At 41.9% G+C, this 121,896-nt stretch overlaps 1 protein-coding gene across 1 annotated transcript; it reads right to left on the bottom strand.

Annotated features, from left to right (window-relative positions):
* Positions 1 to 2,086: 2,086 nt before the first annotated feature.
* Positions 2,087 to 77,284, bottom strand: OSBPL11 (oxysterol binding protein like 11). Its single transcript, XM_033210948.1, has 13 exons — positions 76,365 to 77,284; positions 60,348 to 60,416; positions 57,368 to 57,543; positions 56,463 to 56,542; positions 53,784 to 53,960; positions 42,625 to 42,826; positions 38,752 to 38,897; positions 35,006 to 35,146; positions 26,457 to 26,955; positions 21,044 to 21,230; positions 11,730 to 11,912; positions 4,773 to 4,926; positions 2,087 to 3,799 (listed from the first exon to the last, which is right to left on the bottom strand). The coding sequence occupies exons 1-13, from the start codon at positions 76,541 to 76,543 to the stop codon at positions 3,734 to 3,736; spliced, it is 2,259 nt and encodes a 752-aa protein (XP_033066839.1). The 5' UTR covers positions 76,544 to 77,284; the 3' UTR covers positions 2,087 to 3,733.
* Positions 77,285 to 121,896: the final 44,612 nt, after the last annotated feature.

The following is a 121,896-nucleotide window of genomic DNA, read 5'->3' as shown; positions in this document are numbered from 1 at the left end:
AGATGGAGTCTTACTCTGTTGCCCAGGCTGGAGAGCAGTAGCAGATTTTGGCTCACTGTAACCTCTGCCTCCTGGGTTCAAATGATTCTCCTGCCTCAGCCTCTCGAGTAGCTGGGACTAACAGGTGTACATCACCATGCCCGGCTAATTTTTGTATTTTTAGTAGCGATGGGGTTTTGCCATGTTGCTCAGGCTGGTCTCGAACTCCTGACCTCAGGTGATCCACCCGCCTTGGCCTCCCAAAGTTTTGGGATTACAGGCATGAGCCACTGTGCCCGGCCATCTTGGACTACTTTTCTTTTTTTTGAGATGGAGTCTCGCCCTGTTGCCCAGGCTGTAGTGCAATGGTGTAATCTCAGCTCACTGCAACCTTCACCTCCTGGGTTCAAGTGATTCTCCTGCCGCAGCCTCTCAAGTAGGTGGGATTACAGGCATGAGCCACCAGGCCCAGCTAATTTTTTGTATCTTTAGTAGAGACGGGGTTTCACCATGTTGGCCAGGCTGGTCTCAAACTCCTGACCTCCTGATACGCACGCCTCAGCCTCCCAAAGTGCTGGGATTACAGGTGTCAGCCACCATGCCCGGCAGTCTTGGACTTCTTAACACACAATTTCTAACCACCAGCAGGAAGTGTACATTTAAAATTCTGGCCCAAATGAAAGAGATACAAATATGGCACAACTGCCACAAAGACTTGTTTCCCTAGCCAAATAGTACCAAGGCGTTGATAAAAAAAATCAAAATAGAAAAAGCCTCTAGCTCTCATGAGGTGGGTAAGCTGCAGCTTCTGGAAGCAGATGTTGCTCCTTCCTCACTCTCTGGGCCCTGTTTCTAGGTGAGCAGTGGGAAGGCAAGAAGATAGGGAGAAGGTCAAGTCAGCCCGAAGCATAACAATTCATTCTTGTCAAAGAGTTCAACCTAATAATGTGGGGGAGATTTCATTACTCATAAATGTATTATTTTCCATAAGAACTTTAAAACTACTATTTCAGTAATTCTTAAAATGGCTTAACAATCCAAAGAAATAAATGGGCACTTGACATGGTTTGGCTCTATATCCTCACCCAAATATCATCTTGAATTGTACTTCCACTCCACAATTCCCACGTGTTGTGGGAGGGACCCAGTGGGGGATAATTTGAATCACGGGGCCGGTTTTCCCCATACTGTTCTCGTGGTAGTGAGTAAGTCTCATGAGATCTCATGGTTTTATCAGTGGTTTCCACTTTTGCATCTTCATTTTCTCTTGCTGCCACCATGTAAGAAGTGCCTTTCGCCTCCCACCATGATTCTGAGGCCTCCCCAGCCGTGTGGAACTCTTAAGTCCAATTAAACCTATTTTTCTTCCCAGTTTTGGGCATGTCTTTATCAACAGTGTGAAAGCGGATAAATACAGCACTCAAACAGTTCAAATGAAACAAAAATCTCTGGTTTCATTTTATTTTTTTAAATTTTTATTTATTTCTTTTTAAAAGGCTAATCAAGTTAAGCAGTGGAAGCAGAGAAGGAACAAAGAAATCTGTAACTGCGGCTGGGCGCAGTACCTCACGCCTGTAATCCCAGTACTTTGGGAGGCTGAGGTGGGCGGATTGCTTGAGTTCAGGAATTCAAGACCAGTCTGGGCAACATAGCGAGATCCAGTCTACACAAACAGTACAAAAATCAGCTGGGTACGTTGGTGTGTGCGTGTAGTCTCAGATACTTGGGAGGGTGAAGTGGGATGACTGGTTTAGTCTGGGAGGTCAAGACTGCAGTGAGCAATGCACTGTACTCCATCCTGGGCGACAGAGTCAGACTCTGCCTCACAAACAAAATAAGAAATCTGTAATTGGTGTGATCAATTAGTTGTAAATGCCACTGCAAGCAGATCAGCCTAGTTTCGTTTTCTGTTCTTCTTCTATCTCCAGAATATTTAAAAGTTAAAACACTTCGATTTTTAGAAACTCTCATTAAATTTACCACCTAGCTGAAGATTCCTGAAGGACTTAAACAGAAAATCAATGTCCCTCTCAAATGAATAGGGCAATAACTCTACTGAATATAAACTTTCTATTTCTCTCCATTCATAAAAGAGACAGAAGCATCATTGTTCTCTAGTTTTATTATTTGTCAATTTTCCCAGCACAGGAACTATAACTCATTTTGAGATTTTTTCAGTGCATTTCACAGCAAAAATGAACAAGGGAATCATTAAAATTGTTGTACACAAACCAACTTTTTCTTATAATTTACAATTTGTTGAAAAAATTAGTTTTGTTGTTTTCATCCTACTAACCTCTTTAACAGAACACAGTTTATCAGAGCACAAAGCTTAAACTTCTTATGATGATGCAACAGACACAGCCTCCTACAATGGCTGATAAACAACAGGTATGTTACACACACTGATTGGAAGACCATATCAGAAAAAAACAGAGTAAGGCACCACTCTTGGGAAATTAAGGTAGCTTGCAGTAACAAGTGTTGAGCACCGTAATAAGGAGGTGCTCAATAAATACATGAATGAATGATGAAAGCCATAATTAGCTCTATTCTTTTAACTGCCAGCAATTCTTCAACCTCCACAAAATACTTATTTAAAAACAGATTTGTACCTGAATACAACTTCCTGATCTTTTTTTCCTGATACCTTTTAATTTCATACTGTTTCTTTAGCATTTAAGTTTCCTCAAAAAATAAAAAACGAAACCATACCTTACATGTGCATTCAGTTACACATATAAGTTCTGAATTACTGACAAGTATGAATAGAATCATTTATTTTAATTTTTAACAGAGGTAAAATAAAGCATACTTATCCAAAGGGATAACACATAATACTGGATATTAACCTAGAGGTGAAAAAAAAAAAGGAAAAAAGTAACAGTTTTATTTTTTAATATTTGCTATTTTCTTTAATGCCTTAGTTCTGGAGAAAGGCTAAAATCTCATCATATTGACATGAACACATTTTTAAAAATTGTCTCTCAACTGTAATATTTAATAAAACTAGGTACTGAAAAATGTTCTGAAATTTTTCAAGTCAATGTTGTTTTCAAGTATATTAAAATGCTCAGAAGAAAAAATTCTCCATGGTTATAATTCTGATCAATCTATAAATGTACTTTTTAAAAGAGAGTTCCAACAGAGGTGGATAATGGATAAGTTCCTCAGACACAGGCATACAGTCTTTTTGAAGAAATAGAATGCCTTGTTACCACAACCTGGTTGATTTTTTTTTTTTAAACACTGATTTCAGGCACAATGGCTGAATCCACTTCTGGGTCATCTTTCTTCTCCTCTTGGTTGGTTTACAAGAGTAGTGAATACTTCAGTTATGGACAGAAAGAAAGACACAAACTCTGAAACAGAGACTTCACTTTTCACTACAAAGAAATCAAAGTCACTGAGTTCTCATTGTTGTGTGTATCTGCTGCCCCTATGCAAAAATAGGGGATTCAAACTTAATTGTAGGAGCAAGAACTGGATAAAAGATTCATCTACTGATTCAGGTAGCAAGTTTTAAGATGGTATTGCTCACATCACATGAACAGGTTGGTAAGAGGTCCACTGCGTTTCTTTACCACTTTGGTCTTGCTTTTGGTATTTCGGTGCCCTAGTAGGTACATTCAGGTTTAGCTAGTTTCAGTCTGCCCACACAGGAAGCAGGTCACTCAGTGCAATGACTCCATTCTGGGAGGATTTAGGGTAAACAGAGAAGAACCTCATTTGGTTGAGTTTTAGACAGTACGTGTCACTCTGCTGGTTGTGTTGTTGGAATTATTTTCCAAAGTGGTTTATGATAAACCCAGCCATCTCCCTGAAAGAAATAAAACGATAAAGAATCATCTCTCTAATATTATCAAAATCAGTAACCAAAACTAGAAGCAACACCTTTACTGAAATGGAATTCTATTTTCACATTCAAAAAAAAGTTTTTGTGAAAGAACAAAGTCTTTGTGCTTAAGACATCAAACAATGCCTGTGGTTTAGCTAGGATTCAGGTGAGAAGGTATGGTATCGGAGGGTCTAGTTTGTGACCCATGAACATTTAATTTTGCAAGAACCATTTGTAGCAATTTTGCCAATTTCGCCAAGATGCTACAGATTGAGCCTCACTCACAGAGTTATGGGCAGCAGGCGGAGCACAGAGAAATGATCAGGAAGGTACTGTTCTCCCTATCTCCACTGGCACCCCAGAACTCATTTTTTTTTCTTTTTTTTTTTTTTTTTTTCCCCGAGATAGAGTCTTGCTCTGTCAAGCAGTCTGGAGTGTAGTGGCGTAATCTTGCTGCAATCTCCGCCTCCCTGGTTCAAATAATTCTCCTGCCTCAGCCTCCCGAGTAGCCGGGATTACAGGTGCCCGCCACCATACCGGGCTAATTTTTATATTTTTAGTAGAAATGGGGTTTCACCATGTTGGCCAGGCTGGTCTCGAACTCCTGACCTCATGATCTGCCCGCCTCGGCCTCCCAGAGTGCTGGGATTACAGGCGTGAGCCACAGCGCCCCGCCCCCAGAGCTCATTTTTAATGATATATAGACGTTCTCACTTAGAAACTCTTCTTTCTTAGAATCTGTTTCTGGTATATCTGCTTTTTTTTTTTTTTTTTTTTTTTGAGACAGTCTTGCTACAGGTCACCCAGGCTGGTCTCAAAAACAGGTGGTATTTATATACAGCCATCCTACTTTTAAAAATAAAGATGTCTAAGTGATAGCAATTCAACAAAGCCTAGTAAGCTAATGTTCCCACCAAGTAGATACGTTTTTATCTTGAGCACATGTATAACATACCTCTTTAATAAAATATTTTGTTTTCCAAGGTGTGCCTGTTTCAGTACGATGCCTTTCTTCAGTCCTCTGACGTTCTTCCAGGGTATGCTTATGCTCTGTGGCCTTATCAATTTCAGATTCTCTCAGAGAATCTGTCACATTTTTCCACAATCGCCTGAAATCCAAAACCCACACATTTTACAAGCATTCTTTAAAAGAGATAATTAAATAGAATCAATACCCTCAAAATTACAATAATTTTATAAAATAACATTTCCTAAATCACATCTACAATGTCATGCTTATGAATTCGAAGAATAATGATACTATGCTGCTGATGGTTATGTCCGGGATGCTGCTCCTTCTGCTTCTTTTTAAATTAAAAATAAATTTTATTTTTCCAGGTTATAAAAGGAGGATTTTTGTTTTTAGAAAACTTAGAAATTAACAAGTAAAAAGAGAAGTAAATTTTCAAAGTTGAAATGTAAGCAAGACCAACTGTGCTTCTGGACATGATGAAATAATGGGGAACACATTTATTTTCCTGCCCTTCATCAACCAGGAAACAGGCAACATATAGTAAAATAGTGGTTTTCAGATACTGAGCAAAAGGCTGTGCAGGGCAGTGATCCTTGAGAAAGGAAACAAATGAGGGGAGTCCTATGAGTCCTCTAACTTGCTGTCCAGAGTGTTTCTCGGCCACGCACAGGGAGAGGGAAGCTTAACAAATCTCAAGCAAAAAAAAAAAAAAAAACTGCCACAATTCTTTAGGGAAAGAACTGTTTGTTGAACAAATGGTGCTGGGACAACTAGATATATATGTGAAAAAAGATATAAAAAGTTAAACATAAAACTACCATACAACCCAGCAATTCCACTCTTGGGTATCTACTCAAGAAAAATGAAAATAAATATCCACACGAAGATTTGTAGGAGAATTTCCACAGCAGTATTATTCATCATTGCCCCCAACTGGAAATGCCCATCAACTGGTAAATGGATAGGCAAAATGTGATATATCCATACCCTGAAATACTATTCAGCAATAAAAAGCAATGAACCACTGATACATGTAATTAATACTTCATGGATGAACCTCAAGAACGTTATACTAAGGAAATAAGCCAGGCATAAGAGATCACGCATTGTATGATTTATATGAAATATCCAGAAAAGGCAAATTTATAGAGACAGAAAGTTAGTGGTTCTCTGGGCTGGGGGTAATGGGGATTAACTGTAAATGAACATGAGGGATCTTACGGTAGGATGAAAATACTCTAAAACTGATTTATGGTAATAACTGTACTACTCAAGAAAGTTACTAAACATCTTTGTTTTTTCTTTCTTCCTTTCTTTCTTCCTCCCTTCCTGCCCTTCCTCCCCACCTCCCTCTTTCTCTTCTGTTCTCTTTTCTTTTTTCTTTTTTTGAGACAGGGTCTCATCATCACCCAGGCTGGAGTGTGCAGTGGCACCATCTCAGCTCACTGCAACCACTGCCTCCTGGACTCAAGCAATTCTCCTGCCTCACTTTCTTGAGTATCTGGGACTATAGGCATGCACCACCATGCCTGGATAACTTTTGTATTTTGAGTACAGACACGGTTTCACTATGTTGGCCAGGCTGTTCTGGAACGCCTGACCTCAAATGACTTGCCCACCTCAGCCTCCCAAAGTGCTGGATAGTATGCCACAGGTCTTATAGTTCAAAGCCTTAAGCCTACATATGTATCTTAATGGCTCTAAAAGGTTTCCTAACACATTTCTGATACACATATCAGATGGCTCAAACACAAAAATGAATTTATAAGGAATTCTCCACAAATAATAAAGACGTTAAAACAAAAAAAACGGCCGGGCGCGGTGGCTCAAGCCTGTAATCCCAGCACTTTGGGAGGCCGAGACGGGCGGATCACGAGGTCAGGAGATCGAGACCATCCTGACTAACACGGTGAAACCCCGTCTCTACTAAAAAAATACAAAAAACTAGCCGGGCAAGGTGGTGGGCGCCTGTAGTCCCAGCTACTCGGGAGGCTGAGGCAGGAGAATGGCGTAAACCCGGGAGGCGGAGCTTGCAGTGAGCTGAGATCCGGCCACTGCACTCCAGCCTGGGCGACAGAGCGAGACTCCGTCTCAAAAAAAAAAAAAACAAACAAACAAAAAACAAAAAAAAACCACATAACAATCCTAAAGATAAATGCCTGCTCTAATAACAAAACTTCTAATAAAATGAAGTAACAACTTGCAGAACTACAAAGTGAAATATTCAATTGTAATTGGTAATTTTAATAACCAATTTCAATAACTCAACTCAACTGATAGAATAAATGCACAGAAAACCTGTAAGACTACAGAAGACTAGAAAAATACTGTCAACTCATTTGACCTGACATTTACAGAACACACTCACCTCAGCCTCCTGAGTAGCTGGGATTACAGGCACATGCCACCACATCCAGCTAATTTTTATATTTTTTGTGGAGAGACAGAGTTTTGCCATGTTACCCAGGGTAGCCTCAAACTCTTGGGCTCAAGAATATACATTCGTGTCAAGTTGCACATGAAACATTTACCAAGGCCAGGAGCGGTGGCTCATGAATAATTCTAGCACTTTGGGAGGCCGACGTGAGTGGATTACTTGACAAGGTCGAGTTCAAGACCAGCTTGGCCAACATGGTGAAACCCCATCCCTACTAAAAATATAAAAAAATTAGCTGCGTGTGGTGGTGCATGCTTATAGTCCCAGCTACTCGGGAGGCTGAGGCATGAGAATTACTTGAACCAGGGAAATGGAGGTTGCAGTGAGCCGAGACTGCACCACCGCACTCCAGCCTGGGCAACAGAGTGAGACACTACTTTGTCTCCAAAAAAAAAAAAAAGAAAAAATGAAAAAAAGAAACATTTACCAAGACAGAACATATTCAGAGTCATTAAATCTAAATAAATTTAAATAATTAAAATCATACAAAGTGTATGTTTTGACCAAAATGAAACTAAGTTAGAAATAAATAATGGAAAGATGGCTGGAAAATCTCTAAACATTTAGAAATTATCAACACATTTGTAAATAAGTTCATGAGTTAAAAAATAAAACCCACAAAAGAAATCAGAAAATATTTTGAAATGAAAACACATAAAAAGTCATTGGATAGAAATAAAGTAGTCCTCAGAGGAAAATCTATAGCATTAAACATTTAGGAAAAAAAGAAACTGATGAGCTAAACCAGGGATCAAACTAGGGCCCACAGCCCATTTTTGTAAATAAATTTTTATTGCAACATAACAGTGTCTCACCATTGACTTATTGTCTATGGATGTTTCATGCTACAAGGGCAGAGTTGAGTAGCTGTGGCAGAGGCTATTTGATCCACTAAGGCTAAAATATTAATTGGCCTTTGACAAAAAAGTTTGCTGACCCCTGACCTAAGCTTCCATTGTAAGAAATTGGGAAAAAAAAGCAAATGATTTACAATGTAAGGAGAAAAAACGAAATTTTATAAAAGAGCAACATTCAGTGAGAAAGAAAACACAGACTAAATCAGTGAAGCCAATATCTAGTTCTTTGCATAAAATTAATAAACTTAGTCACACTGATGAGAAAAAAGGTATTACAAATATAAGGAATAAGTATGGGGACATCACTACAGATCCTACACAGATAAAAAAATCAGGTAATATTAGGAACTACATGACAATAAATTTGACACATTAGCTGAAATGAACCAACTCCTTCAAAAACTACCAAAGCTCACTGAAGAAACAGAAAACCTTAACAGTGCTATATGTTAAACATATGTAATTTATAATTCAAAACCTTCCCCTAAAGAAAAGAACAGAGCAATATCCCTCATGTATATAGAAATCATAAAATTCATTACAAAATTTTAGCAAATAATATTCAGAAGCATCTTTTTTTTTTTTTTTTTTTTTTTTTGAGACAGAGTCTGGCTCTGTCACCCAGGCTGGAGTGCAGTGGCGCAATCTTGGTTCACTGCAACCTCCACTTCCTGGGTTCAAGCAAGTCTCATGCCTCAGCCTCCCAAGTAGCCGGGACTACAGGTATACGCCATCACACCCGGGTGAATTTTGTATTTTTAGTAGAGACACCCAGCTGATTTTTGTGTTTTAAGTAGAGATGCCTGGCTGATTTTTGTATTTTTAGTAGAGACGCCAGGCTGATTTTTGTATTTTTAATAGAGACGGGTTTCACCATGCTGGCCAGGTTGGTCTTGAACTCTTGACCTCAAGTGACACACCCGCCTTGGTCTCCCAACATGCTGGATTTATAGGTGTGAGTCACCACACTGGCCCAGAAGCATCTCTTTACCTGCCCATACATTCAGTCTGTGGTGATATAATGCTTTAAAGTATATATAGGAAAAATCTGGGCCAGGCATGGTGGCTCACACATGTAATTCCAGCACTTTGGGAGGCTGAGGTGGGCAGATCACCTGAGGTCAGGAGTTCAAGACCAGTCTGACCAATATGGGGAAACCCCATCTCCACAAAAAGTACAAAAAAATCAGCTGGGCGTGGTGGTGCGTACCTGTAATCCCAGCTACTTGGGAGGCTGAGGCACGAGAATAGATTGAGCCCAAGAGGCAGAGGTTGCAGTGAGGCGAGATCATGCCATTGCACTCCAACTTGGGTGACAGAATGAGATTCCATCTTAAAAAAAAAAAAAAAAAATCTGGCCTCACACAGATACAGTTTGAAAAGAGACGAATATTTTAACAGATTTTTCAAATAATTCGATTCTTTCATATGTTTCAAAACTCAACAAGTGGTAATTTTAAAAAGGCTAGTTGCAATGTGGAAAATTAAAGAATGTTAATTGTTTTTTCAAATAATTTATGTGGAAATCCACTGGTCTAATGTGCATCCTGAATGGATAATTTATCCATGCATGATTCTGTAATATGCATTAGTTATCTGAAAACTACTGGTTCATTGAGTTATGCAGATCTTCCAGATGCTGACATATTATACAATATTTTAAAAAATCATGTTCAATAATATCAGCGCCAAGTTCACCAGAAAACGAATTGGGAAGTTTTTAAGTTCATGAAAGAGAAATTTTCTAAAATTCTAATTTTGCCTTGAAGCTCAAATTTTATTATTAGTAACATACTGTCAAATTGTTTTTCTTGAAGTGTCACATTCACGTCTTTCATTTACAAGAAAAATGTCTACCTAACATTGAAATTAGAATAACCATAGTTTGACTGTCTATCATTCTTTTAAGTAAACATCGTATTTCATGAACAAAGTGATTAGTTCTGCTTGTGACTCAAATAATTATACAAGTGCTCTTCCTTCAGATAACAACTATATTTCTTCAGTAGCCAGCAGAAATGCTTATTCATATTCCTGATTTGTCATACAGAATACTAATAAGACATGTACTCGGCCAGGCATGGTGGCTCACGCCTGTAATCCCAGCACTTTGGGAGGCTGAGATGGGAGGATCACTTGAGGTCGGATGTTCACGACCAGCCTGGCCAACACGGTGAAACCCTGTCTCTACTAAAAATACAAAAAATTAGCCAGAAGTGGTGGTTGATGCCTGCAGTCCCAGCCACTCAGGAGGCTGAGGCAGGAGGAGTGCTTGAACCCAGGAGGTGGAGGCTGCAGTGAGCCGAGATCGCCCGACCACACTCCAGCCTGGGTGACAGAGTGAGACCCTGTCTCAAAAAAAGAAAAAAAAAAAAAAAAGACATGTACTCTGTAGTCCCAATTTTAAAAAACTAACAATTTGTATTGGTTTTTCAAGGACATCTTAAGAGAAGGTAGCATGCAAGTACATGGCAGTGAAGAATATGATGACTGCTTGTGACATTTGGTGACACTGCCTAAATTAGTCCTAAGGCCCACCAGTGCTACCCACAGCATTCCTTTTGCACCATCATAAGAACCTACAGAGTGAAAAATGATAAATAACATCTTAGTACTATTATAAAAAAATTGTGAACTTGCAGATACCCTGAGAAGGTCTCAAGGACCCAACAGGGGTCTGCAAAGCAAACTTTGAGACCCTCTCCTTAGGATAAATCTCTGTAAGAATTCTTTAAAAAATCATTATTGCTGTATTTTTTGACCCACTCTGAATGTTTGATTGTAGACATTTAATCCCTTTCACACCTAGTTAGAAATTGTTTGGTTCCATTTATGTGATCTTAATGTAAGATGTTTAGTGGTTCTCTGTATATATATTTTTTCTATTTTTAATTGATAGAGTAGTAATCCCTCATGACATAAAATTTAAACAGTAGAAATAGGAATCTTATAAAAATTAAGTCTCTTTCCTATTCCAGATCCCAGTACTCTTTTCCAGAAGCAACCACTGTCAACACATTTTGGAAGCTATACCTTATTAACACATATAGATCCACTTTATTTTTCAAGGTCTATGACACATACTGCCAAAATACCCTCTATGAAGATTATACTGGTTTAACGTCTAATCAACAGCATGAAAATGCCCATTTGCTCACACCTTTTCCCTAAAGAGTTATTATTGTAAAAACTAATTTGTCTTATTGTTTAATTTGTACCTCTGAATTCTAACTACCCTAAACAATTTTTCATTTCCTTGGTTGACCATTTAAGACGTTCCTATATTTATGCACCACCTCTTTACATCCTTTGCCCAGTTTTTGTATTGGGGTACCTTTTTGTTAATAATGTAACAAAAATTTTTATGATAAAGTTTTTATGATACACACAGTAATTCTTTGACAGTAAATGTTTTTAATATTTTTGCTCCATTTACAATGTTTGGTTTTTACTAAAATGTGACTATATATCAAAGAATCTCACAGCTGGCAAAGGGTTTAACATCAGATCAGACTAATGCTTTCAATTTACAAAGCTGATGCAAAGTGGTGAAGTGACTTGGCCAAGGTCACGCGTTAGTGAAAAGGCTTAGATTAAGATTCAGAGCATCTGACTCTTTCCTGGATAGATGCAAGGATGACATACCTGGATTCAAACGGATCCTGCTTCTCCAGAGGTCTCACTCTTTTCTTCGTCACTGCCAATTTAGTCAAGTCCACATACTTTGTTTCTCCATTGCTATATGTGAACTCAAGAACACTATTCCATTCCCCTTGCACTCTACATACCACAGTGTTGGTGATGTTGTGCTTTACTTCAGCTGTAACCCTAGAAGCAGATAGAAAAGAAAGATACACCCTAATAAGTGATATCATGTTTGTTTCTTAGATCTGAAACCCAAGAACACAGCCTGTGAATCCTGTTGAAATTAGTTATATATCTCACTTCAATATGTCAGAGCCAAAGTTAGATTCTTTGTAATGTCCTATGACAGCTTCCTTCATAATTTGTTCAATATCAATTTTAGTCTTTAGAAAAAATGCCAGGAGTCAAATCAGAGACTTCATTATCATTAATGTCAGAATGTTATCTTTAAAATGCTTGCTACAAACAAAACTATAATACTAAAACTAAATAGAGGCCGGGCGCGGTGGCTCAAGCCTGTAATCCCAGCACTTTGGGAGGCCGAGACGGGCGGATCACGAGGTCAGGAGTTCGAGATCATCCTGGCTAACGCGGTGAAACCCCGTCTCTACTAAAAAAATACAAAAAGCTAGCCGGGTGAGGTGGCGGGCGCCTGTAGTCCCAGCTACTCGGGAGGCTGAGGCAGGAGAATGGCGTAAACCCGGGAGGCGGAGCTTGCAGTGAGCTGAGATCCGGCCACAGCACTCCAGCCTGGGTGACAGAGTGAGACTCTGCCTCAAAAAAAAACAAAAAAAAACAAAAAAAAAAAAAACAAAATAAAACTAAATAGAAATATGAAAAATATCAATATTTTATTTATTACAGTCTAAAAATGTTACAACATTACAATCTATTTAACTTTTTTTTACTAGTTAATTCTACTTATTGAAATATTTGGCATCCCTACATTTGAAGTTCTGGATACATCAATCCTATATTAAACTACATAAGCCTAATTTTAAATTTAGAAACCACACAAACCAATAAGAGGTAGAAAAATATAAAATAATACATTAAAATGTTTAAAATGCTCTTGCCAAAAGAGAAAAATTAAAAGAGCACTGGTCTACAAAAACTATCATTATCACCACAGAACTCAGAGAGACCTTAAACATTACTGCTATTGAAGTTTAATGAAGAGTCACCACAGCCATATATATATAATAGCTATATATATGGCTGTTTATCAACAGATAGCTGTATTGATGCAGCACAAATACATCAATAGGAACAGGCTAGGAATAGGAACAGGTGTAATTATTATTATTATTATTTTTGAGACAGAGTCTCGCTCTGTTGCCTAGGCTGGAGTGCAGTGGTGTGATCTTGGCTCACTGCAACCTCTGCCTCCTGGGTTAAAGTGATTCTCCTGCTTCAGCCTCCCACCTAGCTGGAGTAGCTGGGATTACAGGTATGCGTCACCATGCCCGGCAAATTTTTGTTTTTTTTTTTGTTTTTTTTTGTTTTTTTGAGACAGAGTCTTGCTCTATTGCCCAGGCTGGAGTGCAGTGGCTCGATCTTGGCTCACTGCAAGCTCTGCCTTCCAGGTTCACGCCATTCTCCTGCCTCAGCCTCCTGAGTAGCTGGGACTACAGGTGCCCGCCACCACCCCTGGCCATTTTTTGTATTATTTAGTAGAGACGGGGTTTCACCGTGTTAGCCAGGATGGTCTTGATCTCCTGACCTCGTGATCCGCCCGCCTCGGCCTCCCAAAGTGCTGGGATTACAGGCGCGAGCCACCGCGCCCAGCCAAATTTTTGTATTTTTAGTAGAGACGGGGTTTCGCCATGTTGGCCAGGCTGGTCTTGAACTCTGACCTCAGGTGATCCGTGTGCCTCGGCCTCCCAAAGTGCTGGGATTACAGGTGTGAGCCACTGTGCCTGGACTGTAGCTATTTTTAGTGAAGTATTTTATGTTCACTCTAGGACACAGATAACAACAGGGTCAGATCAGATAGAAGTTCAGAACTTAGGGAATGATAGGCAAAAGTTAGGGTCTAATCAGTGTACCAGAGAATGTGGCTTATCTAGATTCAAAAGGAAATCCAAAGACCAAAAGTCTAGAGGTTCAAGTGACAGTTCAGGAATCCCAAGTAGCATTCATCCAGCCTAAGCTAAGGGAACAAGAAGGACAAAGTGGAATTCAGGGAGTCCAGTTTCAGTTTTAAGCAAGCGGTCTGTGAACTCAGCTCAAGGCAGAGGTGTAAGGAGCCCAATAAGCGAATTATTTATAAGCCAGATCTCTGGAATCTAAGAGCAAATCAAACATTCACAATCAAGAGTTAAGAGTAATTTTATCTACTAAAAATACAAAAAAAATAGCTGCGCATAGTGGCACAGGCCTGTAATCTCAGCTACTCAGGAGGCTGAGGCATGAGAATTGCTTGAACCCGGGAGGCAGAGGTTGCAATGAGCCAAGATTACACCACTGCACTCCAGCCTGGGTGACAGAGGATGGCTCTGTCTCAAAAAAAAAAAAAAAAAAAAAAGAGTAGTTGTATGGTTGTAGCTCACTGGACACAAAGGACACCAAGACTATCAGTCAACTTGATTACAGCAGGAATGGAACCCTGGGTTATGCCTCAAAGCATACACACCTAAATAACTGCCCCGGTTTCTTGCCAGTGTGAATGTTTTTTGTGATGTCATTGCATGCTTCCTCTCTGATCCCACTTGCCAACATCCTTTCCTTCCTTGAAAATTTATCTCTATCAAACAGGATATGAGGAAGTAACACTGAACATTTATCTAGTCTGTTTCCCATCCACATACACCATTCTAAGATAATCAGCTCCTCACTTGATCTTTCTTTTACTCCCATAGCACATCTCTCAAGTTACTGTTATCTCCCATAAGGCTTTCCAATGGACAATCTTAGGGACCTGTTCATGACTGCCGGCTACTACAGGGTCCGTATTGTTTAGAGCAGCTACACAGCAAAAGCAGCGCGAAGAAAAGTGGGGCAGGGGACACGAATCACATATACTACAGGCAGGCCATGAGGAACTTGCAGAGGAGCACAAGGAGGAAGAAGGCCTCATCACTTTGCTTATAACAATTTTTCACAACAGTCTAGGGCAACCAGCACACTTCTTCCGTAAAGGACCAGAAAGTAACTGTCTCAGGATTCTCAGGCCAGACCGTCTCTATTGAAACTACTTAACTTCGTCACTGTAGCATGAAAGCAGACAGAAACAAGTACATGAATGTGCATGACTGTGTTCCAATAAAATTTAATTTACAAAAACAGGTGTCACTAAAGGCTTGAGCTCTTTACTTCCATTGCATACAGTCCTTAGGGAACTGATCACACAGTAATATTATTATTGGTTTGCCATCCTTGCCCCTTGCCAAGACTGTAATCTCTTTAACAGGCATGGAATGGGTCTCATCTCTATAGCCCCATTTAGCACTTAGCAGAGTGCCTGATAAACAGTGAGTTTATTGCCTGAATTAATGAATGAGAAAACAAAACCTCAATTATATTATCACTACATAGAAAAAGAGTGAGCAAAAGCATACATACACAAGAGGATGCCAATGTGTGCATGGAGGGGGAGTTAACATTTTTTGAACATTTAAAATATGCTGGGCATTTTACATAAATTATTTGCCAAGCCTTGTGACTATCCCATTTCTGTAGATGAAGAAACTAAGGCTCAAAAATTTAGGTAAGGTGCCCCAAATCTCTCTCTCTCTCTCTCTTATTATTTGTTTTGGACAGTACTGCTCTGTCACCCAGGCTGGACTTCAGTGGTGAAATCATGGCTTACTGCAGCCTTGACCACTTAGGATCAAGCCATCCAACCTTCTCAACTTCCTGAGCAGCTGGAACTACAGGCATGTGCCATCATGCTCAGCTAACTTTTTAATTTTTATTCTTGTAGAAAGTGGGTCTCACTACGTTGCCCAGGCTGGTATTAAACTCCTGGGTTCAAGCGATCCTCCCACCTCAGCTTCCCAAAGTGCTGGGATTAGAAGCATGAGCCACTGTACCCGGCCCCCAAATCTTGTAGTTAGTAAAATAATAGAGTCAGGATTTGAATACATGTCTAAAGGACTCCAAAGTCCAGTTCTTCCCAATACTTCTAGGTACAAATTTCCTTAAAACAACTTGACCTGAGGTCTGACATTACCATTATTTTATAGCTATGATATACAAATAAAAAATTAGGTACTTCAGAGAAACATTTTATAGGACAAAGGGAAATTGAGAAAATAACCCAAAGAAATAAAATTCTGCTCCAATTCAAATTTGTCATTCTGCTTACATGCAGCAGCATGAAGAAACAGACTTCCCGCATAAACAGAAGATACAAAGGCGGAGCTTAGGAATTTAGGAAGTAAAAGCTTGTACCAAACTACCATAAGAAAGGTATATTTAAAAAGTTATGCCAGGCCGGGCGCGGTGGCTCAAGCCTGTAATCCCAGCACTTTGGGAGGCCGAGACGGGCGGATCACGAGGTCAGGAGATCGAGACCATCCTGGCTAACATGGTGAAACCCCGTCTCTACTAAAAAATACAAAAAAATTAGCCGGGCGAGGTGGCGGGCGCCTGTAGTCCCAGCTACTCGGGAGGCTGAGGCAGGAGAATGGCGTGAACCCGGGAGGCGGAGCTTGCAGTGAGCTGAGATCCGGCCACTGCACTCCAGCCTGGGCGGCAGAGCCAGACTCCGTCTCAAAAAAAAAAAAAAAAAAAAAAAAAAAAAAAAGTTATGCCAATGATTAACACAAGGCAAAATAAGTTAGGTTATGGAAAGTGATTCTTTTTTTTTTTTTTTTTTGAGACGCAGTTCCCTTCTTGTGGAGTGCAATGGTGTGATCTTGGCTTGGCACAATGTCAGCTCACAGTAACCTCCACTATTCCAGCTATTCTTCTGCCCCAGCCTCCCAAGTAGCTGGGATTATAGGCCTGTGCCACCACGCTCCACTAATGTTGTATTTTTAGTAGAGACGGGGTTTCTCCATGTTGGTCAGGCTGGTCTTGAACTCGCAACCTCAGGTGATCCACCCATCTCGGCCTCTCAAAGTGCTGCGATTACAAGCATAAGCCACCATGCCTAGCCAAAAGTGATTCTTAATCTTAAGGAAATTCTGAAATACTTGATAATTCTGGCCGGGCGCGGTGGCTTAAGCCTGTAATCCCAGCACTTTGGGAGGCCGAGACGGGCGGATCACGAGGTCAGGAGATCGAGACCATCCTGGCTAACCCGGTGAAACCCCGTCTCTACTAAAAAATACAAAAAAACTAGCCGGGCGAAGTGGCGGGCGCCTGTAGTCCCAGCTACTGGGGAGGCTGAAGCAGGAGAATGGTGTGAACCCGGGAGGCGGAGCTTGCAGTGAGCCAAGATCCGGCCACTGCACTCCAGCCTGGGCGACAGAGCGAGACTCTGTCTCAAAAAAAAAAAAAAAAAAAAAAAGGAATACTTGATAATTCTTTAAAAGCTGTCTGGTGGCCGGGCGCGGTGGCTCAAGCCTGTAATCCCAGCACTTTGGGAGGCCAAGACGGGCGGATCACGCAATCAGAAGATCAAGACCATCCTGGCTAACATGGTGAAACCCCGTCTCTACTAAAAAAAATACAAAAAAACTAGCGGGTGAGGTGGCGGGCACCTGTAGTCCCAGCTACTCGGGAGGCTGAGGCAGGAGAATGGCGGAAACCCGGGAGGTGGAGCTTGCAGTGAGCTGAGATCCAGCCACTGCACTCCAGCCTGGGCCACAGAGCGAGACTCCGTCTCAAAAAAAAAAAAAAAAAAAAGCTGTCTGATAAGAGTAGAAAGGAAATGGTTATTGAATCAGATAGATCAGTTCTGTTGAAGGTCTTAAACAGTCTCAATTTTCTCATCTATAAAACTAATACCTTTCCCTCATGGGGCTAGTAAGATTTTTTTTTTTTTTGAGACAGTCTTGCTCTGTTGCCCAGGCTGGAGTGCAGTGGCGTAATCTCAACTCACTGCAACCTCCACCTCCCGGGTTCAAGCGATTCTCATGTCTTGGCCTCCTAAGTAGCTGGGATTACAGGTGCATGCCACCACGCTCAGCTAATGTTTGTATTTTTAGTAGAGACGCAGTTTCACCATGTTGCCCAGGCTGGTCTTGAACTCCTGACCTCAGGTGATCCACTCGACTTGGCCTCCCAAAGTACTAGGATTACAGGCATGAGCCATGGCATCCCAAAGTGTTGGGATTACAGGCGTGAGCTACCGGCCTGGTCAAGAATGGTTTTTAGAAGCAATTTTACCAAATGGTTAATTATATCCTATAAAAAAGTTATATAAATGTTGCCAAAAACCAAACTTAAATATTCAAAAATAAGATATTAAATAATTCCCTTTAACAGGTTAAGGTACTGGCTTCTTGTGGTTACTATCTAGGTGCTAATATCTTAACCATCAGGCAAGTTCTCCAAATCCAAGTCAAATTCTGGATCCTTTATGACTGAGGCAATTGAAAGGCTGTCTTAAAGAGAAAAAATATTTCTAACACAGAAATCTAAGATTTCAACAACAAAGCACTTGCCTAGGATTTGAGCAGATCAGAATTTTCTCCTTGACAAAAACTTTGCCTCTCTCCACAACTCAGGCTTATGGAGATGAGATGGCCCTACATGCGGGTGAGAATGCAATTAAAATTTTACTTTCAAAAAAAAAAAAAAGTTTCTTGACCAAATCTACAATATCTCAAGTATATACATCTTGTATCAATAAATGACATAGAATACAGAATATGCTGCCCTTAAGATAGTTAGCAAAGAGCTAAATCTTACATTGTTGTCCCATTCATCTCTAAGGTGAGAATTGATACATAGTAAAACATATACTTTCTCGCTTTTTAAAAACTTGACAAGTCAGCCTTTTAGATTTTCTAGATCCTGTCTCTAAGAGCTCCCTGAGATACCAGAAAACCACTGGTTATGTTAACTTAGCTTCAAATAGAAAATATTTTATTGACCGAAAGTTAGCTTTGGGTTTCACTGATGGTATATATACAAAATTCACATGAAGCGTAATTACATTTTATGGAGAGCTACTGAAGAAGATACTGTCTATTATGTTACTTGATGTCACTATGTAAGGACACATGCAACAAATCCCTTTAGAATTTAGTGCCAGGAAAATAGTTTATCTATCTTGAAAAAGTGATATGCTTCCTTTATCAGACATTGGGAAGTATGTTGAGCATCATGTTTCTTTATTTGCTTTAACAGACGAATCAAAACTAAAAATTGATTTTTTAGCTATAGTAATCATCTAATCCTAGCTTCACAGTACCATTGTCCTTACCCATCTTTATGGTATTATGACAGACTTTATTTTTAAGTATTATATATGAGTTTTTCCTAAAAGCCTTACAAATGCTTTCCAAGAATAGTATCCTGGATTATAATCTCAGACTGAAAGCTTCTTGCAGGCAAAGTTAGTTTTTATTTCTCTGTATCTCTAGTATGCAGAAAAGTTATAATATGTGTATGTGTGTGTGTGTATATATACACACACACACACACACACACACACATCTACATATCCTAAAATCTTTATGATATTACACCACGCACTATATATATAGGCATCCTAAAGTGAGTGTGGAAAATGGGAACAGAAGGTGGACATGAGAATGGGGAATAGTTAAGTAGGCTCACTTGGCTGCATCAGAGATAGATGTGGAAAATGAGGGAGTAAGGGAAGACAGGGAGAATATAATATATTTATACCAAATGCAGACAAGAGATAATGTGTCTGTCCCAACTGCAGACAGCAGTTAAAAAAAACTAGGCTATGTCTGAGGAAGGAGGCATGAGCATTAAAGAAAGACATGGAGAAGAGCTTAGTTATAATAATCTGTAAGCACAAAGAAGAAAAGGTGTCAAGAATAAGAAATTTGGCTGAGCATGGTGGCTCACGCCTGTAATCTTGACTCTTTGGGAAGCCAAGGATTGCTTAAGCCCAGAAGTTCAAATCAAAACCAGCCTGAGCAACATAGGGAGATCCTGTCTCTTAAAAAGGGAGATCCTGTCTCTTAAAAAAAAAAAAAAAAAAAGAATTCCTTTTTTTTTTTTTTTTAAGACAGAGTCCTGTTCTGTCACCCACGCTGGAGCAGAGTGGCACGATCACGGCTCATTGCAACCTCTGCCTCCCAGGTTCAAGCAATTCTCCTGCCTCAGCCTTCTGTGGCATTACAGGCACCTTCCACCACACCCGGTCAATTTATTTATTTATTTTTTTTGAGATGGAGTTTCACTCTTGTCACCCCGGCTGGAGTACAGTGGCACAACCTCAGCTCACTGCAACCTCTGCCTACTGGATTCAAGCAATCCTCCAGCCTAGCCGCCAGAATAGCTGGGATTATAGGCATGCGCCACCATACCCAGCTAATTTTGTATTTTTAGTAGAGACCGGGTCTCGCCATTTTGGCTAGGCTGGTCTCGAACTCCTGACCTCAGGTGATCCACCCATGACTAAAAAATCACATGTGACTAAGAAATACAAATATTAGCCGGGTGTGGTGGCTCCCAGCACTTTGGAAGGTTGAGGCAGGCAGATCACTGGAGGCCAGGAGTTCGAGACCAGCCTGGCCAACATGGTGAAAGCCCATCTCAACTAAAAATACAAAAAGTAGCCAGGCATGGTGGCACATGCCTATAATCACAGCTACTTGGGAGGCTGAGGCACAAAAATTGCTTGAACCCAGGAGGCAGCTGCAAGGAGCCAAGATCGTGCCACTGCACTCCAACCTAGGCGACAGAGTGAGACTCTGTCTCAGAAAAACAAATGACAAAAAAAGAAATACATCAATATCATTGAAAATAAGAAGTGCTGGATCTGGAAATTTATCACTGCAAGTTGCTTCCACCTAAGCATCTACTGAAACACATACACTGGCTTTAATCATTGTGCTTCCTGAACCATTCTTCATGATTAGATATATTTCCACCCTAACTTCTAGCTATAGCTGCCTTCACTGAGGTCCAGATCCAAACCTGTATCCCTTAAAGGCAGAATTGGGCCAGAGACTACAAGTTCATTTGTTAGAAATTCTATTGTAAAGCTCACTAGTTACTTCATCTGGAAAATTTTTAAGAGTAGATATCTTAATGTTGCTACTTTTAAAAATAGAGCATGATATTCAGAATGCCTTAAAAGATGAAATATTTTAAACAAGAAATAAACATGAATACAAATCCAACTTCACATAAAACAGAGCAGAAAAAGAATAAGGAGTTGTAATACAAAATCAAAGTGGAAGAATAAGAACGAGATATCGATAAAATGTGCTTACCGATGCAGTTTGCCACCATAAAATGGCTTGGTATGAAAAGTGATGCTGGCTGAATATCCAGTTTTTGCACAGTTGACACTGACTTTGCCACCCAGTTCTACCCAAGGAACAGTCAAAATTGACCGAGCATATGCACAAGGTAGAGAAAATGTATACTCTTCTCCATGCTCCAACAGACTAAGGATACCTGAATGTGAAAACATGAGGGTGGTTAACATCTTTTTAAAGAAACAACTATCGAAAAAATCCATATTAATTTTTTTCCTGTCTAGTAAATAAGCATCATTATTTTTCCTAATCTTCATTTAACTTTCACGGAACTGACTTCATTTATAACTATACCTGACAATAGTACCAGGCAATAGTGAATCAGGTTTACTTTCACTATGACCTTTCTGTCAATTTGAGGTTCATGGGTCCAGTAAATGTTACAGTGGAAACATTTCAACGGTTTCCTCCAATGCTCCTAAAAATAATTTTTTTTTTTTTTTGAAGACAGAGTTTTGTGATTGTTGCCCAAGCTGGAGTGCAGTGGCGTGATCTTGGCTCACTGCAACTTCTGACTCCCAAGTCAAACGATTCTCCTGCCTCAGCCTCCCGAGTAGCTGGTATTACAGGTGCCCGCCACCACGCCCAGCTAATTTTTTTTGCATTTTTAGTGGAGATGGGGTTTCACCATGTTGGCCAGGCTGGTCTCAACTCCTGACCTGAGGCGATCCACCTGCTTTGGCCTCTCAAAATGCTGGGATTACAGGCGTGAGCCACTGTGCTTGGCCCTTAAAAATAATTTTTTAAAAAAGGCCTTCAGTCAGAGTTTAAGACAATGGTATGCTAAAATTTTATCATTAGTATGAATAACTTTTTAGCAGTTTGGGAATAACCAGATGTTCGATGTTATTAAGTCACAGACATTGATCTAAGACAGTATAATGGGAAAAAATTGTTCTTCTATGTATATTAAGAAAGAAAAAATGTTGTTTGATTATAAAAACTATGGTCATAGTCATTTTGTTTGCCAAATTATAAAATATTTATGGTGAAGTTAGAAGAGATAACAGTGGTGGTTTTCAAACAAATGTTATTCTAATGGAGAAAGGAGCTTGTTCCATATTAAGTGACGCTAATTACAGATGGTTTAAAAGGTTTTATAAAAAGGGGACTACATTAATGAATAATCACTCTATACTAGATAATCAAGGGATACTAAGGATACTCAAGCTACATTACTAACCTTCTAAACTCATTACCTGTGTCATCAAATCAACAGACCACATATTGAAGTGGATATGTACTACTAGTCCAAACGTTTATGGCATCTCCCTTTTAATAAATGCTCGTTAGGCACTCACTTCTTAATGTTCACAAATAAGGGGAAGTATTTAAATATTTTAATATAGTCAATTTTTAGGATATGCAAATAAACAAAATGAGATTGTAAAGTAGCCTACATAAAGCAACATCAACTATTTTTTTTTTTTGTATTGCTCTTAAAAGTCTTCAGAAAGGGCAACAATAAATTAAGGTTTATTGAGCCATTTCATAAAAAACATGGTTCTGGCTATAATATATCTATACATAATGAGAGCTGTCAGATGACAGACAACATACTTGTATATATTTTAAGTCTTTTTTTTTTTTTGAGATGGAGTTTCACTCTTGATGCCCAGGCTGGAGTGCAATGGCACAACCTCGGCTCACTGTAACGTCTGCCTTCCGGGTTCAAGCGATTATCCTGCCTCAGCCTCCCAAGTAGCTGGGATTACAGGTACCCGCCACCACACCTGACTACTTTTTTTGTATTTTTAGTAGAGACAGAGTTTCACCATGTTGGCCAGGCTGGTCTCGAATTCCTGAACTCATGTGATCCACCCACCTCGGCCTCCCGAAGTGCTGGGATTACAGGCATGAGTCACCACACCCAGCACCATTCCTGATTTTTACTTACTTTCTGTTGCGGGTATCAATAACCACTTAATTTCCAATATATTCCACTAATATATAGCAGCACGATAAAAAATTATTTACATACCTCCTTTATAATTAAAGCATGGTTAAGATATGAATGCTTTTCTCCATTTCTTTTTTTAAAAATTTAACATTTGAGACAAGGTCCTTCTCTGTCACGCAGCTGGTGTGCAGTGGCACGATCATGGCTCACTGCTGCCTCAATTTCCTGAGCTCAAGTGATCCTGCCACCTCAGTCTCCCAAGTACCTGGGATTATAGAAGCAAGCCACCATGCCCAGTTAATTTTTTTAAATTTATTTTTGCAGAGATAGGCTCTCATTATGTTGCCCAGTCTGGTCTCCAACTCCTGGGCTCAAGCTATCCTTCCACTTCAGCCCAGCAAAGTATTGAGATTACAGGTGTGAGCCACTGTGCTCGGCTTTTCTTCACTTCTTGAAGCATTTCCTTTCTTGTAGTGTGAGAGGCTACCATTCCCAGATTCTTACTGTTACATGAACTGGTAAGAGTAACTGTCCTTCGGAAGAGTGTCAAAGAATATGGTTCTAAATGTGTCTATTTCTTAACCTTTATGACCTTAGACATGTCTCATCACCTCTAGACTTTTTTTTTTTCACTTATAAAATAAGCAAATTGATCTATGAAGTGCTTAAGGCTAATGTTATGGAGTTTATAACGAAGGGTAGCAAACTGTTTTTTTTAAACTAATAAAATATGAATGATTTCAGCTGGGTGTAGTGGCTCACTTGAGCTCACAAGTTTAAGACCAGCCTGGGCAACACGGCGAAATCTTGCTCTACAAAAAAATACAAAAATTAGTTGGGCATGGTGGTGCATGCCTGTAATCCCAGCTACTGTGGAAGCTGGGGTGGGAGGATGGCCTGAGCCTGGGAGGCAGAGATTGCAGTGAGCCGAGATGGCCCCACTGCACTTCTACCTGGGCGATACAGCTAGACCACGACACACACACACACACACACACACACACACACACACACACACATACACGAGAGAGTACTTTCTAATGTTATAAAAGTTGTAATTAACTTGAAATATTATTTGGGAATTGGTAAGACATACTACAACAGAACTTAAAAATGGGGAAGGCCGGGCGCGGTGGCTCAAGCCTGTAATCCCAGCACTTTGGGAGGCCGAGACGGGTGGATCACGAGGTCAGGAGGTCAAGACCATCCTGGCTAACACGGTGAAACCCCGTCTCTACTAAAAAATACAAAAATCTAGCCGGGCGAGGTGGCGGGCGCTTGTAGTCCCAGCTACTCGGGAGGCTGAGGCAGGAGAATGGCGTGAACCCGGGAGGCGGAGCTTGCAGTGAGCTGAGATCGCGCCACTGCACTCCAGCCTGGGCGACAGAGCGAGACTCCGTCTCAAAAAAAAAAAAAAGAAAAGGGGAAAACTGAAAAAGAGGATATTTTCTTCATAATGACTAAAATACAATCTCAAAATATTAGAGTGACAGGCTTAAATGATGCCATGCTTACATTGTAAAATGACATTCAGAGCAAAGTGTTCTTTGCATAAGCGTTTTCCTTTAACATAAAAGTGGTAGTTTTTTTCCTATCATTATATTTTCATTAACTCTTCAATAATTTCTGTGGAGATTTTTGTTTTTGTTTCATATTCTTGGTCAAAAAACACTGTATTTCCAAAAATAATTTTTCACAATCTTCTGATGAAGTAGAATTAAATTTTATCAGTATGTGTTTTTAAATATTCTGTGAATAGCACCTAAATAGTCTATGAATAGCACCTCTGGCCCCCATCTCCTAAAGTGCTGAGATTATAAGCTAATGCCTAGAGGTAGAGGCCAAAAGATCACTTGAGCCCAGGAGGAGTTCATGACCAGCCTGGGCAACATATTGAGACCCTGTCTCTAAAAATAAAAATAAAAAAAATTAGCCTAGCATGGTGGTGCGTGCCTGTAGTCCTAGCTACTTGAGAGGCTGAGGCAGGAGGATGGCTTGAGCCAAGTAGGTCAAGGCTGCAGTTAGTTATGACCATGCTACTGCACTTCAGCCTGGGCAACAGAGCAAGACCCTGTTTCTAAAAAAAAAAAAAAAAAAAAATCAAATTAAAAAAAAAGATTTACCTATGTTTTTTGTGATTTTTATAATAATAAAAATTTGGGACCAACCTCAATGTCCAAATAAAGGGAAATGTTTAAATAAAAGATGGAAAATATACTTCATAGAATATTATGCAGTCATTAAAATGTTTTATTAATGACATGAGAAAGCGAATATATTTAATTAAAAAGGAGGACACAAAACTATATATATTATTAATTCTAATTTTATAAGGCTAAAAGTCCTGAATATACACACACAGAAAAAGTATAAAATATTAAATTTTTAAATATATATATATATGGATGCAGGCATTACAGAAGCTTTTGTTTTCTGCTTTGTACTTTTCTAGTTTTCCAAATATTTGATAAGAAATATTTAAAAATGCCAGGCACGGTGGCTCATGCCTGTAATCCCATCACTTTGGGAGGCCAAGGCGGGTGGATCATCAGAGGTCAGGAGTTTGAGATCAGCCTAACCAACATGGTGAAACCCCGTCTCTACTAACAATACGAAAATTAGCTGGTTGTGGTGGCATGGTGGCAGGCGCCTGTAATCTCAGCTACTCGTGAATCTGAGGCAGAAGAATTGCTTGAACCTGGGAGGCAGAGGTTGCAGTGAGCTGAGATCACGCCACTGCACTCTAGCCTGGGTGACAGAGCGAGACTCCATCTCAAAAAAAAGAAAAGAAAAGAAATATTTAAAATCAGAAAAAAATAATTTAAAAAGAGAATTTACATTAGTTCATAGATATACTCCTCCCATCCCCCCCAAGAAGCATTCTGGAACACTCTAGGAATTGGAGCTAAAAATTAACTTAACATTTTATTTTATTTTATTTTATTTTTTTTTTGAGACGGAGTCTCGCTCTGTCGCCCAGGCTGGAGTGCAGTGGCCGGATCTCAGCTCACTGCAAGCTCCGCCTCCCGGGTTTACGCCATTCTCTCGCCTCAGCCTCCCGAGTAGCTGGGACTACGGGCGCCCGCCATCTCGCCCGGCTAATTTTTTGTATATTTTAGTAGAGACGGGGTTTCACCGTGTTAGCCAGGATGGTCTCGATCTCCTGACCTCGTGATCCGCCCGTCTCGGCCTCCCAAAGTGCTGGGATTACAGGCTTGAGCCACCGCGCCCGGCACAACATTTTAAACTTATAGTTAATATTTATCTAGGGTTCCTAAATTTAAGATTGTAGTTTGATATTAAAAATTGTAAAACAGGCACTTGACCTTCACGTGTCTGCTTGGGTTTCTTCAAATGAACTATCCTTTCTTTCCTGTTCTAAAGCCTTTTTAAATAAACTTTCATTCCTGCTTGAAAAAAAAAAAAAAAATATATATATATATGTAAAACAATTTTTCTACTTACCTTCTCCAACCATTGTCACGCCTATTGACATGCCTAAGAACTTGCTCTTAGTCCAGACATGCGCGTTTACACACATCTTCCTCTCTGTACATTCTGCATAAAATCCTGAGACTGGAGGATGATGAGAAACCTGCTCAGCAACAAATCTGACTGTATAACAATCTGCTCCCACCTGGTTCAAAGACTCCTCCGATAAAGGAGCATGATTTGTGACTCCCTGGGTGGAAGAACTGCTAAAAACACTGGATGCTACTTCGCTTTTTGGCATCCTCCAGGAACAGTGAAATGTTTCTCCAATGATAGGATTGTATGGTTTTTTAGCAATGGCTCCCTTACGGCCTTCATGAAATGAGGTAAGGTAGTACTCAACAAAGCGAATCATTCTGTCCTCAGCTGTGGCTCCATCAGTGATGGCTATAAATAGGTCTGGATGAGACATAAAGTCTGCATACATTTCCAGCAAGGAACGCTTCTCTAGGATAAATGTAGGAAGCACCACCTAAAACAACAACAACAATCAATGAAAGAGGGGAAATTTAATCCATGTGTAGCATATCTGTAGACAACTATTCTCTCTCTGAAAACATTTCATTCTAGATGGGTATTAAAAACAAAGTCATAAAGAAAAAGTATTTAGTCACATTAAAAAATAAGCATTCTTGGCCAGGCACAGGGTCTCATGCCTATAATCACAGCACTTTGGGAGGCCAAGTTGGGAGGATTGTTTCAGCACAGTAGTTCGAGACCAGCCGAGGCAACCCAGTGGAACCCTGTCTCTATAAAAGATACGAAAATTAGCTGGGCATGGTGCCTTGTGCCTGTAGTCCCAGCTGCTCAGGAGGCTGAGGTGGGAGGATCACTTGAGCCTGGGAGGTCGAGGCTACGATCAGCCATGACTGTGCCACTGCACTGGTACCTGAGCAACAGAGTGAGACCCTATCTTAGAAGAAAAAAAAAAAAGCATTCCTACAAGGAAATGCAAACCTGCTCAAGATTAAATAAATTCAAGAGAGTAGAAGAAACTTCAAAAAAATCCTCAAACTTCTAGACTGAATAAAAGTATCACCAGGGAAATGGCGTTAAAACTCAAAGTAAATGTTAGCCTGCCTTTGCTCCTTTCCTATGTTAAAACTAAACTGTAGATGAATGACCAAGACATGAGAAGAGTCAATAAATGTCATTCCCTGAGAACAGACTAAAGAGATCACAGACTGAAGCAAAAACTGCAACATATATTTAATCTTAAGTACAAGAGAACTATTTCCAATAAGAGAACTTTTTATAATTAAAACCAGGTAAGTGTAAGAAAGATTAAATATTTTACTTAAAGCAGAGTTGGGAGAGGCACTGCAAAAGGGCTCAAAACTCTGAGAAAGCAAAATCTGGCAATATTTTTCAAGAGCCCTAAGATGCTCTTAACCATTTAGCCTAGTACTTATTATTCTAAGAATCTAGCCTTAGGAAATAAATAACTGAGGCCGGGCGCGGTGGCTCAAGCCTGTAATCCCAGCACTTTGGGAGGCCGAGACGGGCGGATCACAAGGTCAGGAGATCGAGACCATCCTGGCTAACACGGTGAAACCCCGTCTCTACTAAAAATACAAAAAAAACTAGCCGGGCGAGGTGGCGGGCGCCTGTAGTCCCAGCTGCTCGGGAGGCTGAGGCAGGAGAATGGCATAAACCCGGGAGGCGGAGCTTGCAGTGAGCTGAGATCCGGCCACGGCACTCCAGCCCGGGCGACAGAGCGAGACTCCGCCTCAAAAAAAAAAAAAAAAGGAAATAAATAATTGAATGAAGGAAAAGCAATGTGAAAAAATAATTAGAACAACCTCCATTTTAAACTATGGTTCTAGTTAACTGAAGTAGGGAACTTTCATTTAATTGACTATTATAGTCATTTAAAAAGATGGTTTTGAAGATGATATAAATAATACAAAAGACAGTGGATGTTGCAGATTCAGTTGCTGAATTGAACACATGCATCTTAATTTCATTTTCTACCAAAATTCCATAGAAATTAAATAAACTTCATATAAAGACAAACCCAGAGATACCAGGAAAGTAGACAAAACACAACAAAATTTTGAGAGTTCCTAACTAGAAAGCTGAAACTCAGGTAGTAGATTACAATATGCACAGATTCCTGAAAAGGCTCAGGAGCTGACAGCACTAGGTGCCTCTGCATCTGGGGGTTCACAGAAATGCTAAAATAAAAATAACTGAGTAAAATCTGTATGGAAAGCAATTAGATGCCTAACTCACACCCCCAACTCCACACTGTTAGTAACTACCCTCTTAGACCGCAAAGTCTAGTGGTTTAGCCTCCGGATAAACAAGGTGGTCTACTCTCTAGACTGGAGAATAGCAAGGAATTCTAAGAGAGTGGATACCAAGTGATACATAACAAGGGCATTTAATAACTTCATGTAAACTAAATGTTAGCTATTAACACCCTCTCTCATGCAGCCGCCTTCTCCTTTTTAACTACTTTTGGACTCACCAAGTACGAGATGAAAAAAATTTTCTTCTGGGAAATTTGGCTAAACCTAGAGGAAAAACCTAATGATACTGACACCAAGTTTCCCAACAAATGGCCCACCCAGATTATGGGACAATGAAAAACATAGGCGCCACCTATGTGTTAAAGCTTAAAGTCAGGTTTTAGTTTCCTTAAACTTAATTGTGAGCAGAAAAGAAATACTGATTTCCGAGAAAACCTCTAACTAGGAATATAAAGAACAAAATAAAGAAACGGATTTGGAGAAACAGAAACCTCAAAGGAGGGGGAAAAAAAATATCTTCAGAGAATTAAGAAGATACTATATACATACAAGAATGCTTTTTTAAAAAATCAGCACATTTAAAAACATAACAATAATTAAAAGTCAAAAGAAGGGTTAAAGGATAAAAGGTGAGGAAATCTCCCAAAACACCAAAGCCAGACAAAGAGAGAAAAGGAAAAGTAGCAGAGAAAAATAAAAGACCAGACCAGGAAGTCCAATGGCCATATAATAAGGATTTCAGAGAAAACAAACAAACAAACAAAAAACATTGGAAGAAAGAAAAATCATTGTGATGGTTAATACTGAGTGTCAACTTGATTGGATTGAAGGATGCAAAGTAATGTTCCTGGGTGTGCCTGTGAGGGTGTTGCCAAAGGGGATTAACATTTGAGTCAGTGGACTGGGAGAGGCAGACCCATCCTCAATCTGCATAGGCACCATCTAATCAGCTGCTAGAATAAAAGCTGGCAAGGGAACATGGAAGGACTAGACTTGCTGAGTCTTCTGGCCCACATCTTTCTCCTGTGCTGGATGCATCCTGCCCTCAAACACTGGACTCCAAATTCTTCGCTTTTGGACTCTTGGACCTTCAACCACAGACTGAAAGCTGCACTGCTGGCTTCCCTACTTTTGAAGTTTGGGAACTCGGACTGGATTCCTTGCTCCTCAGCTTGCAGATGGCCTATTATGGGACTTTATTTTGTGATTATGTGAGTCAATACTCCTTAATACACTCCCCTTTATGTATCTATCTATCCTATTATTTCTGTCCTTCGAGAGAACCCTAATACAATCATCAAAGAAATAATTCAAGAAAATTTCAGAGAACTCAAAACCATGAGTTGTCACACTGAAAAGGCCCACTGAGTACCCAGATACAATGGATACAAGAAACCTACATCAATGTCATAATACCAAGACATGACAAAGAGAAGATTCTAAACAATTTTGGAGAGAAAAACTACAAAACGAGTCACAAACAAAAGATCAGGAATCAGAATGACTTCACTCTTTTCATTAGAACCCTGTAGCAAGGAGACATTATAAAAGAAAATTATTTAAAAATAACAAATTCTTTTTTTTTTTTTTTTTTTTCCTGAGATGGAGTCTCGCTCTGTCACCCAGGCTGGAGTGCAGTGGCGTGATCTCGGCTCACTGCAACCTCCACCTCCCAGGTTCAAGTGATTTCTGTGCCTCAGCCTCCTGAGTGGCTGGGATTACAGGCATGTGCCACCATGCCTGGCTAATTTTTGTACTTTTAGTAGAGACGGGATTTCGTCATGTTGGCCAGGCTGGTCTCGAACTCCCGGCCTCAAGTGATCTGCCTGCTTCGGCCTCCCAAAGTGCTGAGATTACAGGCGTGAGCCACTGCACCTGGCTACAAGCAACAAATTCTATCTAAACCAGCAAAGAAACATGAGGGCAACACAGACATTTCAGACACACATTTTCACATTTGCTTCTTACAAATCTTCCTGAGAAATTAATGGAGGATGTATTCCAACAAAATGAGAGGCAACCAAGAAAAAAGAAATGGATACAGTAAACAGATTTAGCCAAAGAGAAAGCTAAAGGAAATCCCGGTCCAGATTAGAGTGATGTGACTCAAGAGACAGAGATACTGAAGACTGTTATCCACACGCTTCATACTGCCATTGTATCATCTTTTCAAACCTGAGGATAAAATAGCCTAGTGAAACTGATTCCAAGTGTATTGTATTTGGCTTGTGTTGACTATCTGCTGGTGAAATTCTTACTCTCCTCTCCATGTTCTGCTGTCTGGATTGGCTGAAGATGCTCATTTCCCCAACAGATGCCTTCTAACTTCAATCTATTCCTGAGAGTTGGAGGTAGGTCACAGTTTGCTTTGAAACTGAAAATACTGAGCAGTTCACTCCCCCAGCCCACATTCCTCCTGCAGCTGGCTCACACCAAATGCTCTGGGATGTATATTTTACAGGACTCACAACTTTGCCTTCTAATTTCACCAGAAAGGGCTCTTCTAAACTTTCTCAATAACATAAAAAGCTAAAGCCAGAAACTCAAATGTTTAACTTGTCTTTTTCTGGGAGCTGTTTTCTACAAATGGCAACACAGTCCTTTCCTTATGCTAAGCTTATGTTAGCTATTTTTTTCTAAACATCATTATGGAGTACAAAAAAGCAGTAAAACCATAGCAAAAAGTAGAGGGATAATTAACACAAAAGTAAAGTAAATTGTTATATGGAGGAAAAAGTAGAGGACTATAAATGAGAGGGGAACTCAGAGATTCCAAGTTCAGGCAATGTTCTATAGCTTAATATCAGAGGTAGATACATGGGTATTCATTTTATCTTTTTTCTTTGAATGTTTATATGTATTCTATTCAGTCTTCTGTGTGTTTAACACATTTCACACACACAAAAGTTAACTAAAAAAGGAAGTAAAACAAAATTGCATATAAACTATGACAAAGTGAAGAAAGATTGGACAGGAATACCAAAAGTGAGAGCTGTGTTATGTTAGGGTAGTGAAATGATAGATTTTCTTTGGTTTGCTAAAATTTTCTGTGTTTACACTAATTTCATAATATTATGTAAAAAGGAACAAAATGAACAGTAGGGAAAGTGCATATTACTTATTCACAATATGAAGGTTAGGACCATGGTTATCTTCTTTGTTGCTGTCCCAAGAGCTAGCACAGTGTCTGGAATATAACAACGGCCCAGTAAATATCTGTTAAGTGTTATTATTAGATAAGAGATAACTGTGACAGAAGTTTAGTCACCAGACTATTTTTATTTATTTATTTTTTGAGACGGAATCTAGCTCTGTTACACAGGCTAGAGTGCAGTGGTGCAACCTCAGCTTACTGTAACCTCTGACTCCTGGGTTCAAGCGATTCTCCTGCCTCAACCCCCTCAAACAGCTGAGATTACAGGCGTGTGTCACCACGCTCGGCTAATTTCTTTGTTTTTAGTAGAGACAGGGTTTCACCATGTTGGCCAGGCTGGTCTCCAACTCCTGACTTCAAGTGATCCACCCGCCTCAGCTTCCCAAAGTGCTGGAATTACAAGCGTGAGCCACGGCGCCCAGGCACCAGGCTCTTTAATATTGCCTGAAAAGTATCATTCCATTAAATGTTGTATAGATGTTCTTAATTTGTGATTGGTTAATATTAATGTAATATATGTGTAACACATACAACTTTCTTTCTTTTTTTTTGCGACAGGGTCTCGCTCTGTTGCCCAGGCTGGAGTGCAGTGGCACAGTCTCGGTTCACTGCAACCTCCACCTCCCAGGTTCAAGCAATTCTTGTATCTCAGCCACCTAGTAGCTGGGATCGCAGTCGTGCACCATCGTGCCCAGCTAATTTTTTTATTTTTTAGTACAGACAGGGTTTTGCCATGTTGCCTAGGCTGGTCTTGAACTCTTGGGCTCATGTGATCTACCTGGCCTCCTAAAGTGCTGAGATTATAGGCATGAGCCACCACACCCAGCCACATACAACTTTTTAATCAACAAGATACAAATGTGGAGAAAGTATAGTATATGCAGTTATTCATGCCATGAGAGAACTTCTACCATGTGGATTACTATTACAGCACACTTTTTTCAAATGCTCTTATGCCTTATAAACCTCAATGCTGTTCTTGCGCCTTATAAATGCAAATCTCAGGGACTGCAAACACCATGCTAATACCAAACAACCCCATTCAGAAGACTATTCATTTTTAACCAGTTTCACAACTATGAGGTCTTTTCTGAACCACTAATATGAAAATATTTCTAGAACAGAAATGATTCCCAGCTGAAATACTGAAGCTATATAAATAATGAAAGCTTTATGGGTTTCTTTATTAATTCCTAAAATGTCTGCTTCTTATGCTTTCTATTTAAGTTATATTTTCAGATGAACAATTCGTTGGAAACAATGTTTTAAATCTACCTTCAATGGCATCAAAAAAATCTCCAATTGATATCTATCTCCTAAAGTCAATTTTGAAATTCCATACTAATACAAAATTGTTTCATCAGTAATTCAAAGTAAATAATCCTCAAGTAATATATATTTGACATATATAGGTTTTGAACTTGATTGGCTTTTTAAATTAATGTCATGGATTAATTGTTAAATTAAGACACACTAGTTAAATAAACTAGGAACAGAGAAAACCTGCCTAAAATTAAAAACTATAGATTACTGCTTCTCAAACTTTAATGTATATATGAATCATAAAGGATCTTATTAAAATGCAGATTCCGGTCCACCACGTCTGCGACTGGGGCCTGAGATTCTGCATTCCTAACAAGTTTCCAGGTGATGGCGATGCTACTGGTCTTCAGATCACACTTAAAGTAGCAAAGCTTTTGGCCAGGAATCTGCAAACTGTAGTCTTTGGGTTAAATCTGGCCTCCTGTTTTAGTAAATGAAGTTTTGTTGGAATACAGCCATGCCCAATGCAGTATATTGTCTATGGCTCCTTTTATACTACAAAGGCAGAGTTGAACAGCTACAGGAGAGACCTATGTCCACATAGCTGCAAATATTTACTATCTGGCCCTTTACAGAAAAAATCTGCAGACTCCTGTTATAGATAATACCCAAATGCATGATCCGCATGTGGGAAGTAAGTGGAAGTGTCAATGCCTTTCATAGTTTTGTAGGATTACATAATATTCTCTACATTTTCCAGTATAGTATACCAATGGACCCCTTTAATTTTGTTCTGAAACTCAAAGACGATTGGTATTATTTGCCAGACAACTTCCTGCTGCACAAGAAAACCAGAAAGCCTTTTTTTTAGTGATGGAATCTTGCTCTGTTGCTCAGACTAGAGTGCAGTGGCACATTCTCAGCTCACTGCAACCTCCACCACCCAGGATCAAGAGATCCTCCCACCTCAGCCTCCCGAGTAGCTGGGACTACAGGCCACCATGCCCAGCTAATTTTTGTATTTTTTTTAGAGACGGGGTTTCACCACATTGGCCGGGCTGGTCCCAAACTCCTGACCTCAAGTGATCCGCCCACCTCAGCCACCTCCTAAGACAGGGTTTTGTCATGTTGGCCAGGCTGGTCTTGAACTCCTGATTTAAATTGATCTGCCCGCCTCAGCCTCCTGAGTTGGGGTTTCACCACGTTGGCCAGGTTGGTCTTCTGACCTCAAGTGATCCACCTGTCTCAGCCTCCTGAGACGGGTTTCACCTCAGCCTCCCAAGGACAGTGGATCATTTGAGATCAGGAGTTCAAGGCCAGCCTGATTACAGGCATGAGCCACTGTGCCTGGCCAAGAAAGCCATTTTTTATGAAAATAAAAAATGCTGATCAGGAGACTAAAAAAAAAAATCATAAAAAATAAAAATCACAAAAAATAAAAAGATCAGCCAGGTTCGGTGGCTCATGCCTGTAATCCCAGCACTTTGGGAGGATGAGGTGGGAGAATCACGAGGTCAGGAGCTCAAGACTTGCCTGGCCAACATGGTGAAACCCCATCTCTACCAAAACTACAAAAAATTCGCTGGGCGTGGTGGTGGGCGCCTATAATCCCAGCTACCCAGGAGGATGAGGCAAGAGAATCGCTTGAACCCAGGAAGTGGAGGTTGCAGTGAGCCGAGATTGCACCCTGCACTCCAGTCTGGGCAATAAGAGTGAAACTCTGTCTCGAAAAAAAAATTAAAATTAATATTAACAAAGTAAATAAATAAATAAAAAGTCCTGACATAAACATGAAGAATTACTGGTACAGCCCTTAACAATCTCCATAGCCAGCTTATGCCATTACTTACTCTCGTTAAATCCATGCCCAGCTTAAGCTGTGACAAGAGATGTAGGATGACACTACGTTGTTCTTCTACAGCTCCCAGGTCATCTTCTTTGTTGTCACATGTATCCTCTATCTCATCATCTGCATTTATTTCTTCAGGCTCCTTGATGCAAAACAAAGCAAAAGTCTAGTGTTTTAGCTACCTATTCATATCCATTGAGGACAAAAATATAAATATCAGATTTGAAGACATTTATATTTGACCTAAGTGAATCTGAGTATGGGTAAAAATCTTTCAGAACTGTTAACTATTTGGCCATGGAATAAATTTCCTTCAGAGAGCCCCATTGTTGTCGATATTGAACATATTGCAGTTTTGCCATATATATCACATATGAACTATTTTTCTTTTTTGGAGGGAAAATAGAATTTTTCAAAAAGAGTGAAGAATGTCTCCTCTAGCCTCCAGAGTTGCTGAGATTACTGGCGTGCACCACCACATCCAGCTCATTTCTGTATTTTTAGTAGAGATGGGGTTTCACCATGTTGGCCAGGTTGGTCTCAAGCTCCTGACCTCGAGTGATCCACCCACCTTGGCCTCTCAAAAGTGCTGGGATTACCGGTGCCCACTACCACGGCTGGTTCCTTAATTGCTTTCTTCTTTTTGAAACAGGGTCTTGCTCTGTTGCCCAGGCTGGAGTACAGTGGCATTAGCTCACTGCAACCTCCACCTCCTGGGTTCAAGCGAATCTACTGCCTCACCCTCCCAAGTAGCTGGGATTACAGGGACACGCCGCCACACCTGGCTAATTTTTGTATTTTTAGTAGAGATTAGGTTTCGCCATGTTGGCCAGGCTGGTCTCAAACTCCTGACCTCAAGTGATCCACCTGCCTTGGCTTCCCAAAGTGCTGGGATTACAGGCATGAGCCACCACACCCAGCCCCTTAATTGTTTTTTATATACATTTATAATCATATATCCTCCTCTCATGTAAATTTTACATGTTTATAATTATACTAAACCTTTTTTCTCAAAAGTCTCTTTCTTCCTAATTTTCCTTTGTGAATGACAATACAATTTTATCTAATCATTTACACTCAAAAACTTGGGACTTGCCTTGATCCAACCCTATATCCAGTCAGTCACAAATCCAATTGCTTTTTCATTTGAAAGGCATATAATCTATTCATTTGTCTTCATGTCTACTTCCATATCCTTCTATTCACATTTTATTCCAAGTCATATCATGTACCAATCTTCTTAAACATAGCACATTCTTCCCCATGATCATGACGCTATTGTCATTAAGACTAAACCCTTCTGCATTATTTTTACGTTATTTGGGGGCACAATTTACACTGCATTCTATGGAGCAGTGCTCCTGGAAGTTTCATTCCACAGAGAACATGAATAATGCCATTTAGAGTTGTAAAATCCAAAAATACTGTGATAATTTCCCATAAGCCAGGTGTTCTACTAAATTCAATTGATCCTCATAAGGATCTTAAAAGGTAGTATTATCCCTACCTTACCGATGAGGAAGTTGAAGCTAAGCGTGGTTAATCAATTGGTCCATATGTTACTGAATGGCATATCCTGGGTTTAAAACTACCAGGCAAGCTTTCTCCTCAATAAACACACAAGCCTTAGGATCCTTGCCAGTGTTAGTCCTTCATCTTGAGAGTCTCATTCTCTTCCTCCTCCCTTCAAATCCTGTCTCCTTTCAAAGCTCAATTCCAATCCCACTTTCTCTCCAAAGCATTTCTCATGTACCCAACTCAATATGTCTTCTTCCTTTCTCTGAATACCGCATCCCAATAGCCTACATGGTATCAATTAAGAAAAAAAGTATATTGCTTTATATTATCATCTCATTGTTTCAGTGTATATGTTGTGACTCCAAGCAGATTATAAGTCTCTTCAGTGAAAAACCTGTATCTTCCAATTTTTGCTTCTTCTCTAATTCTTAGCATTGGACTTGTCATATACTAAGCTTAATGAATACTTCTTAACTGCTGATTCTACAAATGAGCTAGTCAAACAGCTATAGAGAAAAAAAGCATTTTATATATTATTGTTTTTTCTTCTCCCCTGCCAACCCTTGCCTGCAATGTCTGCCTTATCAAGCCAACACTTTTGTCAACTTTGGAAGTCCCTGTGCAGTATATTTCTTCCAAGAAGTAATTTACGAACATATAAAGTACCATTAACTATGCATTACTCTTGACTCAGTAATGCTACTTGGTAATATAACTTTTTTTTTTTTTTTTTGAGACGGAGTCTTGCTCTGTCACTCAGGCTGGAGTGCAGTGGCGCAATCTCAGCTCACTGCAACCTCCACTTCCCGGGTTCACGCCATTCTCCTGCCCTCAGTCTCCCAAGTAGCTGGGACTACAGGTGCCCACCACCACGCCTGGCTGATTTTATATATATATATATAAAATTTTATATATATATATTTTTTATATTTATAATTTTATATATATATATATATTTTTTTTTTTTAGTAGAGACAGGGTTTCACCATGTTAGCCAGGATGGTCTCGATCTCCTGACCTCGTGATCTGCCCCCATCAGCCTCCCAAAGTGCTGAGATTACAGGCGTGAGCCACTGCGCCCGGCCGCTGCTTGGTAATATAACCTAAGTTATATTATTATTATAAGATAAGCTAAAAAAAAAAAAAAAACAATAGGAGAAGGCCGGGTGCACTGGCTCACGCCTGTAATCCCAGCACTTTGGGAGGCCGAGGCGGGTGGATCACCTGAGGTCCAGAGTTCGAGACCAGCCTGACCAACATGGAGAAACCCCATCTCTACTAAAAATACAAAATTAGCCGGGTGTGGTGGCGCATGCCTGTAATTCCAGCTACTAGGGAGGTTGAGGCAGGGGAATCACTTGAACCCCGGAGGTGGAGGCTGCGATGAGCTGAGATCGCGCCATTGCACTCCAGCCAGGCAACAAGAGCGAAACTCTGTCAAAAAAAAAAAAAAAAAAAAAAGAAAGAAAGAAAGAAAGAAAAGAAAGTTGGAAACAAGATAATAAAGTGTTATTTATAAATTAAAAAAAAAAACCCCAAACAATCTAGATATTCAACAATAGGGACATGAACTCAATAGACTATTTCAACTTTTAATTATACAGACTAATACGACATAGGAAAATACTTATCAAGTAAAAATAGCTTAAAATAACAGATGTGAACACAAAAGGCAAAAAAATCAATATGATTTGCTACAATGGTAGATTATGAATAGAATAAAACCCTCTTCAGCTTCTAAGAAATGTGAAATGAATAATAGTTTATAAAAATATAAACCCTAAGATTCTGTGCTATTTTAAGTAGGGTAATACTTGAAACAACTGGCTTGGTAAAGTGCTTATTATGAAAAAGACTTAAGTTTTAAGATTATAAACTTAATAAATAATGTTAAGATAACGGGTTAAGAAATGTAAGAGATAAACATTATGCAAATCTCATAAGTTGTTTTCTAGGAAAAGAAAAACATAAATTCCAATATTTTAAATGTATTTTTATCAAGCAAAAGTAAACTCAAAGTAAGAAGGGCATATAATTTAACCTGGAAAATTCAACAAGTTTAATATCAGAGACCTCTTCAAAAATAGTGCAGTTTAAAATGTTTTAGAATCTTCAAGAGTGTTGCTCAGGTGTTAAGTTGATGTGCATGCCCTGACAATGAAAAGAAAACTGACCCTTTTTCAGTGATACCTAATTTTTCACATCAACCATATTTTTATATTACCTTACCCTTGCTAATAGTCCAGATTCTGCAACAGGCCGCTCTTCTGGGACTGCCACCGGCTTACTCTGCTCAGTTGCAAAGGGCTGGTCAGCTCCATTTTTATAGTGGTTTGATAAAGATATCTTTGGTTCTAACCACTCGATTGTTGTTCCTGATGAAGTAAGAGAAACCTTTCGCTGAAACTTGCTCATAATCTAGAAAGTTCGGCAGATGTGGATTTTATTTAACAATTTTGTTTCGAGCCTACAAGACTAAAAGCAATTAAACCTGTTAAGAGACCCTGCAAGACAGCCACTTATATCTCATTAGCATGAGCCCGATGATTGGGTATTTTACAACAGAGCAGCTTGCAACTTGATATCAGATACTATTTAAAAGAAATCAACCCTGAATAGGACTGAATTCATTCTTGGACAAATCTGCGAATCACGAAGTATATTTACAACCTAACAGCTGATTTGCTGTCTTTGTCCCTCTACTGCTTAAAAAGTATGCCATTGGCCTTTAGAGATTCACAGCAACAGGAGGAGTCTGGGACTGTGAAACAGTAAAATTTGTTTCAATTTGGGATTGAGCCTTATTCTCAGCAAAATTGTCTAACCAATCAAAATAATCCCCTGGATCTAATTTAAGAATTGCAAATACACGTTGTTTTTTGAAATCATTTTTAAAAAGCCCCATACAACTTAAACTGAAAGACTCTTCTACTGAATAAATAATAACTGACCTAGTGAAGACAGTGGTCACATTTGGAGACCTGTCATCTTCTCGGTTAATGATTCAAATGTCTCTTGTTACCCTCAACTAGTTAAACAAAGTGGATTCTATGCCTAATCAATAATGGAAAATGTTCCACTTGATTTCAGAGGCTGATCTAGGTTTCACAGAAACTTGGTTATAGAGTGCTATAATAAGGGATGCTCAGACTACTGCAGCAGAAATGTAGGAGTAGGAAATGTACTGTCTTTTTTTTTTTTTTTTTTTTTTTGAGACGCAGTCTTGCTCTATTGACCAGACTGGAGTGCAGTGGTACGATCTCAGCTCACTGCAACCTCCATCTCCCGGGTTCAAATGATTCTCCTGCCTCAGCCTCCCGGGTAGCTGGGACTATAGGTGCTCGCCACCACGTCTGGCTAATTGTTGTATTTTTAGTAGAGATGGAGTTTTACCATGTTGGCAAGGCTGGTCTTGAACTCCTGACCTCAGGTGATCTGCCTGCCTTGGCCTCCCAAAGTGCTGGGATTACAGGCGTGAGGCACCACGCCCGGCCACAAAAGAAGTATTTAATTATTTATTGAGCATCTAATATCTAGCACTGTGTTACTTGACATACTTTAAAAAAATTAAGCAAGTCTGGGCAACACAGAGAGACTCCATCTCTATAAAAACTAAAAGGAATTAGCCAGCCATGGTGGCATGTACCTATAGTCCTAGTTACTCATGGGGCTAAAGCAAGAGAATAGCATGAGCCTGGGAAGTTGAGCTGCAGTGAGCCATGATGGCGCCACTGCACTCCGGCATGGACAACAGAGTGAGAAAAAATAAAATAAAATAAAAATATTGTCTTAAAAATAAGCAATAATTAAGTAGTATAAACTGGAAATAAACTGTTTCATTTGACTGAGAATTATGATTACCAACACTAGAATTAACCCAAATTTCATAGCTAAGCCTAACTCATCCAATGTTCAACACAGGGATATAGTTAAGTCAATCAAAGTACATTTGTCTCCTCAAAGGAATATAAATACTAAGCAAATTTATCAATAGCATATGATTGGAAAACATTTTTGATATAAAGTGAAAAAAGATACAAACATATATTTTCCAATAACAACAGGGCAAAAGAAACAAAAACTAAAAAGAAAAAAGAGAAAATCTGGGAGGGGGAGCATACTAATATATCAACAGTGGTGGTTTTTGGTTGGTAGGACAATGCATATATTTTGTTTCTTCTTTCGACTCTACAGTATTTTCTATAATGAGTATGTTGCTTTATAAGAAGAGAAAATTTATATTGAACTACTTACAATTCCTACAAGCCACGAATCCACGCTCACAACTCACAATTTAGACTCCTCTATCTCTTTGGAATGCCCTTTCCTCTACCTCTCACTCCCAAACTATGGAATGCCCTTTCCTCTACCTCTCACTCGTAAACTATGGAATGCCCTTTCCTCTACCTCTCACTCGTAAACTATGGAATGCCCTTTCCTCTACCTCTCACTCCCAAACTATGGAATGCCCTTTCCTCTACCTCTCACTCGTAAACTATGGAATGCCCTTTCCTTTACCTCTCACTCCCAAACTATGGAATGCCCTTTCCTCTACCTCTCACTCCTAAACTAATCGGTCTTTGTAGCTTCTCTGTGCCTTTCTCAGAACTTTTTCTACCAGCCATTCAGCTATTCTCCCACAGTTTGTTCCTTTGGTAGTAGCACCGTATGCATTATCTTTTTTTTCCTTCAGCCAGTCAGCTATTCTCCCACAGTTTATTCCTTTTAGTAGAAGCACCCTACACATTATTATTATCATTTTTAAGATGGATTATCACTCTTGTCACCCAGGCTGGAGTGCAGTGGCGTGATCTTGGCTCACTGCAACCTCCGCCTCCTGGGTTCAAGCGATTCTTCTGCCTCAGCCTCCTGAGTAGCTGGGATTACAGGTGCCCGCCACCACGCTCAGCTAATTTTTGTACTTTTAGTAGAGACGGGGTTTCACCAAATTGGCCAGGCTGGTCTCAAACTCCTGACCTTAGGTGATCCGCCCGCCTCAGCTGCCCAAAGTGCTGAGATTACAGGCATGAGCCACCGCGCCTGGCCCCTACACATTATTTTATACTTACCATTTACATGTTTCTTCCCTAAGTGGACTATGAATTTTTTAAGAGGAACATACATAACTGGCCTCTCTCAATAGTGCCCTGACCTACATCTACAATTGCCATTAGAAACAGTTTGTTGGCTGGAATTGTTGAATTTAGGCACACATGAGGATGAGGTCCATCCTATATCCATCTGACTAAGGGAAACTGTCTCCTGAGCAGAGACTCTACCTTTCTAAAATATCTTTCTTTTATGGGTAAGGTGAATTAGTTAAATAAGAGAACAATGAGATGTAAGGTATTAAGTCACAGCCATCACTAGCATTATTAAGTTACTGCTCACACAATGTGATGAGCATCTTATTTACAGAAAGACTCATTTTTATAGTACCATGCAATAACATTTCCCTAGCACAATTAATTTCAACAAATAGGTGTTCTCAAATAGTGAACATATATATACTTTTTTTTTTTTTTTAATGGGGTCTCATTCTGTCACCCAGGCTGGAGTACAGCTGTGGGATCAAAGCTTACTGCAGCCTTGGACTCCTGGGCTCCAGGGATCCTCCTGCCTCAGCCTCCCAAGTAGCTGAGATTACAGGCATGAGCCACCTTGCCGAGCTACACATTATTTTTCAAACTGAAAAGTGACTGATAGACTTTTATATACATGAAAATAATGATAGTGGACTAAGCCAAAACTCAAAAAATAATGCCAAGGTTTCTACTTTGGTCAACTGGATGGACAGATAGATAGTGATTTTAATGGAAATATAGGAGATACACATTTTGAGTTCAGTTTTTGACATGTTGAGCTTGAGGTCTCTTCAGGAATGTTCAGTGATATTAGACATTAGTCCTAAAATCATTTTAGATTCTGAAAAGGACACAGTCATTAAGAATTTATATAACATCAGCATGATAATTAAAAACCAACAGGCTCTGGTTTTCTTTTCCTTTTTTTAAGATTTTCTGAAATTAGAATTACAACAAATGCAGTCCTTTCCGTGTGTTGGCCTTCATTGTGAAGCCCTACCTTTAATCGACAACTTACCTGAAGGCAATGAGCCCTTCTGATGTGATGCGTGCTGTAACTGCAGAATATGAAAGCAGTCATTTAAGCAGTTCATAGTTGCCATGGAAGTAGCTTTGAGCATTAAGAGATCCTGGTCCAAGGAACTAAGATGGCCAGAAGTAGGAAGGCATTCAATTCGTCTAATTAAATCTCTTTGTTGTCCTTCAGCATGAGACATCATCTAAGGAAAAAACAGTTCTGTGGGTCCTACTCATGATTTCTGTAAAACATGTATACATACAGTTGCCATTTTAATTACCAGATTCAGCTTCTGAGCCATTTTTAAAGACCCACTAGGCCAGGCATGGTGGCTCACACCTGTAATTCCAGCATTTTGGGAGGCTGAGGTGGGAAGATAACTTGAGCCCAGGAGTTCAAGACCAGCCTAGGCTACATAGCAAGACCCCATCTCTACACAACATTTTAAAAATTAGTCAGGCATGGTGGCACATGCTGTAGTCCCATCTACTTGGGAGGCTCAAGTGGGAGGATCACCTAAGCCCAGGAGGTTGAGGCTGCAGTGAGCCATGATCACGCCACTGAACTGTAGCCTGGGCGAAAGAGCAAAACCCTGTTTCAAAATTTAAAATAAATAAAAAATAAAAGACATAATGGGCCATATTAGGTTCTTTAAAAGTTTGTTTGGCTATTTTCATTTAATGAACATTTAATGGTGCTTATCAATTGGGCAAAAGATTGTTACCTAAGGCAGCTGTAATTTTTCTTTGGAAGCAACAAAACGTAAAAGTATTAAGAGTATTAAGCGCATTCCAGCATTTTGGGAGGCCAAGGTGGGCAGATCACAAGGTCAGGAGATCGAGACCATCCTGGCTAACACGGTGAAACCCTGTCTCTACTAAAAATACAAAAAATTAGCCAAGCGTACTAGCAGGCGCTTGTAGTCTCAGCTACTCGGAGGCTGAGGCAGGAGAATGGTGTGAACTCGGGAGGCGGAGCTTGTAGTGAGCCGAGATTGAGCCACTGCATTCCAGTGTGGGTGATAGAGTGAGACTCTGTCTCAAAAAAAAAAAAAAAAAAGAGTATTAAGCCATCAAGTTATCAGAAAGATTCTAGAAGATCCTTAACAGGAAAATCAAATACTTCCTTCCAAAGTTAACTAAGTTCCAGTCTGGGCTCTCAACCACTTACTTTTTATACCTTTGGTCAGACTCAATTTGAATCTACTATGAGTGCATAATGGCTTTCCTCCTTCCTCTTTCCTAACCAAACTTTCTGGTCCTGTTATGCTGATTTTGGACCAAGTACTGGATGCAAGCTTTTCAGTTTAAAAGATTTTAATACACTCTGTTCTTATTAGGAGCATTGTACAGCTTTCCTAACAGAACCAATGGAGTAACAATGATGAGCAAGCCGATTTTTTAGAGGAAAATTGAATTTATGATACTTAATGACTTTCAGTTGTGAGCAGAAGGTTCTCTAATGGACCATCCTTTGGACACTAGCTTAATTCACATAGAAACTCTATATAGTGGACAGACTCTTTTAGCTTTCAGAGGCTCTGTTCCAGGTGATATTTTTTTCCTTTTTTTGAGATAGGGTCTCATTCTGTCGCCTAGGCTGGAATGCAGTGGTGCAATCATGGCTCACTGCAGCCTTGACCTCCTGACCTCTGAGGCTCTCACCTCAGCCTCCCAGATAGCTGGAACTACAGGTGTGTGCCACCATGCCTGGCTAATTTTTTGTATTATTTTTTAGTAGAGACAGGGTTTTGCCATGATGCCCACTGGTCTCAAACTCCTGGGCTCAAGCAATCCACCCACTGTGGCCTCCCAAAGTGCTAGGATTACAGGCGTGAGCCACTGTGCCCAGCCCAGGTGATTTTTGATATGGCTCATCGGGGGCAAGTGAAAGAGGTGTGCAAAATGATCCTACTAAGCAAATCACTGTGTCATATATGGAACAGTTCCTGAAAACATGTACCATAGTTAAGGATCAAACATTCACCCATCCCAGAAAAAAAGGTTTCATAAGAGGACAAACTGTATGTAGGTATGATGCTATCTATTAACATATACACATCTATACATGCATATATAGTGTGCTTTGTGTGTGTATAAATGTTTTTGTATACAAATTTAGGAACCAAATCCCACTAATCCAAACTTATGAACAGGTAAAACCACTCTGAAATACAGTGTGGCAATATCTGCTAGACATAAGTAAATATAATTTATGATCCAACAATTACACTCTTAGCTACCTAATCAAGAGATATATACACGCATATGTTCAGCAACTCAGGTCCATCAACACCAGAATGGATAAAAAATATTATAGCATAAGCATACAGTGAATATTATATACCAATGAAAAGGAACATTTACACTCAACATCCTAAATAAATCTCAAACACATACTGTGAAATGAAAAGCAGCCATACCTGAAGAAGTACATACTATATGACTCCAGTTTTAGGAGTATTAAAATTAGGCAAAATAAATTTATGGTGTTAAAAGTCAGGATAGTGAGGAAGGGTGTTGTGATGAGGGACATAGAAGTGGCCCTAGGGTGCTCATAACATTTAACTTCTTGATCCAGGAAGTGATTATGCAGAAATTACAAGAGGCACACTTGTAATTTGTGTACTTTTCTATAGTATGTTATAAGCCAATAAAAGTTTAACAAAGGAAAAAAAAATCTCAAGACATTCACAGCATAATCAGAAGTCACAATATAAAAACACTTGAAAGAGAAAATAGTATGCTTCTTTGTGTAGAAGGACCAAAAGAGCCACCTGCTAGTATTGGTGGTAGAAGTGGTCTAAGAAAGTAATGTTCTTGGCTAGAAAAAATAAAATTTAAAATATAATTGTATCTTTGGGAGGCCAGGATTTCAAGCCCATCCTGGGGAACACAGCAAGACGCCACCTCTAGGAAAAAAAAAAGGTAAAAATAAGCTGTGTGTGGTGGTGTGTGCCTGTAATCCCAGCTACTTGGGAGGCTGAGGTGGGAGGGCTGCTTGAGCTCAAAAGTTGGAGGCTGCAGTGAGCTATGCACTCCAGCCTGGCAACAATGAGACGCTATCTCTCAAAAAAAAAACATATATGATACGGTTTGGCTGCAACCCCACCCAAATCTCATCTTGAATTTCCGTGTGTTGTGGAAGAGACCCAGTGGGAGGTAAATGAATCATGGGGTCAGGTCTTTCCCATGCTGTTCTCATGACAGTGAGTAAGTCTCACGAGATCTGATGGTTGTATAAAGAAGAGTTCCCCTACACAAGTTCTCTCTTTGCCTGCTGCCATCCATGTAAGACGTGACTTGCTCTTCCTTGACTTCCGCCATGACTGTGAGGCCTCCCCAGCCATGTGGAACTGTAAGTCCATCCAACCTCCTTTTCTGTATAAATTACCCAGTCTTGGGTATGCCTTTATCAGGAGCATGAATATGGACTAATACAGTAAATTGGTACCAGAAGTGGCGAGCTGTTGAAAAGGTACCTGAAAATGTGGAAGCGACTTTGGAACTGGGTAACAGGCAGAGGTTGGAACAGTTTGGAGGGCTCAGAAGAAGACAGGAAAATGTGGGAAAGTTTGAAACTCCCTAGAGACTTGTTGAATGGCTTTGCCCAAAATGCTGATAGCAATATGGACAATAATGTCCAGGCTGAGGTGATCTCAGATGGAATTGAGGAATCTGTTGAAACTGGAGCAAAGGTGACTTGTTAGGTTTTAGCAAAAAGACTGGTGGCATTTTGCCCCTACCCTAGAGATCTGTGAAACTTTGAACTTAACAGAGATGATTTAGTTATCTGGTGGAAGAAATTTCTAAGCACGAAAGCATTCAAGAGGTATCTTGGGTGTTGTTAAAGGCACTCATTTTTATAAGGGAAGCAGAGCATAAAAGTTCAGAAAATTTGCAGCCTCATGACACAATAGAAAAGAAAATCCCATTTTCTGAGGAGAAATTCAAGCTGGCTGCAGAAATTTGCATAAGCAACTAGGAGCCAAATGTTAACCCCCAAGACAACGGGGAAATGTCTCCAGGGCATGTCAGAAGTCTTCATGGCAACCCCTCTCATCACAGGCCTAGAGGCCTAGGAGGAAAAAGTGGTTTCATGGGCCAGGCCCAGGGTCCCCATGCTGTGTGCAGCTTAGATGTTTGGTGCCCTGTGTCCCAGGTCCTCCAGCCATGGCTGAAGGAGGTCAACGTAGAGCTCATCTGTGGTCTCAGAGGCTTCAGGTGTCTCAGGCCTTGGCAGCTTCCATGTGGTGTTGAGCCTGCTAGTGCACAGAAGTCAAAAATTGGGGTTTGGGAACCTCTGCCTAGATTTCAGAGGATGTATGGAAACAGATGGATGCCCAGGCAGAGGCCTGCTGCAGGAGCGGGGCTGTCATGGAGAAACTCTGCTAGGGCAGTGCGGAAGGGAAATGTGGGGTCAGAGCCCCCACACCGAGTCCCTACTGGGGCACCCGAGTGGAGCTGTGAGAAGAGTGCCGCTGTCCTCCAAAACTGAGAATGGTAGATCCACTGACAGCCTGTACCATGTGCCTGGAAAAGCCGCAGACACTCAATGCCAGCCCATGAAAGCAGCCGGGAGGGAGGCTATGCTCTGCAAAGCCACAGCGGCAGAGCTGCCCAAGACCGAACCCACCTCTTGTATCAGCGTGACCTGGATGTGAGACATGGAGTCAAAGGGGATCATTTTGGAGCTTTAAGATTTGATTGCCCTATTGGATTTTGGACTTGCATGGGGCCTGTAGCCCCTTTGTTTTGGCCTTTTTATCCCATTTGGAATGGCTGTATTTATCCAAGGGGTGTACTCCCATTATATCTAGGAAGTAGCTAACTTGCTTTCGATTTTACAGGCTCATAGGCAGAAGGGACTTGCCTTGTCTCAGATGAGACTTTGGACTGTGGACTTCTGAGTTAATGCTAAAATGAGTTAAGTCTTTGGGGGACTGTTGGGAAGGCATGATTGGTTTTGAAATGTGAGATGAGATTTGGGAGGGGCCAGGGCAGAATGATATGGTTTGGCTGTGTCACCACCCAAATCTCATCTTGAATTCCCACATGTTGTAGGAAGGACCCAGTGGGAGGTAACTGAATCATCAGGGTAGGTCTTTCCCATGCTGTTCTTGTGCTAGTGAATAAGTCTCAGGAGATCTGATGGTTTTATAAAGAGGAGTTCCCCTACACAAGTTCTCTCTCTCTGCCTGCTGTGATCCATGTAAGACGTAATTTGCTCCTCCTTGCCTTCTACCATGATTGTGAGGCCTCTCCAGCCATTTGGAACTGTATGTCCATTAAACCTCTTTTTCTGTATAAATTACCCAGTCTCAGGTATGTCTTTATCAGCAGCGTGAATATGGACTAATACTATATATATATAATATGTACATATTACATATACAAAGTGTGTGTGTATATATATACACACATACACACACATACTTTAAAGCAGACTACAAGATATATAGTAAGATATATATCGATAGTAAGATATATATAGTGTGTGTGTATATATATGTGTGTGCATATATATGTGTGTGTGTGTGTGTATATATATATATAACTTGCCGACTCTGCTTTAAAACAAAGTATATAATTATAGCATAAATGTTAAAAGTTGGTAATGGCTCTCTCCAAAACAAATTAGCTAATCAAATCTATTCAAAGAAATGGAAAAGTGATCTGTGAAACTGTTTTAGTGATTGTTCCTTGACACTATAAAGCCAGGTCCTTAAAAAAAAAAAAAGAAAGCTGAAACCTCGGTGAACCTGTGTTTTGTAGCTAGAAATGGCAATTGTAGTGATAGGAGTATATCATTCAGGTGGCATATAATTTGTCTGTAAACCAAATTAGAATCGTGATTTTAATCACTTGTGTTTTAAGTTTCTGTCTCACTTACTAGACTGGTCATTTGAGTTACTCTCAGGGCATAGCATAGTACTGGCATGAAGCATGAACTGAAAAAGAAGGGAACTGATAAGTAGTACTAATAAGAAGCAGTAAATAAGAAACAGATGATTTTAATAAAGTAAAGCTTTTGTAATAAATTCATTTTCAAGGACAATATGATACTATTCACAAGAGTTAACTGCTTTTAGGCTGGGTGTGGTGGCTCACGCCTGTAATTCCAGCACTTTGGGAGGCCGAGGCGGGTGGATCACCTTAGGTCAGGGGTTTGAAACCATCCTGGCCAACATCGAGAAACCCCGTCTCTACTAAAAAAATACAAAATTAGAAGGGCATGGTGGATGCCTGTAGTATGCCTGTAATTCCAGCCATTTGGGAGGGTGAGGCAGGAGAATCACTTGAACCTGCGAGGCGGAGGTTGCAGTGAGCCAAAATCGTGCCATTGTACTCCAGCCTGGGCAACAAGAGCAAAACTCCGTATCAAAAAAAAAAAGGAGTTAACTGCTTTTACAAACTGCTGCCTAATCTAACACTAAACTTACCCATAGATTTGATTAAAATGTTCCTTTCAAACTCACATCAATTTATATCTTTGCATCACAACCTCCTGGAATTGGATAATTCTAGAACAGTAATTCTCAAAGTGTGTTCTGCAGAGACCCCTGTGAGACTCCTTTCAGAGAGTCTGTGAAGTCAAACTATTTTTTATAGTAATTCAAAGAAGTTATTTGCTTTTTTTCACTGTGGTGACATCTGCATTAATGACGTGAAAGCAATGGTGGGTAAAACTTCTGGAACGATAGTGAAAAGGCAGTGACACCAAACCCACTAGTGGTCACTGTATTCTTTACCTGCCATGTACTCACAAAAAAAAAAAAAGCCAATTTACTTAAGAATGTCTTTGTAAAGCAGTAAAAATCATTAAATTTACTACATCAAGATGTAGTAATTTAAAAAATTCTCTATGTAAAAGGTGGGAAGTACATATAAAGCACTTCTGTTGCATACCAAAATATAGAGGCTGCCTAGAGAAAAAGCACTTGTGTGACTGACTTGTAAGCTGAATTAGCTGTTTTTTGTTTGTTTGTTTGTTTCCATGGACTACTATTCTGATGTGAAAGAAAGAAAGAAACTATGGAGATTTAGGTTTGGGGAATGAGTTACACATTTTCTCAAGATTGAATAAAATGAGGCTATCGAAAAAACAACAGTATTTGTTATCAATTACAAAATTTGAGCTGTAAAATGAAAATCAGAATTTCAGACAACCTTATCTGGTATATCTGACAGCTTCCCAATACTTTTCTGATGACACTGGGGATGTTAATAAATATGAATTTTACTCACTGTATAATAATAAAATGGATCAATATTTGCAAGATCTGCATAACTCTGTAAACTAACATCTCCAAAATGACTAATGAATGCACAGTGTTACAAAATCATGGCTAGGTTAAAGATCCATTCAAAGTGCAGGACAGACCAATAGATTTTCACGTAACAAAACACAAAAAGTTCACTGATATGTATTAGATTCCATACTGCATCTAACATTTAAGAAACTATCAGTTGTCAAGTTTTGGTATAGTATCAAAGAATAGCCACAATTATCTAAAAAGGCTACTACAATGTTTCTCTTTTTTCCAAACACATTATCTGTGAATGGCCAAATTTTCATCCTGTAGTTCAACTAAAACAATATACTATAGTAGACTGAATATAGCAACAGATATGAGAATTCGGTTGTGTTCTATAAGGCCAGACATTGAAGTGACTGCAAAAATGTAAAACAATCCACTCTTTTCAATAATGATTTTGTTTTGGTAAAGATAACTTTGACATAAAAATGTTATTTATGCTAACATGTGGTAGGTTTATTAATTTTTATTATTTTCTTAATTAACAAGTTACTTTAACTCCTGTTTTAATTTCTAATAAGGTAAATATTAATAAATTTAACCCATTTAAAATAAAAGCTGGCCAGGTGCAGTGGTTCATGTCTGTAATCCCAGCACTTTGGGAGGCCAAGGCAGGCAAATCACTTGAGGTCAGGAGTTCAAGACCAGTCTGGCCAACGTGGTGAAACCCCGTCTCTACTAAAAATGCAAAAATTATCCAGGCGTGGTGGTGGGCACCTGTAATCCCACCTACTTGGGAGGCTGAGGCAGGAGAATTGCTTGAACCTGGGAGGCAGAGGTTATAGTGAGCCAAGATCATGCTACTGCATTCCAGCCTGAGCAACAAGAGCAAAACTCCACTCAAAAAAATAAATAAATAAATAAAAAGACTAGGAAACAATATGCCTCCAGAGACTAGATTATAATGACTTTATATTAGCAATAAACCAAATTTTAAAGGAAAAATTGGTTCTGGAGGTATTTAATATTTGTCTGGAGGACAAAAAATGATATAAACATTCCAAAAGGACTGTTTTCTCAGAAACAGAATTATTCCATTGGAATATAGAAACATTCCTAACGTAGTTATAATCTTATAGTTTGACTTAATCTTACAGTTTGTTGGGTTGTTAAATGCAAAAATACCAACCTAGTGAAGACACAGATGCTCAGCTAATACTTTTTTTTTTTGGCATGTGTGGGGGTGAGGGAGTGGCAGTGACACAGGGAGTGCCAAACTGTGGTTACCACCCAAACCCTAGAATAATTTCTAGAGCCATAATTCAAGGAGAGATTGTCATTAAATTATGTCAATTCTGTAAGTTAATGCTGGACCTTCCCAAAGAGGTAATTGTGAAACTTTAGGGACTCATTCTTTCTACACTCAAGTGCCAGAGTTACATGTTAAATATTAACATGCTATTATAATGATATGAAATGTATATTTAAAGACACATAACATTGGAGTGTGGCAGTATTACCATTGAGCCAGTGAGAACAACAAAACAATCATTAGAGTTGAAAAGAGAAGGGCAGGTTGATTAAAGTCTTCACAACTGAAGAAAAGCTAACAGAGATATGACAATGGTCTCGGGACATCAGGTCACAAAGACCCAAGTACAGTCAAGCAGAAGGCCTCTATAGAGACAAAATCTTAAATACAAAACCATCCCTTTTCCTTGAAAATGTGCTATAATACATGAGAATTTCAATTATATGCTCTTTGCTTGTTTCTAACTTTTTACTGAAGTATACTGACAGTCTATAAACAGATACATATCACAAGTATATGGGTTTAATGAATTTTGATGAACTAAACATACAAGGTAACCAACACCCAGACCAAGAAACGGAACATTACCAGCATCCCAGAAGCCCACCTCAAACTCCCATCGCTAGCCATGATTGAAAAGCTCCAAGAATTTCATGGCTGCCTAGTTTTTAAGGGTTAAGGAATACATTACGACATAAGACTGCCCCTGAATGCTTTTCTTTATTCTGTATCTTGAATCTTAACCATGTTTAATGTTTCCTTCTCCTCCACTCTAAATAAAGGGAGAAGTATCTGGTTTCCTTAAAAGACAAACACCAGCTGGGTATGGTGGTTCACGCCTGTAATTCCAGCACTCTGGGAGGCTGAGGTGGGCGGATCACCCAAGGTCAGGTGAGACCAGCCCGGCCAACATGGCAAAACCCCGTTTCTACTAAAAACACAAAAATTAGCTGGGTGTGGTGGCAGGAGCCTGTGGTCCTAGCTGCTTGGGAGGCTGAGGTGGGAGGATCACTTGAACCCGGGAGGTGGACGTTGCAATGAGCCAAGATCGCGCCACTGCACTCCAGTCTGGGTGACAGAGCGAGACTGTCTCAAAAAAAAAAAAAGACAAGAAAAAAAAAAAAAAAGACAAACACTGACATTTATCTACAAATGGAATACCATTGTTATGAATACTAAAATTACAGAGTTTTATGAAAAAGAGTCTTTTGTAACTGTTTGTTTATATAACAGAATTAGAAAGCGAATCAAAAGCTACTGTCTGTGTATCTCAAGCATGTTACTTCATCTCTCTACATCAATTTCTTCACCTATAAATACAACCCTAAATACGTTGACAGAGTTCATTCTCCTAGCCTCCTATCTTGAATCATTTGGGTGTGATTTATGATACTGTTTTCACCAACTCACTACATAGATTATCTATAAGCTCTACCAAATTTAATTCAGCAAGTAATGTCTGGAATATTTAGAACTTAACAAACTATGCTTTACTAACTACAATTATTTGGTACACAGTTTAAAAGAAAGAGAAATGGTGATATAAGGCAACATCAAGGATTTAATGATTCTATATGTTTGAAGTGTTCTATGTATATATTTAGAACTTAATATTTAGAACTTAACATACTGCATGTTTTATTAACTAGAATTATTTGGTACACAGTTTAAAAGAAAGAAATGGTGATATACGGCAACATCAAGGATTTAATGATTGTATATGTTTGAAATGTTCTATAAATATATATCAGTTTCTATATATATATGTTACATATATGTAAGTTTTTTGTTTGTTTTGTTTCAGAGACAGGTCTCACTATGTTGCCCAGGCCGATCTTGAACTCCTGGGCTCAGGCGATCCTCCTGTTTCAGCCTCCCCAAGTGCTGGAATTACAGGGATAAGACACCGTGCCCCGCCACTGTTTGTTTTTTTATTTTTTGAGACAGGGTTTCACTCTGCTACCCAGGTTGGAGTGCTGTGGCACAATTATAGCTCACCGCAACCTCAAACTGCCAGGCTTAAGGAGTTCTCCCATCTCAGCCACTAGAGTAGCTGGTACTATAGGTGCACACCACTACCACCACCAGCTAAAATTTTTTTAAAAAGTTTTTTTTTTAAGAGACAGGGTCTGGCTTTGTTGCCCAGGCTGGTCTCAAACTCCTGGGTTCCAGCAATCCTCCCACCTTGGCTTCCCAAAGTGCTGAGATTACAGGCTTGAGCCATCATGCCTGGCCTTTATCAGTTTGTTTTTTTAAAGAATCACTTGTTTGGCTATATAGCCTTCCCACTAGGCTTAATTACCATTTTGATCAAAAAATTTACATAAAAGGAGTCTGTACTTTTACTTGAGAATTGAAAGATACAGACTTTTGAAAAATGACCACGTGCCTAGTACATGACAGACATGAGGAAACTTAGGACACTCTATATAGTCAGGGAATGTTTATGACTTAAAAATTATCTCAGCATACTAGATGGGAAACAATGAAGGCCCTTGAAGACACAAACAGTATTTAAGTTTTTTTGTGACAAAACCAAGCAGGTAAGATCATTTTGTGCATTTTAACTTGACTTTAATTCATACTTACTTCTCTGACTTCCACAAGATGGTCTGGAGGTAAATTAGTTCTTTTGCTCACTGATTGCAGTTTGGAATGTCCAACATTAAAAAAAGAAATGGCATTTTGACTTGGTCTCCTCTGCGATAAAGGAGAATTACCACTAGATGCAAGTGAGAAGCTCCGTGACTTCAGAGGAGGATTATTCTGTTAGACAAACAAAATCATTCCTTTTGTTTTCTTCTTTAATTTAGGATCTGTAACCATCAAATTACCATACACTTAAGACTTACACATGAGCAGCATTTAAAATTAAATTAACTTCAGAATTGACTATGAGAACATTTCTGAAGATGATAAAATCTGAGATACTCAAAGTTTAAGCATTTTACATATCCCAAAGTAAACTGATAATTTATTTAGAAAATTATTTTCCAGTTTTGTGCTGTCAAAAAAATATTCTTTCACATTTAACAAATACTAGAATAACAAGAAGTTTATAATTTCAGATTTTTAAACACCGTAACTTTTTTTCTTCTTTTACTTTTGGAGATGGAGTCTCGCTCTGTCACCCAGGCTGGACTGCAGTGGCGCGACTTGGCTCGCTGCAACCTCCACTTCCTGGGTTCACACCATTCCCCTGCCTCAGCCTCCTGAGTAGCTGGGATACTATAGGCGCTCTCCACCATGCCTGGCTAATTTTTGTATTTTTTTTAGTAGAGACAGGGTTTCACTATGCTGGTTAGGCTGGTCTCGAACTCCTGACCTCTTGATCCGCCTGCCTCGGTCTCCCAAAGTGCTGGGATTACAGGGGTAAGCCACTGCGCCTGGCCTTTTTTTTTCTTTTTGAGACTAAGTCTCACTCTGTCGCCCAGGCTTGAGTGCAGTGGCGTGATCTCGGCTCACTGTAACCTCCACTTCACGGATTCATATGATTCCTCTGCCTCAGCCTCCTGAGTAGCTGGGATTACAGGCATGCACCACCATGCCCAGTTAATTTTTGTATTTTCAGTAGAGACAGGGTTTTGCCATGTTGGCCAGGCTGGTCTTGAACTCCTCCTGATCTCAGGTGATCTGCCCACCTCAGCTTCCTGAAGTGCTGGGATTATAGACATGAGCCACTGCACCTGGCCTTAAACACCATGATTAATACAAAAAATGCACTCAGCAATATAATACATTTCTTAATGTAACATGCCAAGTACCCTTTGATACAAACTAGTACTTTCTCACTGACAATGACTAGAACCTTATGGTATGAGAAAAGCTGTTGTGTTGGATTTCCTGAAGACTAGGTTTTAGGCCGAAAGTACAAATAGTTTTTAAAAATTCACTTCTCGGGGAAACTAACAGGAAGAATGACTAAAAAAAAAAATGGTAAAAGACAAGTTATCACCTAGGTATGAAATCCTTTAAATATGATGCCCATATATTACTTTTAGACATCTCTAACCTCAGATTTCAAGTAATGAGACTCTCCTTTCACCTTGAAAAATATTTTTAAAAACACTCCAAAGAAGATATACAAATGACTAACCAATAAGCACATGAAAAGGTGCTCAACATGATTAGTCATTAGGAAAATGAAATCAAAACCACAATAAGATTCCACTTCGTATCCACTAAGATAACCATAATAATTTTTTTAAAAGACAGTAACAAGTATTGGCAAAGATATACAGAAATTAGAACCCTCATATATTGTTGATGGGAATGTAAAAGAGTGTGGCTGCTTTGGAAAACAGTTTGGCAGTTTCTCAAAAAGTTAAATATAGAACTATCACATGATCCAGCAATTCTACTCCCAGATACCCTAGAGAAATGAAATCATATGTTCACATAATAACTTGAACACAAGTGTTCATGGCAGCACTATTCATAACGTCTATAAAATGAAAATAACCCAATGTCCACCAACTGATGAATGGATTAAAAATAGTATATCTATACAATAAAATATTATTCAATCTTAAAAAAGGAATAAAGGAGTAAAGTACTGATACATGCAACAACATGGATGAACCTTGAAAACATGCTAAATCAAAGAAGCCAGATGCAACAAACCTCATATTACATGGTTCACTTTACATAAAATGCCCACAATAGACAAATCCATGGAATAGAAAATAGAGTTTGCTAGGGGACTGGGAAGGAGAGAACAGGGAGTGACTGCTAGTGGCTCCAGATTTTTTATTTTTTTGTAGGAGGGATGAAAATGTTCTGAAATTAGAAAGTTGCAATGCGGCCGGGGGCGGTGGGATCACATCTGTAATCCCAGCACTCTGGAAGGCCAACGTGGGCGGATCACTTGAGGTCAGGAGTTCGAGGCCAGCCTGGCCAACATGGTGAAACCTGTCTTTACTAAAAGTACAAAAATAAGCTGGGTGTGCTGATGCATGCCCGTAGTCCCAGCTACTCGGGAGGCTGAGACAGGAGAATCACTTGAACCCAGGAGGTGGAGGTTGCAGTGAGACAAGATCGCACCACTGCACTCTAGCCTGGGCCACAGGGAAAGACGCTGTCTCAAAAAAAAAAGTTTCAATGGTTGAACCACCTTGTGAATATACTAAAAACCACAGAATTATACATGTATACTTTAAAAGGGTGAATTTTACAGTATGTGAATAGTATCTCAATTTTAAAAGGCAAAAAATAAAAAATATTCCTTCCTCATTTTTGTATATTAATATTTTATATAAATCTGCATACCTTTCCAATAGCTTCAGTATGATGTTGTGTACATATCTGAAGTCTGCTAACCCAGTGCTGTCGCTCTTTTGCATCTGTAGCTGTTAAAAGAATGTGAAAGTTATTTTATATTTATTTATTTTGGAACACAATCGCCTACAGTATGAAGATCAGATTACTGAAAAGCAGATACTGGTCTTACTCTCACCAGAGCAAACTTCCCTTACTAGAGGGAGGCAGGAAAGAGGCCAAAGCACCAACTTTGTTAGGGAACACAGTAGCTGGATGTAGCTACTTCATTAAAAAGGATAAATTACATGCAGTGAGGTGAGGATGAGAGACTGACATGTTGTAACTCATAAAAATAGGTTCTTATTTAAAGAAATAACCCCTTTATTAAGTATTTGATGTATAATCAATACTTTCAGATCTGCAGGAGCATGCTCACTTAGGATTACCGTTATACTTTGTGTATTTATTAAATAAAAAACTTCTACACACATTAAATTTATCTTAACAGAAGTTATATGTTATTTTAATGAATGACATTATAATAAATCCCAATAATGTACATTAGTTACTGAAAGCTGCAAAAAGGGCATGTAAACTAAACCATGTAAAGGGGTGAAATACATTTAAAAAAATCATTTAAAGTCTATGTTTCTAGATTTTCAGTAATCAGAGTTTCACCTACACAGTTTTTTTGGGTCCAGTCCTAAACAAACATACATTGTTGCACTTGAAAACAGTTATTTATTACAACAGATTTAATAAATTCTCAAAGCACTTCCAAGGTTCAGAATATTGTATTTACATCACAGATGACAGTAGTTTCTGTTTCCAAAGCCCATATGAAACCATGTAATACACCAACTTCTCAAAAAAAGAAGAAAATCACAATATTAATTCTCATATCTCAGTCATACCTCTGAGTTTATATTGTTCTCCACTGGCAGCGTTTACAGTGAAGGTGTGAGAATCCTCATCACTGGGTGATATTACAGCTCCTGCAAGCTGCAAAGTTCCTCTAGGTTTCTGATTTCTAGACTGTTCATTCACAAAGTACTCCAACAGCCCAGCTTCATTGTTTAAAACAAAAAACCTGCAATGATTTTTTAAAATCCATAATTTGTAAACATTTTCCCTCAGCAAACTAAAGCAAAGCAAACTTCAATCACTTACACATTTCAGAGTTTTGTTCTTAACAATAAAATTTAACAGCATTTCAAGAGATACCTGGAAACACTAGACTGAATTTTCTAGCAGTGAAGATTACTAAAAATTGAATGAGTTAGGCCGGGTGCAGTGGCTCACGCCTGTAATCCCAGCACTTTGGGAGGCAGAGGTGAGCGGATCACCTGAAGTCGAGAGTTCAAGATCAGCCCGGCCAACATGGTGAAACCCCATCTCCACTAAAAATACAAAATTACCCAGGCGTGGTGGTGCATGCCTGTAATCCCAGCTACTCGGGAGGCTGAGGCAGGAGAACCGCTTGAATCCGGGAGGCAGAGGTTGCAGTGCACTGAGATAGAGCCACTGCACTCCAGCCTGGGCACAAAGAGCGAAACTCCGTCTCAAAAAAAAAATTGAATGAGTTTAATAAAAGATATAAACCCTTCAGCTGAGGGAGAGGCATTTATTAAGTAAGAGGCCTATCAGTTAATGCACAAAAGGAAGCAAAGATACCATATCCTTTCAGAGAAAGATTTTTCCCCAGAATTCATTAACAGAGGGTAAACTGCCAGAGGACAAATGGTAGTGAAAATTTTTATTTAAAATTCACTGGAAATAAATCAAAATATGAGCTCTGAGGTTAAGGCAAGATATACTAGGCAAAATATGCACGGTGATTTAAGATTTAATCAGTGAAATACACAATGAGAATAATAGGGTAAAAAAGACTTTGTGAATGTATCATTAAATAAGTCAAAACTAAAGATTACTTCTGTATAAAAATGAAAAAGCTGCAATTGGAGATGGTGAAATATAAGGACCTTGAAACTAAATGATGAAACGTCGATACACTCTGGAAAAGAATTTGATGAAATGCTGATACACTTTGGAAAAGAATATTCTGATTTGGTTCTAGATTAACTAGTTTCAAAAATACATTTCAGAAATTCCGATTTAAGTAGTACAAAAAAAAATTTTTTTTTTTTTGAGATGGAGTCATGCTCTGTTGCCCAGGCTGGAGTGTAGTGACACCACTTCAGCTCACTGCAACCTCTGCCTCCCAGGTTCAAGCGATTCTTGTGCCTCAGCCTCCCAAGTACCTGGGATTACAGGCACCCACCACCATGCCCGGCTAATTTTTGTATTTTTAGTAGAGATAGAGTTTTGCTACGTTTGCCAGACTGATCTCGAACTCCTGACCTCAGGCAATCTGCCTGCCTTGGCCTCCCAAAGTGCTTGGATTACAGGCATGAGCCACCTCATCTCGCCCCTTTTTAAAAAAGGAATGCTAGGCTGGACGCAGTGGCACACACCTGTAATCCCAGCACTTTGGGAGGCCAAGGCGGGTGGACTGCCTGAGCTCAGGAGTTTGAGACCAGCCTAGGCAACACAGTGAAACCCCGTCTCTACTAAAATACAAAAAACTAGCTGGGCGAGGTGGTGTGCACCTGTAATCCCAGCTACTTGGGAGGCTGAGACAGGAGAATCACTTGAACCCCGGAGGTGGAGGTTGCGGTGAGGTGAGATCGCGCCACTGCACTGCAGCCTAGGTAACAGAGTAAGACTCCATCTCACACACAAAAAAAGTAACTCAAAGAAGGGCTGGATGAGTTGAGATCACTTGAATTCAGGAGTTCGAGACCAGTCCGGCCAACATGGCAAAACCCTGTCTCTACAAAAAAAAAAAAAATACAAAAATTAACTGTGTGTGGTGGTGGTGCATGCCTATAGTTCCAGCTACTTAGGAGGTTGGGGCAGCAGGATGATTTGAGCCTGAGGTGGAGGTTACAGTGAGCTGAGATCATGCCACTGTACTCCAGCCTGGGCAACAGAGCAAGACCCTGTCTCAAATAAACTAATTAATTAACATAAAATAAAAATTAACTAAAAAGTTTTAAACTTTTAAAATTCAAGTTGTGTGGCCAGGCATGGTGGCTCGCGCCTGTGATCCTAGCACTTTGGGAGGCCGAGGCGGGTGGATCACCTGAAGTCAGGAATTTGAGACCAGCCTGACCAACATGGTGAAACCCCGTCTCTACTAAAACTACAAAAATGAGCTGGGCGTGCTGGCGCATGCCTGTAATTACAGCTACTCAGGAGGCTGAGGCAGGACAATCACTTGAACCCCGGAGGCAGAGGTTGCAGTGAGCCGAGATCGTACCATTGCACTCCAGCTGGGTGACAGAGTGAGACTCTGTCTCAAAAAAAAAAAAATAATAATTCATGTTTGGGTTTCGAGAAGTCTGGCATTCTACATGTTACCCTGTTCCATAATAGAACTTGGTAGACAATTTGATCCAGTTTAATATGCCTGCCCCACAACTACCAATTCTACAAAGTATTTGAGATAGCTGGTTTTCCTGCTTCCTGACAGCTTGTGTGACCTTGGGCTGGTTACTCAACCTCTCCAAGATCCCAGAGAAGCTGTGAATCTGGCACAAGATGGGAACCTAATACAAATGTGTTTGCTGCCTCCAAACCCCTATTTTTCTTCCCCTAAGAACCTAACTTCTGCAAGTATAAAATGCCCAAGCCAGGTGAACAAGTGATTCTAATCTTCATTTAATAGTAACAACTTTTAGAAAATGTGGGAAACTTTTAGAAAATGTGGGAAATCCTTCTAAAAGGTTTCCCAGCCATGTCTTGTCTAAAGTAATATCAAAATATAAAATTATCGGGCCCTATTTCTGGTCTCTTAGGAGAGACTGATGTGACACAAATAATCACACCTACCTGTATTGCCACCCAGTGACAAGGTTGGTATACTTCATTAAATAGCCATACACATTTTCCATGTGATCACTGTTTCAAAAAGAAAATGCCTAAGTTAGTAAAAAGTAGAAGAAATCCCAGGAAGATAATGGTACAATTTTCAAAATAGCTACAGATACATATATGCTTTATAAATGCCTCAAATTTTATTCAGAAGTAAAATGTATAGGTCAACAGAGGCATTTAATCTCCCAAATTTCATATCTATAGGACTTCATCAATTTCCTCAAAACAAGTACAATACCTCACAAATTATATATTATCATAAATATTCCAAATATAAAATCATTATACAAATATAAAATTACATAAACATAAAACAAATATACTATAAGTACTATATTATAAATGGCCTGGCCAGGCACAGTGGTTCGACCGTGTAATCCCAGTACTTTGGGAGGCCAAGGCAGGAGGATCACTTGAGGTCAGGAGTTCGAGACCAGCCTGGTCAACATGGCAAAACCCCATCTCTACTAAAAATACAAAAATTAGCCAGGCGTGGTGGTGTTTGCCTGTAGTCCCAGCTACTTCGGAGGCTGAGGCAGGAGAATCACTTGAACCCAGGAGGTAGAGGTTGCACTGAGCTGAGATTTCACCACTGCATTCCAGCCAGGGTGACAGAGTGAGACTCTGTCTCCAAAAAAAAAAAAAAAAAATTGGGCTGAGTGCAGTGGCTCACGCAAGTAATCCCAACACTTTGGGAGATCAAGACAGGAGGATCACTTGAGCCCAGGAGTTCAAAACCAGCCTGGGCAACATAATGAGACCCTGTCTCTCTTTATTAAATACAATAAATAAATAAATAAATAAGAATAATAAACAAAGCCCACAACTAGAGGAAAGAATTCTTCTCTAGAAATACAGCCACTTGGGTTTCTGCTAGTTCTTATGCTTCGGCCCAGGTCACAATCAAGTTATTTATTTCAGTTCTTTTGAGATACATCGCTTAGAAAAGCAGAGAGCTGTATTTTTTGTTTGGCTCCCCTATCTTCCCCAGGCTTTCAGGCTTAAGCAGCCCTTTGGCGCCATAGAAAACCCAATGCCCCTAGACTCTGCCTCAAATAAATTCCCTAAAGAGTTCCTCCTCTATTTTAGGTACTTAGTACACAGCTCAGCTTCCCAAAAAACTTATTCTTGGCCAGGTGTGGTGGCTCACACCTGTAATCCCAGAACTTTTGGAGGCCGGGGCAGGTGGATCACCTGAAGTCAGGAGTTCAAGACCAGTCTGGCTAACACGGTGAAACCCCGTCTCAACTAAAAATACAAAAAATTAGCCAGGCATGGTGGCATGTGCCTATAATCCCAGCTACTTGTGAGGCTGAGGCAGAAGAATCACTCGAACCTGGGAGGTAGAGGTTGCAGTGAGCCGAGACTGTACCACTGCACTCCAGCTCGGACAGCAGAGTGAGACTCCATCACAAACAAAAACAAAAACAAAAACAAACACCAGAAAAACTTACTCTTTGTCTAGTCTGTCCTGTTGCTACATAATCTGAATATATGCTTACATTCTGCATCAATCCATAACAGGTTTGAGGTAGTATACAACCTAAATATTTTCTCAAAGTGCCAAGATATTTCATAATTCACCATTTTGGGAATTACTCCTTAATCTAGGTTCTCTACACCAAGCTTTCATTTCTACATAAGTGTCAAAAGTGATAGCCATTAGCATGTAATAAAAAACATCACAACTCAATTATAGTTCAATTCCTCTAGTTTTAAGACTGTATATATTCTTCAAATGTGTGTGAACTATGGAGCAAAACTTTCTTAAAACTTTACATATACTTATCTATACCTGAGAAAAACAAAATTTTTATTTCAAAGCAATAAATAAAATACATCATCTTACTGGGTGCGGTGGCTCACGCCTGTAATCCCAGCACTTTGGGAGGCCAAAGCGGGTGGATCACGAGGTCAGGAGATCGAGACCATCCTGGCTAACACGGTGAAACCCTATCTCTACTAAAAATACAAAAAATTAGCCAGGCGTGGTGGTGGGTGCCTGTAGTCCCAGCTACTCGGAGGCTGATGCAGGAGAATGGCATGAACCTGGGAGATAGATGGAGCTTGCAGTGAGCCGAGATCACACCACTGCACTCCAGCCTGAGCGACAGAGCGAGACTCCGTCTCAAAAAAAAAAATACATCATCTTTATTTAGTCACTACTCTCATACTACTGAAGGTACGCCCCATTTTGGTCATATCTAAGTTATCTCTATCAGTCATTTATCAGCTCAAGTGACCCTCCCACCTCAGCATCTGAGTAGCAAAAACTATAGGAACGTACAACCGTGCCCAGCTAATTTTTAAATTTTTTTGTGGGGACAGGGGTCTCACTATGTTGCCCAGTCTGCTCTCAAACTCCTGGGCTCAAGTGATCTTTTCACTTTGGCTTCCCAAAGTGTTGGGATTACAGGTATCAGCCAAAACTTTTTAAAAGTGTACAATTTCAGTAACATCAATCCCTAAAAAGATCCCACATGTATCTTTTTTTAAAAAATTGAGACAGCATCTCGCTCTTTTGTCTAGGCTGGAGTGCAGTGGCGTGATCTCAGCTCACTGCAACCTTTACCTCTGGGGCTCATGCAATTCTTCTGCCTCTGCCTGCCAAGTAGCTGGGACTACAGGCACCAGCTACCAAGCCCAGCTAATTTTTGTATTTTTAGTAGAGATGGGGTTTCACCATGTTGGCCAGGCTGGTCTCAAACTCCTAGCCTCAAGTGATCAGCCTGCCCCCGCCTCCCAAAGTGCTAGCATTACAGGTATGAGCCACTGCACCTGGCCCTAAGCGTATCTTCATATATTACATCATAGTAATGTTCTGTGTTTAATTTTCTAATGCTATTAATATTTTGTTGACTCATATATCTAAAGAGTTAGCTTTCTAGAAAAAAAAAAAAAAACCAAAACTATAAGGATATTGACATGGTTTATTTGGTAGTAGCATAAAGTCAGTTTCAAAAGAATCAGAAATTCAAATAAGTAAACTGCTGGCCTGTTTTTATTGTATAAAACAGCTGTCTCCAGGTTACAAAGAATCAACTTGAAAATACCCTATTTTTTGGAACAGCTGGTTGCAATGTCCCTCCCTCATTCTTCCCCTTTTCCATGTATCCCAAGAAATAGCCACTATTCAAGGCAACCAGCAGGTGTGGAACGACTGTGCCATCTGGTGGTCAGCATAAAAAGCGCTCCGTGACTGAACATCTTTTTTTCACACATTTCTTCTACCGTCTTATAATTGAGTTACTATACCGTATCTCTAACTCTCATGCTTTATTCCTATCTAAAATGTGTGAATTTTTAGGGCCTGGTGTAGTGCCTCATGACTGTAATCTCAACACTTTGGGAGGCCAAGGTGGGACAATTCCTTGAGTCCAGGAGTTTTGAGACCAGACTGGGCAACATAGGGAGACCCACCCCGTCTCTAAAAACAATAAATAAAATAAAATGTGCAAATTTATAGAGTATTTTTAATGTGTGTCTGTTAATATGAATAAAATCTAGCTATTGAAGTGGGAACATACCACATATCTGATTATATTATACTATTTTGTGTTCTATAAAATAGAAGTGATGGTCCAAAACAGACTAATACCCTGAAAAATAAGCTATGAGAAAGTTAATTTCTTCTTCAGTCCTCCAAAAACTTTACTGCTCAAGAAACAGGGTATATTTCTCATCTTTTAAACTTGTTAACATTTAATTGGGATTAGTAGTGAAAGCTGATAGTCTATAAAAATAACTGATTAAACTTTGTCAAGTGTCTTTATTATATTTAGCTTGATACTCATTTTCTCTTAAACATCTTAATAATAACTGCTTCAATTCTTTAATCTCCATTACTAAAACATACTTACTTCTTTTTTTTTTTTTTTTTTTGAGACGGAGTCTCACTCTGTTGCCCAGGCTGGAGTGCAGTGGTACCATCTCGGCTCACTACAACCTCCGCCTGACAAGTTCAAGCAATCCTCCTGCCTCAGCCTCCCAAGTACCTGGGATTACAGGTGCATGCCACCACGCCTGGCTAATTTTTCTATTTTTAGTAGAGACGGGGTTTCACCATATTGGTCAGGATGGTCTCGAACTCCTGACTTCGTGATCAGCCCGCCTCAGCCTCCCAAAGTGCTAGGATTAGAGGCGTGAGCCACCGTGCCCGGCAACATACTTATTTCTTAACCTTTCTTTATGAGACTTAAGATATATAAAAGGTTTTTAAATGAAGCTACCTTTTAAACAGTTTCAAATCCTTTCAACTCAAAACAATTACTCAATACCTACTAAAACACAGCACTCTAAAAAAACATTGAAAAGCATAAGAAAATAAAAAAGGCAATAACTAATAACTTTCCATCTCTAATCTATAATCTAATCTAAGAGAAATATATCTCCTTGAAGAAAAAGACAGTAACATGGGTTCCTGCTACTGGAAAAGACACACAATGGGACTACATTTTCAGCTGCCATACAAATAAAAAAGGCATTAAACAAATACACAGGATTCAGTAGTGAGTGAGAAGGCTGAAATGACTAGATCTGATGACTAATTAGATGTGAACTGAGACAGAAAGAATGAAGGTGAGAGAAAAGGACAAGGGCAACACTCAGATTTCCAGCTGGAACAACTGGGTGGAGAGGGATCACAGAGAAGTTTTGCATTTGTTCCAATTTAAGATGTTAAATTTAATGAACCTGCAGGACTATACAAGGAGATATACAGTAAGGCGGCATGATTAGGGCTTGGTAGTCATCAGCATATAACTGGTATTTGAAGTTACAGCAGTAAATAAGGTCACCCAGGAAATATTACGAAAGGGCAAGAGATGGGACAGGGCCTAAGAGAGATCTCTAAGGAAAAGTTTTAAGAGCAAGGGGAATACAGAGAAGAGATAAGGAGCAACTGAGTAGTGGGAAGAAAACTAGCAGTATGGAAAGACAGAAACAAGAGAAAGTGTTTCAAGGTAAGTCTGTGGTCAAGAATATTCAGTGGACAGGTGCTTTGGCTCACACCTGTAATCTCAGCACTTTGGGAGGATCACTTGAACCAGAAGTTTGAGACTAGCCTGGGCATCACAGTGAGATCCTGTCTCTAAAAAAAAAAATAAAAATTAGCTAGGCAGGGTGGCACACATCTGTAATCCCAGCTACTCAGGACACTGAGATGGGAGGATTGCTTGAGCCCAGGAAGTTGAGGCTGCAGTGAGCTGCAATCGTGACATTGCACTCGAGCCTGGGAAACAGAGCAAGACCCTGTCTCAGGCCAGGCATAGTGGCTCATGCCTGTAATCCCAGCACTTTGGGAGGCTGAGATGGGTGGATCACTTGAGGTCAGGAGTTCAAGATCAGCATGGCCAACATGGTAAAACCCCATCTCCACTAAAAATACAAAAACTAGCTGGGCATGGTGGTGCATGCCTGTAGTCCCAGCTACTCAGGAGGCTGAGGCAGGAGAATCGCTTGAACCTTGGAGGCAGAGGTTGCACTGAGCCGAGATCCTGCCACTGCACTTCAGGCTAGGCATCAAAGTGAGACCCTGTCTCAAAAAAAAAAAAAAAAAAAAAGAAAACAAAAAATTAATAAAAGTTCAGTGCTCCTGATAAAGTAAGATATGACAAAGACTGAGAAAACTCATTAGACTTACAACCAAGAGATAACAATTTAGTGGAACGATGAGGGCAGAGCCAGCTGGAAGTGACATCAGAGGTTGACAATAATGTCAAGAGGTTCTCCAGCTTGTAGACAACAGAGCTATGGGATTTCTCAGGCTCCATAATCATATGAGCCAACTCCTCATAATATCTCTCTCTCTATATCTACCTATTGGTTCTATTTTTCTGGAAAACCCAAATAGCAATACCTTAAGGTATTTAACTACAGGCAGGAATTTACGCAACTTGTAATCAGTAAATGTGAGGTACCAGGCAAGTCACATGTCAAAATCCATACTTTCAACTAGGCAAAAAGTAACCTCCCAAAAGGCTTAGCACTTTGGTCCATTCTCTGGATAACAAATAGCATGAAGCAGAGAATGGCTTGCTTAGCTGAGGAAAAGGCTAATGACATTAAGAGATATTCCTTGCAACAGTTAGTGTGTAGCCTCGGATATAATAAGTGTTTATTTGCTGAACGAATTAAGCAATGGGAAGAGAGAAATAGAATTTTTCTATGAAGCCATGAGGCAATTCTCAGTAGCCTGCCCACCTCCCCCCAAAAAAATTCAACTAGCAGCTGGGTGCGGTGGCTCAAGCCTGTAATCCCAGCACTTTGGGAGGCCGAGACGGGCGGATCACAAGGTCAGGAGATCGAGACCATCCTGGCTAACACGGTGAAACCCCGTCTCTACTAAAAAATACAAAAAACTAGCCGGGCGAGGTGGCGGGCACCTGTAGTTCCAGTTACTCGGGAGGCTGAGGCAGGAGAATGGAGTGAACCCGGGAGGTGGAGCTTGCAGTGAGCTGAGATCCGGCCACTGCACTCCAGCCTGAGTGACACAGCAAGACTCTGTCTCAAAAAAAAAAAAAAAAAAAAAAAATTCAGCTCACAGACTGTATACTCAAATCACAAACAAAATAAAGTCTAACTGTATCTTAATCTATAACAAAAAGTATAAAGTCAACTGAGGGGTCCTCCCTCCTGCCAAGAGTCTTAAAAATGTTAGCACTCTTTGGACCTAGAATTTCACTTCTAGGTATCCCATCTGCAACAAACAATTAGAAATGCAGACAAAGCTGGGCACGGTGGCTCATGCCTGTAATCCCAGCACTTTCAGAGGCCTAGGCAGGCAGATCACCTGAGGTCAGGAGTTTGAAACCAGACTGGCCAACATGGTGGAATCCTGTCTCTGCCAAAAATATAAGAATTAGCCAGGTGGTGCATGTTTGTAGTCCCAGCTACTCGGGAAATTGAGGCACAAGAATTGCTTGAACTCGGGAGGCGGAGGTTGTGGTGAGCCAAGATCATGCCTAGACAAGATCGTGCCATTGCACTCTAGCCTGGGCAACAAGAGCGAAACTCCATCTCACAAAAAAAAAAAAAAAAAAGATATGTACTGCAAAAATGTAAGGAAACTAAGAAATCACAGCACATTATTAATAAACCAAATCTTGCTCCTCAAGACTTGGTATACTTCTAACCAGATTTTGGAACAATATTTTATAGTTTCCAGTTACATGACTACAATCATCTTTATCTTGTTTTTACCAGCATCTATAGCAGATTTCAGATACAGAAAACAAAAACTAGAGTATAGAAATATGTATCAATTTTCCTTTAACCCCTGCAGAGAAAAAAAAAAAAGCAGACATTTATGACTTTTTCTTCAAATCAACTCAAAAGAAGAGGTAAAACCTCTAAGACAGTGAACATTCATTTATTTAGGCCAATCTCCTTTTCCCATCCACAAACAGGCACTTTTCCTTATAATAGTATTGACAGTGGAAGAAACCACAAAATTATTGTGGTCTGACCATAAAAAATATTTCTATACTACACATTTGCAGACTTTTACACATTTACTGAAAAGTATAACTGTTTGCTAATGAGGAAAATAGATTTATCTGTTAATATGGTTAGCCAGTGAGGAGCTCAAAATTTAAAAAAAGCAGGCCCATCAAACACCCTGGTTTGTCTTTCAGTTCCTCTTTTGAATAGTTCCCTTCTGCCCTCTAAAAAGCATGTGGCATAGTTGCAGATTTCTGAATTTCTCTACAAGCTGACATGAAGAATACAAAAATAATGAAAACATGCACATTTTATAAAGTGTGAATATTCACTATAAAAAAGGAAGGAAAGACCCAGAATTGGGAAATCTATCTTCTCTATAAATGAGAGAGAAAGCTCACATTGTATGAATATAAATTACTCTGGAAACAAGAAAATTTAAGGCTAATCTAATAAATTAAGTTCTTAAGTTTAATTTTTCAAAAGGGCCGGGCACGGTGGCTCGCGCCTGTAATCCTAGAACTTTGGGAGGCTGAGGTGGGCGGATCATTTGAGGTCTGGAGTTTGAGACCAGCCTGGCCAACATGGTGAAACTTCATCTCTACTAAAAATACAAAAATTAGCCGGGTGTGGTGGCAAGCACCTGTGATTCCAGCTACTTGGGAAGCTGAGGCAGGAGAATCGCTCAGACTTGAACTTGGGAGGCAGAGGTTGCAGTGAGCTAAGATCTGCCACCACACTCCAGCCTGTGCAAGAGGGCAAGACAATCTCAAAAAAGTTTTTTTTTTCAAAAGGTCATCATGAGATTATTTTGCAAATGCCACTGACGCCCTTCCTCTTCCTGATTATTTTGATGATCCTCCCAAAATGAGCCTTAGAATTCCTTCTTTCATTGTTTTGGGTGTGCACATTAATTCGGCATTAACTAACAAGAGTGCTTCAGACATAGTAGAGGCTCAAAAATATTTACTATGTAAGTTAGGACATGAGTAAACCATAAAACCAACCATGTACCAAACTAGTTATTATCAATAATTATTCATTCCTTTTAGAGAGTTTATCGAGTTTTAATACCTCTATGTAAATATCTATCTAGAAATAAAAGTTCTTCCACTTACTAGCTGTGTAACCTTAGCTACATGCAATATATAACTTCATGTAATCTAAGTCTATATTGTCATTTAGACTTAGGTTTTCTTCAACTGTAAAACAGGGATAATAATGCTTTATCTTCCTCCAGAGTTGTGAGAATTAAATGTGGTAACAGATGTGAAAACATTCTGGATACTATAAAGACAATTATCTACATTTCCAATACCCCATATCTCTGAGGATTGGCTAGATAAGACACTTAAACATTCTGGCAACTTCAGCTGGACATACCTAAAACCAGATGCATAATTTGACTCCCAAAATCTGTTTCCCCCTCTAGTCTTTACAATCTTGAGTCTATTATATTAACTGTCTAGGCATTTTCTGGCATGAATCCCAATAATCCCCACCTGCTGGTATTCTCACGCCCTTGTGTGGGACTTGCTTCTGAAGAACAGTGAAAAGTGATGTGAATTCACCTCAGCGCTTAGGTTACAAAAGACTGTAACTTCTCTCCAGCTAGCACTCTCTAGTCCTCTTACTTTCTCACTCTCAAGAAACAAGCTCCCAAGTTGTAAGATGCTCTGCGAAGAAGCCTAAGTGGCCAGTGACCACAGGAGGCCTCTGGCCATCAGTTCATGAGGAACTGAGTTATTTGTCCAATGGGCCAAAAGGAACTGAACTGCACCAAGAGTCTCGTGAATAAGCTAGGAAATGGATCCTTCCCAGCTCAGCCTTAAGAAAGACTCAGAGTCAGAAGACCCAGCTAAGCTGCACTGAGATTCCTGACCCAAAGACACTATGAAATAATAAATGTTGCTGTTTTTTTTTTTTTTGAGGCGGAGTCTCGCTCTGTCGCCCGGACTGGAGTGCAGTGGCCAGATCTCAGCTCACTGCAAGCTCCGCCTCCCGGGTTTACGCCATTCTCCTGCCTCAGCCTCCCGAGTAGCTGGGACTACAGGCGCCCGCCACTTCGCCCGGCTAGTTTTTTTTTTTTTGTATTTTTAGTAGAGACGGGGTTTCACCATGTTAGCCAGGATGGTCTCGATCTCCTGACCTTGTGATCCGCCCGTCTCGGCCTCCCAAAGTGCTGGGATTACAGGCTTGAGCCACCGCGCCCGGCCTACACTATGAAATAATAAATGTTGCTGTTTTAATATATTAAATTTGGGGGTAATTTGTAATGCAGTAGTAGATACACTATCTCACACTGTATTTCAACATAAATTCCAAATAGATTAAAAAGTTAAATACGAGCCTGGGCAATATCACAAGATCCTGTCTCTAGAAAACAATTTAAAACTTAGCTGGGCATAGTGGTGTGCACCTGTAGTCCCAGCTATTCCAGAGGCTGAATAGGAGGATCACTTATGCCTAGCAGTTCGAGGGTGCAGTGAGCTATAATGGAGCCACTACACTCAACCCTGGGAGACAGAGTGAGACCCTGTCTCAAAAAAAAAAAAAAAAAAAAACAGTTAAATTGTAAAACTGCCAACTTTTAAAACTTAATGAAAACAACTATTTATTTACTTAATTATTTTTGAGATAGGGTCTTGCTCTGTCACCCAGGCTGGAGTCCAGTGGCACAATCACAGCTCACTGAAGCCTAGAGCTCAAGCAATCCTCCCACCACTTCAGCCTCCTGAGTAGGCATGCCACCATGGCCTGGCTAATTTTTAAATTTTCTGTAGAGATGGGGTCTCCCTATGTTGCCCAGGCTGGTCTCAAACTGCTGGGTTCAAGTGATCCCACCTCAGCGTCCCAAAGTGCTAAGGATCAACACTTTGGGTGAGCGACAGTGCCAGCCAAAACCAAGTATTTATAAAAGTTACTTTTTATAATTAGAAATGGATGGAAAAGAGGAATAAGACATGTGACTTAAAAGTCTTCTGTATGTCAAAATATGAAATTAAAATCTGAGGACTAGTGAAATCTTTGTAGTAAATATAGCAAAGAATTTATACAAAACTAAAATATATTGCATGTCATCACATGTTAATTAAATAAAGAACTAATATCAATTTCTCTGGAATTACAGTCAGGAAATCAGTAAAAGAGTTTCCAGAGAAGGAAACAGAGTGGCTGGGAAAAGTATGTAAGGGAAATGTTTCATTGTATATACACATCCCTTTACCTATTCAAAAGAAGAAAAATCAAAATATTTTTAAAGGAATATTGATATTTAATGTTAATTGACATTTTAATAAGAGATCTCAAGCACATTAAAAAGAAAAATATTAAGACCTAATAGGAAATGTATAAAAAACACATATGCAGATATTTCACAAAAGAAAACAAAAATGATCATAAGGAAAAATGAACTAAAAATGCATCAGAAACCTAAACATAAGCACTAAAACAAAACTCCTAGACAAACATATAGGTGTAAATCTTTGTCATCTTGAACTTGACAATTGTGTTTTAGATGTGACACAAAACTATAGCGAGAAGAAAAAACTCATTAGACTTCATGAAAATTAAAAACTGTTGTGCTGCAAACAATATCATCAAGAAAGTTGTTGTAAACCAAAAATGAAATTCGAAGGCACCCCGCAACCATCTGAATAGATTCCCCGTTTGGCCAGGGCACCCTAAATTTTAACCTGAAAGACTGGTTCAGTCCATAATAGGAAGTGGGGGTTGAATATACCTCATTATACCTCTCCAACATTAACGTCAACACTCAACACAGACCTTAAGTCTGATAAGAAACATTTACAGTCTATTCTCTCTAAAACCTGCTACTTGGAGGCTTCATCTGCGTGATAAAACCTAGGTCTCCACAATCCCTTATCATAACCCAGACATTCCTTTCTATTGATAACTCTTTCAACCAATTGCCAATCAAAATCTACCTATCGCCTGGAAGCCCCCCCAACCCTCAAGTTGTCCCTCCCTTCCAGATCTAACCAATGTAAATCTTACACGTACTTGATTGATCTATTATGTCTTCCTAAACTGTATAAAAGCAAGCTGTCTTGGACTACCTTGGGCACATGTCATGAGGACCTCCTAAGGCTGTGTCACAGGCCTGTCTTTAACCTTGGCAAAAATAAACTTTCTAAATTGTTCAGACATGTCTCAGATACTTTTGGTTTACAAAGTAAAAAGAGCCGGACACATTGGTTGAGGCCTGTAATCCCAGCACTTTGGGAGGCCAAGGCAAGAAGATTGCCTAAGCCAGGAGTTCAAGACCATCCTGGTCAACATAACGAGATCCTGTTTCAATTTAAAAATAAAAATATTGGCCAGGCACGGTGGCTCACGTCTATAATCACAGCACTCCGGGAGGCCGAGGCAGGAGGATAACCTGAGGTCAGGAGTTCAAGCCGGGAGGCAGAGGTTGCAGTGAGCCAAAATCATGCCACCGCACTCCAGCCCAGGCGACAAAGACTCCATCTCAAAACAAAAAGTTAAAATAATTCCTTCTTTTTTTTTGAGATGGAGTCGCTCTGTCACCCAGGCTGGAGTGCAGTGGCATGATCTCAGCTCACTGCAACCTCCGCCTCGCAGGTTCAAGTGATTCTCCTGCTTCAGCCTCCCAAGTAGCTGGGATTACAGGCGCCCACCACTATGCCTGGCTAACTTTTTTGTAATTTTAGTAGAGACAGGTTTCACCATGTTGGCCAGGATGGTCTCCAACTCCTGACCTTAGGTGATCCACCACTTTGGCCTCCCAAAGTGCTGGGATTATAGATGTGAGCCACCGCACCGTACCAAAATTAAAATAATTCTAACAGCATATACTTATAGAGTAATAAGTTGGATTAAGATACTAAAAACAGGCTGGGCATGGTGGCTCACGCCTGTAATCCCAGCACTTTGGGAGACCGAGGTGGGTGGATCTTGAGGTCAGGAGATCGAGACCATCCTGGCTAACACAGAGAAACCCTGCCTCTACTAAAAATACAAGAAATTAGCCGGGCGTGGTGGTTGGCGCCTGTAGTCCCAGCTAATCAGGAGGCCGAGGCAGGAGAATGGTGTGAACCTTGGAAGCGGAGCTTGCAGTGACCCAAGATGGGGCCACTGCACTCCAGCCTAGGCGACAGAGCAAGACTCTGTCTCAAAAAAAAAAAAAAAAAATCATTCACTCATATTCTTTGGTGAGAATAGGGCCAATTGCCATGGGTTGGGCAATAAATGAGAAGGAAATGGAGGCAGTAAGTATAAACTGCTTTCAAGAAGAAAAGATTAGTTTAGTTTTTGTTATTGTTGTTTTGTTTTTAAAGTCTAGGGACTGAAGGCCAGACACAGTGGTTCACGCCTTTAATTCTAGCACTTTAGAAGGCTAGGGCGGGTGGATCACCTGAGATTCACCTGGTTCGAGACCAGCCTGGCCAACATGGTGAAACCCCATCTCTACTAAAAATACAAAAATTAGCTGGTTGTGGTGGCAGGCGCCTGTAATCTCAGCTACTCAGGAGGCTGAGGCAGGAGAATTACTTGAACCCAGGAGGCGGAGGTTGCAGTGAGCCGAGATCACACAACTTTACTCCAGCCTGGGTGAAAGAGCAAGACTCAGTCTCAAATAAATAAATAAATAAATAATAAATAAATAAATAAAGTATAGGAATTGAGCCTCAAGTGAAAAAACCAGGAAGAGGAAGTAACACAGGACAATAGGGAAAACTGCTTTATCAATGTCCTAGAGGACAAACGGATAAATTAGATTGAGAGCCACATTGAAGGTCAGCCTCGGACAACCCACGCTAAAATACAAACATATGTTGGGATATAAATGCAGTCATGCCTTATTTATCTTCATTATTTGGGAAGAGTTCTACATAACTGAATTTTCCAGACTCTTGAGCAGTTTTTAAAAAATTTAAGCTATTTTATTTAAACTGTTCACCACTGTATCATACAGTTCTCTGCCTCTTAAACAGAGTGTGCTTTCCTGGACAACTTAAGATCATTAAGACTATGATTATTGTTCTAGGAAGTAATATACCTGAGTCTACATGTTAATTTTTCAAATCTTCCTTGAATGCCCTACATTGTCAGTTGCCATTCCTCTGCTACATTTCCCCTAATAACCTTTCTCATTGGTGTTTCCAACAGATTCTAGTATGAAAATTATATGGCCAGGCGCAGTTGCTCAAACCTGTAATCCCAGCACTTTGGGAGGCTGAGACGGGAGAATCGCTTCAGTCCAGGAGTTCAAAACCAGCCTGGGCAATATGGTGAGACCTCATCTCACCATATTTATTTTAAAAAATAAAAAATTATATAACCATTAAATAATGCCCTAAAGGCCAGGTGTGGTGGCTCACACCCTAATCCCAACACTTTGGGAAGCCAAGAGGGGCAGAGACCCATTGAGGCCAGGAATTCAAAATCAGCCTGACCAACATGGCGAAACCTCATCTCTACTAAAAATACAAAAATTAGATGGGCATGGTGGCAAGCACCTATAATCCCAGCTACTTGGGTGGCTGAGGCATGAGAATCGCTTGAACCTGGGAGGTGGATGTTGCAATAAGCCAAGAATAGTGCAATGGCACTCCAGCCTGGGTGACAGAGACTCTGTCTCAAAATAATAACAATAATAATAGTAATAATGCCCTAAGTAAGGGATTAAGGAATAATGGGTGTCTAGATGAAAGTATATTACTAAAGTGCATGGCTTTACGACAACTCTCCCCACTGCTAAGAAGTCTGTTTCACTTTTCAATTTAATTGAGGCTGGGTTTCAGAGTTTGAATATCAGAAGACTGACCTCTGACTACTAGGAATTTTACTTTATTTTGTTTCCTTAAGTGCTATCAAAATATATCTGCCAAGTAATCGATAATCTTATATGATCAGTCTGCAACCTCTGCCTCCTGGGCTCAAGTGATTCTCCTGTCTCAGCATCTCAAGTAGCTGGGATTTACAGGCACGCACCACCATGCCTGGTTAATTTTTGTATTTTGGGGTCTCTCAAGCTCTCTTCAGACCCAAGCGTGAATGCCAGGGCCGCAGCCACCGTTCCACCCACAGCCCCATGGCGGGTCAGGACGGAGCGCCACGGACAGGGGACCTGCGGCCCGTCATGGGTCACACACACACAAAAGATCATGCTGATTCCAAAAGTAAGCCTAGACATCTCAAAGTAACTGAATATATCTTCTTATCCTACAGTCACTTACCAAAAAAAGTTATCTTCTGGCCAGGTGCGGTGGCTCAAGCCTGTAATCCTGGCACTTCGGGAAGCAGAGGAGGGCTGATCACTTGAGATCAGGAGTTATAGACCAGCCTGGCCAACATGGTGAAACCCCATCTCTACTAAAAATACAAAAATTAGCCAGGTGTGATGGCGCACGCCTGTAATTCCAGCTACTCGGGAGGCTGAGACACGAGAAACACTTGAACCCGGGAGGTGGACGTGGTAGTGAGCCGAGATTGCGCCACCACACTCCAGCCTGGGTGACAGAGCCAGACTCTGTCTCAAAAAAAAAAAAGTTATAATCTTCTACACTTCTGTATATTAATATAGTCATGCATATCTCATACATATGAATATTATTCATGATAAATGTATATCCCTCACTAAATCTTGGCTTTAACCCCTTCCAAGTCTCACAAAAATTTCACAAGCACAAATAAGCACAAAGGCTAAAAAGGACTACTACAGTGAGGCACACAGGAGTCAATCAGAACTTAAGGATTCACCCCTTTAGTTCCAATACGATGGGATGTACTGGTTTGTTTCATTCATTCTTAAGGTTCTGGATAGTTCTTTCTCCCTACACTTCATGTACTAAAAAAAAAACAAAACTTGTTGCCTCTCCAGGACTCTCCTCCTGTTCCTTAAGTTGTTCATTCATATTAGTGAAAATTAACAAATGCAGACTTTCTCATCAACACAGAGAGCACTGAAGTGGCCTGAGCAAAGCAAACTGAACATCTCCAGGCTCAGATTTAGTTATCAGAGGCATTAGGATGTCTACCTTTGTCCTTGTATTCAAATTATTTATGTACACTCCCCTTTCCAAGTCACAAATACCTTCAGGGCAAGAATCTTTTCTGATTCAGTTACTCCAATCTCTGGACAAGCAAGTTCTGAGCACCAGTATTTGCTAGCCACTCAAAGCTGAGTTAAACAGTTCCTGCCCTCGCAGTCTATCAGAGAGAAAGCTGGCTTGTAAATAAATTGCAACACAGGCAAAAGGAGAAGTGAGTACAGAATTAAATCAGAGGAAGCATTAACTCTCTGATTGTACAGGAAGTTCAGGGATACATTTCTGTATTCTTCAAAAGGCCTTCCATAAAGACCTGTTGAATGAACAAATGAATGGATTAAATCTTTTAGGCGAGGTCCCAGATCCAAACGAGATGTATCAGTTGCTTCTGGAAGCCAGTCAAAAAACTTTATCTTTCAACAACTGCGGGATGCAGCCGCCGGCATACTCACCCCTACCTCCACCTCAGGAAATAATTTTGGAGAAAGGACCATACCTGTACTGCCAGCCTTTTGCACTGCCACCGCGGCTGCTGCTGCTGCTGCTGCTGCTGCTACTGATTCCACCTCCACAGCTGCTATTCTTGTTGTTCGGGGTCACCGCTGTGGCCAGGCCCTCCAGCTTTCCTTCGCCCTCCGAGATTTTCATTGTGGACACTAGTTCACCCCCCTGCATCTTAACGCCGAAGTCCACTTGCCCTTCTTGAGCGGGAGAGAACAATTCTGTAGTTCTGCAGGTGACTTTCTTTTTTTTTTTTTTTTTAAGATTTTATCTGAATATGATCCCGGTTGCTAAATCACACGGCGGCTGGGGCGGGACTGTCAAATGGTCCAAAAAAGGAAGATACACATTACCACAGAAGTTACACTTTTAAGAGGGCAGGGGAAGCAACGAGGACAGATATCCTTCACATGTATCTCTCTCCTTTCCGGCAAAAGCTAGGAGGAAAAAGCATCCGGCGAGAGGACTTAAGTGACATACTCGAAAGAGAAGGAGCCTGGGGAGATTGCAGATTCTGCAGCCAAGACGGCCGGGAAAAGGACGAAGCGCCACGGGCAGTCCCCCGCGGCCTAACCTCGGGGCTGACCCGCCGCGCTCCTTCCTCTCCTCCGCCGGTCGTCAGGCAGTGAGTCCAGTCAAGCCCGCTCGGCAGTTCCCGCCGCAGCCCCCGAAATACAGCCTGGGCCGGCGCGCGCAGCCCGGGAGGAGGGTCAGGGAAGGAGGCCGCCGGGGGCGGGACGCCGGCTCCCGGGGCCGCCTCTCCCAGGGCCAGAAGCGAGCCACTCGGGGCAACTTCCTCCTTTGCCCCTGGCCCGGGCCCTCGACTGGGTTCCCGGGAGCCAGTGAGTCTCTCGCGCGCTGTCCAGCCCCAAGCGTGAATGCCAGGGCCGCGGCCGCCGCCCCACCCACAGCCCCACAGCGGGTCAGCCACCCGCCTGCTCCTTTCCCGCCTTCCCTTCCGGAGTAGCGTGAGCTCACTTCCCTCATAGCCGAAGCCTCTGGCGCCATCTTGGGTCAGGGCGGCTGGTCCCTGAAGGGGGCGGAGCCTCTGGGGGCTGGTAACGGGGCGACGAGTAAGGAAGGGAGAGGGAGAGGGGCGTAGGGGAAGGAGGAACCCAGACGGTGAAGGAGGAAGAAACAAAAGAGCCAGCGGACCTAGAGAGTTCCCTTCTCGTGTGTGACTGCCTGTCTTCCTAAGCACGTCCTAGCCTTCCATTCGAGGGGCCGTTCCAGGCATTTTAGAAAGAAAGCTTACAAAAATAAGAAAGTACAAGAACGAAGCAAACATCTGTACGTTTTAGTCACTTGGGGGTGGGGGAGTGGGGGTGCAAGCATGACATTGGAGTAAAGCCAATCAGTATTATAAATGAAAAAGAAGCTGTTGGCTGGGCGCGGTGGCTCACGCCTGTAATCCCAGCACTTTGGGAGGCCGAGGCGGGCAGATCACGAGGTTAGGAGATGGAGACCATCCTGGCTAACACGGTGAAACTCCGTCTCTAGTAAAAAATAAAAATAAAAATAAATTAGCCCGGCGTGGTGGCGGGCGCCTGTAGTCCCAGCTACTCGGGAGGCGGAGGCGGGAGAATGGTGTGAACCCAGGAGGGGGAGCTTGCAGTGAGCAGAGATCGCACCACTGCACTCCAGCCTGGGCGACACAGCGAGACTCCGTCTCAAAAAAAATAAATAAATAAAAAAGCTGTCATGGAAATTAGAGATCTCAGAACAGAGCTAGGTACTCTTCCGGACCGCAGACAAATCTTTCACCTTGTTGAGGCCTTGGTTTTGGATTTGTAAAACAACAGTGCTTGGGTAGATTTCTAAAGTCTCTCCTAATTGTTAATTTTAGTTTATAATAACATGACTTGAGGCTGGGCATGGTGGCTCACATCTGTAATCCCAGCACTTTGGGAGGCCCAGGCGTGCGGATCACTTGAGGTCAGGAGTTTGAGACCAGCCTGGCCAACATGGTGAAACCCCTTCTCAACTAAAAATACAAAAATTAACCGGCCATGGTAGTGCATACCTGTAATCCCAGCTACTTGAGAGGCTGAGACAGGAGAATGACTTGAGCCTGGGAGGCAGAGGTTGCAGTGAGCCGAGATCGCGCCACTGCACTCCAGGCTGGACAACTACAGCGAGACTCAGTCTCAAAGAAAGAAAGAAAAAATAAATAAATACATAAATAAATAAAAACTACCATACAATCCAGTGATCCCACTACTGAGTATCCAAAGGGAAAGAAATCAGCATATCAAAAGGATACCTGCGCTCACATGTTTGCTGGGGTACTATCACAGTATCATAAATATGGAACCAGCCTGTGTCCATCAACAGATGAATGGGTAAAGAATATATGGTATGTAGGTGGGGCACGGTGGTTCACGCCTGTAATCCCAGCACTCTGGGAGGCCGAGGCAAGTGGATCATCTGAGATCAGGAGTTCGAGACCAGCCTGGCCAACAGGGTGAGACCCCATCTCTAATAAAAATACAAAAATAACCGGCCATGGTAGTGCATACCTGTAATCCCAGCTACTTGAGAGGCTGAGACAGGAGAATGACTTGAGCCTGGGAGGCAGAGGTTGCAGTGAGCCGAGATCGCGCCACTGCACTCCAGGCTGGACAACTACAGCGAGACTCAGTCTCAAAGAAAGAAAGAAAAAATAAATAAATACATAAATAAATAAAAACTACCATACAATCCAGTGATCCCACTACTGAGTATCCAAAGGGAAAGAAATCAGCATATCAAAAGGATACCTGCGCTCACATGTTTGCTGGGGTACTATCACAGTATCATAAATATGGAACCAGCCTGTGTCCATCAACAGATGAATGGGTAAAGAATATATGGTATGTAGGTGGGGCACGGTGGTTCACGCCTGTAATCCCAGCACTCTGGGAGGCCGAGGCAAGTGGATCATCTGAGATCAGGAGTTCGAGACCAGCCTGGCCAACAGGGTGAGACCCCATCTCTAATAAAAATACAAAAATTAGCTGGGCGTGGTGGCACACACCTGTAATCCCAGCTACTCTGGAGGCTGAGGCAGGAGAATTGCTTGAACCTGGGAGGCGGAGGTTGCAGTAAGCTTAGATTGTGCCACTCCAGCCTGGGCAACAGAGCGAGACTCCATCTCCAAAAAAAAAAAAGACAAAAAATGGAAAGCCAGGTGTGCTCGTGCACACCTGTAGTCCCAGCTACTTGGGAAGCTGAGATGGGAGAAATCACTTATGCCCAGGAATTGAGGGTAGCCTGGGCAACATAGAAGACCTGTCTCTTCAAATAAATACATAAATAAATATAAAAGTGGAAAAAAGTTTATGGGACAAAAATATGTAAAAGAAAAAAAGCATGATTCTAAGTGAAAGATGCAAGATGCAAAAAAGTCACATACTGTATGTATCCATTTATGTGAAATGTCCAGAACAGGCAAATCCACCTGTATAGAAAGTAGATGACTGGTTGCTAGGGGTAGAAGAAAGGAGGAATGGGAAATTACTGCTAATTAGTATGGGGTTTCCTGGGGGTGGGGGTAATAAAAATGTTCTAAAATTAGATAATAGTGATGATTGTACAATCTTGTAAGTATACGAAAACTCACTTGATTGTATACTTTAAATGGGCGAATTTATGGTGGATGAATTATATTGTAATAATGCTATTTTTTTAAAAACAAATTATCTAGCTGCCACATGGAGAATTAATTTTAGTGGGAGAAAAAGAGGAAGCAGGGAGACTAGTTAGGAGGCTATTATAGGGAATGAGGGCAGAAATGATAGCGGCTTGGACTAGAGTGGTGGCAGTGGTAACAGAGAGAATTAAATGGATCCAATCTGTGTCTGGGATGAGGCTACAGTACTGCAAATGGACTGGATTTGCAATAGTGAAACCACCTTTGCAAAATTATAACTAAGGAAATTATGACAGTGAAAGAAATCAGACCTAACTGACTCCATCTTGCTTCTAGCCTTTAAACTGTCCTTGTTCATTCCTGGACATACACCAAACTAACTTTAGGAAGGAATTCAGTTCATGGTTTGACTCTGAAACAAAATTGGTAATAGCCCTTTCCCGAAAACACCCCCTTTTTGCCTGGGGACCAGTCTGCCTTTGCAGGACTAATAAATTAGCTACAAAATTAGAAATTACTGGCTGGGTGTGGTGGCTCATGCCTGTAATCCCAGCACTTTGGGAGGCCGAGGCGAGTGGATCACCTGAGGTCGAGAGTTCGAGACCAGCCTGACCAACATGGTGAAACCCCATCTCTACTAAAAATACAAAATTAGCCAGGCGTGGTGGCTCATGCCTGTAATCCCAGCTAGTCAGGAGGCTGAGGCAGGAGAATCACTTGGACTCGGGAGGCAGAGGTTGTGGTGAGCTGAGATTGCGCCATTGCACTCCAGCCTGGGCAACAAGAGCGAAACTCTGTCTTGGAAAAAAAAAAGATAAGAAACAAATAAATTACAGCTTAGGGGTCATGCAGACTCTGGCTTCAAGAGTCTGAACCTTCCCAGAATGCTCCTGGGGGTACATCACTATTGTAAAACCTAAGATGAGTGTTTGAGATATTTTGCAGACCCTGCACTCGATGGATCAGCTGACACTACCCAGACCAGTAATCTGTCTCAACCAGTTCTGCCGTTCCACCCAAGAATAGAAAACAGCCAGAAAAACTCACTTTGACCCCCTGTGATTCCATCTCCAACCTTACCAATCAGCATTCCTCACTTCCCAAGCCTCTACCCGCCAAAAACTCTGATGCCTAAATTTGCTCAGGGAGACCGATTTGAGTAATAATAAAACTCTGGTCTCCAGCACAGCCAGCTCTGCGTGAATTCCTCTTTCTCCATTGCAATTCTTCTGTCTTGATAAATCGGCTCTGTCTAGGCAGCGGGCAAGATGAACCAACCCATTGCGCGGTTACAATAGTGTAGTAATGTTCCTACAGGGCTCTCCACTTCCAGCCTGTGCTACACATGTTACCCATCACAAATCTGGCCCCCTTTAAAACTCAGAATCATTCAAAGACCTTTCATTATTAGTAGAATAAATCCAAACTCTTCTGTCCAAGAAAAAATGGTATAAAGGCTATTTTGCTCCGAATAGAAATGAGACGTGGAGACTGGCTCATGCTAACCAAACTCACAGCAGACTAATGTAGCAACTGGAAAAGGAGCTATCAGTTAATAATGAAAAATACAGTCTTGGCCGGGTGCAGTGGCTCACACCTGTAATCCCAGCACTTTGGGAGGCCGAGGAGGGCAGATCATTTGAGCTCAGAAGTTTCAGAGCAGACTGGGCAACCGGCAAAACTCATCTCTAGTAAAAATACAAAAATGAGCTGAGTGTGGTGGTGCATGCCTGCAGTCCCAGCTACTTGGGAGGCTGAGGTGGGAGGATCGCTTGAGCCTGGGAGGTTGAGGCTGCAGTGAACTGAGATCACACCAGTGTACTGCAGCCTGGATGACAGAACAAGACTCTGTCTCAAAAAATATATATATATACAGTCTAGAGTACTCAGGTTTGAATGTCGGCACATTCTGTGTAAGAAACTCAGCAAGATAAACAAAATTATTATCAGAAGGTTATATAATGCTCTTGGAGTCGTAGTCATGGGAGTTGGTAGGATAGATGTTTTGTTTTGCTTTAAAACTGAGACTTTTAAAAAATATGTTTTACAATAGGATCTGAGTTTGACTGTTCCATCCAGCGTCCGAAGAGAGAAGAGGACATACTTTTTGAATAGGGAAGGTAAAGATATGTACTTTTTTGAAAGCCATCAAAGAAGGATGTGCACTTCATCTCTGTTCCTTCCCTACCAGTCTAGCTGGGTAAGAGTTGAGGGTGTCCTGCCCATGGAGAGAAGCTGTGTATGCATAATGGTCAAGATCACGGTCTCTTCTATCAGACTGACACACAGATTCCACTCCCTGTGACCTTAGGCAAGTTAACTCACCTCTTTGTTCCTGTTTCATCACCTATAAAATAGGAATAACTGTGTTACTCCCCCAATTCCTACAATGAAGGCCTAACTTGTATGCAACGGTATTTGGAGATGGGGCCTTTGGGAGACATGTTTTAATGCGGTCCTACTGATTGGATTAGTGCCCTTGTAAGAAGAGAATCAGAAAGCTAGCATGTACTGTGCCCCAGCCCCCACCACCTCTGCCATGTGAGGGCACTTGGAGAAGACAGCTACCTGCAATCTAGGAAAAGAGCCCTCATCAGAAACTGACCTTGCTGGTATCTTGACCTTGGACTATCAGCCTCCGGAACTGTGAAAAAATAAATTGCTGTTGTTTAAGCCACCCAATCTATGGTATTTTGCTATGGCAGCCAAGCTAGTCTCTCTCTTTGAGGTGTTGTGAGCATTAAATGAAATGACTCATGTCATTTAAAGCACTTAGACTCCTGTCTGACACATGGTGAGCTAAGTATTCAGCAACTGTTAGCCATTGTTTAGAAGGGTAGGGCTACCTGCTAAGTAAAATGAATGTTGGTGTTTGGTGAGGGCACACCTCTGCTAGGGACAGCTCTGAAAACACATCAAACAACATATTTCTGAAGACATTCAACATATTTCTGTGGGAGAATGCCAGCTTTGTCTCCCAAATGCAATGGAGTTTTCAAGCTAGAAATTCCAATCAAAAGAGACCCATCAGAGTATGTACAGTAAATGTAGAATTCTAAGAACATTACCCAAAATCACACAGTTTGTGGCTGTCAAAATCACACAGTTTGTGGCTGTCAGTGTGAAAATGTAGATACCTAAGGCCATCTCTGCTTCAGTGTCATCTCCTAGAAACCTTCCCTGACCACTCTATACAAAGTAGCAGTTCCTACCCATTACACGCTATCCCTTTACCCTGCTTTAGTTTTCTTCATAGCACTTGACACTATATACTTTTATTTTTTTTCTGAGAGGGAGTCTCGGTTTGAATGAATTTATTACGGTGGTTAAGAACATGAACTTTGGCACAAGCCTTGAAATCCTGGCTCTGCCACTTAGTGCATGTGATCCTGGGAAGGTTACTTGCCTTGGTAAGCCTCACTTTTTTCATCTGTAAAATGGAAAAATAGGATGAAATAAGAAAACATGTAGAAGGTCAGGCACGATGGCTCACACCTGTAATCCCAGCACTTTGGGAGGCCAAGGTGGGTGAATTGTTTGAACCTAGGAATTCAAGATAAGACTTGACAACATGGTGAAACCCCACATCTACAAAAGAATACAAAAATTATGGGGCCAGGCATGGTGATTCACACCTGTAATCCCAGCATTTTGAGAGGCCGAGAAGGGAGGATCACTTGAAGTCGGGAGTTGGAGACCAACCTGGCCAATATGGTGAAACTCCATCTCTACTAAAAATACAAAAACTAGCTGGGCATGGTGGTATGCACCTGTAGTCCCAGTTACTCGGGAGGCTGAGGCATGAGGATTGCTTCAACCCAGAAGAATGAGGTTGCAGTGAGCTGAGATCGCACCACTGCACTCCAGCCTGGGTGACAGAGCGAAACTCCATCTCAAAAAAAAAAAAAAAATTAGCTGGGTGAGGTGGCATGTGCCTGTAGTCCCAGCTACTAGGTAAGCTGAGGAGGGAGGATTGCTTGAGACAGAGGTTGCAGTGAGCCAAGAGTGTGCCATTGCACTTTAGCTAGCCTGGGTGACAGAGCGAGACTCTGTCTCAAAAAAAAAAAAAAGTGCCTGATGTCTAGTAAGTGCTGAACAAATGCTGCCTGTTTTTATTTTCTCTCTCTAACCCTGACATGAAAGAAAGGGAAGTGTGATTTGTTTCCTTGAAGCACAAGAACCTGCAGCTGGAATGAATGGGAGGATAGGCCACAGAAAAACTCAGAGCAGGGGAGCAGGGAGCAGGGGTGCAGGGAACAGTGCTAATCCCATGAGAGGAGGGCAACACATGGAGGAATGCAGCCAGGAAAAAAAAGTTCCCACTGAGCATAAGGTTGTGAGCCCACAATTTCCTAAAAAAAGAAAAAGAGACCAGGCGTGGTTCACGCCTGTAATCCCAGCCCTTTGGGAGGCCGAGGCAGGTGGATCACCTGAGGTCCAGAGTTCGAGACCAGCCTGGCCAACATGGCAAAACCTCGCTTCTACTAAAAATACAAAAAATAGCCAGGCATGGTGGTGGGCACCTGTAATGCCAGCTACTTGGGAGGCTGAGGCAGGAGAATGGCTTGAACCTGGGAGGTGGAGGTTGCAGTGAGCCGAGATCATGCCATTGCATTCCAGTCTGGGCAACAAAGTGAGACCAGCCTGACCAACATGGAGAAACCCCGTCTCTACTAAGAATACAAAATTAACTGGGTGTGATGGCGCATGCCTGTAATCCCAGCCACTCAGGAGGCTGAGGCAGAAGAATCGCTTGAACCCGGGAGGCAGAGGTTGTGGTGAGCCAAGATCGCGCCATTGCACTCCAGCCTGGGCAACAAGAGCGAAACTCTATCTCAGAAAAAAAAAAAAGAGAAAAGAAAGAAAAGGAAGAAAGACATTCTGAGAAGACAAAATGTTCACGTTGGTTTTACTACTTTGGTGAAACAGAGTTTCAATTAATCAAGAGATCCTCTACCTCCCGCCACACCCGCCTGCAGTTTAGGCAGAAATCTTTTTGTGATTTCCCACTCTAATGGAGTGATTCAGCTAAAGTGCTCTAAGAGAGCAGCATTTCTCTGCAAACACTCCCCTGCCAAGCTCAAAGCTTGTTGTGGGAGTGAAAGAAATAGACAGTTGTTTTTATTTGAGAGGAGGAATGAAGGATGGGGAAGGAGAAAAAGAGTCACTATTTTATTCTGATTTTGATAAAATGAAATTTCTCTCCCATTGTTTGCTTCTCTCCACGACTTTCCCCTGAATCCCTATTGAACTTAAAAGTATTTCGCGGGCGCAGTGGCTCACGCCTGTAATCCCAGCACTTTGGGAGGCCTTGGCGGGCGGATCACGAGGTCAGGAGATCGAGACCATCCTGGCTAACACAGTGAAACCCCGTCTCTACTAAAAATACAAAAAACTAGCCGGGTGTAGTGGCGGGCGCCTGTAGTCCCAGCTACTCGGGAGGTTGAGGCAGGAGAATGGTGTGAACCCGGGAGGCGGAGCTTGCAGTGAGCTGAGATTGCACCACTGCACTGCGGCCTGGGCGACAGAGCAAGACTCTGTCTCAAAAAAAAAAAAAAAAGTATTTCACTGGAGCTCTTAAAACTGTATTACAAAATAAGAATACATTTATTTATTTATTTATTTTTTTGAGACGGAGTCTCACTCTGTAGCCCAGGCTGGGGTGCAGTGGCACGATCTTGGCTCACTGCAAGCTCCGCCTCCCGGGTTCCCGCCATTCTCCCGCCTCAGCCTCCGAGTAGCTGGGACTACAGGCGCCCGCCACCGCGCCCGGCTAGTTTTTTGTATTTTTAGTAGAGACGGGGTTTCACCGTGTTAGCCAGGAGGGTATCGATCTCCTGACCTCGTGATCCGCCCGTCTCGGCCTCCCAAAGTGCTGGGATTACAGGCTTGAGCCACCGCGCCCAGCTAAGAATACATTTATTTTAAAGCTATGTGTCCTTCTTGTCCGTTTTTAGACTCATTTGGCTAGTGCAGGTAGTATTTTGCTCACAAGTTCAGTAAAATGAACAGATTTAACTGCAGTCACGTGACCTTTCCATCGTCAAGTGGCGAATGCCAGGGGTTGCCATGGGAAAGGAGAGAAAAGGCAACTAATGCTTATTAGCACAAAATGTCCGGGTTATGAATTCTGGGGAGCGCTCATGTGGATCAGCTTTTGAAATGGTATGTGAATGTATTGTTTCCATGACATGACTCATTTGATGGAGAACGTTGATTTATGTGAGAGGGCATGTGCCATTATTTCTTTTGAAAAAACTTCATCCCTTTACCAAAAGAAAAAAAAGGCAAACACCAGGGGAGCACTTTTCAATATGTACTCCACACAATATTGTGGGGTATTAATAGGTGTTACGTGATTTAAAATTTTTCTTGCTGTGATTTCATACATTTGAAAAACACTAATTTTTTTTTTTTAAGTTAGACTGGTTCCTTTATTGCAGAATTTCTTGGGGAATTTACTGTGCTAATGTGCATCTGTCTAGAAGGATGTGCCCAGAAAGGCCCTGGCAGGAAAGGAACTGCACCTTGGAAGACTCTATGCAGCTAATTTTTTTACTTTGTAGAAATGTTTTTGTTTGTTTGTTTTGTTTTTTTGAGAGGGAGTCTTGCTCTGCTGCCCAGGCTGGAGTGCAGTGGCATGATCTTGGCTCACTGCAACCTCTGCCTCCTGGATTCAAGCAATTCTCCTGTCCCAGCCTTCCAAGTAGCTGGGACTACAGGTGTGCACCACCATGGCTGGCTAATTTTTGTATTTTTAGTAGAGTCTGGATTTCACCATATTGGTCAAACCAGTCTTGAACTCTTGACCTCAGGTGATCCACCTGCCTCGGCCTTCCAAAGTGCTGGGATTACAGGCATGAGCCACCATGCCCAGCCAAGATAGGGTCTTGATATGTTGCCCAGGCTGGTCTTGAACTTCTGAGCTCAAATGACCCTCCTGCCTCAACCTCCCAAAGTGCTGTGACTACAGGCATGGGCCACCATGCTCGGTCACTACAGCTTTAAAATGGAATTTGACAACCATACTGAGAGGTGAAGCCAGCTGAACTTCCTGGGTGGAGTGGGGACTTGGAGAACTTTTCTGTCTTACAAGAGGATTGTAAAACGTACCAATCAGTGTTCTGTAGCCAGGTAGAGGTTTGTAAAATGCACCAGTCAGTGTTCTGTAAAAATGCACCAATCAGCACTCTGTAGCTAGCTAGAGGTTTGTAAAGTGGACAAATCAGCAGTCTGTAAAATGGACCAATCAGCACTCTGTAAAATGGACCAATGAGCAGGACATGGGCAGGGACAAATAAGGGAATAAAAGCTGGCCACCCCAGCCAGCTGCAGCAACCTGCTCAGGTCCCTTTCATGTTGTGGAAGATTTGTTCTTTCACTCTTCACAATAAATCTTGCTGCTACTCACTCTTCGGGCCTGTGCCACCTTTAAGAGTTGTAACGCTCACTGAGAAGGTCCACAGCTTCATTCTTGAAGTCAGTGAGACCACGAACCCACCGGAAGGAACAAACTCTGAACATATCTTGGGGGTTCATTGGGGATTTCACCACACAGTGAGTACCATTGGACCCCTTTCGTTTGCTATTCTGTCCTATTTTTCCTTAGAATTAGGGGGCTAAATGCCAGGCTCCTGCCGGCCAGTTAAAAGCAACTAGCACAGCCACCAGACTAAAGACATGTGTGTCAGGCTTTCTGGGAAAGGGTTCTCTAACAACCCCCCACTCTTTGGAGTTGGGAGTGTTGGTTTGCCTGGAACCAGCTTCTGCTTTTCCTGTACTTCTGGGCTGAGCTCAGGGTCAACAGAGAGGAAAGCCATTCAGCTCGGGGGTTCTGACAAAAAGTTGGTTGACCCTGCAGACATGAGCAGAACTCTCAAAGTCACATCACCCAAGTGAGACTCGCCCATCTATCCTATCTATCTTGACCCTTGCCTCCTGGGTCGTAACATCTGTCAGACAAACTTCCTCCTGCCTCTCTTCTCCGAGGCTAGTCCCTGTCTGTGTTGCTTTTCTAATTTCTCCTATAAGAATGATTTCTAGTAAAAGTTTCAGGACTCTGTTCCCTTCTTTAGGCACCCAGGCTCACCAATCAGAAAGACATAATTTTTTGCCCAAAGCCCCATCGGTGGGGAGGGCACTATCTGGAATTTTAGGATCCCTCCTCAGACTAGCAGGCCTAACAAAAGCTATTCCTGAGGCTAGGATATGGGGAGCCTCAGAAATTATATGCTTCCTAGTCATATGATGAGAAGTGAGGACAAAAGGTGTCACTCTTTCAACACTGGAGATCCCTTCCCTCCCTCAGGGTATGGCCCTCCACTCCATTTTGAGGCATATTATCTTTATAGGACAAGGGTAAAGTCCCAATACTAACAGGAGAAAATGCTTAGGAATCTTAACAGGTTTTCGAGAATGCTTCGGCAAGGGCCACTAAATTCGATTTTTTCTTGGTCCTCTTTGTGGTCTAAGAGGAAGGGCAAGGGTGCAGGTTTTCGAGAATGCATTGGTAAGGGCCACTAAATCCAACCCTCTTTGGTCCTCTTTGTGGTCTAGGAGGAAAACTAGTGTTTCTGCTGCTGCTTTGGTGAGTGCAACTATTCTGATCAGCAGGGTCCAGGGACCATTGTGGGTTCTTGGGCAGGGGGTGGGGGTGGGAGTGGAAACAAACCAAAACCACAGGTGGTTTTTTCTTCTGGATGGGAAACACTCAGGCATCAACAGGCTCACCCTTGAAATGCATCTTAAGCCATTGGGACTAATTTGACTCGCAAACCCTAAAAAAGAAGCAGCTTATTTTTTTCTGCACTATGGCCTGGCCCCAATATTCTCTCTCTGATGGGAAAAAATGGCCACCTGAGGGAAGTATAAATTACGATACTATCCTGCAGCTTGACCTTTTCTGTAAGAGGGAAGGCAAATGGAGTGAAATACCTTATGTCCAAGCTTTCTTTTCATTGAAGGATAATCCACAACTATGTAAAGCTTGCAATTTACATTCCACAGGAGGACCTCTCAGCTTACCTCCATATCCTAGCCTCCCTATAGCTCCCCTTCCTGTAAATGATAAGCCTCCTCTAATCTCCCCTGCCCAGAAGGAAACAAGCAAAGAAATCTCCAAGGGACCACAAAAACCCCCAGGCTATCAGTTATGTCCCCTTCAAGCTGTAGGGGGAGGGGAATTTGACCCAACACGGGTACATGTCCCCTTCTCCCTCTCTGATTTAAAGCAGATCAAGGTAGACCTGGGGAAGTTTTCAGATGTTCCTGATAGGAATATAGGTGTCCTACAGGGTCTAGGGCAAACCTTCGACCTCACTTGGAGAGATGACATGCTATTGTTAGATCAAACCCTGGCCTTTAATGAAAAGAATGCGGCTTTGGCTGTAGCCTGAGAATTTGGTAATACCTGGCATCCTAGTCAAGTAAATGATAGAATGACAGCTGAAGAAAGGGACAAATTCCCTACCGGTCAGCAGGCCATCCCCAGTATGGGTCCTCGCTGGGACCTCAACTCAGATCATGGGGACTGGAGTCGCAAACATCTGCTAACCTGTGTTCTAGAAGGACTAAAAAGAATGAGGAAAAATCCCATGAATTATTTAATGATGTCCACTGTAACTCAAGGAAAGGAAGAAAATCCTTCCACTTTCCTCAAGCAGCTATGGGAGGCCTTAAGAAAATATACTCCCCTGTCACTCAACTCCGTTGAAGGTCAATTGATCCTAAAAGATAAGTTTATTAACCAATCAGCCGCAGATATCAGGAGAAAGCTCCAAAAGCAAGCCCTGGGCCCTGAACAAAATCTGGAGGCATTATTAAACCTGGCAACCTCGATATTCTACAATAGGGACCAAGAGGAATAGGCCGAGAAGGAAAAGCGAGATCAGAGAAAGGCCGCAGCCTTAGTCATGGCCCTCAGACAAACAAACCTTGGTGGTTCAGAGAGGATAGAGGCTGGATGACAGAGTGAGACTCTGTCTCAAAAAAATGAATACATACATACATACATACATAAAAATAAAAAATAATAAAATAAAATAATATAAATATATAAATAAATAAAATACTGGGGGTGACCAGGCGTGGCGGTTCATGCGTATAATTTCAGTACTTTGGGAGGCCAAGTCTGGGATCACAGGTGTGCCACCAGGCCCAGCTAGTTTTTGTATTTTTAGTAGAGACAGGGTTTCGCCATGTTGGCCAGGCTGGTCTTGAACTCCTGACCTCAAGTGATCCGCCCACCTCGGCCTCCAAGGTGCTGAGATTACAGGCGCGCACCACTGCACCCAGCTGATAATGTGAATTCTTGATGCTTGCAAGGCTTTTGGTTGAGAACTAACATCAGCATCAGTCTGTTGGAGAGGGTGTTGGAACAGAACCTAAGGAAGGTATGACCCCAAACAAATCTGATCTTAGACCTTGGAAGGCTTTCAATTGTTTCAGTGATTAACAGGTGAACTAGGAAGAGAGCTGCCACAGAAAGGTAGAGTGGAGGCCACTTGTTTTAAGCTTTGCATATCAAATAGCCTTTCGTGACCAACCACTCACTGACAGTCGGCCAACAGCAGCGGTGGTGGTGGGGTGTGGGTTCAGACACCATCTCCTGCACCATCAGCTTCACGTGTCGAATTGCTCTGAAAGGCTCAGCCTGATTTTCCCTTATCACTAGTTTCCTCTTTAAGGCCAGGTCTTCCAAGGAAGGAAAAATAGAGCACATTTCCATTTCATTCACCTACTCTTCCCAAGCCTATCCTTGGGAGCTTTGAGAGTTCTTCCCCTCTTACACTTCATTCTTTTTCATTTTTAAATTTTATTTTGGATGCAGAGGATACATGTGCATATTTGTTACATGTGTATATTGGGAGATACTGGGGCAGAAGAGATTATTTCATTATTTTTATGGCTGCATAGTATTTCGTGATGTATGTACCACATTTTCTTTATCCAATCCACTGGACACTTAGGTGGATTCTATGACTTTGCTATTGTAAGTAATGCTGCACTCAACATATGAGTGCTAGTGTCAGACTGGATTCTAATAGAATCAGTGCTGATCTCCATAGTGCTGGGCTCAGTTGTGCTGTGGCTGATATTAATTGGGTCTGAAGTAATCTTAATGTGCTCTTACCATCTTACACTTTCCTTAACTCCTGGAAAAGTCTTGTTAGCCACGCCAAGAGAATGATCATCTAGCCTTTTAAAGACCATTTTAAGAAGTCATCTTTTTTGGAAGTAATTTATTGAGCAACTATACAAGCTTGTTCATATTTTGTAACAGAATCTAAATATCCCTTGGTAGGCTAGTGTGTTCCTTCTGGAATAGCTTCTGAACTATTGAATTTGTTCATAATGAAAATGCGTTCATATGACTTGTGCCAAATGATGGCTCTGGCCTTCTCAGTAGTCCCTCTTCATTGTTCTTGCCCTTTATAATCATTCGTACTGCATTCTTGGTAATCTATTAAAATACAAATATGATTGTGGCATTTCTAGGCCTAATGGAGTGTGTGTGTGTGTGTGTGTGTGTGTGTGTGTGCGCCCCAAAGTCTTGCTCTGTCACCCAGGCTGGAGTGCAGTGGCACTATCACAGCTCACTGCAGCCTTGACTTCCCAGGCTCAGATGATCCTACCATCTCAGCCTCCAGAGTAGCTGTGGGACACGCAGCACCTGGCTAAGTTTTGTATCTTTTGTAGAGGTAAGGTTTTGCCATATTGCCCAGGCTGGTCTCAAACACCTGAGCTCAAGTGATCCTCCCATCACAGCCTCCCAAAATGCTGAGCTTACAGGCGTGAGCCACCATGCCCAGCCCTAAAGCTTTTTTATGGTTTGTTCCTCATTGTTTATTCACCACATTCCAAGTGCCTCAGTGCATGTGTGGCAGCCTTTCACAAGCTGTTCCCGCCCCTCTCTGCAGCCTCATCTATCATCCCCATACTCCACTTTCCAACCATACATTCCAACCCTGCATCACTCTATCATCTGAACCAAGTGGCTTCTTTCACAACTACCTGGCTTTGCATGTGCTCTGCTCTCTGCTTTCAGTACCTTCCTTCTCCAAAATCAAACTCAAACTCAGGCATTACTGTTCCTCTCCACCCTCAGAAAAGCTAAGTCCACCCTAATATGTTCCAATAGCCCCCCCTGGGCTCTTGGCACACTCTGCATAAAGCTGTCTGTGTTCATGCCTTGTCAACTTCGTCTTCTCCACTAGAATGTCTGCTCTTGGAAGCTGAGAGGTGTTTTGATGTCTGTATTCTCCACTGAAGCACAAACCCTACTAGTTGTTAAATGCTGAATGAATAAAGTATTTCATTATGCTAAATGAAAAATGAATAGCTGTACGATCCTTCTAATGATTATATCTACTAGTTCCTTCTGTTTGCTCTAGCCTGTACTTAATCATTTAAACCATATTCACAGACAAAAAATATTGGGTTGCCAGGTGAGGCAGCTCATGCCTGTAACTCCAGCACTTTGCTAGGCTGAGGCAGGAGTGCCTGAGCCCAGAAGTTCAAAACCAGCCTGGACAACATGATGAGATCCCATCTCTTCCACAAAACAAAACAAAAAAACCAGTTGTACTGGAGGAAGAGAGGTCCCATACAAAATGTTCAGTCTTGGCCAGGCACAGTGGCTTATGCCTGTAACCCTCGTTCCTTGGGAGGCTAAGGTGGGAGGATTGCTAAAGGCCAAGAGTTTGAGATCAGCCATGGCAATATAGTAAGACCCCCATCTCTACCAAAAAGTATTTTGAGTGTAGTGAGTATGGTGAGACTGAGTGTGGTGGCATGCACCTGTAATCCCAGCTACTGGGGAGGCTGAGGTGGGAGGATTTTTTGAGCCCAGGAGGTCAAGGCTGCAGTGAGCTCTGATGGTGCCACTGCCTGGGTGACAGAGCAAGACCATGCCTCAAAAACCGCACAAAAAAAACAAAAAACAAAATCCTCCATCGAAGGCCCAACGCTTCTAAGGATGATCTGGCCTGCTTATAGTAATAAAGCCCATCTGTAGTCCTCAGCCTTGAAGTCTTTTGCCTTGGGAACTTCACTGGGATATCCTGTCTTTGGAGGATTAGACACATACCAATTTGACCCTGTAATCTGTCCACCTCACTCTTCTCATTTGGTTTTGCCTCAGGCTGGCACAAGTCTCTACTGGATGAACCCACTGCCAAAGCAATTTTTTAAAAATGTTTATTTGGCCAGGTGCAGTGGCTCACACCTGTAATCCTAGCACTTTGGGAGGCCAAAGCAGGTGGATCACTTGAGGTCAGGAGTTTGAGACCAGACTGGGCAACATGGTGAAACACTGTTTCTACTAAAAATACAAAAATTAGCTGGGCATGGTGGCATGTAGCCACATGCCTGTAGTCCCAGCTACTCAGTCTCAGATACTCCAGCAAGCCAGGAGAATCACTTGAACCTAGGAGGCAGAGGTTGCAGTGAGTCGAGATCATGCCACTGCAGTCTAGCCTGGAAAACAAAGCGAGACGCTGTCTCAAAAAATTAAAAAAAAAAAAGTTTGTTTAAAATCCAGATCCTGCACAAGCAATTTTGAAATATGAAAATATTTCAAACATGGTGAAAATGAATTCCTCTAGGATGCTGTGATGGTTAATATTAGGTGTCAACTTGATTGGCTTGAAGGATGCCCAGATAACTGGTAAGGTATTGTTTCTGGGTGTGTCTGTGAGAGTGCTGCCAGAGGAGACTGACATTTGAGTCAGTGGACTGGGAGAGGCAGACTCACTCTCAATGTGGGTGGACACCATCCAATTGGCTGCCAGTGTGGCTAGAACAAAGCAGGCAGAAGAAGATGGGATAAGCTGGCTTCCTAAATCTGCTGGCTTTCATCTTTATCCCATGCTGTATGCTTCCTTCTGTTCCTCCTGCCCTTGAATGTCAGATTCCAGGTTCTATGGACTTTGGACTCTGGGACTTGCACCAAAGCTCTGGGCCCAGTAAGTGAGAAGGAGCAACCACTCTAGACTTATTGGTGAGACATATGTGTGCCAGGGGATGGGAAATAAATCAACTAAGGCTGGGTGTGGTGGCTCACACCTGTAATTCCAGCACTTTGGGAGGTTGAGGTGGGTGGATCACTTGAGGTCAGGAGTTCAAGACCAGCCTGACCAACATAGTGAAACCCCGTCTCTACTAAAAAATACAAAATTAGCCAGGTGTGGTGGTGCACGCATGTAATCCCCGCTACCTGGGAGGCTGAGGTAGGAGAATTGCCTGAACCTGGGAGGTGAAGGTTGCAGTGAGCCGAGATAGTGCCATTGCACTCCAGCCTGGGCAACAAGAGTGTAACTCCACCGAAGGAAGGGAGGGAGGGAGGGAGGAAGGAAGGAAGGAAAGAAGGAAGGAAGGAAGGAAGGAAGGAAGGAAGGAAGGAAGGAAGGGAGAGAAAGGAAGGAAGGAAGGAAGGGAGGAAGGAAGGAAGGAAGGAAGGAAGGTAGGAAGGGAGAAAGGAAGGAAGGAAGGGAGGAGAGAGAAAGGAAGGAAGGGAGGGAGGGAGGAAGGAAGGAAGGAAGGAAGGAAGGAAGGAAGGATCAACTAAAATTCAGGCACCTTCTACCTCAGGGAAATTTCTAGGGATCAGTGGTGTGGGGCCTGTAGAGAATTTCCTTCTAAGGTAAGGGATAAGTTGTTGCATTTGGCTCCTCCTCCAGCCAAGAAAGAGGTACAACAACTAGGGGGCCTATTTGGATTTTGGAGGCAGCACATTCCTCATTCAGATGTGTTACTCTGGCCCTTTTATGTTTTTGCACTTGGGCCATATGACCCAGCAGATCCAATGATGCTTGAGGTGTCTGTGGCAGATAGGGATGCTGTTTGGAGCCTTTGGCAGGCCCCCATAGGTGAATCATAGCAGAGACCTCCAGGACTTTGGAGCAAAGCCCTACCATCTTCTGCAGACAACTACTCTCTTTTTAAGAGACAGCTCTTGGCCTGTTACTGTGCCTTGGTAAAAATTGAACATTTGACTGTGGATCACCAAGTTACCATGTGACCTGAACTGCCTATGATGAACTGGGTCTTTTCTGACCCATCTAGCCATAAAGTTGGGCATGTACAGCAGCACGCCATTATCAAATGGAAGTGGTATATACATGACTGGGCTCGAGCAGGTCCTGAAGGCACAAAAATATTACATGAGGAAGTGGCCTAAATGCCCATGGTCCCCACTTCTGTCACCCTGCCTTCTCTTACCCAGTCTGCACCAATGGCCTCATGGGGAGTTCCCTATGATCAGTTGGCAGAGGAAGAGAAGACTAGGGCACGATATGCAGGCACCACCTGAAAGTGGAGACCTGCAGCACTATAGCCCCTTTCTAGAACATCCCTGAAGGACAATGGTGAAGGGAAATCATCTCAGTGGACAGAACTTCAAGCAGTGCACCTGGTTGTGCACTTTGCATGGAAGAAGAAATGGCCGGATGTGCGATTATATACGGATTCATGGGCTGTAACCAGTGGTTTGGCTGGAAGGTCAGAGACTTGGAAGAAGCATGATTGGAAAATGGTGACAAAGAAATGTGGGGAAGAGGTATGTGGATGGACCTCTCTGAGTGGTCAAAAACTGAGGATACTTGTATCCCATGTGAGTGCTCCTCAGCAAAGGAGGAGTTTAATAATCAAATGAATAGGATGCCCCCTTCTGTAGACACCACTCAGCCTCTTTCCCTAGCCACCCCTATCATCACCCAATGGGCCCATGAGCAAAGTGGCCATGTTGGCAGGGATGGAGGTTACACATGGGCTCAGCAACATGGACTTACACTTACCAAGACTGACCTGGCTACGACCACTGCCGAGTGCCCAGTTTGCCAGCAGCAGAGACCAACACCAAGCGCTTGATATGGCACCCTTCCTCGGGGTGATCAGCCAGCTACCTGGTGGCAGGTTGATTATATTGGACCTCTTCCATCATGGAAGGGGCAGTAGAGGTTTGTCCTCCTGCAATAGACACTTACTCTGGATATGGGTTTGCCTATCCTGCATGCAATGCTTCTGCCGAGACTACCATCCGTGGACTCATGGAATGCCTTATCCACCATCATGCTATTTCAATATGGCATTGCCTCTGACCAAGGCACTCACTTTACAGCTAAAGAAGTGCGGCAGTGGGCTCATGCTCATGGAATTCACTGGTGTTACCATGTTCCCCATCATCCTGAAGCAGCTGGATTGATAGAACAGTGGAATGGTCTTTTGAAGTCACAATTACAATGCCTACTAGTTGATAATACTTTGCAGGACTGGGGCAAAGTTCTCCAGAGGGCTGTGTATGCTCTGAATCAGCGTCCAATATAAATACGGTACTGTTTCTCCCACAGCCAGTATTCACAGATCCAGGAATCAAGGGGTGGAAGTGAAAGTGGCACCACTCACCATCACCCCTAGTGACCTGCTAGCAAAATTTTTACTTTCTGTTCCCATGACATTTTGTTCTGCTGGCCTAGAGGTCTTAGTTCCAGAGGGAGGAATGCTGCCACCAAGAGACACAACAATTATTCCATCAAACTGGAAGTTAAGATTGCCACCTGAATACTTTTGGCTCCTCCTTCCTCTAAGTCAGCAGGCTAAGAAAGGAGTTACAGTGTTGGCTGGGGTGATTGACTATCAGGATGAAATCAGACTATTACCCCACAATGGAGGTAAGGAAGAGTATGCGTGGAGTACAGAAGATCTCCTAGGGTGTCTCTGAGTATTACTATGCCCTGTGATTAAGGTCAATGGGAAACTACAACAACCCAATCCAGGCAGGACCACAAATGGCCAACCCTTCAAGAATGAAGGTTTGGGTTCACCAGGTGAAAAACCATAACCAGCCAAGGGGCTTGCTGAAGGCAAAGGGAATACAGAATAGATATTAGAAGAAGGTAGTTATGAAGACCAACTATGATCACGTGACTGGTTGCAGAAAAAATGACTGTAATTGTCATATTTCCTCCTTATTTTGTTAAGAATATGTTTGTGCATGTATACACTTTTACTAAGAAAATCTCTGTTTTATTTATTTTCTTTTTCCTTTGTCATGTAACATAAGATTTATTGACTTTAAATCAGCATTTAAGTGTTGCTACCTCTATATAATAGCATTTAGGTTAAGGATTGGTACGCTTCTGGTTGTATGAAGGATGGTTGCATTATGTTAGGCGTAATTATGACCTTACTGTATTTATTTGGAGATTAAGTATGATTTCAGGAGATGTGTGTGAATGCCAAGTTGACAAGGGGTGGGCTTGTGTTGGTTAATATTAGGTGTCAACTTGAGTAGACTGAAGGATCCCAGATGGCTGGTAAGGTATTGTTTCTGGGTGTGTCTGTGAGGGTGTTGCCAGAGGAGATTGACATTTGTGTCGGGGGACTGGGAGAGGGAGACCCACCCTCAGTGTGGGTGGGCACAATCCAATCAGCTGCCAGTGCGACTAGAACAAAGCAGGTGGGATTAAGCTTTGTCTGCTGAGTCTTCTGGCTGCCTTCTTTCTTCCATGCTGGATGTTTGCCTGCACTCCTCCTGCCCTTGGACGTCAGACTCCAGGTTCTTTGAACTTTGGACTCTGGGACTTGCACCAGTGGCTTGTAAGGGGCTCTTGGGCCTTCAGCCACAGGCTGAAGCCTGCACTGTTGGCTTCCCTCATTCTGAGGCTTTTGGACTCAGACTGAGCCACTTACTGGCTTCTCCCCAAGACTGCAGATGGCCTATCGTGCCCTTTGCCTTGTAATCATGTGAGCCAATTCTCCCTAATAAACTACTCTTCGTATATACATATATCCGTAATAAACTACTTTTCATATATACATAATAAACTACTTTTCATATATACATATATACGTATATAAACATATATACATATACATATATAGTATATCATATATACACATATATGTGTATCTACATATACATATGTATCTATGAAAAGTTCTGTCCCTCTGGAGAACCCTGACTAATACAGATGCCTTATCTGCATATGTATGTGAATTTGCCTCAGAAGTGATTGCTCAAGCTGCAAAGCACTGACCCTTCTGTGTCCCTCAATACTGCTGGTACAGTACCTGAAGTGCACTTACAATTAGTCCCCTACAGCCCCACTGGAAAGTAAGCCCCATGGGGCAGGTGGGCTTCTTTTTTCTATAACAGCTGATACATAGAAAAGAAAATATATAACACACGTTAGAGTTACAGAGCGTAGCACTATTTCTTGTCCTTGTATCATCGGTGCTTAAACAATTAATGGTATGAAAAACATATGTTGAATAAATGAATGATTCTTCTATAAATAAGTGAACCAGAAAGACCAGCATCTGCCAGATAAAATATCCATCAGTTGGGCTGGACACAGTGGCTCATGCCTGTAATCCCAGTGCTTTGGGAGGTTGAGCTGGGTGGGTCATTTGAGGCCAGGGGTTTGAGAACAGCCTGGCCAATACGGCAAAACCCTGTCTCTACAAAAAATACAAAAATAATAGCTGGCCATGGTGGTGCGTGCCTGTAGTTCAAGCCACTCAGGAGGCTGAGGCACAAAAATTACTTGCACCTGGGAGGTGGAGGTTGCAGTGAGGCAAGATTGTGCCACTGCACTCTAGCCTGGGCGACAGAGACTCTGTCTCAAAAAAACAAAACAAAACAAAACAAAACCCCATCAATTGTCAGATAAAGATATCATTCTAAGGTGAACTGAATGTTCCTCCTAAATGTATGAGAACCAAATGTTCTCTTCTTGTCTACCTTTCTACCTTTTGGAAGTTCAGTAGTGTGGCTCTTTTACATGACTATGTGGTGGAGACAACAAGATGTGATTGAAAAACCAGGGGCTGATTGGGTGCGGTGGCTCATGCCTGTAATCCCAGCACTTTGGGAGGCCGAGATGAGGTGAGGAGTTCGAGACCAGCCTGGCCAATATGACAAAACCATGTCTCTACTAAAAACACAAAAATTAGCTGGGCATGGTGGTGCACACCTGTAATCCCAGCTACTCAGGAGGCTGAGGCAGGAGAATCGCTTGAACCAGGAGGCGGAGGTTGCGGTGAGCCGAGATCGTGCCACTGCACTCCAGCCTGGGTGACAGAGTGAGACTCCATCTCAAAAAAAAAAAAAAAAGACCATGGACTAGAGCAAGTTTGTCCAACCTGCAGCCCATGGGCCACATGCAGCCTAGGATGGTTTTGAATATGGCCCAACACAAATTCATAAACACGCCTGGCCTTTATATTGCTTTTTAGCATCTGTGGCAGCTAATTCCTCCATTGCATCATGGAGTTTTGTCTTTCACATATTCTTGATGAGTCACTTTCACTTTCCCCTTGACTTGATCCTAGAGGCAGATCAATACGCAACTATGACTCTCTCCTAAGCAGTAAAAGAAAGAAAAAAGGGCCGGGCGCCATGGCTCATGCCTCTAATTTCAACACTTTGGGAGGCCAAGGCAGGTGGATCACTTGAGGTCAGGAGTTCGGGTCCAGCCTGGCCAACATAGTGAAACCCCATCTCTACTAAAAATACAAAATTAGCTGGGTGTGGTGGCAGGAGCCTGTAGTCCCAGCTACTAGGGAGGCTGGGCAAAATGGCCAAGATCGCCACTACAAAAAAAAAAAAAAAAAGAAAATTAGCCAGGCATGGTGGCATGTACCTGTGGTCCCAGCTGAGACAAGAGAATCGCTTGAACCTGGGAGGTGGAGGCTGCAGTGAGCCGATATTGTGCCACTGCCCTCCAGCCTGGGCAAGACAGAGCAAGACTCCATGTAAACAAATAATAAGTAAAAAAAAAATAAAAGAAAATTTTAAATTTAAAAAAAGAAAGAAAAAGAAAGAAAGAAGAAAGGAAGGAAGGAAGGGAGGGAGGGAGGGAGAGAGGGAGGGAGAGAGGTCGGGCCTGGTGGCTCACATCTGTTATCTTAGCACTATGGGAGGCTGAGGCTGGCTGATCACTTGAGGTCAGCAGTTTGAGATTACCATGGCCAACATCGTGAAACCTTATCTCTACTAAAAATACAAAAATTAGCCGGATGTGGTAGCACCCAGCTGAGGCAGGAGCATTGCTTGAACCTGGGAGGCGGAGGTTACAGTGAGTCACACCACTTGCACTCAAGCTTTGGTGACACAGCGAGACTCTGTCTCAAAAAAAAAAAAAAAAAAGGTGAAAAGGGGATTCTACGTGGGGTGATAGCTCGCAGTTTATAGTAATGGTCTGCTACAGCTGTGTACTCTCTTCTGAAGTACCTGTCAGAGTTCTAGCGGTTCTATTTGATTCTGTACAAGCAGTCCTCACTTCTGGAATAGCCTATGTATTAAAGAGTGTTTACAAAGCCAGTCATTTGAAACTCCCAATGCCAGTTCCCACAGAAATGAGGTTACCACTGGTCATCAGGTTCTCAGGGCAGCCCACGAAAGTCCATCTAATCCAGAATGTTGCCAATCTGCTGCACGAGGTGTACTGTTGCTACTCCCAGTAACTGCATGAGCTTGATTCTGAAAGAGAGAGAGACAGGGCACTTTGTGTTCCAACTCCGGGTGCCAGGAACACAGCCCTCCCCTGCTCCCTACTTGGCTAGATGGGCAGCTGAGGTGAGGGGCTGTTCCAGGAAGGGTGCTGGGGAGAAGGGCAGATAATGTTTGAGCAGCAGAACCAGAAGTTTGATTCTCTGTCTCATGACATTTTTCCAGCCCGTTCACTCTCAGGCATTTTGAATAAGAGCTAACAGGAATAGTAATGACATTCTTATAGTGCTTTATAGGTTACAAATGACATGTCTTCATGTCTCCTCCCACAGGTAGTTGTCTATACAGTCCTCCCTTAGTATCCATGAGGGCGTGGTTCCAGGACTCCTCTCCCCTTCAGATACCCAAATCCATGGTTGCTCAAGTCACTGATATAAAATGGCATTCTATTTGCATATATCCTATGCACATCCTCCAATATATTTTATTAGATTTTTTTTTTAGATAGGGTCTCACTATGTTGCCCAGACTGGTCTTCAACTCCTGAGCTTAAGCAATTCTCCTGCCTCAGCCTCCCAAATTTCTGGGATTATAGGCCTATGCCACAGTGCCCAGCTCTCCCATATACTTTATTTTACATATATATATATATGTAATATATATGTTATATATATATATTTTAGAGACACTGGAGTACAGTGGCACGATCTCGGCTCACTGTAGCCTCTACCTCCGGGGCTCAAATGATCCTCCTACCTTAGCCCTCCAACAGCTGGGACAATAGGTGCATGCCACCATGCCTGGCTAATTTTTTTTTTTTTTTGGTAGTGACAGGGTTTCACCATGTTGCCCAGGCTGGTCTCAAACTCCTAAGCCCAGGCAATCTGCCCACCTCAAACTCCCAAAGTGCTGGGATTACAGGCATGAGCATGTCTGGCCTCCCATATAGTTATTTGTTTATTTGTTTAGAGACAGAGTCTCACTCTGTGGCCCAGGCTGGAGTGCAGTGATGTGGTCTCAGCTCACTGCAACCTCTGCCTCCCAGGTTCAAGTGATTCTTATGTCTCAGCCTTCTGAGTAGCTAGGATTACAGGCACACACCAACACACCCTGGTGATATTCTTAGTGGAGATGGGGTTTCACCCTGTTGGCCAGGCTCATCTCGAACTCGTGATCTCAGGTGATCTGCCTGCCTTGGCCTCCTTAAGTTCTGGGATTACAGGTGTGAACCACTGTGCCTGGCCCGGCCTCCCATCTACTTTAAATCATCTCTTGATTACTTATCACACCTAGTACAATACAATGTAAATACTATGTAAATAGTTGTTATACTGTATTGTTTTTTAAATCTGCATAATTTGTTATTGTTGTATTGTTATTTTTTATTGTTTGGGTTTTTTTTTCAAATACTGTATTTTCAATCTGCAGTTGGTTGAATCCGCAGATGCAGATACAAAGGACCAGCTGTATTTTATTTATTTAACAAACACTTCGGAATGCTTAAGAGGTACCGGGCAGTCTTCTAAAAGGGTTACCAATGTCAGCCTGTTTACTATGGCTCATTAATAAGTTTGGCTTCTTTTCTTTTTAAATTTTTAAACCTGTGCCTCTATCTCTGTAGAATCACTTTAGAAACGGATAGTGGGCCAGGTACGGTGCCTCACGCCTGTAATCCCCACACTTTGGGAGGCCGAGGCGGGAGGATCACTTGAGCCCAGGGGTTTTAGACCAGCCTGAGCAACAACAACAAAAAAAAATTAGTCAGGCATGGTGGCACACGCCTGTGGTCCCAGCTACAGAGGAAACTGAGGCAGGAGGATTGCTTGAGCCCAGGAGGTCAAGGCTGCAGTGGCTGGGATAGCGCCACTGAACTCCAGCCTGGGTGACACAGTGAGAGCCTCTCTCAAAAAAAAAAAAAAAGAAAAGAAAAAGGAAGAAAGAAATGACATGGATTGTGAACTTTAATAATGTTCCCCACTGTATATTGTTTAGTCAGAAAGATCTGAACTACTTAGTCAAGTGATCTCTAACTCCATTTCTGGTATCTGATAAGACATTTTCAAAAGTCAGATTCTTTGCCAAATAGTTTAAATATGATATCAGCCTTTATATTCACAAACCCAGCAGGTCTTTCCACCATTGCCTTTCTTTTTTTTTAAGATGAGGTCTCGCTCTTGTCCCCCAGGCTGGAGTGCAATGGCATGATCTTGGCTTACTGCAACCTCTGCCTCTGGGTTCAAGCGAGGCCTGGCTCAGTCTCCCAAGTAGCTGGGGCTACAGGTGCATACCACCACGCCCGGCTAATTTTTGTATTTTACACAGAGACAGGGTTTCACCATGTTGGCCAGGCTGGTCTCAAACTCCTGACCTCACGTGATCCGCCCACCTTGGCCTCCCAAAGTGCTGGGATTAAAGATGTGAGCCACCATGCCTGGCCATCATTGCCTTTTTAAAGACAAAAATATAAACTGACCAGACATAATGGTTCACATGTGGGAGCATGATGGCTCCCAGCACTTTGGGAGGCTGAGGCAGGAGAATTACTTGAGGCCAAAAGTTCAAGACCTCAACCTGGGCACCATAGCGAGACCCAGTCTTTACAAAATACAAAAAAATTAACCAGGCACAGTGGCACATGCCTGTAGTAGTTCTAGCTACTCAGGAGGCCGAGGCAGGAGGATTCCTTAAACCCAGGAGTTCAAGGTGGCAGTGAGCTATGATTGTGACACTGCATTCCAGCCTGGGCAACAGAGTGAGACCCTATGTCTTTAAAACAAAATAAGACACACACACACACACACACACACACACACACACTCTCACACTCTCTAGACAGACCCAAAGCCTTAGCCAGTGGGGTCTGTCTCTGAGTTCAGCAGTTCTGTGCACCTCAGTGCCTAGAGAACCTTTGAGCAGAGTAGCCTCATGGTTACCAGGATGGGCTCTGAAAATTGACTTCCTGGCTTTGAACTCTGGCTTTCCCTCTTTCTTTTTTTTTTTTTTTTCTTTTTAGACAGAGTCTCACTCTGTCGCTCAGGCTGGAGTCAAGTGGCAGGATCTTGGCTCACTGCAACCTCTGCCTCCCGGGGTCAAGCAATTCTCCTGCCTCAGCCTCCCAAGTACCTGGGATTACAGGCACCCACCAACACACCCAGCTAATTTTTATATTTTTAGTAGAGACGGGGTTTCGCCATGTTGGCCAGGCTGGTCTCGAACTCCTGACCTCAGGTGATCCGCCCTCCTTGGCCTCCCAAAGTGCTAGGATTACAGGTGTGAGCCACCGAACCCGGCTGGCTCTCCCTCTTTCTATTTTGTGATCTTTAGCTAGTTACTTTCCCTGTCTGTGCCTCAGTTTTCTCATTGGTTAAATGAGGATAGTTATAACACAGGCACAACGTCTTACTGGCATCCATCTCCCCAGCTGTTAGCACAGCACCTGGCCCAAGGTAGGCAGGAAGTATGCGTTGAACTAACTGTCCAGAGTCCTGCCTCTTGAGGATGGACCCTCTATCTTCTGGGTTTGGGCAGCCACCTTTGGTTTACAAACCTCCAGCCCTAAATGAGACTGGAGGGGGCTCATGTGCCCAGATGTTTAAACTCTCTATGGATTCCGCCCGTATTTCAAGGGCGTATTAAGAGTCAGAAAGATACTAATATACTATGTTGATTTGATTTTTGTCAAGTCATTACAATGAAACAACAACCAGTTTATCCAGCCTGCCCTCTTCGCCTCTGTTGTGCCTGCTTACCCTTCCTGCACTCCCAATTACAAGGGCAAATGGATATCATCTACAGGGTGGAAAGCAAAAGGATTGATGGGCGAGAATTTAGAAATAGCATCCTATCTCTGGTACGTAATCAGTCTGGGACCATTGATTCTCTTTCATTTTTATTTCCTGATTTAGAGACTGGTGGAAATCTGGAGTGTTTATTGTTCTGGGAGAGTCCAGGTGAAAGGATCCTTTGACTTGGTTTCATATGCAAACTTCGCTCACTTACTTAGGCATAGCCAGGCAGAATGTGCTCTGGAGACCTTGCCCTTGAGAGGGTTGTTTTTTGGACTGAAACTCAATCTAATATGCATCCCCAGAATGAGCCTGCCATCTTCTTTCAATCTAAGACCTGGAGCATGAGAGACTGGCTGAATGCTTTTTGATGATGATGAAAGCATGAGGCTGGAGCAGATAACTTCTTTTTTAAATTTTTATTATTTATTTATTTTTATTTTTCCATAAGTTATTGGGGTACAGGTGGTATTTGGTTACATGAGTAAGTTCTTTAGTGGTGATTTGTACGATTTTGGTGCACCCATCACCCAAGCAGTAAACACTTCACCATATTTGTTGTGTTTTATTCCTCATCCTCCTGCCATTCTTCCTTCCAAATCCCCAAAGTCCATTGTATCTTTTTTTTTTTTTTTTTTTTGAGACAGAGTCTCACTCTCTTACCCAGGCTGGAGTGCAGTAGTGTGATCTTGGCTCATTGCAACATCTGCCTCGCGGATTCAAACGATTCTCCCGCCTCTGCCTTCTGAGTAGCTGGGACTATAGGAGCCTGCCACTATGCCCGGCTAAATTTTGTATTTTTGGTAGAGACGAGGTTTCACCATGTTGGCCAGGCTGGCATTGTATCATTCTTATGCCTTTGCATCCTCATAGTTTAGCTTCCACATATCAGTGAGAACATATGATGTTTGGTTTTCCATTCCTGTATATATATATACATACATGTATATATATATATACACCGCAGTTTCTTTAACTGTTTGTTGATTGATGGGCAATTGGGTTGGTTCCACGATTTTGCAATTGTGAATTGTGCTGCTATAAACATGCGTGTGCAAGTATCTTTTTCGAATAATGACTTATTTTCCTCTGGGTAGATACCCAGTAGTGGGATTGCTGGATCAAATGGTAGTTCCACTTTAGTTCTCTAAGGGATCTCCACACTGTTTTCCATAGTGGCTGTACTAGTTTACATTCCCACCGGCAGTGTAGAAGTGTACACAGATCACTGCATCCATGCCAAGATCTACTGTTTTTTGACTTTTTGGTTATCACCATTCTTGCAGGAGTAAGGTGGTATTGCATTGTGGTTTTGATTTGCATTTCCCTGATCATTAGCGATGTTGAGCATTTTTTTATATGTTTGTTGGCCATTGTATATCTTCTTTTGAGAATTGTCTATTCATGTTCTTAACCCACTTTTTGATGGGATTGTTTGTTTTTTTCTTTATTTTTTATTTTATTTTATTTTATTTTGAGGCAGAGTCTCGCTCTGTCACCCAGGCTGGAGTGCAGTGGCACGATCTCCACTCATTGCAAGCTTTGCCTCCCGGGTTCATGCCATTCTCCTGCCTCAGCCTCCCGAGTAGCTGGGACTACAGGCGCCTGCCACCACGCCTGGCTAATTTTTTGTATTTTTAGTAGAGATGGGGTTTCACCATGTTAGCCAGGATGGTCTCGATCTCCTGACCTCGTGATCCGCCCGCCTTGGCCTCCCAAAGTGCTGGGATTACAGGTGTGAGCCACCGTGCAGGGCGTTTGTTTTTTTTCTTACTGATTTATTTGAGTTTGTTGTAGATTCTGGATATTACTCCTTTGTCAGATATATAGATTGTGAAGATTTTCTCCTACTTTGTGAGTTGTCTGTTTACTCTGCTGACTCTTCCTTTTGCCGTGCAAAAGCTCTTTAATTAAGTCCCAACTATTTATCTTTGTTTTTATTGCACTTGCGTTTGGGTTCTTGATCATGAAATCCTTGCCTAAGCCAATGTCTAGAAGAGTTTTCCCAATGCTATCTCCTAGAATTTTTATAGTTTCAGATTTTAGATTTAAGTCCTTAATCCATCTCGAGTTGACTTTTGTATAAGGTAAGAGATGAGGATCCAGTTTCATTCTCATACCTGTGGCTATTATGCACATCTGTGTAAGAGAACACCTGAGCAGGCTAAGTGTGAGCAACAAGGCTGTTTATTCACTTGGGTGCAAGTGGGTTGAGTCTGAGAAAGGAGTCAGCAAAGGGTGGTGGGATTATCATTGGTTCTTATAGGTTTGAGATGGGTGGTGGTGTTAGGAGCAATTTTTTGCAGGCAGGGGATGGATGTTACAAAGTACATTCTCAAGGGTGGGGAGGATGTTACAAAGTATATTCACAAAGGCAGGGAGGATGTATTATCACAAGGGAGGGTAGGAATATTACAAGGTACATTCACAAGGACGGGGGAATATCACAAAGTACATTATCACAAGGGCGGGGGAATGTCATGATGGCTTGACCATGGTGCGGCCAGCTCAGAGGACCTTACAGTGGCTAGCCAATTTTCCCGGCACCATTTGTTGAAAAGGGTGTCCTTTCCCCACTTTGTTTTTGTTTGCTTTATTGAAGATCCGTTGGCTGTGAGTATTTGGGTTTATTTCTGGGTTCTCTATTCTGTTCCATTGGTCTATGTGCCTATTTTTACAACGTGTTGTTCTAGTGACTATGGCCTTATAGTATAGTTTAAAATCAGGTAGTATGATACCTCCAGATTTGTTCTTTTTGCTTAGTCTTGCTTTGGCTATGCAGGCTCTTTTTTGGTTCCATATGCATTTTAGAATTGTTTTTTTCTAATTCTGTGGAGAATGATGGTGATATTTTGATGGGGATTGCATTGCATTTGTAGATTGCTTTTGGCAGAATAGTCATTCTCACAATATTGATTCCACCCAACCATGAGCATGGGATGTGTTTCCATTTGTTTGTGTCATCTATGATTTTTTTTTAAGCAGTGTTTTGTAGTTTTCCTTGTAGAGGTCTTTTGCCTCCTTGGGTAGGTATATTCCTAAATATTTTGTTTTATTTTATTTTTTGCAGCTATTTTAAAAGGGGTTGAGTTTTTGATTTGATTTTCTGTTTGGTCGCTGTTGGTGTATAGAAGACCTACTGATTTGTGTACCTTAATCTTGTATCTGGAAACTTTGCTGAATTCTTTCATCAGTTCTAGGAGCTTTCTGGAGGCATCTTTAGGGTTTTCAAGGTAAATGATCATATCGTCAGCAAACAGTGACAGTTTGACTGCTTCTTTACCAATTTGGGTGCTCTTTATTTCTTTCTCTTGTCTGATTGCTCTGGCTAGGACTTCTAGTACTATGTTGAAGAGGAGTGGTAAGAGTGGGCATCCTTGTCTCATTCCTGTTCTCAGAGGGAATGCTTTCAACTTTTCCTCATTCAATATTATGTTGGCTGTGGGTTTGTCATAGATGGCTTTTATTACATTGAGGTATGTCCCTTGTATGCCGATTTTGCTGAGAGTTTTAATCATAAAGGGATGATGGCTTTTGTTGAATGCATTTTCTGCATCTATTGAGATGCTCATGTGATTTTTGTTTTTAATTCTGTTTATGGGGTGTACCACATTTATTAACTTGCATATGTTAAACCATCCCTGCATCCCTGGTATGAAACCCACTTGATCATGGCAGGTTTCACACCAGGGATGAATATGATATGTTGTTGAATTTGATTAGCTAGTATTTTTAAAATATCAATTTAGCTTTGATATGTTCTTGGATTTGGTTAGCTAATATTTTGTTAAGGATTTTAGCATCTATGTTTCCTTAAGGATATCAGTCTGTAGTTTTCTTCTTTGGTTATGTCCTTTACTGGTTTTGGTATTAGGGTGATGCTGGCTTCGTAGAATGAATTAGGGATGTTTCCTTCTTTCTCTATCTTGTGGAATAGTGTCAAAGGATTGGTACCAATTCTTTTTTGAATGTCTGGTAGAATTCTGCTGTGAATCTATCTGGTTCTGGACTTTTTTTGTTGGTAATTTTTAAATGACAATTTCAATCTCACTGCTTGTTATTGGTCTGTTCAGGGTATCTAATTCTTCCTGATTTAAGCTAGGAGGGTTGTATTTTTCCAGGAATTTATACATCTCTTCTAGGTTTTCTAGTTTATGTGCGTAAAGATGTTCAGAGTAGCCTTGAATGATCTTTTGTATTTCAGTGATGTCAATTGTAATATCTCCTGTTTTGTTTCTTAATGAGGTTATTCGGATTTTATCTCTTCTTTTTTTGTTTAATCTTGCTAATGGTCTATCAATTCTATTTATCTTTTCAAAGAACCAGCTTTTTGTTTCATTTATCTTTTGTATTTTTTTGTTTGTTTGTTTCAGTTCCATTTAGTTCTGCTCTGCTCTTGGTTATTTACTTTCTTCCACTGGGTTTGCATTTGGTTTGTTCTTGTTTCTCTAGTTCCTTGAGGTGTGACCTTAGAATGTCAGTTTGTGTTCTTTCAGTCTTTTTTGATATAGGTGTTTACGGCTGTGAACTCTCCTCTTAGCACCGCTTTTGCTGTATCCCAGAGGTTTTGATAGGTTGTGTCATTATTGTCATTCAGTTCAAAGAATTTTCAAATTTCCAACTTGATTTCGTTTTTGAGATAACTTCTTGAATCCTCTTTTAGCTCTTAAAAAATTATGGGTCATCTCCTATTAGCCAGGTGCCATGCTAAATGCTTTTATATACATTATCTCATTTTATTCGCATGCCAGTCTTAGGGAGGAGGTATCATTACCTTATTACGCACATAAAGAAAGCTTAGACTCCAGAAAGTTAAGTGATTTGACAAGGTCACACAGGTCCCAAGCAGTTAAATCTCATTCATTTATAAACATTTATTTTTGGGGACAGTGGCTCCTGCCTATAGTCCCAGATAGCCAGGAGGCCAAGGTGGGAGGATTGCTTAGGGCCAGAAATTTGGAATCAGCCTGGGCAAGACAGTGAGACTCTGTCTTTTAAAAAATTTTTAAAATGGCCAGGTGCAGTGGCTCACACCTGTAATCCCAGCACTTTGGGAGGCTGAGGCGGGCAGATCACAATGTCAGGAATTTGAGACCAGCCTGGCCAATATGGCGAAACCCCGTCTCTACTAAATATACAAAAATTAGCTGGGCATAGTGGTGGGTGCCTGTTGTCCCAGCTACTCAGGAGGCTGAGGCAGGAGAATCGCTTGAACCCGGGAGGCAGAGGTTGTGGTGAGTCGAGATTGCACCATTGCACTCCATCCTGGGCGACAGAGTGAGACTCCATCTCAAAACAAAACAAAACAAAACAAAAAAACACCTAAAAACAAAACAAAACAAAAATTATCCAGGTGTTTTGCCTTGCGCCTGTAGTCCCAGCTACTTGGGAGGCTGAGGCAGGAGGATCACTTGAGCCCAGGAGCTGGAAGCTACAGTGAGCTATGATCGTGCCACTGCACTTCAGCCTGGGAGATACAGCAAGTCCCCATCTCTGAAAATAAATAAATAAATAAATAAATAAATAAATAAATAAACAAACATTTATTGAGTGAGCCTCTAGTATGTGCCAGGTACTCGAATAAGCGCTAGAAATAATGAAATGTATAAGAAGTAGCCCTGTACTCAAAGGCTCACAGTCTAAAGACAAACATGGACCACCAAACAGATTTCATAATTTGATTTCGTAAATGAGAGAGAATTGTAAGAAAAACCACTGTGGGTGCACAGATAGTGGAACCTGACCAGCGCAGGAGTGAGGAGGCTCCCAGAGGACACGACACCCTAAATGAATCTTGGATGATGAGTAAGCATTAAGCTGCTCAAAAATGTTTAGACAAGGGTAGGAGTATGTGTCCCGGGCACGTGGAGGGAACAGCACAAGCAGAGGCTTGGAGATGAGAAGCAGCGTTATGAAGGTGGGGTGCGGAGGCTCATACCTGTAATTCCAGCATTCTGGGAAGCTGAGGCAGGAGGATTGCTTGAGCCCAGGAGCTCAAGACCAGAATGGGTAACATGGTGAAACCCCACCTCTACTAAAAAGACAAAAATTAGCTGGGCATGGTGGTGCATGCCTGTAGTCCCAGCTACTCAGGAGGCTAAAGTGGGAGGATTCCGGGAGCCAGGGAGGTTGCAGTGAGCTGAGATCGTGCCACTACACTTCAGTTGGGTGACAGAACAAAATCCTGTCTCAAAAAAAAAAAAAAAAAAAAAAAAAGCAGCATTGTGAGTGTAGGTCCACGAACAGTCTGGAGTCATTAGAACACAAAGTCAGCATAGGCGTGGAGTTGAGGCCGATGTGGTAGTCAGGAGCTAGATCGTGGCAGTCCTTGTGGTCCTGCTTTTCCTAAGACTCACACTCTTCCCCTTGAAGCCTGTGCTCTATGAAGAAAAGAATCACTGATGACAATCTAAGGATTACGGGGTCAGTTAGCCTTAGGTGAAAGTTAAAAACAGCTCATCTTCTGGGGGTTGGGAGAGGAAGACATGTTGCAATTCAGAGAACCATTTTTCCTCTGGTAGGCCCCTGGGCCATCTCCTAGTGGACCAAGTATCTATCTATGTAAGGAGTCAAAAAGCTGGAACAATATCGACAGTGTGTATTGATTGGTGAATCCTCTGAAGCCCACATCCCAATGGCTGCAGTGACCTCTAGAACAGTGTTTCCTAAGTGACCACAGTGCCATCGAATCAGCTGCACTGGACTTACAACTTCAGTTATGAAGCCACCTTTGCAAAGATTATGACCATGGAAGACACCTGGCATGGCTGACTCCATCTTGCTTCTAGTCTCACAGGCCGGCTGTCCTCTCTCATTCTTGGGCACAGGCCAAGCTAACCTTCGGAGGAATTTAGTTTACAGTTAAGCTGGGAAGCAAGGATAATAATAGTCCCTCCTTAAAACGGACCCCCTTCTTGTTCAGGGACTGAAACCACCTTTGTGAGACTGAAGAAAGGCTACAGGATTAGGATTATGCGAGGGGCCTGAATTCTGCTAAAATGTAGGCATAGTTAGCGTATAATCAGCCATTGTTCTTTGGCTTGCCTTTCTATAATCTCTTACTGCTCAAGAGTTATGTGGCCAGAGGCCACAAGATTTGTTACTTCCCCAGTTGTTCCTGTAGATGACATCATGATTATAGAACCTGCGATCAGTCTTTGGAGATGACTTCTGCTTTCCGGCAACTGACTGACTCCACCCGGCCTCGTGACTCATGACCCTGCTCAGAGGCTGACTCAGCGCAGAAGGACTGCTTTCCACACCCTATGATTTGATCCCCAACCAATCAGCAGCACCTCTGCCCCAATTATCCATAAAAGCCCTGGCCTCTGAGTTCCTGGGGAGACTGATTTTAGGAACAAACTCCCATTTACAACATAGGTAGCCTTTTTTTTTTTTTTTTAACTTTTTCTCCTTCCTTCCTTCCTCCCTCCCTCCCTCTCTCCCTCCCTCCCTCCCTCCATTCCTTCCTTCCTTCCTTCCTTCTTTGTAGTTTCCTGTTGTTGTTTTTGAGACGGTATCTCATTCTGTTGCCCCAGGCTGGAGTGCAGTGGTGCAATCATAGCTGACTGCAACTACAAACTACCAGACTCAAGTGACCCTCCTGCCTCAGCCTCCCTAGTAGCTGGGACTATAGGCGCATGGTACCACATTCACTGCAACCTCCGCCCTCCAGGTTCAAGCGATTCTCCTGCCTCAGCCTCCTGAGTAGCTGGGATTACAGGTGCGTGCCACCATACCCGGCTAATTTTTGTGTTTTTAGTAGTTATGCCATGTTGGCCAGGCTGCCCTCGAACTCCTGATCTCAGGTGATCCACCCGCCTTGGCCTGCCAAAGTGTTGGGATTACAGGCGTGAGCCACAACTCCTGGCCTTTATTTATTTTAAGGTGAGCTCTAGAATGAGAAGGAATCCACTACAATTTACCTGTGAGATATTGGGCAGGTTACTTGACCTCTCTGACTGAACCTTAGCTCTTCATCTGTCGAATGAGAAAAATACCACCTGCCTCATTGGATGACTGTGAGGAATGACTAGAAGCCAGGTGCCTGGCCAAAGCAGGCACTCAGCATGTATCAGTCCCCATCTCAATTCATTGGTCCTTTCCTATGAGGATACTGACTGTGCAAACATCTGGTAGGTTTAGTGAGTTGGCCTAGTGGGGACAATAAGAACTCACAAATGTCAGGCCTCTGAGCCCAAGCTAAGCCATCATATCCCCTGTGACCTGCACGTAGACATCCAGATGGCCTGAAGCAACTGAAGATCCACCCTCTGCCCCACCCTCACTGATCAATGTACTTTATAATCTCCCCCACCCTTAAGAAAGTTCTTTATAATTCTCCCCACCCTTGAGAATGTACTTTGTGAGATCCATCCCCTGCCCACAAAACATTGCTCCTAACTCCACCGCCTATCCCAAAACCTATAAGAACCAGTGATAATCCCACCACCCTTTGCTGACTCTCTTTTTGGACTCAGCCCTCCTGCACCCAGGTGAAATAAACAGCCGTGTTGCTCACACAAAGCCTGTTTGGTGGTCTCTTCACATGGACGTACATGACACAAATCAGCCAGGTGCAGTGGCTCACACCTATAATCCCAGCACTTTGGGAAGCTGAGGCAGGCGGATTGCTTGAGCCTAGGAGTTTGAGACCAGCTTGGGTAATGTAGTGAAGCCCCATCTCTATAAAAAACCCAAAATACAAAAGTTGGTGGTGTATGCCTATAGTCCCAGGTACTTGGGAGGCTGAGGTGAGAGGATTGATTGCTTGAGACCGGGAGGGTGAGGTCTCAGTGAGCTGTGTTTGCACCACTGCACTCCAGCCTGGGTGACAGAGCTCTCAAAAAAAAAGGGAAGTGGGGAGGTGGGGGTGGTGGGGGATACATTACATCAGCGAACCATGAAACCACCAAGCCGTTTCCCTAGATGTCTGCTGGTTCTTGACTCCTCCCTCCCCCTAACCTGATGGAATATGGCTGGTAGGGAGTGATGGTATGGTTCCAGCCAGTTCAGAGTAGGGCTGTCTAGGTGACAAATCTCAATTCCTGGCTTGCATAAGGTGTCCAGCCTGAGCCAATGAACTCCTTACAGCCATGGGAAATGAGGTACATGGTGCAGAAGTGGTTGCTGGGGCCCAGCCTAACATGAGCAAAGACACACCTCACTACAGTATGTGACCGAGAACCCAAGACCTATCTAGACAGGACATCTGTGTTGCACAAGGAAGGCCAGAATGACCAAATACAAGCAAATATAACCAAAGACCCCTGAATCATGATGGAGAAGGAGAAACAAAACCCCCAGCTTATGGGTGGGTCTAGACGGAGAAAAAGCAGGGCTTGGTGGGGCTAAGGAAGATGGGGCAGAGAGAATTCCTGAGTGTGGTAGCTAACGGTTGAGGAGCTTGGTGGTGACACTGCTAGACCAGGAGAAAGGGGAGAGGGAGGGCAGCCGGGGCCACTGCCTTGCTCCCTAGAATAGAACTTCTCATTCCTCCTCGGTGGCATCCTGTGATGCCTTTACCTCCCTGCATCCTGATTCTAAACGAGGTCCCTCTCTGCCATCCACTTCCTAATTAAAGAAAAGCATTTTATGTATGTATGTATGTATGTATGTATTTTAAGGAGGGTCTTTCTCTGTCACCCAGGCTGGAGTGCAGTGGCATGACCTTGGCTCACTGCAGCCTCCAACCCCCAGGGTCAAGAGATCCTCCCGCCTCAGCCTCAGCCTCTCAAAAGCTGGGATCACAGGTGTGCACCACCAGGCCCGGGTAATTTTTATTTCTTTATTTTTAGTAGAGATGGGACCTCACCATGTTTCCCAGGCTAAGAAACGTGTTTTAAAAATAAGTAAATAAATAGTGATGATATAGATCATAGTAAACAGCTTCGCCTTACTAAGAGCCTATATCATGGCTGTTTGACATAGTTTAACAGCTAATTCTCACAGCTTTGTGAGGCAAACACTGCTGTCCCCATCTGCTACACATGGACGAGTCTCGGCATGACACAGTCCATTGCCCCAAGCCACGCAGCTTCTGTGGACGCAGCACACAGTCAGACCCTGGTCCTCTGAGGGCTGCCCCCAATATTGCAGGGTGCTTTATAAAGGGGATGAGGAATGGCATTAGTTTCCTATTGCTGTTGTAACAGAATACCCCAGCTTAGTGCTTAGAACAATGCAAAGGTACTAACTAACTTAAAGTTCTGGCCAGGTGCAGTGGCTCATGCCTGTAATCCCAGCACTTTGGGAGGCTGAGGCAGGCAGATCACATGAGATCAAGAGTTCGAGACCAGCTTGGCCAACATGGCAAGACTCCAACTCTACTAAAAATACAAAAATTAGCCAGGCATGGTGATGCACATCTGTAATTCCAGCTACTCAGGAGGCTGAGGCAGGAGAATCACTTAAACCCGGGAGGTGGAGGTTGTAGTGAGCCGAGATTGAACCACTTCACTCCAACCTGGGTGTAGCAAGACTCCATCTCAAAAAAACAAAACACAACAAAACAAAAATCTTTGTTAAACTAATGAGTGAGGAATAGTAAACTAAACTAAAAATCTTATCCTCCGCTTTCATTTGTTTTCATTTTCATTTTAGTTTTTGATTGTTCTATCTAAAATATGATGGAACTGGGAGGGATCAGTTCGGTGGTTGAGCAACCTGCTCCTCCATTTGGTCCTGAATTTATTATTGTTATTATTATTATTATTATTAGACAGGGTCTGGCTCTGTAGCCCAGGCTGGAGTGCAGTGGCGCGATCTCAGCTCACTGCAACCTCCACCTCCCAGGATCAAGCGATTCTCCCGCCTCGGCCTCCTGAGTAGCTAGGATTACAGGCACGTGCCACAATTCCCAGCCAATTTTTGTATTTTTGGTAGAGATGGGTTTTCACCATGTTGGCCAGGCTGGTCTCGAACTCCTGACCTCAAGTGATCCACTTGCCTTGGCCTCCCAAAGTGCTGGGATTACAGTAAGCCACCATGCCTGGCCTGGTCCTGAATTTAAAAAGGCACCACCCTTGACACTAGAGTCTGCCATCTAAGGTTGAGTGGAATTCTAGGTTGTAAATGAATTCTTTTTTTTTTTTTTGAGACAGAGTCTCGCTCTGTCACCCAGGCTGGAGTGCAGTGGCGCGATCTCAGCTCACTGCAAGCTCTGCCTCCCGGGTTCATGCCATTCTCCTGCCTCAGCCTCCTGAATAGCTGGGACTACAGGCGCCGCCGACATGCCTGGCTTTTTTTTTTTTTTTTTTTTTTTTGTATTTTTTAGTAGAGACGGGGTTTCACCGTGTTAGCCAGGATGGTCTTGATCTCCTGACCTCATGATCTGCCTGCCTCGGCCTCCCAAAGTGCTGGGATTACAGGCGTGAGCCACCGTGCCTGGCCTGGTCCTGAATTTAAAAAGGCACCACCCTTGACACTAGAGTCTGCCATCTGAAGTTCAGTGGAACTCTAGGTTGCAAATAAATTCTTTTTTTTTTTTTTGAGACGGAGTCTCGCTCTGTCACCCAGGCTGGAGTGCAGTGGCCGGATCTCAGCTCACTGCAAGCTCCGCCTCCCGGGTTTACGCCATTCTCCTGCCTCAGCCTCCCGAGTAGCTGGGACTACAGGCGCCCGCCACCTCACCTGGCCAGTTTTTTGTATTTTTTAGTAGAGATGGGGTTTCACCGTGTTAGCCAGGATGGTCTTGATCTCCTGATCTCGTGATCCGCCTGCCTCGGCCTCCCAGAGTGCTGGGATTACAGGCATGAGCCACCACGTCCGGCCGTAAATAAATTCTTAAAAGTACAGACTGAGGCCAGGCACCATGGCACACGCTTGTAATCCCAGCACTTTTAGAGGCTGAGGTGGGTGGACCACTTGAGCTGAGGAGTTCAAGATCAGTCTGGACAACATGGCAAAACCCTGTCTCTACCAAAAATATAAAAATTAGCTGGGTGTGGTGGCATGTGCCTGTAGTCCCAGCTACGCAGGAGGCTGAGGTGGGAAGATCACCTGAGCCAGAAAGGTCAAGGCTGCAGTGAGCTGTGATTGCACCACTACACTCTAGCCTGGGTCACTTAGCCTGGGTCACTTAGCCTGGGTCACAGAGGGACACCCTGTCTCAAAAAGAAATAAAATGAAAAAAAAAAAAAATGTGCAGGCTGACTAACCTACAGTGGTGAGGCTTCCAAAACGCTAAGTTAAAAATAAACTGCAAACTACCCATTTAAAAATGGGCAAAGGACTTGAATAGACATTTTCTAAAGAAGATAAACAAATAACCAATAAACACATGAAAAGATGCTCAATTTTGTTAGTCATTAGGGAAATACAAACCAAAATCCCAATAATCCGGAGGCCAAGGCAAGAGGATTACTTGAGCCCATGAGTTAGAGACCAGCCTGGGCAACATGGCTAGACCCTACCTCTACAAAAAGTTAAAAAATTAGCTGGCGTGATGGCACTTGCCTGTGGTCTCACCTACTCAGGAGGCTGAGTAGGGAGGATTGCTTGATCCTGGGAGGTCAATGCTTCAGCAAGCACTGCACTCCAGCCTGGGCAACAGAATGAGCCCCTGTTTCAGAAAAAAAAACGACAGCACACAATTAAGATACTATTTCACACCCCCTAGGATGCTATAACTAACAAATAAAAATAAGACCAGGCGTGATGGCTCATGCCTGTAATCCCAGCACTTTGGGAGGCCGAGGCGGTTGGATCACCTGAGGTAAGGAATTCAAGACCGGCTTGGCCAACAGGGCAAAACCTCGTCTCTACTAAAAATACAAAAATTAGCTGGGCATGGTGGTGCACACCTGTGTTCCCAGCTACTCAGGAGGCTGAGGCAGGAGAACCACTTGAACCTGGGAGACAGAGGTTGCAGTGAGCCAAGATCACACCAGTGCACTCCAGTTTGAGCAACAGGGCGAGACTCCATCTCAGAAACAAAAAAATAAAAAACAAAGCATAAAAAGTAAAAACGTATGTTGGTGAGGATGTGAAGACATTGGAACCCTCACACATTGTTGGTGGGAATGTAGAATAGTGCAGTCATTGTGGAAAACAGTTTGGTGGTTTCTCAAAAAGTTAAACATAGAATGTCTATCCTGCCCAAAGCAATCTACTGATTCAATGCTATTCTTATCAAATTACCAATGTCATTTTTCATAGAATCAGAAAAAAAATTCTAAAATTCATATGGAACCATAAAAGAGACTGAATAGCCAACGCAATCCTAAACAAAACCAATGGAACAGAATAGAGACCCCTGGAATAAAGTTGTGCACCTACAACCAACCCATCTACAAAGTCAACACAAAGAATTGGAAAGGATACCTTATTCAATAAATGGTGCTGGGGAAACTGGCTAGCCATATGCAGAATGAAACTGGACCCCAACCTCTCACTATGTACAAAAATTATCTCAAGATGGATTAAAACCTTAACTCTAAGACTTAAAAGTATAAAAATCCTAAAAGAAAACCTAGGAAATACGCTTCTAGACATTGGCCTAGGCAAAGAATTTATGACTAAGTTCTCAAAAGCAAATGCAACAAAAACAAAAATTGACAGTTGGAACCTAATTAAACTAAAGAGCTTCTGCATAGCAAAAGAAACAATCAACAGAGTAAACAGATAACCTACAGAATGGAAGAAACCATTTGCAAACTATGCATTCAGCAAAAGACTAATATCCAGAATCTATAAGGAACTTAAATCAACAAGAAAAAAACAACCCCATTAAAAAGGAGGTAAAAAACATGAACAGACACTTCTCAAAAGAACACATACAAGTAGCCAGTAAAGTGTTCCAGCCTGGCCAACATAACGAAACCTTGTCTCTACTAAAATACAAAAAAATAACTAGGCGTGGTGGCACACTCCTGTGAGCCCAGCAACTTGGGAGGCTGAGGTGGGAGGATCGTTTGAACTTGGGAGGTGGAGGTTGCAGTGAGCCGAGATTGTGCCACTGCACTCCAGCCTGGGACACAGAGCGAGACTCTGTCGCAAAAAAAAAAAAAAAAAGTTCAACAAACATAATAAATGTTCAGATCACTAATCATTAGTTGAGATGCAAATCAAAGCTACAATGAGGTACCATCTCATTCCAGTCAGAATGGCTATTATTTGGTGGGAATGCAAATTAGTTCAGCCCTTATGGAAAGCAGTCTGGAGATTTCTCAAATAACGAAAAAAAATTTACCATTTGACTCAGCAATCCCTTAATGTGTATATACTCAAAGGAAAATAAATCATTCTACCAAAAAACATCACACTCGTATGTTTATTGAAGCACTATTCATAATAGCAAGGACATGGAGTCAGGCTGGGCACAGTGGCTCACATCTGTAATCCTAACATTTCGGGAGGTGAAAGCAGGTGGATCGCTTGAGCTTAGGAGTTTGAGACCAGCTTAGGCAACACAGCGAAACCCCACCTCTACAAAATATACAAAAATTAGCCAGGTGTGGTGGTGCAAGTCTGTAATCCCAGATACTAGGGAGGCTGAGGTGGGAGAATCGCTTGAAACCAGGAGGCAGAGGTTGCAGTAGGCCAAGATCACGCCACGGCACTCCAGCCTGGGCGACAGAGAGAGACTCTGTCTCAAAATAAACAAACAAAACAACAACAAAAAACAAGTGGCCAAGTTGATAAAAAATGCTCAGATCACTAATCATCAGTGAGATGCAAATCAAAGCTACAATGAGATACCATCTCATACCAGTCAGAATGACTATTATTAAAAAGTCAAAAAACAACATGATGGCGAGCTTTTGGAGGAAAAAGGAACATTTTTACACTGTTGGTGGGAATGCAAATTAGTTCAGCCCTTATGAAAAACAGTGTGGAGATTTCTCATATAACTAAAAAAAGATTTACCATTTGACCCAGCAATCCCATTATGTGTATATACTCAAAGGAAACTAAATCATTCCAGCAAAAAACGCCTGCATTCGCATGTTTATTGTAGCACTATTCATAATAGCAAAGACATGGAGGCCAGGTACAGAGGCTCACATCTGTAATCCTAACATTTTGGGAAGCCGAGGCAGGCGGATCGCTTGAGCTTAGGAGTTTGAGACCAGCTTGGAAGGCCGGGCGCGGTGGCTCAAGCCTGTAATCCCAGCACTTTGGGAGGCCGAGATGGGCGGATCACGAGGTCAGGAGATCGAGACCATCCTGGCTAACACGGTGAAACCCCGTCTCTACTAAAAAAATACAAAAAATTAGCCGGGCGAGATGGCGGGCGCCTGTAGTCCCAGCTACTCGGGAGGCTGAGGCGAGAGAATGGCGTAAACCCGGGAGGCGGAGCTTGCAGTGAGCTGAGATCTGGCCACTGCACTCCAGCCTGGGCGACAGAGCGAGACTCCGTCTCAACAAAAAAAAAAAAAAAAAAAAAAAAAAAAAGAGACCAGCTTGGACAACAAGGCAAAACCCCATTTCTACAAAATAAAAATACAAAAAATAGCCAGGCATGGTGGTGCACACCTGTATTCCCACCTACTTGGGTACAGGAGGATCACTTGAACCCGGGAGGTCAAGGCTGCAGTGAGTTGAGATCTCGCCACTGCATTCCAGCCTGGGTGACAAAGTGAGACCCTGTTTCAAAAACAACAAAACAAAACAAAAAAATGCTGGGTGTGACGGTTCACGCCTGTAATCCCAGCACTTTGGAAGGCTGAGTCAGGTGGATTACCTGAGGTCAGGAGTTTGAGACAAGCCTGGCTGACATAGTGAAACCCCTTCTTTACTAAAAATACAAAAATTAGCCAGGTGTGGTGGTGCGTGGCTGTAATCCCAGCTACTCGTTAGGCTAAGGCAGGAGAATCGCTTGAACCAGGGAGTTGGAGGTTGCACTGAGCCAAGATGGCACCTTTGTACTCCAGCCTTGCGACAGAGCAAGACTCCATCTCGAAAAGAAAAAAAAGACATGGAATCAACCCAGGTATCCGTCAACAGTGAACTGGATAAAGAAAATGTGGTTATATAATACAGCATGGAATACTATGTAGCCATAAAAAAGAATGAAATTATTTCCTTTGCAGCAACATGGATGCAGCTGGAGGCCATTATCATAAGTGAATTAAAGCAGAAACAGAAAACCAAATACCGCATGTTCTCACTTATAAGTGGAAACCAAATATTTGGTACATATGTACACAAATATGGGACCAACACACACTGGAGATTCCAAAGGTTGGGGGGAAGGGTTGCAAAACTACCTACTGGGTACTATGTTCACTACTTGGGCGATGGGATCATTAGGCCCAAGCCTCAGTGTCACACAGTATACACATGTAACAAACCTACGCAGCACTGATCACCTGAATCTAAAATAAAATAATTACAAATAATAATAATTACAAAAATAAATAAATAAAATGGACAAAAAAAAGTTAAACATAGAGTTATCATATGATCCAGCAATTCCACTCCTAGGTGTATACCTAAAAGAACTGGAATCAGAGACTCAAACAGATATTTACACACCGGTGTTCACAGCAGCATTATTCACAATAGCCAAAAGGTGGATACGACTCATGTGTCCATCAACAGATGAATGCAAATAAAATGTGATATATGCATACAATGGAATATTATGTAGTCATATTATGTAATAGAATGCAATTCTGCCATGTGCTACATCAGATGAATCTTGAAAAAATTACGCTAAATGAAAGAAGTCGGACACAAAACAACAAATGTTGTATAATTCCACTTGTGAAATGTCACACGCGTCCGTGTGAAGACAGATCACCAAACAGGCTTTGTGTGAGCAACAAGGCTGTTTATTTCACCTGGGTGCAGGCGGGCTGAGTCCCAAAAAGGAGTCAGCAAAGGGTGGTGGGATTATCATTGGTTCTTATAGGTTTGGGGATAGGCGGTGGAGTCAGGAGCAATGTTTTGCAGGCAGGGGGTGGATCTCACAAAGTACATTCTCAAGAGTGGGGAGAATTACAAAGAACCTTCTTAAGGGTGGGGGAGATTACAAAGTATATTGATCAGTTAGGGTGGGGCAGAAACAAATCCCAATGGTGGAATATCATCAGTGAAGGCTATCTTCACTTCTTTTGTGGATCTTCAGTTGCTTCAGGCCATCTGGATGTATACGTGCAGGTCACAGGGGATATGATGGCTTAGCTTGGGCTCAGAGGCCTGACATGAAATATCTGAAATATACAAATTTACAGAAACAAAAAGTAGAATAGAGGTTACCAAGGCGTGCAGAGAAGAGAGAATGGGGAATTATTGCTTAATGCCTACACAGTTTCTGTCTAGGGTGATGAAAATGTTTGGAAATAGATAGTGGTGATTGTTGCACAACATGGTAAAGGTAATTAATGTCACTGAACTGTATACTTCCAGATGGTTGGCTGGGCATGGTGGCTCGTGCCTATAATCTCAACACTTTGGGAGGCTGAGGCAGGAGGATGGCTTGAGGCCAGGAGTGTGAGACAAGCCTGGGCGACACAGCAAGACTTCATCTCTACAAAAAAGTTTTAAAAATTGTCTGGGTGCAGTGATGGTGTACACCTGTAGTCCTAGCTACTTGGGAGGCTGAGGGGGCAGGATTGCTTGAATTTGCAGTTGCAGTGAGCTATGATCACACCATTGCACTTCAGCCTGGGTAACAGAGTGAAATCCTGTCTCAAAAAAAAAAAAAAAGAAA

This window comes from Trachypithecus francoisi, unplaced genomic scaffold (assembly GCF_009764315.1).
Source record: "Trachypithecus francoisi isolate TF-2019V2 unplaced genomic scaffold, Tfra_2.0 Lachesis_group0, whole genome shotgun sequence".
Taxonomy (NCBI): Eukaryota; Metazoa; Chordata; class Mammalia; order Primates; family Cercopithecidae; genus Trachypithecus; species Trachypithecus francoisi.
This window is presented reverse-complemented; position numbering and strand designations above follow the sequence as displayed.

What these genes read in the sequence shown, in the direction of transcription:
- OSBPL11 (XM_033210948.1), bottom strand. Translation starts at nt 76,543, where the DNA reads ATGCAGGGGGGTGAACTAGTGTCCACAATGAAAATCTCGGAGGGCGAA. An exon ending in GCAAAAGGCTGGCAGTACAG is followed by an intron (nt 60,417 to 76,364) that starts GTATGGTCCTTT and finishes TTTTTGAAACAG; the next exon opens with TGATCACATGGAAAATGTGT. An exon ending in CGTGACAATGGTTGGAGAAG is followed by an intron (nt 21,231 to 26,456) that starts GTAAGTAGAAAA and finishes TTTCACATTCAG; the next exon opens with GTATCCTTAGTCTGTTGGAG.